Below are 121,896 nucleotides of genomic sequence, written 5' to 3' on the forward strand. Positions count from 1 at the left end.
AATTTAATTCTCATTATGAGCTCTGTCGTAAGACCTATACAGCAACAGATAAGCAGCTCGGTAGGAAAGAGGAAATCATGTGGAGGAAATTGCAAACCGGGGTGTTTCCAAACCCTCAACTGTACAGTAAATGGCATCCAGAAGTCTTTAATCCTAGATGTGCGCACTGCAATAGCATTGCAGATCTAGTCCGCATGGTCTGGGCCTGCCTTTTCTATAACGACCCGAATCGAAATGTAAGTAAAATCCTGGGAGACCTTATTGCTCAACCACGAAGCAGAACAACGCAAAGTCATCGGTCTCGCCCTGACCGCCGTCGAATCCCAAAGGATTCCGGCGGGTGGTTAGGGGAATGAATGGGGGTTGCTAAAGCCTTCTCCCCAGTCATTTCTGACGGGTGCAAATTAAAGTTATTTTTCTCTCTCCGCAAAAACCAATTTATAATTTAACCTAGCAGAAATTATTACAGAGCCATCCACTACCGCGCTCGCTCTCTCGTCTTTCTCTCCCTTTCCACCTCTTCCAAGGTGCGGTTGAGGCAAGTGGCCACAAGGCGCTCTAAAAGTGACACTCACTGATCTCCACCAAGTGGAGATTTCCACCTAATGGAGATTAGTGGTGACAATTACTGCGTCTTTTCTTCCTCAACATCAGTTTATTTATTGATTATTAGAGCGAGAAAAAGCGAAAGTACACAGAAATGGCTCTAGTAAAACGGCGCCGTGTGGCACTTTTTGCTTCAAAGCCTTCAAACATATCACGTCGATGTTTATCTAGTCTATATAGCAGGCGGGCGGGCATGGCGAGTGTATTTTAGGTTGTGATTATCAATGGTCGCGATGAACTCGGTGCAAAAAGCCCGACAGCGATTAAATTCATACCCGGATGCGTTCTTCAAGTGCTCCAAAGAGGTAATGTTGCGCGTAAAGCAAGGATCGTGCCTCGCTTATCGTGCAGCGTAGTTACGCTACAGTGAACTGGAGCCGCGCTAAGATCCGGCGCGTAGCAGTCGACTCTTGCGCTTTGCACTGCTTTATGTCATTTGCTTTTGGTGGTTAAAGATTTGAGACGTGTGGTCCTGTAAACTATCAGGGATAAAGGCAATAAAGGTGATTACTGCAGTACGCGCCTGTCACCGACGCGCGCTGGCGTCGTGAGGATGCCCGAGTGTGCTCTTGCAGTCCGTGTGTTGCAAACGTAGTGACGAAACCCTCTCGGTTGCAGGCTGTGCTTTACGGGAAGTGTGTCGTCGCGGCGGACGACCTGAAGATGAACGACTGCGCGAAGGAGTTCCAGGAGCTCAGAAATTGCATCCGCAAACACGTGAGCGTGTTGCTTATTCCGCCCCGAAGCCCGAATTCGTCGTGGCCACTTGTTCTTTCCCTTTAGTTTAATTTAAAGTTGCTTGCGCTTACCTTCTCGGACAGCAGCATGCCACAGGCAGGCAAAAATTGCTCAGGGCAGCCTTGCGACTGTTCTTAGGTGTTTGCCTTGCTTCCCATTAGAATAGCAGCACAAAAAAAAGAAAGAAAGAAATGAGCACCACCGGCACTTGAAGAAACATTACATTGAACACAAGAACCTTCACTGCTCGAAACTAAAGCAAGATATATCGGAAATATTGTTTGCCAGCCCGTTCGTTCGTGCATATCCTGACTTGGTCCATGTGTATCTTGACACAGGTCAATGGGATTTTATAAATAATGCCACTGCACCAAGCACAGAAACCTCGACGTGCTTCTTTAAACGCAACATTTTCTTTTGGTCCTCTGACATATGTGGCCACTAGTTCATCGGGGCTGGTAAAGACAGCAGGCATTTTGTGACGCAACCGCCTTCATGTTTTTAAGCGCACTGCAGACATAACGAAGCACTCAACAGTTTTGCGCAGTGCTGTGAATGGTGTGCTATCAGTTGGCATTTTTTACTTTGAAGCTTTTGCTAAAGTGTTTCTCAAAGCAAACAACCTGCTGCTGTCAATTTTTAAACCTAGCAGTTCAAGCATTTCTGAACAAAGTCAACACACTTTGTCATGTATATTGGGAGATGAAAAGTTGGGAAAAGAAATATGTCAGGCTTATCATGTTTTGCATTGCGCGTGTTACTTAAAAATCCTGTTACTGTGTTGCAAGAATTACATAGGACTATCTGGAAGATTTGTAAATGGAGCATGATCTCAGTGCCAAGAATAATTCGACTGCACATTTGCCTCTGCATTGTGATGACTGCTGATACAGTCCACTACTTAACGAGTTTCAACTACTTAGCTAGAGAAAAGATATAGTTGTGCAGGCATTCTAGTGGCCTTTCAAATTTTTGTACTGACTCTCGGTTCTGGTTGAATTTGCTTACTAATGCATTTCATCCATTTAGTAGGTTGTTGTAAAGGCACACACTTAATCCTTTGTTGCCTGCACTTTTAGTCAGTTATAGTTCTATGTTGTGACAGTGAAGTGAGTGTTTCAGTGATTTTCAAGGCTGTCACTGTTCTTTTATCTTTACAGGTCAAGAGGCCAGGAAAGTTATGACAAGTTTATTGAGTAGGCAGGTGCTGCAGTTGACATATGAGGAATAAATAAATCAAGCCTGTGGCCGTCCAGTGTGCATACGAGGCCCTTTTTACTTGCTGCTAAGTGTAGGCCCAGTTGTGTTGGTTTCAAGTACAGTCAGAGTACTGCGATGCTCATGTGTACATGTACACATACACAAGCTGGGCTATCAGAGCATTCTTTTGCATGAATTGAATTGAGTTGGCTGTTGGGGAAAGGAAATGGCTCAGTATCTGTCTCACGTATCGACGGAAGAGAAGGGATTAAGGAGGGACTGAGAGAAGAAAGGAAGAAACAGGTGCCGTAATGAAGGGCTGGACCGCCTGGGGATCTTTAATGTCTACTGACATGACACAGCACATGGGCCTTTGTGTTTCGGACAGATTTGCGATTGTGGTCATATGGACTGTATCACTTGAACAGAGCGAAAACAGATGTGAACAGTGAGACATGTGGCACAAAGCCCGGCAAGGATAACTAATAAAGTACATATCAAATAATATGAATATTCTAGTCAACAAACTGTGCCAAGAATGCAGTCAAAAGCATGACTACCTTGTCAAGCTATCTTTCTGCAGAATAAGAGGTGAAACTGAAGCTGATGAGAAGCCAAAGAGAACATAGGCATGTTATAGTGATCCAAAAGCTCATTATGCAACACAGTTATGCCATAGCGCATAATAGCCACATGCATCAACTCAAAGAGCAAGAATGAAACAAAATAAATTCTTCTTTCGGAACTCGTCAATTCGTGTGGAATGTTAAAACAGCACAAAAGTAGTCACGGACAGCATAGTGATGTGAAAACGACGAGCACAAAAGTGGATTTTATCATTTCAACCAATGATAACCCCCGGCTGCTGACGTCACTTGCACGACGGGACGTCTTATGCCAGGTTTCCGCGTGAAAGCCCAGCACCACACGTCGCTGCGAAGTGCAAAAGCGGGAATTTTGAAAATGTATTGTAAATTTCCCGCTTGCTTTTGTGGTCTCGTAAGTGGCATGGACGGTTGGTGGCCGGTACTCTACATAGTGCAAGCATTTTAAAGCCAAGCTCAAACGCCCCTTTCTGTGGCCCTATAATGTTCCCTTCAATATTCGACTAAGTGGATGTTTTTTGAGTGCACGGCGAATAAAATGATCTAACCATCGATATGAACATGTGTGCATGCACCTAGTAAACATTTTTCCGCATTTTACACACTCCTCCATGTCGAAGAAGTGTGCAATATTTGTGCTGCTTTCTGGTCCATGCAATCACCTGTTGTAAGGTCCACGGGCCAGGCACTTGTCGACCACTTGACTTCGAGAATGCCCTTCTGGACTAGCATTTTTATGTCCAGCGGATGAGTATGGGATTTTCAGTCATGGCATACTTGATTGACAATGCTGCTTACTCTAGAGGAAATTCCCTGTGCAGCTGTTGCCCTTAAAAGCAAAGCACAATAGTGTCATTATCCGAAAAAATATTATCTCAAGGAAACAATGCAAGATATGAACAGGCATCGAAGTAAATTTCAAGAACGAAAAAAAAAAATGCCACAAGGCCAATGTTCAAGCAATGAAAAATTCAAAATACACCGATAATGGTAACCAGCTTTAGGCAAAAGAGACAAAAATGCCTGGAAACAACAGGGAACCATAATAATGTAAGCAAAATGCCCTAGAAATACAAATGCTCTTGTGAGTAAAGAACTGGATGGCACATTTATACATTTGTTACTTGCAAGGTTCAATATGTAGGCAGTTTATCTTGTTATTTTCCAAATGTATTTTATCCTGTACCGGGTGGCATAATATACAATAATACCGAGCACAAAAACCGCCTGTTTTTTTATCTCTCTTCTCAATCAAATTGGGCTTCGTACGTCAGCGTGACCAGTCACAGAAGCTGTAAAGAAATGTGCATTGAGCAGCTCTTCAAGCTGTGTGCATTTATCTAGCCATCATGAGTTTGCCTGTTGGGGATGTATTTTAAGACCATGCTAAAAGGCATGTGCACAGCACAGCATTAAGGGATCAGTGGAAGTCTGACTTCTGTACTCAAGGATGAGGCTGCAAATTTATCTATAGTGACAAGAAAAATCTTGACATTGTCAAGCAAATGTTCAAAGAGCATCATCATCATCAGTCTGACTATGCCCACTTCAGGCCAAAGGCCTCTCCCATGTCTTTTCAATTAACCCTGTCCTTTGCAAGCTGCGCCCACCGTATGCCCGTAAACTTCTTAATCTCATCCGCCCACCTAATTTCTGCCGCCTCCTGCTACGCTTGCCTTATCTTGGAATCCACTCTGTTACCCTTAATGTTGTTATCTTGAGTTCGCATTACATGCCCTGCCCAAGCCCATTTCTTCCTCTTAATTTCGACTAGGATGTCATTAACCCGCGTTTGTTCACTCACCCACTCTGCCCGCTTTTTTCTTTCCATAGCTCGCTGCGTTGTCCCTAACTTGAGCTGAACCCTTTTCGTTAGCCGCTACGTTTCTGCCCCGTAGGTGAGTACTGCTAAGGTACAACTGTTGTATACTTTTCTCTTGAGGGATATTGGTAAACTGCTATTCATGATCTGAGATAACCTGCCGTATGTGCTCCACCCCATACTCATTCTCCTAGTCATTTCCCTCTCGTGATCCGTATCAGCGGTCACTACCTCCTAAGTACCCTTACCACTTCCAGCACCTCACTACCAATGAACTGTTGTTCCCTTGCTAGACTTGAATAATACTTCGTTTTCTGCATGTTAATTTTTAGACCCACCGTTCTGCTCTGCCTGTCTAACTCATTGATCATGCTTTACAATTCATCTCCTGAGTGACTTCGCAAGCCAATGTCATCAGCGAATCGCAGATTATTTAGGTATTCCCCATTAACTCTTATCCCTAACTGTTCCCAATTCAGGCCTCAAAGTACCTCTTGTAAACAGGCGGTGAATAGCATGGCGAGATCATGTCTCCCTGCCTGACGCCCTTCCTTATTGGAATTTTATTGCTTACTTTATGGAGGACTATAGTAGCTGTGCAGTTGCTATAGACATCTTTCAGCATTTTCACATAAGGCTTTTCTACACCCTGATTCACATTGCCTGCATGACTGCCGAGGTTTCCACTGAGTCAAATGCTTTCTCATAATCAATAAAGGCTATATATAGGGGTTGGTTATATTCTGCGCATTTCTCTATCACCTGATTGATAGTCTGAATATGATCTATTGTGGAATATCTTTTACAAAAGCCTGCCTGATCATTTGGTTGATTGAAGTCTAAGGTTGCCCTAGAGACAAAATAGAACTAGGAGGGCTATCGAAGTTAATAGATAAGTGCAAAGGGGGGGGGAGCCAATATAAGGCAGTTTAATATTTATAGAATCGAGCATGCTCCAAAAAATGGAGGTAGCCTAAAAGCGGCGAAGAAAAAACTAGTTAATGTAGCCGAAGAATTCTACACAAATCTGTACAGTAGCCAATGCAATCAGAACATTGATGAGAGAGACGGCAGCGAACAGCAATGCTTCATCTCGTCAGTAACGAAAGAGGAAGTAAAGGGGATAATGTAAGGGGGTAAGCAATGGTGAGGATCAGGTAACGGTAGATCTGTGTAAGGACGGAGGGGAGATCATGCTAGAACGACTAGCCATCCTGTATACGCAATGCCTTATGACCTCGAACGTACCAGAAGCTTGGAAGAACGCTAACATTGTCATAAGTCATAAGAAAGGAGACGCCAATGAGTTGAAAAATTACGGGCTGATCAGCTTACTATCCATTGCTTACAAGGTATTTACTAAGGGGATCGCTAATAGAGTCAAAGAGCACTTCACTCCAAACTTACACCACGCCTATGAATGCTACTAGTTCATCCAGATGAAGTAGAGGGAAGTTGAGCCTTTCATCGAGTTCCTGATGGCAGCAAGACAGCTGGCAAAGAAATGCCAGTTTGGAGACCTGATCAAGGAGCTGCTTGGAGATCACATCATTGTCGGTTTCTAGTGTCTTGGGAAGTCGATGAGTTTCCGAACCATTCTTTCATGGCACCTATGACTTGTGATGATTCACCATTATATGTCTTAAAGTCTGAACCAGAGAAGCTGTCTACGAGAATGTGGGTTGGTTTTGTTTTCGAAGTTCAAGATGCCTGATGCAATTCTTTCCCAAGAAAGGCTTTGTATTTCCTTTATGAGGAGTGGCTCACATGATGACTTTTTGATGATTTCTTGGCATAGTGGGCATCTTTCTATGAGGTTCTTTAGATGAGCATTCATACCAGGCCAGTATACCATTTCCCTGGCTCTCTTGAGTTTACTGTTTATCCTGACATGACCTTTGTACATATATTTTCTTGAGGGCCCTATTCCTCCAGGACTTCGAAATTGCAAGCTGGTCACTCCTGAACAGCACACCTTCATAAACTGCAAGTTCAGCCTCTAATCACCAGTATACAGTTTTGCTGGCTCGGTCAGGGCCTTGGAGTTGTTTGGCCACCCAACTGTAGCTATTCTCATGGCCCCTTGTAAGTCTTTGTCCATTTAAACATCTTTTTTTAATCCTTTCCATATATCAGGTGCCATTGGGACAAACTCCATGACGTGAAGGTACTTAATTCGTGCGCTCAGATGAATCTTGTCATCTGACAGCAGGTAAAAAAGGGTAGGTTATGATGAGAACCAGGGGACTGAAAAACCGTGTGTATTATGTGAAGGTAGCCATAGGTGGCTAAAGTGGGAGAACTACTGATAGCTGACCAATGGCCATGTCATTGCATAGAGCCAGATATTGGCCTCTTTATTGAACAGAGGAAGAGCTGCAATATTGAGTGCCCTTAATGTTTCTGCATGGTCATGAATAGTATTGACGCGACTGTATTAAGGTGCCCATGTCAGAAAAGCCGGTGTCGTTGGCCGCAAGCAAAAAAGCCACACAAAAGCAACCTAGATGGGCTATCTGGATTCTCATTGCCTTGTGGTGTCATTGCAACCTGCCCACTGGATTGTGAGCAAACTGCCCAACGTGGCAAGGTGTCAGTTGGTTGCAAGAGGTTGCTCCAGTCTTGCATGTCTCACTGATGGCAGCACCTGCCATCGCAGTGTAAAAATGCTAACTGGTCCAACTGGTTTAAGGAACAATTCCCAGTTGATTACAGTTGGTTCACACTTGGCTCCCAATTGACTCCAACTGGAACTCAGTTGAACCAGTTAGCAATTTCACAGCTACGTTGGGCCAGGAGTGGTACGAGGACTCCCGGGATCTATGGGTGTAGATAATGACCAATTCCATAATAATAATAATAATTGGTTTTTGGGGGGAAAGGAAATGGCGCAGTATCTGTCTCATATATCGTTGGACACCTGAACCGCGCCGTAAGGGGAGGGTAAAGGAGGGAGTGAAAGAAGAAAGGAAGAGAGAGGTGCCGTAGTGGAGGGCTCCAGAATAATTTCGACCACCTGGGGATCTTTAACGTGCACTGACATCGCACAGCACACGGGCGCCTTAGCGTTTTTCCTCCATAAAAACGCAGCCGCCGCGGTCGGGTTCGAACCCGGGAATTCCGGATCAGTAGTCGAGCGCGCTAACCACTGAGCCACCGCGGCGGGTATTAATTCCACATATATGGGCATTCGCCCATTGAGCCCGTTTCACATGCAAGCGAAAACGCTGGCGAATCCTGTCGGCGCGGCGCAAAAACCTGTTTTGAGTTGTCACGGCAGCAAGCGGTGAGGTTCCAACAGATTGGAAATTTTCGCTCCGGCATGCCGCTCAGTCGCTTGCATGTGAACCAGCTTTTAAGGCGGGGCTTAAGCCTCCCTTCCAATTTTTATTCGTCAAAAGGGTCGAAGCACGTATGTTGCGGAGGGAGAGAGAGGGTTTATTGACGGAAAAATGAATATCTGGCCTGCTACTCTGCATTGGGGAAGGGGAAGAGGAGAAAAAGAGGGTCACGATGGGGGATGATGATGATGATGGGAGGTGGCAGATGAAAAAAAAAATTGTGGCTCCAATCCACACTGTGAAGGAGGTTGGACAGTGGGCAGCTGGTCCGAGAGATGGCGGATGGGCTTGCAGGCCGCCATCCTCCGGTCGGGGTGAGAAGCTGTAAAACGAATTGCGACATCACTTGAAGGTCCACACATGTGGCTCTTCAAAGAGTGAAACCAGAGACAAGTGAAATGTACTTATAATAGCCTTTATTGCTTCATAACGACATTCACAACTGCTTTATGATCAGTATGATTATACATTGAGATTTTCAGTTCTGACTGTAGAGATATTGTTTGCTAACGTTAAATTGATGCATAAACAATGAATGGTGGTTGGCTGAGTTCATTGGTGAAATGGTGTTCCCAATGTGGTTTTGATGCTTGTTTTCTGTTTTATCTTAACGAAAACGAGTACTGAGCTGTATGCATGCATAATTTCAAAGGAGATCTACCATTTATATATATTTTTATTTTGTTAGTTGTAATATTTTTAATTTGTATTTGTTTTTTTTTATATATACGATTTCTATGCTGTTGGGTACTTTTCGACTTGGAGTAGCATTCAGTTTTAGCCTAGCGTTTTTTGCTGACGACGTCGACGACACGAAAATTACCTTGGACGTAGAGCTTCGCTGTAAAAGACAAGGCACATTTTCCAACATTACAAACACGAGTCAAGGCCCGTGTCGCTGAGCGCCCGTGTTGCCTTTAGTTGTCCATCTCTCTGGCCAAGCGCCTAGTATCAAATCCTACGAGAGGAGCCTGCTGTCAAAAGCACGGTGGTCAAAAGACTTCAAAGTAGATGCTAACATGAGTCTTTCTCGAGCATATGCTGGGCACGCCACTAAAACATGCTCTACAGTCTCGAGCATGCCACATGTGGAACAGCCCGGGGAACATCCACGACCGGAGTTACCGCCACTCTTTCGCTAGCCTGCATATCGCTGCAACTTGAATAGAGGCTCGAGGCCACTTCGTAGACGAAGTGTGATAGAAAACAAAGTGGGAATGTTTGAAACGTGTAGAAATATTGGATCTTATTTCTTCAGAACATCTCGGGCAATCTCAGGTCATCAAGAGGAGATGATAGTTCAAATTTCGGTATTTTTACTGCTACAAAGCTAGAATGAAATTGTCTTTGTGGTACCACTTACTGCTTTTTTTAAAATCACAAATAGTTTTACAACAAAGATGAATGAACTGTACAAAGCAATGACAGATTCGGTTGGTAACCATGGTTTCGCGCGCTTTCATTGCCTTACATTCTGGGCGCGCGCTCTTGTTTTGCTGTTCTTGTCACCTGTTCGCTCAATAGAGGTAGTGCATTGGTAGTGCGAGGAGTCTGCGGTCGCTGTTCGCTCTTCGTCTCTTCCCAGCAAATTACGCGCGATGCCGAAGGAGAACACACTGTTCGCCTATTTCACCAAGGCCCCCAACCCCAAGGCAGCACCGACAAAAACAGACAGCGGGGCCTCGCCAGCAGTTAACGGCAAAGGCAAAAAGTCGGCTTCGCCAAAAGGGAAATCCATCACAAATGGGGCGTCGTCATCGAAAGGTCTCGTAGCGGGCTTTCAAATTATTTTTCGTCTGTTTGCGCGTGTCTTGTCATTTGCTTGCGGGCGGCACATTGAGTGTTCGTGCGTGAAAATTGTAAGAGGGGGGGGGGGGGGGGGGGGGTGCGCGATTTCTTCGTCCGGCTGTTCTACCGCCGGAGTGTCTCATCATTTCCTTGTGTATTATAAATACTCATCCTTTAGTTGATGCTGGGGGTTTGAGGAATGCGTTCTTATGCTTGCTGAACCATTCCTTTACGGTTGTCCGCGCATCAAAAGCACGTGTTTAGTACAGCGGTTGCTCAAGATGGAGTGCGTAGACCGTTGTTCTGATCGAGATATTGGAGACAGAAAAAGTCCGGAACCTAAATTCTGTGTGGTTCCTTCGCAGTGATTTTTAATAAAGATATCTGGAGGAAATGCGCTGAGGAAGTTTTAAGGAAACGCGCTTGTGGCGAAGAAAATGAATGCATCAAGTTGCTAGGATCGACGGACTGCGGTTCCGTGTAGTCGAAGTTAGACGTAGAGCAGCTAGCCACACATGCCACTTTTAATTTGCAAATTTAATAAGAACTGATGCTCTTTTTAATTCGTGAAATCAAGAAAGGAAAGTTGATTTCTTTTGCTTGGGTTTAACAGTTCGTGTTCAGCTTCTAACAGTGTGGCTACTCAAACGCCCAGTCGGAAAAAGGTACATTTTACTTTTTACTTGTTCTTGTGCGTCTCTTGCTACATTTAACAGGAACCATGTTTGGCCTTGGAAGTGGTGAGTTCGTTGAATGAGGGTGAACTTGCATAGCAGTGTATAGGAGACTTTTTATTATGTGTAGAGCAGTTGATTTCGGAAAATGAGCCGGATCTGTTCATTTTAGACAAATATAGGTGCCACTGCAGTGCTGCTTGCAATTGCAGCCATTCATATGCAACATTAGAGCACCACTAGGAACCTTGTGCATGTTGTATTTACTGCCAGTCATGTATTCCCATGATGCTGTAAGAGTGTAAAGCATGGTTTGGAGATTATAACTATCCAAAAAATATTCGGAGTAGCCTGTAATCTTACTGTGACTTTACTCACACTGACACCGACAGTGGCATCGAAAGGTTAAGTGAGGATTTGGCCTGAGGCTTCACAGAGAAAACAATCTAGCTCGCAGCTTAACTAGCAAAACAGATTGAGACAAGGTTTCCAACTGAGCTCAGCATAATTGATTATATAAGCATATTTTTAAGTTGTCAGGTTCACTCTTTTTTTGTACATGGCTTGCATCGACATCACAGCAGCTGCCATGCTGGTGAACCAGGAGCACTGTGAGAATGGGTGCGTTTCTATAATCCACTTATCGAAACCTGTTCTCACCATGAACTGCTGAAGATATGCCTGTTTCACCACCATGGTGCCTGTGACGTCAGGTGCAAGATATCTATTTTTCTACACAGTCTGAAACGTACATGATAGTGAAAATGAGGCATATTGAGCTTGGTGTGCAAGACAGAAAGTGCCTTTTACTTTGAAATCTACTGCAGAAAAAAAAAAAAATCTTCAGAGAATGTTTTACTACATTCGAATCAATGCGAAACCACGGATTTGTGCTACTTCGAAGACTACGACGGGTGGGCAGTGCCGCGGGACAGAGCGCATGATGTGCACTGGCAGTGCTATGCAATGATGGTGACATTCTTCAGTGACACTGCAGGCTTTTTGATCTTTCTTCTTTTCTAAACATTCATGATGCTACATGCATGAAGTTGCAGTCTTTCTGCCTTGCAGTGCTTCCTGTTGTCAGGGGAGAGGCCTTATTTGGCAGGCTTGTTTCTTCACCTCATCTTGCAATTAGATTGAAAGCTATACATGAATTATTACTTGTGTGCAGGTGTAGCCAGAATTGTGCCGAGAACACTTCGGCACTTGGACCTTCTTTATGCATTACATAGACAAAGTATGATGGTATCTACTGTGGTGGCTTAGTGGCTTTGGCGTTTGGCTGCTGATCCCAAGTTCACGGGTAGGATCCTGGCTGCAGCGGCCGTATTTCGATGGAAGTGAAATACAAAAGTGCTCATGTGCTGTGCAATGCTAGTGCACTTTAAAGAACCCTAGATGGAGTAAATTCATTCGGAGTCCTCCACTACAACATTCCTCATAGCCTGTGTGTCTTTTCGGGATGTTAAAACTCACAATCTACAAAAGTATGATGGTTCTTTAAAGTTTGTACATGAACATACCAGTAGCTTTTGCTAGCGTATGTATTAAGTGCTTCCTAGTTTGGGCTAGGAAGGGCATGAGAGGAGTTTGATCGTTGAAGTCTGTGCAATATTACGGCCATGACTGTACATTCATTACTTAAATGTACCAGCGCTGGATGTTTGTTGACAGCACAATGAGTGGCAGTTCTTAGACCAGGGGGAAGAAGAGTGGTTTGTTAGTGGCAGGTGCTATTAGGCACTATTAGCACATCACAAACCTGTCAATGTTCACACAGTATGCACATTGGAGTGCCAGCGTGACATAGGTGTGAAGGTCTTAGCGGAATTCAGTACTTTTAGGGATAGTATGCTTGTGCACAAGGCAAAAATTAAATACTCTAATAATTGAGTTCTGGAGTAACTTGGAGACATTATGTAATATTTGTGCACTTTAGGATTGGTTTAACCTGACAACAGTGCAAAAGATGTCTACATAGGGAATGAAGGAACACACAGGAAGAGGCCCTGAGTTATAAAAGAAAACCTAATGACAGAAGGCCTTGTGTGTATAATTGTTTGTTACAAAATGGCAGGTTTTGAGTGTTTTGGAATAAAATTATTTCTTCAAGAAGTGTCGTATGCATTGTGCATTGTAATGCAGCGAACTGTAGTTTATTACACTTCCAAACAAAAAAAAAGAAAATTTCAGAGTTGTATGTGCAAAACGCTTTGAAAATTTATTGCTCAAATATGTGCTGGCGACACAGGAAAAGAATACACGCAAAACAAAAATAAGCGGTTGCACTGAAACACGAAGTTGATTACAAAAATAAATACTGAAATACACAAACCTTTACACATGTTCTTAGCTACCATTCTTGTCAATTTCAGCATTGTACATAATACACTGCACTTTCCGTCATGGCCTTTCAAGTTAAAGGTCATGACTGCTGTGCCACTTGGAAAGGAAGTCACGTGAAGACATGAAACAGAGGTAAATCTGGCACGTGCTGCACATTACATTTGTTCTGGGTTCTGCTTTTGTTTTTTGATAGGAGAGCTTACAGTTCTTCCTTTTCTTCATTTTTTCCGGTTTGTGGCAAATAGGTTATGTGGAAAAAAGGTATGTGGCCTTCCTCAACATCATCATAAAGATCTACTGGCATATTTGGTAAAATATCTTCGCTATAGGTTCTGAAGACTTTAAAGCACAATATGAAGCACTGCCATCACTTAAAGAATTAATGCACGCAGCGCATAAAATACATGAGCACTAAAATGCAACTTGGATGCAAGCATGGGCCATGTCCTGGGCCTCTGAGACGAAGTCTTGCTGTCGGAACTGAAATTCGACCATTGAATATCATTGTCTAAACTCATCACTGCTACTCTCATAAGTATGAAAAAGAAAGACCGTATAGAGACGAGCTGAAGTGTGCAGTGCAGCCTTTAGCTTTTGAGGAGTGTACAGCAAAATGGATCCCATGATGACCGACAGACTCCACTACAGTGAAAGTTTCATTTTCCACAATGCTCGCTCACATTAAAAGCTAAAAAATGAACAGAACCAAAAATTTTTTTATAGAAATGAGCTAGATGGATGGCACAGCTGGTCCAGGGGCACTGATTTTTGGTCGCATGTTCAAAGCCTTGGATTATATGTTTGATATGGTGCAGTAGCGAAAGAGTTCAGTGTTAAGTCAGTGTTCTGTCCTGTAGGTTTCTTTTCTCTGTGTACTTGTCTTATGAGGTGTTAAGGTTTATGGATAACATGTCAACATGCCTTTGTCTGCCCAGTTTATAGCACATGTCATGGAATAGGATGCTTTTACAGCATGTTAGTGGTTATGCAAGAGATTAGTGGCGTTTACTCGGCTCATGATTGATTACCTTTGTCCCGTCTATCTTGTCGCACGTGTCCCATCTCCCTTTATGTGCTGTGTGTTGCACTACAAAGTAATCCATAGCACGGCATAAAAAAACAAAAAAACATAAGGGCTTTACAGTGAGCATAAAAGAATGCATATTTACATTTTGTGTCAGTGACTTGCATGTGCCTGCTCTTACAAATGCCCAAGGTCACCTTGGAGACCTCTGAGTTTTTTACAGAGCAATGCTGGCAGTGTGGTAGCATGGTCATATGTAAGCCATGTGCTGACACCTACAGTGCACTACTTCAGGGGAGTTGAAATTATAAAATAAGACTGTTCAGAAGTGGAAACATTGTTCTCCGGCAAACTTTGACAATGTTGCTGACATGGTGAAGCTTGTCAACTTCTGGTAACTGGAAATTTCGAGGACTGTCCTCATACTTTTCGCATTTCTTGCGAAATTTATTTTTACCAAGATGAATTTGTTTGATGTTTTTAAATGAGTGCAAATGCTCGCTAGTGTGTTTGTTAATCTGTTTTGTTATCAGCGTCCGTGGTGAAATGCATTTACAGTAGGAAGTTTGTAGTTGTACTATCAGCTGGTGCTTATCCATTTGCCGCCATCAGCACGTCCGGCTATGTGACATTATTTTATCATCAGCTCATACTTGCACCAGTAAAGGGTTTTCTTTCACACATACTCTTGCCCTTTGTAAAAAAATTAATCGTGTCAGAAGAACTGCATTCCAGGTTTTTATTTTCGCTGTTGGTCGTCATGCAGGAGGGGCACCCTGTCTCCATGACTTGGTCTGGGCCAAGCTAGAGGGCCACCCCTACTGGCCAGCCCTGGTGACAGCACCACCATCAGGAGGAGCCTTTGTGAAGGATCGTGCCAAGCAGCCATCAGTCCATGTCCGATTCTTTGACTCACCCCCGTCTCGGGCATGGGTTAAGATCAGGTAAGCGTTCATTCTTCTCCTGCGAGCACAAGGTCCGTTGCCCTGCGAAGTTATCAACAGATTCCTGTTTGCTAGGGGTGTGCGAATATTCAAAAATTTCAAATAGCAAATCAAATATTCTTCTGTTCGATTATTAGAAGGAATCAAATAGTGCACAGTCGACTCTAAACGGAACCTCAAGGGACCAGGAAAATATGTTCCATTTATCTGGAGTTACATTTAATGAGAGAATGAGCAGAATGGCAGATTATGAGCACAAACTTGATATAAAATTTTCATTTTGCAGTTGCTCTTGAGCCTGTGAAGTACAGTGGAAAAACCACTTGCAGTAGTGAAGAAAGGTTTTACATTTGTTTATTTTAGCTCTTGCAGCTACTCTTTCTGAATGGTATTATACTCACACATGAGAAGTTGCACAGGAACAGTTCTGAACATTGCTGTCACTGAAGGGGTCTTCTGCCTGTACTGAAAAAGAGAAACCAGATAACAGTGATGCGTACCACGATGGCATTGAGCTTTCCCAACTACTGTATTCACCTAAGTTTAACGCGCTTTTATATTTTTTTTAATGAAAACCAATCTCGGAACGGCATGCGCATTAAGCCTTTTTCACATGCAAGCAGAAACGCTCACGATTTCCGCCACTGCAGTGCAAAGACCTGTTTCTGGCGGCCGCAGCGGTTCGAGCGGCCGAAGTGACAAGGTTCCAGCAAGTTGGAAATTTTTTGCGGAAAACACTCTATTTGCTCGGTTGCCTGCACGTGAAACAGCCTTTACAGTTGGATACAAAATCGAAACCATGCTGCGACCAGCCCCAGCGTCGTTGCTATCACAATATGGTGTTAGGCTTCTGTTGGCATGTCGGGAGAAGCTTTTCTGTAGGCATAATTGGCATCTTGGTGATGTTAAGCCTGGCTGTGTATATATTGCCACGTAAAAGTCAACCTATTTTCACAAAAATGACCACTCGAAATTTGGTGGGCGAGCCACGGGTTCTCTGTACGCATGCTTTGTACCAGTGCCCGCTCCCATCAGGATGCATTGAGTTCCATGTGTTGGAAAAAAAGAAGTAGTTACAGTTTTGTTCCGCTGACGAAAATTCGAGCTGCGCTTCATCTGCTCGCTCGCCATGGCGGTCACTTTCCCCAGACTAGCAGTACGTAGCATGAGAGAACACTTCCAGTTAGCGGCTTCACATTTGGTAACCTCGGAGACCAGGGTGCGTGTCGGGCTGGGATCCAGAACTGCCGGAAGGCTGGTTTGCTGCTTACCAGGCTAGTCAGCCGTGCCACACGCGAGTATGGAAATCATAAAAGGCGTACCTTGCTATTGTCTTTGACCTGTGTTTGCCTGCAACTGCATGCCTTGCAATTGCGTTGTTACGGGTATGCTGCTTACATGTGCACGTGCTGCGACGACAGTGAAGGATCGTCAAGAGAGCGACGAGCAACGTGAAAGCAGACATGAAGAAACTGTGCTTTTCTATTTTCTCGAAAATGAAAATTGCCTGCTTGCGGGGTCAGGGACGCATCAGAATCGGGCAGTTTATTTCTGTGGTTGCAGTTTCGGTTCTGTTTCTAGTTCGTTTATCCGATGGTGGGAAAATTTTGGTTGTGATTAATGAGATTTTTTTTTTTCACGCTGCCTTAATGCAAAGCAAGCCTGAAGCTGGGGTTATGTTGATGTGGAAATTCTGTTTAACTCGAGATTTTTATCGAGATTCTACTGTATGTTTAAAATTACTTGAAAGGAATCAGGTATGTTCTCAACTGTTCAAATGACTGGCACGAGGTTCGAATAAGGTCTGCCGTATTTTTCTTGGGTGACTGTGTGCCCACACCGTCGCTGCGTGCCGTCCTGCCGCGATCAGTATGTGCGGGATGAAGGATTCAGAGCCACGAGACAGTCCATTCATTTGGTGCGCATTCACAATGCTCACACATGCCATTTAAGACTGGACAGCACAGAGGGGCTCAGGCAAATGCAGTGAACCCTGTGTTGATGCCCAATCTCTGAGGCCATCGTTCATATGTATCTGTCATCTGTCTCATGACCTGAGCTGTGGCTGTGGTTTATTCTCTTTTGTCATAAATAGCAAAAGGTAATTTTCCTACGCGCATAACTGGGCAATCATAGTTAAAAAGCTGACTTTGTGTTTTAACCCCTTAGTAGAGATTAGTAGTATTGTCTTTAACAGTTACAGCTTTAACTTCATAACTTATAGGACCGTACCGCAGCAGCATCGCTGGGCTTGAGTGTTTCGTACAACTGCTCAAATTGTACGAATAACCACTCAAGTAGCGAATATCAGTACAGCAGAATATCGATCATATGAATCTCACGGGGTCACGAAAAATATTCGCATCATCCAGAATGAACAAAATTCATATGTAGAATTTGCGCAGAATTTTTTGCTGACGGGGTTTACTTATGGCCTTGCGCCACCACTCACTGCTCGTGGCGTGTGCCGCACGACTGGAGATTGTGGCGTCGGCAATGTACGGGCTCATAACTTGCGATGCGCTCCTCGGGACTAGTGGTCTCGGCGTTGTTGATGTATGGGCAACAAGTACTTGGTGCTCGAGGGTGCGGTCGTGGTTTGCACATTCATGTCATCCGCAGTGAGGCGGGGAGTTGTCTGTAACATCCGAATTTCGGTCCATTGCACACAGGGCATTCTGGCTAGAGCATTTTACGAATTCGTATCAACCACGATCGTATTATTGACATTCTACTGTACGGTATGATTATTCGCACGAATATTGAGTATTAGTAAGAATATTCTATTCATATTCTATTTCGTTCTGTCTTTATCCAATTCGTATTCTACTCGGTAGTGAAACTACACTATTTGTATTCAATTAGACTTGGAAAAAGTAATATTCGCACACCCCTACTGTTTGCCTTTAGAAACACAGCGCATTGTAGGGTTTTATTGCCTCTTAAAACATAACGGTCTACAGTTCTGTCACTGCTTGTGTGCATGTCCTGCCCTTTGATGTACGCAGGCTGACCAAGCCCTTCAAGGGTGCTCGCCATCCTGAGGTTCCTGCACAGTTGTTCAAGGCTGGTTGGACCAAAGGAGTGGAGCAGGCAGAGAAAGCACTCTCCCTTGACCCAGATGATCGGGCTTTGCTGTTTCCCACAGATGAAGACGACGAGGAAGGTCTGTAGAGTTTCCACTTGCCCAGCTTTGTAGGGTGCTCCCAGCACACATGCTCTTGTCACTTTGCACTCTCTGGCATGCTCAGCCAAGTGCTCGCAGGGGCTCGTCTTAGTAGTTCACTAAGATTTTGCTGGAGTGGGGACTGATACTGTGACTGTTTGTGTCAAGAATATGTGGTACTATATGTTTAGTCAGTTGTTGCTATATTTTGTACCCAAGCCGTGTTCAAAGGTGCCCAAAGCTTTGCCGGCATGCTGCACACAGACCGTGCTGAATCAGTGCCTTGCTCAGCTTGTGCATGAGCATCTTTATTACAGTTGGAACTCGATTTGAGAAATGTGAAATTGTGGAATGTGAAATTGTGAAATGTGAACATGTACATACTAGCAAAATTAATTTTACAGACTAGCGTGGGCTGCTAAATCACTCTTTGGGGAGCTTTTCCTTATGAATTATTAGCCGCCACTGTGGCTCAGTGGTTGTGGCGCTTGGCTGCTGTTTCAAAAGACACGGGTTCGATCCCGACCGCAGCGGTAGAATTTCGATGGAGGCGAGATTCTAGAGGCCCATCTGCTTTGTGATGCCATTGCGCGTTAAAGAAAATCATGTGGTCGAAATTTCCGGAGCTCTTCACTATGGCGTCCCTCATAGCCTGTGTTGCTTTGGGACGTTAAACCCCGATAAACCAAACCAAACCTTATAAATTAGGTAGGGAAAGGGAGGGGAAAAAGTGCACAAGATGCCTTCATGTGCATGTTGATAGTAAAAATAATGCACAATGAAGTCATGATCAGTTGTTATTGCCAGCCTTAAAATATTACAAAGGAGTGGACGTGTTCACTCACTCACATGGACATACTTTATGGGTATACATATTTCATGGAGGTCATTTCATGTGATCACAGGTGATGAAGCTTTGCATCATGAAAGGTCAAAGGTCTTTTCCCATCGCATGACAGCTGCATATGTGTAATCATGTATATGTGTGCACAGCACATAATGCCATAAGCAGTTGTGTATCCATATGGTGAAGCCGACGTTTGCACTGATGCTTTTGCACGTTGGTTCATATGTAGCAGACAAAAATTCTGGAGATGATCATGTTTTTGAACTTTTCAAAAATTTCAGTTTCATGAAATTTTGGGCAGGTGGACTTTCTATTGGTGTGTTTAAGTTATATTTCTCTAGGTATGACAGGGTGAGCTTGGAAGAAGGCAATGATAGTGTCCTCGTGCAGGTGATTTGTTAGCAAGAACAGGCCTTTAAATCTTCTTCGATTACAAGGTGGCCCCGTCTTGACATTGGCATAATATGCATGCTTGTGCGTATTGTGTTGATTGGGGGGATTTTTGCCTGCGAAGGAGCTCCACTTCTGTACTTACTCATACGAGCTGGAGACTGCCCAGGAGGTGAAGTTTGGCCTAGTGCAAGTTGAATGGTGTTAGTGTGCATGCTGCAGCTTACCAACTCTGTCTACTATTTCGTGGCTCTACTACAAAAACTGTTGGGAGGAAATGGTTTCTCGCTTGATCCAAGATGGCAATAGGACAGTCATGGGAATGAAATAGGATAGGATAGGATGGGATGGGAATATGATAGATGGGACAGTCCTCTCAGACTTAAGTCCTTAGCTGTAGGACTCAGAAACTGGCCTTTGTATTCTGTGAGTCTTGTGGAAGTGGGAGTGACATCTTGGAGCACATTCGTTACGGGGCTTCTCTGTATGGCTGTATTAGATGCTTGGAGGAAGTTGAAAGGTTGCAACCTTACTTGTCTGTCTGGTGCAGTGTAGAATGAGATACTACCACTGTGGCCAGAGGGTCTCCTTTGGCTTAGCTTATGGTGGATCTTGTTCTGTTTACGTAGTTGCAGAACCAAACAAAGACCTACCAAAACATGTGGAGTATGCTAGAAGGCTCTCTAGCAGCCACTAATAATGAGACCTGCAACCAGAAGCATATTGATGACTCCATGTCTGCTACTCACTGTGAGGAACATCTAAATTCATGGTGTCCTCTTCATTCGCATCTGAAACTGGCGAATAGCCAACCGCTAGAAAAATATTTGCTTTAAATACATAGTAGCACTTAGAGCCCCATACCATATTTTCTTGCTTAATTTGAGCACCTCTAATTTATTGCCCGGGGTTTAAAAAAATTTACTCACATATATTAGGCTACTTGCTGTGCCAGACCACCACTGTGTGCACACTGGTTTGCGAGAGGCAGGCTTGGGAAGATTGCAGGGTCCGCGTCACCCTGTGCAGCTGTGAAAGGTGTGAGTGTTGAGGGGACGAATTGCGTGCTGCTTACCTGGTTCGCTCGCGCTGCCAGTCCTTTCCCTGATGAACGACTGAAAGAACAATGTTCCGGTAACGTTGCCAGAATCTGAGGCCACCAAACCATTTGCTGCTTTGTTTGCCGTTAGTCAACCAGGCTGCACGTGAGGGTGTTGTTTTATTGCCTTTTGTCTCCATTTATGTCTGGCTGCTGGCTGCGCGATCATATCATTGCGCGTTTATTGCTTTGAGCTGCGCATGCGCCATCATACCGTCCTGTGGAGAACTGCTAAACGTGGGGAGGGGCAGGAGGAGGTATGGTTCTTATAGTTGAAGTCACTTTCTTTGTCTTTTGCTAATGAGCGGTGGAAGCTGGTGGGGTTGATTTTAGAGTATATATTGTGCGTTATGTTCTTTGTACCGTTTTTAGGATTCTGCCAAAAGAAAAAACGAAAGGGAAAAATCCTTCGTTGCTGCTGGTTTAAAACAAAAAAAAACTTTTCGTGAGGAAGCAGGAGTTGCACAAGTGTTGAAATTGATGTACTGTTTTTGAACAGTGAATGTGATGCTGACTATGAGGACCCAGATCTTTTAGATGACATGCAAACTGTTGACTGTGACAGCGATTATCAAGGTGAGGAATCGTACTCAAGAGTCCTAGCCTGACTGTTAAGACAATGGTTCAGCGCCAGCTTCAAAAGCTTCAAGGAAAGACAAAATTCTTCTGTGTAATGGATTCGTCTATTTACAACCACTACGTACACTACCAACGAGTGACTAAAGAAAAAATTATGCTAGATGAGCTGGACAACTGAACCTACCGTATAAACGCATGTAAGGGCCGCACTTCCCAGATTCGGGGGGGGGGGGGGGGGGGGGGGGGCAAATTTTGGGGTGCGGCCCATACACGCGATTTCCGGAAAAAAAAATTTTTTTTTCAAGTGAAAGCAAACCAATCTGGAATGCGCGGCATTTATTTACCGTTCAGGCATCACTCACGGACTCTTCAGACTCCGAGTTGGTGCTGTGTTCAGGTAAATGTTCAGCCCACAGAAAGTAGTCTTCGGTCCCGTCTAAACTGTTTGAAATTCCGGTCACTTTTAAACTCCGGGTTACAATGTCGGTCAACACGGACTTCCACGCGGACAAAATCCATCCAAGCAAAGTCGCGAGCGGTGCCCTCTTAAGCCGCCCTGTCGGCGTCTCGGCGTGATTGCCGTTGGCCATCCATTCCGAATACTGCCTTCGAAATTCAACCTTAAAAGGCCGATTGACACTTACATCCAGGGGTTGCAGCATGCCGGTGAGGCCGCCCGGTATCACGGCCATGTCTGTGCGGATACCGTGCAGGCGTTCCTTAACCCTACCCGTCAAGTGACCGCGGAAGCTGTCCAAGACGAGGGGCGATCGTCGGGCCAGCATGGCGCCTGGGCGCTTCTCCCATACGCTTTTTACCCAGTCGAGCACAAGCTCATCGTCCATCCAGCCCTTTTCTTGGGCGCGAACTACAATTCCCTTGGGGAAAATGCCTTTAGGAATCGTTTTTCTTTTCAGGATGACATAGGGGGGCAGCTTCCGCCCGTCCGCTGTGACGCACAGCATAACGGTACACCATTGGCGCTCCCCGCCGGTTGTCCGCACGAAAACACTCTTCTTTCCTTTCAGTTCAACTGTGCAGCTCTCGGGACAGTCGAGCCTCACGAGGGTCTGGTCGGCATTCGCTATCTGCGAAAATATATAGTTGTGCTCACGATGCAGACCGATGACATACTTCTGAAAGCTGAGCACCTTGTCGGTGGAGTCTGGGGGGCAGCCGCTGGCACAGCGTGGTCCTTCGCCGAAATGATAGGCCCTTCCTCTTCAGAAATCTTCGTACCCAGCCGGCACTAGCCTTGAAGTCCTCGTGCGGTATGCTTTTAGCACGCGCCAAGGCTTGTGCCCTCACGCGCAGCATGTCCGTTGTCAACGCGTAGCCGTTGTTCCGCACTTCCATTGAATAGCATAGCAGCTCTTCAGGAAATTTGCATGGCTTGCCTCGGAAAGCGCGCTTTTTGGAGCTGGTATTCTTCAACGCATCCCTTTGTCCGCACCACCGCTGGACACACTTCTCGTCCACGTCAAATTTTCTGCCCGCGGCACACTTGCCGTGTTCGAGAGCGAACTCCACTACTTTCAGTTTAAAGCCCGCCGCGTAGCTGTTGAGGTGCTTGCCCATCGTGCAACAGTGACAATGCTTGGAGGCAGTTCATGAAAAAGTGAAGAACGAAAGCGCACGAGAGCAACAACTATGCCGAGCGACCACGCTAACATAACCACCAAAAAACGCATGCTTTGACAGCCAGAGCAGAACAAAGTTAGACCTGGCGATACCGATGCCAATACGGATAGCGGAAGTACAGTAGCAGAAGCTCGCGGCAGAAGAAAAGATGATGATGACCCGCGGCCTCGAGCGCCATCCATGGGCGGCACCTCGAAGCTCCTGTGCGCATGTATTTCGAAGGCTATTCTTGCGTGTTTCCTGGAAAGTTTGGGTGCGGCCCTTACACGGATTTTTTTTTTTTTTTTCAAATATTTCCTTTGGGAATACAGGGTGCGGCCCTGTCAGCCCACTCAAAACTAGTCAAACGGGCAATTGTAAAATCTTGCTTTTGCAGTGCTCTTACGAAATCATGCGAGCATCGACTGGATTATGCATTTGCCCTTACACGCGTTTATACGGTAATAATAATAATAATAATTGGTTTTTGGGGAAAGGAAATGGCACAGTATCTGTCTCATATGCACCGTAAGGGAAGGGATAAAGGAGGGAGTGAAAGAAGAAAGGAAGAAAGAGGTGCGGTGGAGGGCTCCGGAATAATTTCGACCACCTGGGGATCTTTAACATGCACTGACATGGCACAGCACACAGGTGCCTTAGCATTTTTCCTCCATAAAAACGCAGCCGCCGCGGTTGGGTTCGAACCCGGGAACTCCGGATCAGTAGCCGAGCACCCTAACCACTGAGCCACCGCAGCGGGTGGACAACTGAACTTGTTGAAAAGATTGTTGAAGAGGCTGTGTTGCCTGGATACGACCGAAGGGGAAAAGTAACTGAAGTTTTATCCCCACTACATCTTGAGGCTTGTCAGCCTGAAGCTCACTGAATGCTTCCCAGTGTTGTCAGGCAGAGCCGCCCAGCGTTTAGGCGTTTACTGGGCAGAGCCAAGGGCAAAGAGTGGAGAGCCAACGCAACGGCAAAAAATGCAACATCACACTTAACCTGTCTTATTGCTTCAAGATTATCCACACGCAAAAAAAATGTCTAGGTTCTCAAGTAAGTGTGCACTTTGGCTGTTGAATAAAAAAAAAAATACCACGCTGCAAATTGCTGCAGCGCAAGTTATTGGCAATTCTTTTGTCACCTCTTCGCACACTTTAGCGTGTGCTCCCAAACACCCTTAGAGCGGGGGGGGGGGGGGTAGCGGTCTCGGTCACAAAGGAGATGCCCTTGACTCAGCGTGGCAAGCTCATCCGGAGACCAGTTACCAAGTGATAAGGGGTGTGGTCGTTTGGTGCCCAGCTTTTATCGGTCGTGAGCCAGAGAATCAGCCAGCCAAAGGTTCATTAACAAAACAAAGTTGATACAGCAAAGAGACGATACAGAGGATTTCACAATCACTCGTACGAGCTCATAGAAAGTGATTTACAATACAATGCAACTCGTGCAAAGTAACACTGGAAAGAGATTACAATACAACAAAAGCTTTGCACCTAAAGTGCACTAATAATGCATAAAGTGCACTAAGTGCACAAGAGAGAGACAAGCAAACAGAACACAATTTGTTCACCGGGCACTGCTACAGTCCGACTACTTGAGGAACACGACAGAGCTTTCCCACAGGTTGGCGCACGCTGCCTTGCTGGTCCGTGGCTGGGCGAGTGGTGTTCTCCCGGGAGTCGAGCAGGCGCGCTTCTCTGAAGCTTAAACGGCGGCTCGGGCTAACAGACAACTGTCAACACCCTTAATTTATAGTTGCACTCCGCATCTGTTTGTTCTTCGTGCCAATGCAGGGCGTACATACACACAGTATGAACCGTACAATTTCCTTCTCCTTCTCACGCTGGGCATGTGACCCCATTGGTCAAGTGTGGAAACCGGATTCGAGAACTTTCCATGTCCTTCTCGCAATGCGCAGTCGTCGACTCGAGAGAAAAGGGGAGAGGGCATTACTTAGCGCAGTCAAGGCTACTCCCTCTCTGTCGACAATGGCTAGAATGTACTCCAACCTTCTGGAACAATCGACGGCTCGCGCAGGCATGTTTCCTTTGGTTTTGCGCCAGTGAGCAAAGTGGAAAGGGCAGCAGCACACACAAGGTTACGCGCTGTCCAGAGTTCCTTCTGCACTGTTCATTTCCTCTACGGTGAGCGCGGGCGTGATTGCTTCTACGCTGCGCCGTTTTCTTCGAATATGCGCCGAATTTTGTGACACCTTTTCAGGCACCCTGGCCACACTGTGCCCCCAAAACAAGGTGGCTCAGAATGCTGTGCAGGGGACTCGGACAAAGCGGGGGAAATGAATGGTTTAACACTGGCTGTAATGGCGACTCTGTTTGTGCACTAATGGAAGCGCAAGCTTTTTTGGGATGTAAAGGCTGCTGCCAAGTGCAGCACACAACACTGCTGCTTTATTTTTCAACTCGCTTCTCACTGTTTATAGCTCTCCAGTGAGGTTCAGCTGTATTCCAGTGATGACACTGTCGCTTTCTTCTTTGCTGTGGGGCAGGGTGAAAAATATGAGAGCTTTTTTAGCCTCTTGGTTGTTATAGAAATTTTATTCTCTGTTTTTCAGCTGAAGACAGCGGTGGAGAAGAGGAGGTGGATGATGAAGAGGAGGAGGAAGAGGGAGGTGATGAGGTGGGTGTGACCTTCCACTGAGCTGTCTCTGACAGCCCGCTATGTGGTTGTGTTTCCGTTGCATCCTTTACTGACGGACGCATGCGTGCTTGGATGCGTAACGCAGTTGGTTTATGCAGTAAAAGCTTGTTAATTCGAACATAAGTGAATACGAACCGACAGCCAGATCCTGGCTCAGCCCTGTGTATTTCAGTGAGGCAAAACTCCCGATAATTCGAACAAATCGACATCCGCAACAGTTAATTCTAACTAGGGGCCCTTGGCTGACACCGCTCCTCATAGATAGAAGTCTTCCCATAGCGAGTAGAACTCTCCGCAGATTTACTAGAGGTGGAAAACAATGAAAAAGAAAAAAAAAACGAGCACAAGCTTCGGTGCATGCCATAGCTGTTTTTTTTTTTTTTTTGCGGCCGGAGCACTCGCCTATGCCTTCACTGCTCCAGCTCAAGCTGCTCCAGGTTTTTGTTGTGCCGCAGTCGCTGGGCTGTGGTCATGTGGTGTATACAACACCGTTTTTCGCCGCAATGATGCTTTTGTGCATGCTACTTCTCTGCCGATGAGAAATCAGACGTTGCGCTGGAGTGCTTAGGCAAGCTACAAAGGATGCTCTTGAAGCCCTGGCAGAAGAAACATAAGCAAATGCACATCACTGATTACTTTTAATTTGGACAACCCTTCCCTGTAAATAAACATGTTTTGGATCATAAATGATGTCATATATTTCAGCGCTAAAGCTCGTTGCTCACATGAATGCATTCTGGCACTTGTTTCTGCCACAGAACTGCCCGATCACTTCATTTCATTAGTCATTCGGACGGTACGATTATTTTAATTCTCAGAATCGCCCGCCACAAATGTGTAGTAGTGCCTAGCTTGCGATAATGAGTCTGTAGTCGGATACAACTCAGGAACGAAGCAGCATATGCCCCTCAAAGGAGGCTCTCCAGCCAATGGTGTTGATGATTTTCATGATGCTGCGGTTAATACAATTAAGCCGTGGATATTTCCCATTCATTGCCACCCCCTGTGATTTCGCGCTAGCAGATCCAAGGGGATCGATCAAGGGGGAGAATCTGTCAACACAATTAGCTGGAAGGGCTCCTTTGAGCGCATTTGCCGCTTCGTTCTTGTGTTGTATCTGACTTAGATGTGGCTGCTTTGGGTTCTGCCTGCGTTGTGGGGCGTGATTGCTGTTCGTTCTAGCGCCCATTCAATAATTCGAACTCTGCTTAATTCGAAGAATTGATGAACTTTTACTGTATGGTGAACTTGTAGCTGCAGAGAAAGCCTCTCAGCCGTTCTGAACTTGGCACACAAAATGAAAGAGAAAGAAACAGAAGTTCATTCTTTGCATACTAAAAAAGCAGAACCCCTTTACTTCTGCACATGTCGGGAAATATTTCATATTGCACAAAAGCTGCAGGAAATTTTCAGATTGGGTAGGTTTTCGAATGCATTGAATAAATATGTTAATTAAAACTTGCTCAATTTAAACTTCCAGTTTATGCCGCTTTTCCCCATCACCATCAATTTGGCCAAAAAGGCTCCCTTATTTAAATTTGAATTCCACAACGTAATATAAACAGATTTTCAAATCCCATCAAGTTCAAATTATTGAGAGTTTACTAGGTCTGAAATAGAGCGAAAGGGGGAAATGAACCACAAAATGTTAACTCCGCCAAGCTCAGCACTTTGGAGCTGCCATCATTGGCCTCCGCAAAGCTGTGGTTAACATTAAAGGAGTAACTACTGCTATAGGCACACGTGCTACCACCAAGCCTGTCTGCCACCGATGCTGCGGCCAGCGGCACCAGTAACCAGTTTTGCATCCCATATAGAATGGGTGCCCACCACAGCAGATGATTCTGTGGAGATACAACATCTGGCAGCTGAGCATCACTGCTCGTAGCAGTGGAGCCTCACTCTGCTGGTGCTCTCGCAAGTTTCCTTAGAGGTTCAAGCATCGCTAAAGGTTTAATGTTTTTTTTGTCTAATCCAGCAATGCCAGTGACGTGAGGAACTGTGCGACTGAAGATGGTAGTGAAATGTTGGCCTGATGCATCACGGAGACAAGCATCAGTGTGCCCTCAAAATTTTCACTGCACCAGCGTCCTTGAGCTAGGCAGCACTGACAATGAGGCAGCTGTGAAATGCATTCTTTTGGTCTTGAACACCAGCACTGCACAGAACTATTGCCATAGAGTCAGCCCATGACAACAATTTTTTCTCAAAACAGGAAGGCTGGCTTCCAGCAGTCAGCTTGTAGTGATCTCAGACTTGCAACCTCACTGCTTCCTTCATGCTCAGCAATCACCACAGCATGTGCACAGTGTATAACTGTATAATGCTAATGAATTATGATAATGATAAACTCAGTGATGGCAGCTGCAAGTTTAATTTCATTTTAATTTAGTTCAAGTACTCTCAAGAGATGAGAGGTAGAGCATGGTTTTCAGCAGCTTGACAAGCCTTTGACCGTAGGGGTGCTAGGGATTCCACTGTGGCTTTTCTTCTGAGTAGTGGCTTGTTGTGATTGCACGCTGGCAAACATTATGGTTGTGTTGCACAGAATGGCTCTGGGAGTCATGGTTGTTTAATTGTTTGCGGTAGCGCATATTTTCCTGGCATTTTCAGCTAAGCTGTAAGTTGAACATTAAAGGTATTCATTCTCACTCTGTCTGCATAGTTTTTCAGTCTGTGTTGGCTGTAAGTACTGCATTGTGGTGTCATTCCTTCTTCAGAGGATATATGTGTCCTGTATGCATGTATTGTAAGATATGTTAAGTATAAACCAGCCTATACAGAAATTCATTTGTGAGATGCTGCCATTTGCAGAGAGCTTACCCAAAGTCGCCCTGCGGGGCGGGGCGCCTCTGGTAGCATACTTTGCCAGTGCAGCTTGGTACCCTGGATTTGCCAGTTGGCATTGTGGTTGTTCTCTTAAACACCCGCAGCAGTGGCTTGAGCATCTGCCTCACATGCAGGAGGGGGGGTTTGATTCCCCAGTGCTGCTGTGCTTGCGCCGCTTTTCCAATGAGCACAAGCTGGGGTCCCCTGGCCATAGTGCTCGGTTTGTCTGGAGCGAAATCATTGAATTGAAAAAATGGGTCTTCGACCCCACCTCGTGCTGAAGAAAAACGCGTTAGTCATGTTGCTCTTTAGCTAAGCTGCACTTGCACCATTAAAATAAAATCACCACCTTTGTGTTTTCCCACACGCACACCTTTAATGCAGCCATCACGCAAGAAGCGGCGCATCGTGTTGCTCTCAGACAGTAGCAGCTCTGAGGACGAATTCAAGCCGGATAAACACGACGACAGCGATTCGGACTCCGCAAGCAGCGGTGTGGATGAGAACACAGTCTCGGACCCTGAACCGGAGTCACCAGAAAAGGTTAGCTTCCCGTGGCTGTTCCAGCAGCACGGCACAGTTCACTGCTGCATGCTGTTACATCAACCTTTGAAGTGATGTCAGAACAAGAATGCTTGTTTGGTCAAGAGAAAGCAATGTAAACAAGACAGTGCAGTTTTGGAAAGATTTAATGATCATTTATACTAGATGCCATGAAGTCGGCCAAGGCCGATGCAACCGTGTGTACTAAGTTGTGCCTGGCAAAAGCTGGAAATGTGGACAGAAGTACAAGATCCACGAGCCACTACTGTGTCCGCGTGGGGTATGCTCTGTGAAATGAAAACTTGGTGCTGCACTTTCTTGTAGACACTAAGCTTCAGGTAGGGACTGTTTGCAGCCTGTGAGTGTAATGTTTTACTAGCTCCAAATGTAAATAGGAGGTATTCAGAGAACCAGATTGGGTAGAGTTTGGAATAAAAATTAACAACAAGTACCCTATTAATATCTATCTGATTTGCTCATCACATTGCCTTGCTAAGTATGTAGCTGAGAAGATGAGTTGCAGAGTATGATCGAGGACCTTAAAAATTAACATGAAGAAATCTTAAGTAATGTTCAATAGTCTCAGAAGGGCATGACAGTCCACGATAGGTAATGAAGCGTTAGAAGTCAGGGAATACCGTATTTACTCGAATGTAACGCGAGTTTTTTTTACCGAAAGTAGAAAAGAAATGTCACCCCCCGCGTTACAATCAAATACTAGGTTTAAAAACGCTATGAAGAGCACCATACACACATTATTAAAATCATTTCATGTGTCAAACGTGTGCGTTGATCGTAATGGTCATTCGAAGTCACGCACTCCAACTCGCCGGTCAACCAGTACGCGAAAAACAGGTCACAACTACTAGGACAAAGCAGCAACGTAATCACAAACGCAAAAAAAAAAAAACTACACCAGTGAGAACAAGCCAACAAGAGTCGACGCCAGCTAGAGTCACTGGCGCGATGATAGGGCGCCACGTCTTGACGAAAGCTCGCAACCTGTAGTGAGGTTGTGTGGCCTCCGTGACCGCAAAATGACACAGCCATCTCGGAGGCACCGAGCGCTCGCAATCGCCACCAAGACGCCAGCAAAGGAGCGGGCGATCCCACCGCCATCTGTCTGTTAATCCTTGCAACTGATGAAAAACGTGGCCACATGACTAACAGGCAGCAGGGCATGGAGCAGCGTGCTTTGTTCGCTCTTTCTCGTGTTTGGTGCCAGTGCGTGTAGTTGTGCGTTCTGTGCTTCGAGTCTTAGGCCTATCCCCATCAAACGGTTGAGTTGTCTTCAAGTGGAAAGGCGTGCTCACACGCTCAGTATACAGCTGGCTTCAAGCGCAACGCTATTCTGCTTGCTGAGAAAGTGGGAAATTCAGCGGCTGCAAGACATCTGGACGTCAACGAATCGACGATCAGGGGATGGAGGAAACATCGCGAGAAATTGTTTAACTGCAACAGCCTGCGAAAAGGCTTTCGGGGGCCCAAGAAAGGCCGCTTCCTGGAGTTGGAGCGTCGCCTTGCAGAGTTCATTAGCGAGCAACGTTTCCGGCTACTTGGAGTAAGCATTGAAATGCTTCAGTGCAAAGCACAGGAGATTGCGCGGGACACAGGTTTGACCCAAAACCAGTTTAAGGCATCACGAGGCTGGGTGCAGAAGTTTATGGGCCGAGTTCTTTCTTCGACGCAGGACTTCTATTCGCCAGAAGCTGCCCGGGGACTTCGAATCAAAACTTCGAGAGTTGCAGCGCTACGTCATCGATCTTCGTCGCTCTACCAACATGCCACTTGGACATATCGGCAGTGCCGACCAGACCCCCGTGTATCTGGACATGCCTATGTCCAGAACAGTGCACAAGTCTGGTGAGCATGAAGTTTGCCTTGGAAGCACAGGCAACGAAAAAAATCGGATTACTGTTATAGCTGGCATGTTTGGCTGACGGCAGCAAGCTCCCTCCATTCATCGTTTTTCGCCGGAAGATGATCCTGAAGGAAACTTTCCTGAAAGACGTTATCGTGCGCTGTCACGAAAAAGGTTGGATGGACTCGAATCTTGTCATAGATTGGATTCAAAGCGTGTGGGACCGAAGGCCAGGCGCATTGCTGCATCCGGAAGCAATATTGGTTCTGGACTCTTTCCAAGGTCGCCTGACACCCGGCGTCAAACAAAAGCTACAGCGTGACCGAACGCATCTCGTTGTTATACCGGGTGGCATGACCTCCATCCTCCAGCCTCTGGACGTTTGCATGAACAAGCCCTTCAAGGATCGCTTGCGACAATTATACTGGGAGTGGATTGAAAGCGGATCAACAACACCACCTGCAGGTAGGCTGAAATGCCCAAGCGCGTCTACCGTTGCCCGCTGGGTTTCAGGAGCCTAGTACGGGCTGACTCATGATTTGGGCTACCGCGCATTTAAGAAATGCTCAATTTCAAATGCTCTAGACGGAAGCGAGGACGGCCTGCTGTGGGAGGCAGCTAGTGACAAAGAAGAGTCAAGTTGTGATGATGACAGTGACGGCGACAACTGCTGTGAGGATGAAGGTGTATAGGAATGCCTGTTTGGCTTGTATTTCAATAAAGTTGTCTTTGACCCTCAGAACTGTGCGATGTCGGTTCCTTGCGTCACATTCGGGTTCTTTCGGTTTTTCTGTCGCACGCCCGAAGTCTATCCTCGCGTTACAGTCGTAGCTTTTTTTTTTCCCCTTTTCACACCCGAAAAGTCAACCCTTGCGTTGCAATCGTGGTCGCGTTACATTCGAGTAAATACAGTATGTCTACACAGGCTGGCAGTGACCCTTTGACCTGGACCACGAGAGTGAAATAAACCAGGATAAGATCGGGTGGAGTGTATTTGGGAGGTACCCTCACATCATGAATGGCAGCAGCTTACCAGTATCCCTGAAGAGGAGGGCATACAGCAGTTGTTTCTTGCTGGTACTCAGCCAGGGGGTGGGAACCAGGAGGCTCATGAAAGGCCTTGAACTTAAGCTGAGGGCTGGGGCAGTGCAGTGAGTGCTTTGGAGAGGAAAACGATGGGCGCAGCATTAAGAAACTGGAAGAGAGCAGAGTAAAGGTCAGGCTCTTATCCACCTCATTTCTCCAAGGTGCACGTTGATTTGGTGTAGGGCAGGTAGCAGAGACTTTCAGAGAATGGCCAAACGAGTGACACATGAAGGAACAGAGGAACTGGGCTTGATAAAACTTTAGCGACAATACAGAAACACATCTGCTCAGAAGTTGCAGAAGGTTCACACTTGAACTCACTGCGCGCACTTCACGGCTTCCCGAAAGCCGAAGCCTGTCTACTCGATGAAGCCTGACCAAGAACCGCCTACCACCATGCAATACGCTCTTATATAGCAAGGCCCGAAATTTCTAGACGTGTGCAGCAGCGCTTAGAAAGGGAGTAGGCATCACACCACACACTAAGCTACGCTTCTCTCCCACTGTCTTCTTGATTGTGCGTGAACCATCTCGAGCCTTGTGTCCGCGCGCACTGCCTCGCCAAGGTCACCGGAAGAAGAGGACTAGGGCCACGCGCTGGGACGCGCTTGCGGGAGTGCACTTTCAAGTGTATTCCAGAAAAATCTGTCTTTCTTCGGTGGGCACACTGAAAACACCCGGCATTATCTATAGCGGCCTTACAGGCAATTCATGTAATGCGAAGGCAAGATAACTGATGGACCCTTAGGGTAACAGAGTGAATTCTGAGAGAGAATGCAAGTGTACCTAAGGTCGGTAAGTCAGGTTGGAGGACAAGATTAGGAAATTTGTGAGGGTAAGATGGCTGCAGCTGGCACAGGATTAATTGGAGGAATATGGGAGAATCCTTAGTTTTTCAATGGATGTAGCTACTCATATGGGGATGATTTTGGTAAATGTGAATGTGAAAGGCTGCTAGCGGAAGCTACATGCAAAGATGACTTGCCCCACCAATGTCCATTGTGTAGGGTTAGTATGTGTCCCTTGTCGTCGGTTGAAAAAAAAAATCGGACCATCTTGAGCCATTATTGTGTTCGCAACATTTGGTGCTCTTTGGTGGTAGTGAAGGGCTGGGTAACTGGACTAGACTTAGATTGTTTGTTCACAGTCCTTGCCTGTCCTTGCCTGCTTGTGATAGTGTTAGCACTGGTGAAACCCACAAAGATTACAGGCATTAGTTCTATTTTAGGTTGCATGGGCCTTTCTTTCATGTGCATGAACAGTGCGCTCACCTATGTTGCTGTGCCCTTGCCCCACAGACCCCCCAGAAGCAGTCCAAGAAGCGCAAGCAACGAGGCACCATGAGCAGCACTCCCTCATCTGGCACCAAGTCTCCTGCAGTCCGGAAACTGGCTGCCTTTGCCTCACCCAAGGTGCGTGTGGGAACGGAATACACCGGGAGTAGTGCTTTTGGCCCAGGTCTTCTCTGGTGTACATAGTAGAATGCTTGGAAGTGTAGCAGTTTAAAAATGATCACTTTGGGCTCCGCTGAAGCCCAGTTAAAAAAGACCACTGGGAACTTCCAAAAGCAGACTTGTTAGAGTGGAAAGACATGCTAGTTGTTCTTGGTAAGTCGAATGCATTTTTTTCAGTGCAAAATAGGACATAGGAAAAACACACACAGGGCAAATGCTGAGCTTGAGTCTCTTTCCTACGTCCTGTCTGTTTTGCAGTGAAAAAAAATGCATTTGTTGGGAGGTGGAAACATTACATCAGCATAGCTGTCTGTTTTGCTTTATCCTGTAGCATGAATTTACAGGGACAATCAGTGACTGTCACAGGCACATTTGCATCAGTAGGCATGTGCACCTTGGTGTGTTGTGCTTCGCAAATAAGAAAAGTTGATCTACTGCTGAGGTCAGGAATGATTACCTCAATTGCTCCATTTTTACTGTACTGTACCGTGCTGTACTGTACTGTGTGTCAGTGTATGCTTGAATCTTTTATGGAGGAAATGTGATAAAAAGCATCTGCTAATGTGCAGTCTCACATCATATGGGGTGGTGGTAGTGCTGTTCCCTGGCATTATGTACGGATTCAGTTTTGAGATGCAGCTGCTGTTGAGCAGCCTGAAGAAGTTGCTGTTATGGTTTGCAGGCCAAGTCTGAAGCCGAGCAAGCAGCCAAAGCAACAGGTGGTGCAGGTGCCACTGGGCTTCAGACATGGGCACACCTCTCGTATGACTTCCTCAAGGAAGGCAAGCGCAGGTGAGTGTGGTAACGTCATCCTCCTGGATAGTTATACACAATGGGCTAGCTACAATGGTCTAACACCGCCATGACAGCCTGATGCTAGACAGCACCCAGAGCTGTAACTCCAAAAATGGTACAATTGGTGGTGGTTGGGGGGGTATTTACAGAGGCATTTTTTTTTTTTTCAAGTGAATTACAAAATACAAGAAGTAGACGACTGCATTGGGAAAGTTTCGCTGGCACGTGTGAGGTGCATGGGCGTCCAGCTCTCCCAGCTGAAAGACTAAATGGCATGGGGAAAAATACAACCCTGTGCTGTGTAGAGGAGCCTCTACAGGTCTTGGACAGGGAATAGAGGGAGCTGTAAGTGAGCCTCTGGCAGTGAGGTGGGAGGGGGGTTGGGAGTGACGTGCAATACTTTGGGTAATGCACACCTATTGTGGCTGCATAATGACTAAGTGTTTAGCCATCGCAGCAAGATGAGGGATAACTGAGTATCTTAGCGTTTTGTCAGTCTCTTTCTTACAATGTACTTGCCTGTATAAGTCTACCTTTATTTTAGAGAAACGTCATCCAAAATGGGGGATTTGACCTATACACTCACCGAACAATTTTTCGATTTTCGACAGATCTTTCATTTTCTTTTGATCTCCATTTGCTTTAAACTGCTGACCTTGTGATTGCATTGTTATGCAGTCTTTGCTTTGAGTTCCACAAGCATCGCAATGCTGCCCCGTGTGAAGCTACGAAACCAGGTGTGGCCGGGCAGGGGCATATGCGTCTAATTATATTTGGAGTCACAATGTTTTTTTTTTCAGCCAGCGAGAGCACCCAGCCGACGGGTCGAGTTATATTCAGGGTCAACTTATACGCTACACAATGTCCATTAATTTTGTTTTTGCTTTCTTCCTTTCGCATTCCTTGTTAGTGGGGCGAAGCTGCCGTGGTAGCTCAATGGTTATGGTGCTGTGCTGCTGACCCGAAAGACTTGGCTTCGATCCTGGGCATGGTGGCCGTATTTTGATGGAGGCCCGTGTACTGTGCGATGTCAGTAAAGAACCACAGATGGTAAAAATTATCAGAGCCCTCCACTACGGCGCCTCTCATAGCCTTAGTAGGTTTGGGAGGATGGTAAACCAGGTTGGGGGGGTTAAAACGTTTGCTAATGCTAAGCAGACACTTTTTCATGTGCCGTGATCATTTATGTCTTCAAGTGCTTCTAGTAAGGCACTGTGCTGGCTCACACGAAGTTGCGTTGCCACTTGCAAATTGGAGCTTCAATCAAGTTGATGTTTCAGTTAAAATCACGTAGTAAGATAGCAATGCTGACTTGAGAGGCTTGCAGGGTACTGTAAAAACCGGACTATAGGTCGGACTAGAATATAGGTCGACCCCCCAACTAACCAATTCTAAAAATGAAAAAATCTTTTTCAATGGAGAAAGTATGGAAAGACACCCTTACCTTGAAACAAATGTGACTCGACAGGTTGCAAAAGGGTGACAGTATTTATTTTCATTTAAATGCTGCTTGTATGTACACCCGGCCAATTTTTTTAACAGTATCGCGCGCCCATCTACCCGCCTGTTTGGTTCTGGCACAGAAGTACGGCGCCATAGAGCAAAGCCCTTCCTCTTCATGAATCGCCGCACCCAGGATAGCGAGCCCTTGAATTGCGCCCTCGTGAGTCTAGAGGCACGCGTGATCTCTGCCGCTTTCACACGGATGCATTCGGCAGTCACAGGCAGCGATCTTGCACGCAGCGCAACCTTTCCTTCCAATTCTGGGTACGCTGCGGTATGCCCACGAAATGATGTTATCTTCTGGTTGCTGCAAGTTGTAATACGCAGCTTATGCCTCCGCCAGTACTGAATGCTCTTTTCGGATACTCCAAATTTGCGCTGTGCCGCCAGGTTGCCGTGAGCTTCCGCATACTCAATCGTGTTTTTCTTGAAGGCGACGGCACGACGGTGAATTGCCGTCGTCTTCCGCTCATTTTGAAACAGAATGTGAAAAAGCTGCCTCGAACCAAAACAGCTTTACAACTATGGAAATGCAAAAGGGCGGCACTGCTGCTGATGGCGATGGGGATGGAGGGACGCTGTTGAGTTCAACCTATATTCCGGTTTTTATGGTACTTGCTTTGGACTTTCTGTGCCATGGGAACACCATCATGTTCAGTGTGTTTGGTGTGCAGGGAGTCATGCAGGATCTTTTTCTTTTATGGCAATATTTTGTGACTCAGTCAGTCTCAGGCTGTCTGTGGAAAGCAAGTGGCACCTTTTTCCATTCATTTTGCTCTTGGGAAAGTCAGGCAACACTTTTGTGCCCATTATATAAACCAGCGGGTATCGGCAGCATTGGAATTGGAACTAGATATTGTATTTACTCGCGCAATTTGTGCCTGCACATAATGTGCACATCCCGTACTTTTTACCCGTATTAAAAAAAAAAACTTTTTCTCGCATATTTTTTGCCAGACCACCAGCATGTATGCGAGTGCACGCAAGGCAGGCTTGGGAAGATCAGTGTGGCCGCATCGCCATGTGCGGTTGCGAAAGGTGCAAATTGTGAGAGCCTGATATGTGCGTCGCTTACCCGGCTCGCTTGTGCTGGCAGTTGCTTTCCCAGATGAACAGTTGCGCGTGCGCCTGAGTCCGAAACTACCGAACTGTTTGCTGTTTGGTTTGCCGCTTGTTAGCTGGGCTGCACTCGAGGGCGCTGTTCCATCGCCCGTTGTCTCTATTCCTCCCACTGCTGACTCTGCGATTGCATTCTTCCGTGTTTATTGCTTGGAGCTGCGCACACGCCGTCGTGCCATCCCATGGTGAACTACAGAACTTGGGGCAGGGTGGGAAAGGTTATGTTTCTTATACAGTGAAAGCTCGTTAATTCGAACTCGAAGGGGACTGAAAAATTGTTCAAATTATCGAATGGGCACTAGAATGAGCGGTTATAGCGCCCCTCCGTGCAGGCAGAACCCGGAGCAGTCACAACTAGACTCGTTATCACGATCTAGGCGCTGCTACGCGCTTGTGGCGGGCATATTCTGAGAATTATATTCATCCGGTCCTAATGGCAAAACAAAAAAATTGATCGGCCAGTTATGCGCCAGAAACAAGTACTGGAATGCATTCGCGTGAACAGCGGGCTTTAGTGCTGGTATATATGATGCTATTGATGCTCCAAAACATGTTTATTGATGGGGAAGGGTTGTCAAAATTAAAAGTAATCGGCGAAGTGCACTTGCTTGCGTTTCCTATGCCGAGACTCCATCAACATCATCTGCAGCTTGCCCAAAGCTCCTGCGCAACAACGTCAGAGTTCTCATTGACAGAGAAGTGGCGTGCTGCAACATTGAGCGCCGACACTACTTCATGTGCACATGGCAGTGGTGTAGTCTCGTCGTTGCCTTCGGACTCATCATTGTCGGCTGATCTCACCGCACGTGAGCCCTGCGACGTCTGCTGGGAGCATGCAGCCTCAATTATATCGCCGTCACTCAAGGGCTCCAACGTCTCCACACTGCTGTCCACGTAGCTCGCGCTCACAGCACCAACAAAAGCCGACACCAATAAAAACCAGCACCAAAAAAAGCATGAACCGCCATACTACGTTGTTTACACCACACGATTGCGACCCAGCGACCGCGACACACATAAACCTGGAACGGCTCGCGCAGAAGCATCAGCGATATTAGGGTGGCTAGAGTTCTAGCCACCCTAGTGGTATGGTGGCCATTATAGTGAATTAGAATAGTGGCCATAGGTCTCCTCGATTTGGCTGCACTTTCTGAACTAGTCCACAAAAGTGCCGTGCCAGTGCATCGCCAGTTCTTGTGGCGTGAATGTAGCCTGACACTAGTGCTGTCGGTGCAGCGGCCAAATTGAGTGCAAAAGTGCAGAAACTTTCGTTTGCTGCAGCCATGTGTTGGTGTTTGTCGCGTGTTTTCACATATGCACGAGATTGCGCTAGCTGTCTTGAACGCTGTGCATTTACTCGAAGTGGCACATCTCGTGGAGCGGCTGTGAAATTTGTTACTTCCAAATGTGGTGAAGAATTTGAAACCGTTCTTTCCGTTGTGTTAAGCAAAGTGACGCAGGCCGATTGACCCCCACTGATTCAACGGGTACTTTGAAGAGGCAACAAACTTTGAATTCGAGAGGTTCTTCAGACTACTGCTCGAGACGATCTTTTACAGCCCATACGCGTGATTCAGACTGCTTCCGTTCTATCGATAAGTGACTGCGGTTGTCCGCCGAGAGTTGCCTGATCTATATTTAAACTCAACTAGATCGCGTTCACTTTCAGCGGACATGACTGTCACAGTCTAACTGGCAGGCGAAGGTGTGGGCTGACGGCGACCTCAAGCCCAGTCGCTGTCGTAAGCGGAGGCACTGATGTCGCAGCAAGTCACAAACGTTGTGATCACCCACGTATCATAAAACATCTCACCATCTGCCTCTTATGGAAGCGGTCCATCGTGCTGCGTCTATAATAATAATTGCACTCAAAAGAGAAATGGTGTAAGCAACGTGCGAGGCTGGACAGAAAGATGAGAACCCATGCGCAACACGTGCTCCATGCCAGCCAGTCGCTTACGCGCGTACACAGACACGCACACACACGCGTACACACACATATGCGCACTGTCATTTCAGCTCTTTGGTGCAGGTACGGCGCAGATGCCGTGTCTATCACGGGTATGCGGCCGTCTCAACCATGGTCTCAACGCCGCTCACTAAAACAAGCACGGCCGCGGAGCCGTCTGCTACGGAGCGCGCCAAGCAAAATGCACTATAATACTTGCACGAGAAGAGAACTTGCCGGGAGGCAATTGCACCAGTGCAGAAGAACTCATGCTGCACGAAGCCAAATCGAGTGCCGAAGTGCAGGTGGCACTAGCTGCACTGTCAGATCGAGTACGAGAGTGCTGCACTTCCTGAACTGGTGCAGAAAGTGCAGCCAAATCGAGGAGGCCTCATATCAGCAACCCGGGCGAGTGCTCTGGCAGCGAAAACCTGCTACTGCATGCACCGGAATGCAGGCTCCGTGAGCCTCGTGAACTCAGCTTTTTCTTTTTCATTGTTTTACATCTGTGGTAAACTTGGAGGGTGTTTTACTCGCTATGGGTCAACTTTTGTCTACGAGGAGCGGTGTCAGTCATTGGCTTCTAGTTCAAATTAACCATAACGGATGCTGACTTGTTCGAATTATCGGGAGTTTTTCCCCATTGAAGTACACAGGGCTGTGCCGAGACCCGGGCATCAGTTCGAATTAACCGAGTTCGAATTAACGAGCTTTCATTGTATTTGGAGCCAACCTTTTTTTTCTTTTTGCCCAGCGAGGGGTGTGGTATGGGGACTACGAATAGGTTGCAATATATAATTGTATGTTATGACCTTTGTAGAGTTTTTTAGGACATGTTCAGAAAATATTTGCGTTATTTGTAAACCACTTTTCTGAAGCCTTAATTTAAAGTAAATTGTGCGCAAATAAAGCGAGTAAATATGATGATGATGATGGATTTTTATGGCTCAAAGGCATCTGTGGCCAAAGAGTGCCATGGCACAAGGTATTTTCTTTTACTGAAGGTTGGGTCAAAGACCCTTTTCCTAAGCATTTCACCCTAAAGAAGCCGAGCACCACACCATAGGAAAGCTTGTACCCATTGTATCACCGGTGGGTACCTGGCGGCACTGGGGATCGAACTCCGCACCTCCCGCATGCGAGGCGGATGCTCGTATCACTAGGCCATCGCTACGGTAAATATGCGAGTAAATATGGTACAGTCGAGCCCGCTTATAACGAACATGAGCGTCACACGGCATTCGTTCGTTATATTCCGAAGTTCGTAGTAAGTGGACCACAGCTTTAAAGACAGTTGCTTGTCAAAACGCGAAATTTTTTCTTTGCGAAAAAGTCCTTGATTGACGTCTGTTTTTGCAGCGCAGATCCAATGAGGGAGGTTTCCAGTATTTAAAGCAGAAGCATGCTCTTCACCGAGGCCCTTGGCATAGACAAGTTGTGTGAGGCTCTCTATGTAGCCCATTGCACAGGCAAGCTTATGGGTGCTGGCTCCAAAGTTTCATCCTCATCTGATTCCTACACGTCACTCTCGTCCCGCACTTCAGAAACGATGCTCTCGTCCATGCACGGTTCCGCGGTGTCAGCGTCGTCATCGACAGAAATAAAATCACTCCAACCAGTATCATGCCCCCCATGTCGGAGTTGACGACGCGCTGCCACAAATCGCCGCCAGGCTGGTCCTCTTCCAAAGCATCAGGTTCAGCATCAGACACTGTGTCGATGAAGCCGGTGTTGCGGAAGCAGTTCCGCTCTCCAGTGGCCGTCATCTCCGCCCAGGCCACTTTCATCATCTCTACCGATGAATACAATGGAAATGGGCACGGTGTTCCCGTCTGCCATCCCGAATTACAACCAGGGCCCGAGATTTCAATGAAGCCAACGCAACGTCCGCACCGCAACAAAACTGACAAAAGCGCGCGATGGGGTAGACGTGCAACGTGGACAGGTGGCAATCAAGCCAATCAAGCTAAAGATACAGACGCACAGCTCAAGTGGAGCGACCAATGAGAGGCATCCTTGAGCGTCAGTGCAGCCACCTCTTGGCTCCTACGGAAGGCCTGCTTCACAAAGCGTGGCTTCTGCAATCGGCACCGGCGGCGGTGTGGTTGATCGCGGAGGCCGCTCGCAGATTCGCAAAAGAGTGAGGAGAAAAGAGTGGAGTTGCGAGAAGGGGCGGAAGGGCGATCTTGGAAGGCGCGTCGGCGTGTAAAGCGTAGCTCGCTTGAGAGTGCGCGCGGGGCTCTCAACATAACGCGCGCGGGGCGCTCAAAGGTGTCGGTGGCAAGTTATCTCGCATCGCGGCACCGAGTTTACGTCGTCCGTTTGCTGTAACCGATCAGCAAAGCTTAATGACGTTTGTTATACGTGTGATTTCGTGCCATTGAAACAATGTATATTTTGATGGTCGGGCAGGTCTCGTTCGTTATAAGCGAAAGTTCGTCGTAAGTGGGGCTGTTATATCTTGGCTTAGCTGTATCTCCCACATATACAGAGCGTTCCGTATTTATCTCTTCATGTTGTAAAAAATTCTCCTGTTCAAACTAGTGGCCTGTTTGTGCTCAAGCACAGACCGTAGGGTAGCTTTTGATAGTCTGCATCTTTCGACATCGGAACTTGCCTGGACTGCCCGAAATCGGCGAAAAACTGGAGTCGTCTGCATGGAGAATTTTCGTCTAGGCGAGCGGAAAAGCAGATCTGATAGGGTGCGTTATCCGGGGTAGTGCAAGACCTACCCTAGCTCCAAGCAGGGATATTGGTTGCCTCGCAGTTCGCCAGATGGTACAACCGCTCAAATTGGCTATCCCGCTCACCTCGACGAAAATTCTGCGCGCAGACGACTCCAATTTTTCGCCGATTCCGGGCAGTCCAGGCAAGTTCTGATATTAAATTATTTATTGAAAAACGCAGATTATCATAAGCCACCCTGTGGTCTGTGCTTCAGCCGAAATAGACCAGTGGTTTGCGCAGGAAGTTTTTTTTAAAGCATGCACAGATAAATATGGAACACTCTGTACAAGGCAGATTTTTTTTTTTTTAAGTATAGACAAATATTTCATTCCGTGTACTCTTCCTTCTTAGTAGCGATGCACAACTCATTAATATGCGTAGATCATGATGTCATATTTGTTGATGACCACTAAATACCGTATTTACACGATCGTAAGTCGACCCCTCCCCACTATTGTCACACTTCGGAAAAAAAAAATAATTGGCGGTGGTTTAGCTCTGGTTAAACCCGGAGTGGCACAATAGCTACAGCTGGCCGAGTGGAACTTGCTCAGTTGAATTGCAAAGTCAGTCTTTCGCCGCTCCGTTTCGCTGGGTGTTCCTACTTCATCTTCGTCCCACTTGACACGGTGCGTGCGCACAGCTGTGGCAGCACGGCTTCGCTGGCGCGCCGTGCCACCGGCAGCAGCAGCTGCTCCGCACCACGTGGCTGGTCACGTGACCAACCAGGTGACGAACCACGTGATAAGCCACGGTGCCGCACCGTCGGCAGCAGCTCCGCGCCACGCTGAAGGCTCGAAATTCTTCCGTAATGTAGCTATCGCTACAAAAACTTGCAGGTCGTTTAAGCTTGGCCTTTAATAATAGAACGCAATAGCATTATCCTGTGGCTGCCGCTTATCGCCAGCCACCTATTCGCTGCCACGCTCAGGCGTGCCTGTGGGCACATTCCAAAACGAAAATGTATTAGTCTCTGGACTTCTCGTCTACACTTGTGCCATCGTCCAACTAGTGCTGCTGTCGTGATTGATGCTGCGGTCCCATAGCATGTCGTTTTAACGCCGTTGTTTAGTGAAATCCCACACTTCGCAAACAGCCACATCACGACATCACGTGGAACACATGGAAATTTTGCCTCGCTGCTGCTGTCACACCTGTATCACCCGTTGCGAACGTCGAACTTGCGCCTTGGCGCGCAGTTAATCGTTTTTTTTTTTTTTTTGGCATAAAGAACGACAGTAACAGCCATCTTGAATGTAGCTGTGGACGAGCACTGGTCGCTTGCTGGATCCGGAGCACAAATGACGGCTGACAAAGCGCTACTTTACAAACTTGTGAAATACTGCTTGCAGTAGTCAAATGCGTCAGAGCCAAAGAGAAACTACGCGTGAGTGGCGTCGGCTCTTCTGTCGGCTACTGACACTCCCAGGCGCCGCTGACGTTCCGAGTGGCGGTACCGCCGCGATTGGAACAGCGGCCCTTCCATCAACTGTCGATGCTCCCTTGAGCGCCTAGTGCACAGCTGGCAGTAAAAAAAAAAAAAAAAAAAACTTGTAGGACACTTATTAAGAGTAGAATGCGAATGAGTTACCGGCCACCGCCGCTTAACAGCAGCCATGATCTGCAGCCACGTGTGGGGAGTGGAGGGGGTGGGGGGCGCCGTTTTGCTGCTTATCGACGGCCGCCATCTGCCGAATGCTGGTTCAGTGCGTTGACATAGCAGCTGCTCAAGGCCAGCACCAAGAGCGATGCGACGGAGCTAGCAAAAATGCAACCACGCTGTAGCATGCTTGATGTATCGTTTATCTCGCCTTTATTTATGGTGTCATGCTTTGGTTTCGATTGTAGGTCGACCCCCCCCCCCCCCCCCCCCCCCCCCCCCACTTTAGATTTTCAAATTTTGAAAAATAGGTCGACTTACAATCATGTAAATACGGTAATTCATAATGAATTTCTCTCTCATGCTGTTTCGGTTCCAACAGCTGAGTGATAGCTGTGACATGAAGGGTCGGGAGTATTTGCGTGAGGCGTGGAAAATGCTGCGACATAATCACTGCTTCGACATTTTAATTGAGTACAACGCTAAACCCAGCTTGCCTCAAAAGCTGAAATGACAGTGAATATAGAAACAATGATTAATACATTGCAGTTTTTTCACGCCTCTCATGACCTATACTTACCCTTGACATCACATCACTGTTGAAGTTAAAACCGAAACTTGAGGGAAACATTCTATTATAAATAATTTGGGGGTCATGGATGAACACCATGGGTGAATACGTGGTGATCCATGTATAGTAATGCATTGTGCATCATTACAAAGAAAACATGCAACTAAAATTTGTTTTCTACCCCTTTTTCTTTCGCTATGATGCCACTGCTCGTGGACAGTGATGAGCTGCCATTTCATGGCAGAACACATCTGGGTCAGGTGTGTTTCTTCGGCATAAAGAATGACAACCATCTTGAATATAGCCGTGAACGAGTGCCCAATGCTTACCAGACCTGGAGCACTAATGAAGATTGATGAAGCATGACAGTGGAAAGTGATAAAATATGGCTGGCAGTCAAGTCAAATCCTTCAAACATCACCAAAGAGAAATTATGCCTGATCAGCATCAGCTCTTCCATCAGCTACAGACACTCCCCGGAAGCGCTGCCATTTCGAGTGGTGGTGCCACTGTGTTTGGAACAGCGGCCCTTCCATCAATTGTCGACACTCCCACTGTGTGCAATTTTAACAGTTTCAACCAGTTTTAACTGTGTGCAGTTAGTAAAAAAGAAAAAAAAAGAAAAATTCTTCCGAACAAGCACACAGAATAGACGAATGATACTGGATAGAGCCATAGAGCAAACATAAGATTGCAACTGCGTTATAGCATCCCTGGCGTCTCAATTGTCTTGCCTTTATTGGTGGTGCCATGTTTTGGTTTCAGTTGTAAGTTGACCCCCCCCCCCCCCCCCCCCAGCTTTGGATTTTCAAATTAAAAAAAATAAGTCGACTTACAACCGTGCAAATATGGTATGACTCTCGTGCTTTCTACTAGGTGTTGATATGCATCATGGCCTGCAATTCAGCATTAATGCCATTAACCCGGTGTTGCTATAGAGCCTTATCAACAGTTTGACAGCAGCCAGGCCATTGCTGAACAAGTGGTGCCTCTTTCAGGGATGCCGCAGGCCGCCTGCCCAGCCATCCAGAGTTCAACCCACGCACCTTGAGTGTCCCAGAGAGCTTCAAGGCAAAACTGACACCGGTACGTGCGGTCCTTGCATGGGGGTTGTATTTCAGCAGAACTTTGAGAGGCTGGCCAACATCCATTCATTGTTTTTTTTTTTCTTTTAATCCTTGTGCAGTGATTATCCTTGTCTCTACAGTTGCATGGCAGCATTTCATGCAGTTCGCTGGGCCTTAAATTAGCATTTACACTAGTGTCATCAATAACCAGCTATGCTAGTGATTAGATTGGGTCACTACAAGGCCTGCAGCACCAAGATTAAGGAGAAGAGTTGTGAGCAGTTAGAGGTCCTGTCATTCTCAATCCCTCTCATCCTGCATACTGTTTGCACTGTTGGCCTTTTGAGTTCCCAAGGGCTGACAATTTACTGGTATGACTTCATTGAAAATGATTGGATGATTGGATTAATAGAGAGAATCAAGTTTCCTACATTCACAGGTGCCCTTTCAGAACGTTTTCTTTCCTCTCTATGCTGTCATCCCAATCTTGGATCTGCTTTGGGGTTGTCTAAGCTCTGCACGTCCAGTTATTTTTTGGTAAACTGGAATGAATCCACACTGATTATTCAGCAACTGCTTTGAATCAAACCTAATTGCTATTGGAGGGTAAAGAAATTTGGGGCACACTTTAAGGGGCTCTCAGTAAAGTTGCGGTATTCCTAGGATGTTAAAGGGCACCACTTCACAAATGTCCTCCAGCGAAAATTTTTTTAATGCGTTTTGTGGAAGCTGAGTTATCTCTAGTCAAAATTTGAATTTCCGCGCCTTCGCCATTCCCTTTCTTCTCGTCACTTTTTGCACGCTGAAATGTCGCCGCTCTGCGGCTGGCCCTACCCTCTCTGCTCCTCCGCCAGCTGCTGGCACGGGGAGAATTCCCTGGGGCAGAGTTGGCATGGCAAATCAATGATAGCGGTCCACTGCTGACGTAACGTGCACTACATGACGCATTGTGCGCAGATTCAGGCCATAGCCTGGCACCGCTGGCCGCCGCGAGGCGCGGAAGCTTGAGGTCTAGTACTCATTATGAATGCTCGCTGGCCTGTACTCTCAATAATGCAGGCACTCTGTGGGCAACCTCAAACGTGCTTTCCACGGATCCTTTAAAGGTGTACTATAGAGCATTCTGAGCTCGTCTTTTTACGATGGGAACTCGATCTACACGTTCTGAGCATTCTTGCAAAATTCGAATTGTTGTCATGAGCAGCTGATTTCTTTCTTAAATCGGATAAAACGTCCCGGCTCCCACCTATTTTGAACGGACCTCTGAAAGTAGGAGGAGTCAACCAATGCGGGGAGTGCCTTTCAGCCAGTCGCTTGGCGGCTTTGCTTTTGTTCATATTTTATTCTTTAGGTTTCCGTGAATAAATAGTTGCGGTTGCAGACTACATAGCCGCAAATTAGGCCCACGGAAATAAAAATGGGTGTAACTCGTTGCTTTACGTACCACTCCGCTAATGGGAGAGAAGCAAGCCGCCAAGCGGCTGGCTGATAGCCATTTCATGCGACTCCTCCTACTTCCAGAGGCGAGTAAAAAAAAATGGTGGGAGCCAGGACATTTAATCCGATTTAATAGAGAAATCGGCCGCACAGGACAATAATTCAAAGTTTCTCAGAGTGCTCGGATAGTGTAGATTGAGTCCCTGCATTAAAAACTTTAGCTCAGTATCCTCTTTAGTGCACTTTTAAGCTCTGTTTAAGGGTATGATGCGATAACGTTAATGGGTCTCTTAGCTACCTGGGGTCCTCTATACATATCACTTTGCAGACACGGACACTGTTCTTTATTTTATTTTATTTTTAATTTGCTTAAAAAGATTTTACCACAAGACACATGAGGCCTCCCTTTAACCAAGTCGAACGAACGTTCCTCAATGGTCGAAAGGCACCGTGCTTGGCTTGCGACCCAAGGGGTAGTAGTTGAGTCCTAGCTCGACCATTTTTGTGTTCAGTGCAATTTTCTTTCTTCAGAGGTGCATAATGGTGGTGGAGTGACGTCACGACTCTGTAGATCAATATGGAATTGTGTAGTGACGTCATCACTGTCGTACTGTGGAATTGTTGTGGGGTGTTTGAGTTACCTGCACCAAGTCATGTAGTTGTGACGTCACGATCCTCTCTGTCAATTTCATTATCTGGACATGCTAATGATGCCAGTTTCTCCTCTTAATGGGACTCTAACGCTTTCGCGTTAAAATACCAATGTGTACACCCGGCCAATTCTTTAGCAGTATTATCCAAGCATCAAAAGAAATGGTTGTGCAGTGCCATATGACTAAGTTAGGCAGCAAAAGAAGGGAGCAGTATGCACATGTGCAAAAAGTGCTTGCTGTTTGAAGCTTGTTTCATCACTTCGCTTTGTCACAGAGCGCTGTACAGCCATTGTTTCACGCTTGTGTGATGCTGCTAAAGAATTGGCCTGGTGTACTTGGTTGTCCACATTTAGGGTGAACACGTGAATGTACGCATGAAGTCAGGCCATGCTTCAAAGCGGCAAATAGCATGAAGTACCAACTTCAGGTCCCTCTGATTTTCTGCCATTTTGCTTTAATGCCTGCCATGACACACACATTGCCGCTCTGAAAACTGTGGCCACACTTTCAGCTGTTCACCATAACAATGGATTACCCTGTGCACTACTACTTTGTGTGCTGATTTTTTGCCCATAATTACTTCATATTAAAATGATATATTGTCTCTTCGATATGTCCATAAATGGAAGCGTGCTTCGCAAAAAATGGCAGAACACTTGCCTACTTTGTGGCCCAGCTGGACTTTTACATATACACTTGAGCCCAGTTATAACAAACGCTTGCTTATTAATGCAAAAGCATTATATGGTTATGTCGCGTCAGCGAAAAGTGTCCGCGAATTTTGCCTGCACGGTTATGTTGTTCTGTGGAGATAAATGTGCAAAAGTTTGATTGTGTTAAGTAGTGCGTGAGTAGACCTTGAAATGGGAAAAGTTTGGTTGGTGAATTGAATTAATGAAAAGAATGCCATGTTTGAAGCAGGTTTTAAGCGACTGATTCAATGAAAAACGATGTAAATTTGCGAGAAGGCTTACTTAGTATGATAAATTAAATAAAAACAAAAATAAATAAAAAGAAAAAGTAAATGTGTGAGAAGGCTTACTTAGTATAACAAAACAAAAATAAATAACAAAAACAAAAAAAATTCAAAGGTAAGAAATGAAAAAAGAAGAAAAAGAAAAATGGAGAGCAGAAGAGAGGAAAGGGAAAGGCTTTCACATTTTCGCACTTAAGCAGACTTAAGTACAATCCTGGAATTTTTTATTACCGAAGGTGGTGCTACCGTCAGGACATGTATTAGGGCAATGGCACTGTGTTTCGGATAAAACGAACAACTGCAGCCACACACCATTCAGTTAGAACAAATGAGGAGGCCTTGTGGACTCGCCTCTGCAGTAAAAAAAAAAACTCATGTTTTGCTAGAGTGCGGAGACCGAAAGCTATCTCCCGGGCGTCGTGACACCTTGGTCCCTGCCCCTGAAAGAATGTGGCGACCTTTAAAACAAAGCAATAAAAAATGGTTAATTGAAGTAACCGCTGGCCAGGCATGTGCCGACGGGCTATGAAGGTCAATCACTATATTGGGGGTAATGACTGCACCGAAACGGGTCCTCTACTTTGCCATGTTAAGGACAGTTGAACGTTCAAGTGGACGCCATTCGAATGCATAAAGGTGTAATGCGAGGCATGAGTGCATGTTTTCCAGCTCTAAATTCCAGCTCTAAAGCATCTAAATTGGAAAGAGAAGCGTGGTGGGTGTGAGACAGGGGCGCTATTTAAAGTGAAGCTACTGCACGCAAGTGGTCACTGATCAACTAATGGTAGCGGCTTGAGAAGTTTGGATAGTAGTTAAACGTTGTGCCTTGCTGACCTAGTGGATCACTTGACATGTGTGTCACCTGCACCATTGGCTTTCCACCTTGTGTACTGCTGCTGATACATTGATACATTCTGTTATGTTGAGAGTTGATGCGATCTGCAAACACATGCACTCTGCTAGCTGAATGCATCATTACAACATTGTCAAGGATGGGAGGTTCCAAGGCTGTTTTTTGGCACGAGTCCGAGGGCTGCAATCGCGTATATTATAACGGCGGACAATGTGCAAAGTTCTGGTTTGATCGACTGGGAAAAGTGTGGTTGACACTGCAGCAAGAAGCAGAAACCTTTTTGCCACTGAAAGTTAGTGCAGTTTCGCACTCCAGCACATTCCAAGTGGCATTTCTCTCGCAATGGCTGTTACAGTTCGCAAGAATTTTTTTGGATGCCGAAAATGTGCACATCTTTCTGACAGCTTCATGGTGCAATCTGTAGCACTATATAGTTTATTGGTAGAGTTCAGTATTTTTCAAGCTGCTTGATTATTCAGTTCTTTCCCCGTCCCCTTCCAGTTCCGAAATGAGTTGGTGACTCTATTTTTCCAGCTGTACAAATTTTCTCTACATTACCAATGTCTTTGCTGAGCCGTTCTTTGTAGCAGCACCTAGGCAACATTGGAGCTCTGAAGGCATGTAAGGAAGAAGGGGTTGCATATGGGACACTTACGTCTGAACTAGAAATCATTGCTTACTCACATTTCATTTCTGCTCGGCAGTGTGGAAGATAGAGCAATCACTGTGCATTGCTAAGGTCCTTTTGGGAAGCGTGCCACACAGAGCTGGCTGCAATCTCTCAGCCACCCAATCACAGCAGTGTGCCTTTCCTTCCAGTGTTTTTTTCTTTTGGGTTCCTGAATGTACATAGCATGTGCTCGTAAACACTTCAGCATCAGCCTCACTTCTACCTTTTCTGGTGCAGTGTTAAGCCGTTGAATCAACGTATGCCAACCAGTGTGCTGGCTTAACACACATGTACTGAGTGAATGAAATAGTTTGCTATTTATGGGTGCAGGCTGGAGCACTGCTAAGTTATTGACTGCTCAGCTTCTTGTTATGCGTTCTTCATTTTTCATAGGCCATGCGTCAGTGGTGGGAGATGAAGGCAGAACACTTTGATGTCATACTCTTCTTCAAGGTGAGCGCGCTTTTTCTTTACATGTCTGTTGTTCTGTGTCAGCATTTCCCTGTTTTACACCTCCTGTTGGATGTCTTCGCCTGTAGACATCTTCCCTAGACAGATTCTGCAGACAGCTTTATCCCTTTGTAATCACCCAAGCAGGAAAAAATGCCACTGAATGGTTTGAAGCTAGCTTTTGCTTGACAGCAAAAAATGAAAATGGCACAGAAATGCCCCAGGTTCGAACCTGACCGCGGCGGAAAGGGCAGTGTTTAGTTTCGATGGAGGTGAAAGCCCGTTTGCTGTTTGAGGTCAGTGCAGGTTAAAGATCCTGTTAAAGATCCCCAGGTGGTTGAAATTATTCTGGACACCTCCACTACAGCACTTTTTTTTTTTCCTTTCTTCTTTCACTCCCTCCTTTATCCCTTCCCTTACAGGGCAGTTGTCTGCGGAGATGCAAGACAGGTACTACTGCCCCATTTCCTTTCCCCAAAAACCAATTTTCAACCAATTTTTAGAAATGCCCAGGGGAAGTGCACCTTAACAGGATATGGCTGGTAGCTTGATGTGTGAAATATGCAAATGCATGTCACAATGGTTGAGGAAATTTTTTAAGCTTATTTTGAACTATGCTTTAAGGACAAGGTTAATCGGAGAGATACGGGAGAGGTCTTTGCCCTGCAGTGGGTGTGGTCAGGCTGCTGCTGTTTCTACTGCTGCTGATGATTCTGGTGTTTAAAATCTCTAGGTTTGAAATCAATGGATTTGACTCCACTTTTCACTTGTGCCTGGCAGCAGTTGTAGCTTTCCACTACTGTTACATAAACATGCATACGTCACATCTTTTATGCCATAATTTGCTGATAGTACTTGATAGTGCTTGTTCACTGTGGTTAGGGCGCTCGGATATTGTTCCGGAGTACCCGGGTTCGAACCCGACCGCGGCGGCCGCGTTTCGATAGAAGCGAAATGCAAAGGCGCCCCTGTCTTGAGTGATGTCAGTGCATGTGCAGGTTAAAGATTCCCAGGTGGTGGAAATTATTCTGGAGTGCACCTCTTTCTTCCTTTCTTCTCTCAGTCCCTCCTTTATCCCTTCCTGTACGGGCTGGGATGTGAGACAGATATTGCGCCATTTCCTTTCCTTAACAACCAGTTATTATTATTATTATTACATGTTCACTGCAGAATGCCTTCATACCCGTCTAAACGTTTAGACATCCAACTTTTGGCAGTGTTTAACGGAAGTTTGAGTTGGTTAATCGTATTGATATGATGAAGGAAGTACCTGATGCAAAGTGAATGGCTTTGTTTGATGCAAAGTGGGGGTCCAATTAGGTTTGATAAGGACAGGTAATTTGGTTCAGGGTTGTCATTATCTAGTTAAAATTGGTCCAATTAGGTTTGATAAGGACAGGTAATTTGGTTCAGGGTTGTCATTATCTAGTTAAAATTGGTCTTAGCAACCTCTTTGCCCGTGCAATTTCTCACTGCCGCCTTCACAAGAAAATGCACAGACAGATGGTCCCCTCAGTTATGCAAATTAGCTGGTCATCCGAGCATGCCTGTTTACATTTCTGTGAGGTAATTCTGCCACCCCTGAAAAGCTCTGAAAATGACAGAGCGTGAGGCCTGAATTTGTAGGCAGAGCATTTCAATGTTGACATATATGCCTGCAACCGTCACATCTAGCTACCCTGTACGATGCTGTGAGTTGCAGGTAAGCAAGGGAAATGCTAGATTGCCACAGTTCAGTGGAATGTGTTATCTCTTCTTGGCTAGTTGGGCAAGTTCTATGAGCTGTACCACATGGATGCAGTCATTGGAGTGGAAGAGCTTGGGCTGGTCTTCATGAAGGTGAGTGCCCGTTGCCTTTGCGCGTGAGTAAGGGGCCGTGGTTGTGTCAACTGCAACAGATGCTGTTGCACATTCTGCATAACTGCATGTCTGTGGACATAAGGCGCTCAAAAATAGTCTCTCTGGCATGCATTTGAGGCAGGCACGTCAAATGAGCACTTTGTGTCTTATCTGCCCAAGGCATCCTCTTATCACAATGAATCTTTATGCAGTTTTGGTCTTTTTTAAAGAAACGGTTGAGCATTCCTTTCTTTTGTTTGTGCACGCAGGGGGAGTTTGCGCACTCTGGCTTCCCGGAGATTGCGTATAGCCGATACTCGGAAGCACTCATACAGAAGGGCTATAAGGTGGCACGTGTTGAGCAGACAGAGACGCCGAAAATGATGGAGGAACGATGTCGCAAAAGTATGTTCACTTACCAAACTGATTCTTTGGTTACTGGTGCATGCGCATAACAGTGTCGTGGTGTACACTTAGGCATTATTTGAAGTTATTCAAATGCATTATTTGAAGTTATTCAAATGGTTGGAGAGTTGAAGGTAGCTCAAATGCTAGCTGATGTTCTTGTTCTGACTGAATTGTAGAGTGACACCAGCTGATTTACCATGGCATGTTGTCTTGTATATTTAAGTGTTGTCCTTTTTTTTTCTTTTTCATTTTCTAGTGTGCAATACTGGTAGTGAGTAATGCTTAAAGCATCTTTCGGCTGTGTTTTTTCTAAGAGGCCGTCACTGATACAGCCAAGGTTGCTTGAATTGGCCTTCTCACATTTTGAGAAGCCTGATTTACCAGTAAACCACCTAAGGGGAGATGCGGGTCTTGAAATTATCAAAAAATGCGAAAATTTTGGTTTTGCAAAAATGGCATATTCGAGATCCAACACACTGTAAAGTTCCTCCCTAAAAGTTGCAAGGTATAATTTGACCTCCAGCTACTAAAACATTGCACCTCTGAAGCCTGGAAATAGCCATTACAGAGAGAAATGCAGCAGGACTTATCACCTGCTGCTTCCCACGACCGCGTCCCCAATGGCTGCTATCATGATTTTGTTTGAGGGCTGGACCCCTTCCCCACTACGTGGTATTACTCAATATTGCAAAATATTTTTGGAACGTCCGCATCCGGCTGTTTTTTGAGCCCTCTGCAATGACGTCCGAAACGCTGGCGCGTGCCCCTCAAATGCGATTTTCTCAGCTTAGTGTTTTTTGCCAACATGACTAGCCTTACGGAAATTTTTTATTATGTTTCTATAGTGCAATTTCAATTAATCCCATACCTTTTAATTGAGAAAGAACTAAACTGTGGAACTTTGCTGCTTTTGTTCGGCTGAGTCAAACGTTTCAAATTTTGTGAAATATAACGTCGCCTAACTATACTTCATAAATATGTTGCTTGGACAAAATTTAACATTTTTGTATGATGATGTTCTTCAAACAGTAATATAATTAGCATAGCTCCATATGGCAGGTCTTTGGCTGCAGCCCCATTTCATTCGAAACCAAAAAATGTGAAGGATATTCGCAATATCAAAACTTGTGTCCTCTTCGTTATTTTACCTATGTATGCAGCAAGCATTATTATTGGTAATCTATTCTCTGCCTTTCTTTTCAAGCTTTTTCCTTGGAATTTCTTCAAGCAGTTGCCTTTGTTAGCTGTTCTAGTTATTCTTCCCAAAGATGTTGGTTGTGATGTTACATGGAGCTAAGATTGCTTTTTCCTGAGCCATGAATACCCCACAAATATTATTCTCATTTATTTTTATCACAGTACGGGTCTTTATTTTTGGTCGCTTTCAGCACGTACAATCTGGCACATTTTCCACTTAGTTGAGGAACCTTAAGCTTAAACTGCAAAAGATGTTTGTCTCTGTGCCAGAAAGCACTGCTGCAACATTTAGGCAAAAACACTGCTGGATTATCACAAAAGTTGCTTTTGCCGCGGTTGTGGTATTGACTGCCAGAGTAATCTTGGGAGTGAATTTCTTCTCACTGCAGTCAGCTAAGCCTAAAAGTGAGCTCACAGGTTGGGCTGACTGCCAGAGTTGCTGACAGAATGAGTTTGTACCTGCAGTGCACAGACCAACCAAGTTTGACCGGGTAGTCCGGCGTGAGATCTGCCGGATCACGTCTAAGGCAACGCGGACTTTTGGTGTTCATGATGGCCAGCTCTGTGACCCCGAGCCGTCCTACCTGTTGGCCATTGCACACAAGCAGGTGAGATGCACACTGTCATACATTCTTTGTTATTTTTTTTGCTCATGAATTAATGTACAGTCAGTTGCAAGGGCATTACAAAGGAGACAACAATGTAACTTCACTAGTCCTTAGTCTGCGGAGCATCCCCTACCCGCGTCTCAGGCCTGCTTGCCGGGACCGTAGATTTGAGGGCTCCTTCTTGGTGGACCAATTAAGTTTCCATTCATTCATTCATTACTGTGGAGAGTGGTTGCATTATGGAATACAACCTGCCTGATGAGTATATCATCGCAGAGGTGAAGAGATATTAGTTTGTTTCTTAATGGTGGCAGATAACGTAGCATGCGGAAAAGTCCTGTGAGAAGAATTTTGTAGTGTGCTATAGAAGTGGTGTGTATTTCATACATTTCTTTGACATAATTCAGGTACTTGGGGTTGTGGATGGGGTCAGTGAGCATAAAATATGTATCTTGCACAAGTTTCTCGGCGAGTCTCAGAGTAGCATGGTAACGATGATGATAAAGACGTACTCAGGCACCAGCTCTTTGAAGTTCCTTATTTACACTTATATAGAGCGACCACGAATATAACATGACAGGAGTTTGAGACCTCAAGAAAATAAAAAAAATAATTATTTCAATTAATACGCGTTCATGTTTTGTTCAAGAAACTGCAACTGAGGCGCCGAGGGCTCAGGAATAAAACGGAGATGGTGTGCAAAATTATGGAAGTAACAGATACGTCCATGTTATTTGAAAGGCAACACTTCAGAAATGCATGCGACATTGTCGACTTTGTTAACACATGCAGTCTTCCACCCAACAAAGACCGCTGTAATTGCCATACCACTGCTGCTATGTGTTTGATGCTACCCCAGTTCTGTGGTGCTTTGCCTTTCTTTTCTTTCCCTTCCCCACTCAACTCCCTCAATGCCTTCTCTCTTTCAACGGCTTGTACAGACTTCTTTCTATATGTTCATAATCATCCTCTCCGTTTCCTATGCTCACCATGCGGCCCAAGGTCGCTGAAAAGGGGGCTTCTCCTAGCAGCTCATGATTCCGGGGCTAAAGGTCACTATAGCTATATGTTGAAAGTCAAAGTTCAAGGTTTATTCAAAAATATATGCAAAGCTAATGTTCACAGGAGAATACAGAAAGAGGTCCCAAAGTTGAGCAATGTTGACACTACACCTCTTCACTACACTAGACCTATGTATTACACACAGTGCAGCAAGGAAAAAAATTTGCACTATATTTGTTCCTTGATTTCGAATATAATGTGAGATATGTGTTCTGAAACTGATGAGTGAAGAAAAAAGTTCTCGTTATAGTATTCATGTAAATAGAGTGGTGTTGTTTTAGCATTTAGATGCACTATCAGGTCACTGCTTTATTACTTTTTGCTGCCACTTACGTTGCACCATATTGGTATGATTGTTCTGGCTCCTGGTCTTTTCTTGGTACGCTTCCCTGCTTGTTTAGTTCCATTTTCAGTATGCAGTGATTGATTTGTTTTAGTGATTGATCTATTTGTTTTCGCTTCTCTTCATGCAGGAATCTGGGGAGTCCGGTAGCAGCATCAGCTTTGGAGTGTGCTTCGTGGAGACTTCTGTTGGCAAGTTTCTTGTAAGCCGGGGCATTCCTTGATTCTTTCTTCACCCCTATTATGTTTTGAATGTTAGTGAGGTCTCTTTAGAGCAGGGATTGTCAAACTATTTTGCCTCAGGGAACCCCACAGACTTACCGTAAAATTCCGATCAAGCGGCCCCACCCCCGTAAGTTGAAATTACTGGCAAAGTAGGAGGGGAGTGATATCTCGGAACGACGCCAAAAATCGAGATGGCAGCAACAATATTTTCCTGCCAGAAAAAAAAAAAAGCGCGGTGCACATAGATTTAAAACGTCCTGTCATTCTTTGCTGCTCGAAGAACTCGAAGAGGGAAGTTCACTAAACACCGGCGCGCCGTTACTGAACCTTCTTCGAAATTTTGCTTTCCCGTAGGTTTGTTGTTGCATCTTCTCAAAATTCTTATCCCATTCCCATATCTGTTTCCGGCCGAGCCTGAAGTGCCCAGACGTTTGGTGCACGTTCCTTCTGTTTTCCCGATGCCATTGTATGACCTCAATTTTCTTGGCCACTGTGTACGATTGCATTGCCAACTTGACACTGCTACACCGCAACAATGCCAAAACAAGACGACAAAATGGTGCGTGACGAACGGGCATGCGAATGGTTTGAAAATCAGGATTGGATTGGGTTGGATTTTTGGACTGGATGGCGCAGACCAATGTTGCCTGGGCACAGTGCATGATAAGGTGCAGAGCGGCAGGGTAGGGGGGGGGGGGGGGGGGGGCATTTTTTTGGAACAGTGCGGAAACGTGAAATTAACAGAAGTTATTGCATGGGTGGGGCCGCTTGTTTGGGATTCTAGGGTATACATGTGCCAAGGAACCCCCCCTTCCCCGGCCACATTTGGTTGTCGCAATCATCACAGTCGGTTCTTTTTGCTGTTTCATTCACTTTTGCAAGAATCATTGTTTCTTGCTTTCAACAATCAGCTTTTTATTCAATGCCTATCTCTTACTCATGCTTAGACCTGTACTCCATGACAAGAATGCAGAAAACTAGTCACAAAACAAACATTAACCTGCATTCGTGCAATCGACTGGTGGGCCTTTGCACAGAATCAGGTGATGCCTCGTCCAGATTTCATTGGCTTTTTGTCGCTCTTCACATCGGAATTTTTTTGCTAATGGCGGATACTGGCATTCAGTGCAAATGGGCTCACTGGCGCCAGAACTTTGCCCCAGCGCCGTGGGCACCATCAAATTAGCCGGATAAACTCGATGAGATGTGCACACTTTTTAAAGTGAAAATTTTACTAGCCTCATCGAGCCAAGGTAATCGGCGCAGTTTATTTGACCTTTAAGTGGAGGTGTGTCAGCTACGTGACTCGCCACAGCTGCAGCTGTGCACCGCCATCGTCTCGCCAGCTGTGTTCACGTGTCTAACCACATGACTCGCCATTCGCTTGAAAGGGAGACTGTGCCACTCTCGCGTGCATACACACTGCCACCTCGCAGTTTCTCTCTATGCGGAGTCTGATCATCCGGCTTACGTTGCCAGTCATGCTAAGTATTTAACTAGAGGCAGGGAAGTTAAACGTGCTAAGCTAGCGGCGGAGACCACCGAAGAACGGTAGCGTCGACTGGCTGAACGGCGGTTAAAGGATGCCGAAAGGCGGCAGCGAAGAGCTTTGGAGGCAGCCGCTGCTGCTTCTGTTTCCGCCACAACTTCAGCTTCGGTGATGGATGAAGAGGTTGAGTCTAAACTGCTTTAGCAACACAGCATAACCACACATAACAAAACTTTCGCTTGCATAATCGGGCTTAGCCGAGCTAAGCCACAGCTTTTTTTTCATTGTATTGGTGGGGCTCGACTAGCGCGGCAGTGTAGCCCAAACTTTCAGTCACCATTTGCACGAGTGCACGCAACACATGCCACCTTGTGCACCATGCCCCTTCCACACCATCTTGCCACCGTTCTAAACATACGTGCACCGGCACAGCAGTGTCTTGGCAAGCTGTCAAGTTCGCCAGGCGTATTGCCGCCACCAGCGCTCCCGTCAAAACATAAACACACGGCACCGTTACTGGCTTGCAACATTTTGGCGTGCTGCTAAGGTCTGTGCTGCGGATGGCACCGATGCCGAAGGCACGATACTGAGGAACTAGTTAAGAAGAGCTAACGCTCTGAAATTAGTTCTAAAGACCGTGGTACTGTGTCTTGCTTTGCACACGCCCACCAGAAGTGTAGCAAAATAGTGAGGGGGTGCACTGTAGGTTAGAGTCACAGGATAAATTTAGAGTGCCGCGAATATTTTCCCCGCGCTACTGTACCGGCGATCAGTCAACATAGGTCACGGTTTGCCGCCGCCTACGCTCACTCACAAGCTTTCAAACAGGTGCAGCACGGACGCCTCTCGAGGCAATGGCAATGGGGGGATTCCTGCGTTTTGAGCTTGTCTCTCTGGTTTGAAAGAAAAAAGTGTTTCGAGGCAACATGTCATGCTGCTGCGCTTTCAAGTGCAGCAGCTGGACAGAGTTAGGGAAAACTTCTTTCTCCATTCCATGGGGGAATAACAAACAGAAAAGTTGCCTTGCCTGGCTTCATAGTATCAGACGAGAGAAGTTCAGGCCGAAAAGAAACACACACTTGTGCGAGGTAAGTTCGAGTGGTTCATGGCAGAAGTCTTGCGCATAGCATAAAGTGCACGAAATTAGTCTGTAATAGAACAGCTACACGTGCGGACAAAAGCAAATGGAGCGCGCTGTTGCCATCTAACATTTTTCACACAATGCCTTATGGTAACTGAAAGCTCTGGTGTGTTAAGGAACAAATGTGTTTAAATATTGTCTCCGGCTTCTGTACAATGCAAGAATAAAGTGCCATCATGCACCCATTTTCTGGATTTGGCTACATTGATACTGTGTTCTTCCTGGGTGTTTCTTCATTAAGCGCCCAAGTTGCATGATTTTTTGCTGAAAAGTCTAGAAATAAATCTTGAGTATATATTTCACAACTAGGGTAAATATGACTGCCTGTTACTGGAACTGCCATGCGGGACCTCCAGAATATACCTTCCAGCTTTCATTTTCTAGTTCAAGTTTAATCCAGCAAGCAAGCTCGCAGTGTGGGACACTGTTCAGCGTGACACTGGAGCATGCTTGTGTCGCCTCTCCCGCACGGAGGTGTATTAATCTCAGAGGATCTTTTCTGAGCCTTTTCACGCTTTTTTGATCTTGCACCAACCATAAAAATATTGACAAGCATCAAGCCAATTAAAATGCTGGATGAGGGAACAGTGGATGCTTTATTATTTTCGGTACAGCAAAGCAGTTTTGCATCGATGCTCATGTAACATGGAACTAATTCGCTCCAAAGCGAAAAAGGTTGCGAATCAAAACTAAAAAAATTTGCTTCTTGTAACCCAGTTGAGCGTCATGGTACACCGAAAAGCAGATATGCTCATGGAAGGTGATAGCAATGCGCACACGAGTTTGTTTCCGCGCGGTGCGTGCGTGCATGCGAGCGAGCGCGAGTTTGTGTGGCGAGTTCGCCAGCAGCTACGCTGCCATCGACGATTGCTCAATATGTTCGTTCTTGTCGTAATTGAGGAAGGAAAGAACGCCCGAGAGGCTTAAGAAGCACCAAAATAACATAATAATAAGGCGCGGGGTTCATCGGTTAGAGCTCATTGGAAGGGCTGGAAATGTCACGAAAGCTGCCGCTCAAAGTTCCCTACCAGCTTACCTCGTTCAGTTAGCAACTTCTACTGTTTTCTGAGTAGAATTTCAACTCCTTAAGGCAGTAGCTTATGCAAATGTCCTTGCTGCATTCAAATGTTTGTCTACATTCTGCTTGCATGTAGCCGCGCCGCCTACGCGCTTCAGGCATTTGGAAGCTTCAAGGGCACGTCGATCATTGTTGCCAGCGCAAGGTGGCACCTTCGCAGTACGCTAAAATTATCCACTGACTCTACTGTAGGTGCTCGTGGAATCCATAAAAGCAGCCCGCAGAACCCAGTTTGAGAATCCCTGCTTTAGAGCTTCAAATTATGCCACACACTTCCTGCACATTTCATGAAAACTCGTGTTACTGTATTTACTTGCATAGTTTGCGCATTTCCCGCCCGTTTTTTTCGCGGTTTTGATGGTTGCAGCCTTTAGACGAGCATCATTTTATATGCCCGAGCATGCACATCATATATATATACGAGTATTGCGGTATGCAGTGTTCTGGATGACCTAGGTTGGTCCATCGCCCGACTTGACCTCTGCATGCCAGGTTTATAGTTCATGTTTGTTGCACTTTGCCGTTTTAGTGTTGTTAGTTATCTGGCATGTCTACTAACTTTTGTTGTGTTATTTCTGGCCACTGCTTTTGTCTATTAATGTTTGAGTGCTCGTAACTTGTTGTAAACTTGGACCACTCAGGAATGTTGAGAGGAATGCTCTAGCTTCTCTTGCTGCAACTTGTTTAGCCTTACATAGAAATGAGGTCTACATATCTGCTTTCATCGATCTGTACTGCTTTTATATTTTAATAAAAATTCACTGGCTTGTGGTCTTCAGCAACTTGGCTCTGAAATGTGAACAACGTTTGCGAGGTCATAGCGCAAAATTATACTCACTGGTTCAAGCTTAGTACTATATATATAGAAGTGTAGAAGTATGTTTGACCTTGCTGTTATGCTTGTCAGTATGCCTTAAAGGGGGCAGTTCTTTTCATTGGCAGGCTCTGACAGATACTACTGCGTCATTTCCTTTCCCTAAAAACAAATTTCCAATTTTCGGTTCTTTTCTGTGATTGGAGGAACAAAATCTCTGTAGTATTTTTTTAATGCATTAGCATTAGGAACTCCACTGTGAAGAAAAAGTGGTGTCCAGCGTTTTAGTGTTGTGTACACCACCTGCCAACTGCCTGCTGAGATTGGCAGGGGGCTAACGGGAGAGGGCGAAATTCCCTCTCCACTTGTTGGCGTGCAGCCAGAAAGTGGCCACTACGGGAAGAACCCAGAGGGTAGCTACCGTAGACAGTGGAGGTTCTGACACGGGCGGAGGAATGCGCAGCCTGAGGGAGGTTACCACGTCAGCAACCTGGTGGGTGGTTACCATGAAAAGTGGAGGGTCAATTAGCCAATGCCAATCGGCTTTCGCTGATTAATGTGCTAAGCTGGCAACCTTAGCTCTTCAAGCAAGGAGAAGTCCTAATGAATACATATTGTCATTGCATAATGATAATTACATGTGCGGTAAATTTTCTTTTCAGGATTATCTTTACTCGCTAATGGTTGCTCACGAAGGTGCTGTGCTTGCCTTTTATGGATTAGGCTTGCCTGTGAGTCATCCTAACTTTTTGGCTGAACTCCACTGCTGTAAAATGAGTTGGAGGATGCTATGTTCTGTGCAACTCTCATTCTCAGGAGAGGCCTATTTCAGCACAGTAAAAGGGTGGCATGTATGAAAGAAGAACTGCACAAGACCAGCATTGACCTCTGATCTCTGCTTTTCTGGTGCAGCTGGGACAGTTCAACGATGACCACTTTTGCTCCCGTCTCCGGACTGCTGTGTCTCATTATCCACCTGTTCAGGCAAGTTTCCTTGTTTGAGTTGGCCATGTGGGAGCCGGCACGTCAATCATGTAGCTGGCAGTTTAGAATGAACCAGCAGTGTTGCATAAAGCCCACTGAAAATATGAAATTGTTCATGCATGTCTCTTTAGGAAAATCAAGTTTTTAGTTGCGGGCTAGCACAAGTGATCTCTCTGGTTCCCTCATCTCAGAACATTTAAAAAAGGTAGTGAATGCTGGGTGATGTATGCTTGTGTCATTTGCACGGAGATAAACTATCGGCAGCAAAAGTTTATGGTATGCTAGCAAACAGAAAAACATTGCCTGAAATGTGTCAAGGTATCAAGGGATGGGCATTCTCTATCTGCAGGTAACAATGCCATGCAACTTGATCATGAGGCAGAGCTACAGTAAATTTTTTCCTCGAGAACATGCATAGCGTTAACTTTTGCTACTTGTAGTACTTTGAATGCACATGCATGATAGTGTACATTGTGGCAGCCACTATAGTCTGATACACTGCTGCGGTGGCTCAGTGGTTATGTCACTCAGCTGCTGACCCAAAATACGCGGGTTCGATCCCAGCCGCGGCAGTCGCATTTCGATGCTGATGAAATGCTAGAGGCCTGTGTACTGTGCAATGTTGGTGCTTGTTAAAGAACCCCAGGTGGCTGAAATTTCCGGAGCCCTTCACTACGGCCTTCCTCATAGCCTGAGTTGTTTCGGGACGTTAAATCCTCGTAAACCATAAACCAAACTATAGTTGGATACAGCTCAAGAATGCAGTGATAGATGCTCCTCCAGTGAGCCTCCCTAACCAATGGTGGCCTTCCTATTGTCTCCACGTTGTGGTTAAACTCTGCACCTGCAAGCCACCTGCGATCAGATGGGCACAAGGTGGTTGACCAGGATGTCATGACAATAGGCTGGCACCATTGGTTGGAAGGTCTCCTATGAAGGGCCACTGCATATCTGAGTTGTGTCCAACTGTGGTGCTGAATTTATGCCAGTGCCATGAAAAGTGCATGTGTGTTGGTTTGTGGGTTGTTAACCAGGGCTGCTGCGCCTGTGCAGGTGCTATATGAGAACGACCAGTCGCTGCCTGCAGGCCTGCGCCAGGTGCTGGAGGGCCCCCTGCACTCCGTACCTCGGGAGGCACTGAGGCCCTGGAAAGAGTTCTGGGATGCCCCACGTACCCTCAAGCAGCTGCGCGAGGGCAACTACTTCGAGGAAGGATATCCCGAGGCACTGGGGCATTTCATCGATCCAGGTGGGTGGTTGTGTTGAACATTTGGGTGATAGTGCCAAAAGGGCTGTAAAAGGTCAGCAACTTCAGGTTGCACTACTGCTCGCAACCCCCCTACACCCCTACTACACCCTACACCTACTACATCCCTAATTTTTAGCGAGTGAAATTTTTTAGCTCTGAATACTTTTCATTTGTATGTATCACCTTACCTTTCAGTTGCCCCGTGCAAAGAGATCTTAAAATGCCTTCTTTGTATGCATGCAGAGGATTCGACACACCTAACTCCTCGAGAGGATGGTTGCCTTGCCCTAAAGGCATTGGGAGCCTGTGTTTGGTAAGTCAAATCAAATGGGTGCGTTTCAGTTTAGGATTAAACTGCTACGCTCCTCTCCAATGGTTGAGTGCTCGCATACTTTCTAAGCATACACTTCGCGTGCATCTTGGCCTCTTGGCGTGCTGTCAAGTTCTGCGCTGCAAACGGTGCAAAACTCAGGAACGAGCTAAGAATAGCTAACACTTGAAAAAAAAAAATTGTCAACACGAAAAGGGGGGGGGGGGGGGGGTAAGTTCTTTGTATGAGTGGATTTATTATGCAAATAAATACGGCATTTAAAGTACTTGCTGCAAAATTATTCAAAATTCGCTTTGAATTTCTTTCGAACCAAAAAAAAAATGTGTGCAAATCTACATGAGATGGATTTATAAAAGCGAAAGCCTTTAATGACTCATACTCACGGTGTCCGTCCATCCGTGACACTCTTCAACTCGATAAGAAAAAAAATCTTTGTGCACGATGGGATTCGAACCACCATCCTTCCGTTCCGCAGCTGAGCGTGCTAACCACTACACGCTACTTCCTGCCAACGCATATATAGTTCTCCTTGTCTAGGACGCTGGAGAGTGGGAACCAGGAGCGGGAAACTTCTTGCACTCGACAGGTGGCGCTGCTTGCATTCATTAAGCGAGAAATCGGCAAATAGCTGAGAAAGCCACAATGTAATTACACGAATGATAAGAGCATTCCTTTCACCTTGCACACATGTTCTCTGTCATAGCTAATTGTTCAGAGTATATCGATATTATGCACATTTACTGCGTCCTGTCACAGGTACCTCTCGGACTCCCTGATTGAGGAGGAGGTGCTCACAATGCGCAGCTTTGAGCGCTATGTGCCCCAGGAGACGCACATCGACAGGCAGGCCAATGGTGACTGCAAAGGCTCGCCCATCCACCTGAACAATATGGTGGGTCTGGCATTCTGCTACTGAGCACGAGGTTACGCATGCTTTCCTGGGAAAAGTGGCTGCATTTTTATGAGGGCGAGATGAAAATATGGCCTGTGTGCCAAGAATGTGTTGCTTATTCAAGAGATCCAATGTGGTAATGGAAATTTGTAGTCTAATGCATGTACTAATGCACTGTGAGTGAAAATATGCCTGTGTGCCGAGAATGTGTTGCTTATTCAAGAGATCCAATGTGGTAATGGACGTTTGTAATGTAATGCATGCACTAATGCACTATGGGTGTTTGTAACACCCTTTAAGCTGGTGCGCCACGAACAACCAAGTAAGGAGACAAGAAAAGAGGAGAAGGCAGGTGCACCGCAGCACATTGGCTATGGATCATGTTATATGCACTGTTGGGAGCAGTGTTCTTTCCGAACTAGCAGTGGTCATGTTGAATCACGATTATGATTATGGTCAGTGGTAGTGATTATGATTGATGAGTTGTTAACCCCTTGAGGGTCGAATTTTTTTAAAAAAAAACTTTCCCAGATGGTCAGATTATTTTATTGTGGATTTTGAATGAACAAAATAGGTTAGGTCGGGAAAAAAAAGGTGAAAAAAAATTGGGGGCGGTATTTTGTCCCCAGCATCACTGAACTGCCAAAAATGTTCAGTAGTATATAAGGGTATGGCAGTCCTTGAAACATGGCTTAAGCAAACCCTAATGCTGAGCCTTCAGGTTCCCCACGGCAGTCTTGTTCTCCTTGCTGAGATCCTTGATTCCAACAGTCTGCTTCAGGGACAGTACATAAATAATTGCCTTTGAAGTGTCTGCGGCAACTGATGGAATGTCGGCAAAATTAACCGTATTCTTAGCAGTAGGGAAGTGCTAGTCTGCTCGAGCATAGTCGTGGTACATCCGTGTACGCAGCAACGGCGCGTTGCCACAGATCAACATGCGTCTGATAGAGTGTGTCGTCTGCGGTTCCTGGGTCCTTACAAGGACGAATGTAGCGTAGCGCTCGTGCGCACAGAATGCATTAGCTGCACTGTCGGCTATCTGGCGCTGCCCGCACGTGGTAGCAACACAAAAGGGGGAGCTGACTAGGCAGGCAGCATATACCACATGGCCAGCATGACCAGCAAGGCATTAAGACTTATCAAATCACTGGTGATAGGTGATTTAAGACCATGCGCAGTAGCTTCGCTTTCGACGCTACCACTGTCCCACGCCCTCCGTGCTTATGCTTCCACATGGGATACTTTGCCCCACCGGTGCACATACAGGAAATAGTTGACCTTGCAGGCCGTTGGCACGTGCTTAGGCGGTGGTTACTTAGTTTTCAGTGCCACGTTTTAATTGTTTTTTTAGGTCTGCATGTTCTTTTGGAACCAGTGTCGCGGGGGCTGAGAGGCACTCGTCGATCTCTGCACTTTTTGGAACCGTGGGTTTTTCAACTTCAGGGGCAAGTTTACGGTGCCTCCTCGTTCACCATAACCGAATGGTGCAGCCAGAGTTATTCGTTTTATCCGAGACAAACTGCCATTGCCTAATGCATATTTTGATGACAACACTGCACTCGTTCATAGTAAGCAAGCATTCTTTACATCTTCAGCCGTTATAAGTGGGCTTGACTGTACTGGATTATCAAATGACCCTCAAAAACTTGAAAAATTAGCTGCGGTTTAACTACTGCTTAACCTGGTTGAGAGCGAAAGCTGTGGTGCATCGGGCAAGTAGACGCAGCTTGGTGTCTGTAACATTGAGTGCATTCTGCACACTGTATGGACAGCACTCTCACCCTGTCACCCTGACAGGTGGCAGTTAATGGTTGATCACAAGAGGTTGGTCACATGTGCTCTTTTCCGCACTCCTTCATGGAGTCTAAGTCAAGTGCACGGCTTCGGCTTATATTCCCCCCAGGCTGACGTCACAACGGCAGTTTCCATCGCACGGCATCACGTAATTGTCACGTGACTATTCTACTGGCGAATTGAAAGGTCAAATGTCAAGGTCAAAGGTCATGTCCATGTGGTGCGGCACCATGATGGTCCACAATGTTAGGCTTAAGGGCTTAGCTGTGTTGCGACTTGTAGCCATGCATGACCTCTAACTCGGCGAAAGTCAAATTTAGTGCCACGTGAAGTGCGGCTCTACCTAGCATAGTGAAGCTTTCGCTTCAAAAACCATTCAAATTACAAATGATTTATCTAGCGAAAAACCTCACAGGTCAGCTGCCACTGTGTAACGCGAGATTCAGCAGTAGCTGTAGAGACATTTTCATTGCAAGCTGTACTGAATTTAAGAATTTGAGCGTAACATTTATACATATAGCTATAGAGCATTCTTTTTAGTTTTCCACACACACTTGTTCGACTAGTGCTCCTCTCCATTCCGCTGTTCCACACACGCAACACCACCGCTGCTGAGCCTCTCTTCAGGCGGCGGGTTTTGCACTCACTGCTGTAGCACAGTGCATCACAGATATGCCGTGATACATTCCTCCATTCTCATCATACTCTCTTCCACGCTACCTTATTTTCGGATGGTTCCCATGACAACCACCCTCAGGTTGCACATTCTTTGTTCTCATCATGCCTTCCTCCTTCCACGTAACAACCCTCTGGAGAGTTCTGGTGGTAAGCACCCTCCAGTTACGCATTCCTCCGCTCTTGTCTCCTCCTTCCACGGTGACCACCCTTTTCCACCCTTTGAGTGGTTTCTGTGGCATCTACCTGCCAGTTATGCACTGCTACTACCGTAAAAACCGGAATATAGGTCGAACTTTTTTTCAAAAAACCATGGTGAAAAGTCGACCCCCGTCTTATATACCGGTCATTGGCGGAAAAAATACGGAAGTCTTGCAACAATGGGTGGATGAAGTCAGCAGCCTCCATCACCATCGCCATCAGCAGCAGTGCCGCCATTTTGCGTTTCAGTAGATGCAAAGCGGGAGCTAACAGAAATTTACCGTCGCCTTCAAGAAAAACACGATTGAGTACGAGGAAGCTCACGGGAACCTGGCGGCACAGCGCGAATTTGGAGTATCCGAAAAGAGCATTGAGGCAGAAGCTGCGTATTACAACTTGCAGCAACCAGAAGAAAACATCATTTCGTGGGCAGACCGTAGTGTATCGAGAATAGGAAGGAAACGTTGCGCTGCGAGCAAGATCGCTGCCTGTGACTGCCGAATGCATCCGCGTGAAAGCGGCAGAGATCGCGCGTGCCTCTAGACTCACGAGGGCGCAATTCAAAGGCTCGCCATCCTGGTTGCGGCGATTCACGAAGAGGAGGGCTTTGCTCTATGGCGCCGTACTTTCCTGTGCGAGAAACAAACACGCGGGCCGATTGGTGCGCGATATTGTTAAAAAATTTGCCGGGTGTACATACAAGCAGCATTTAAATGAAATTAAATACTGTCACCATTGTGCAACCTCTCGAGTCGCATTTGTTTCAAAGTAAGGATGTCTTTCGGTACTTTTCCCATTGAAAAAGATATTTTTCATTTTTAGAATTGGTTAGTTAGGGGGTCGACCTATATTCCGGTCCGACCTATAGTCCGGTTTTTACGGTACTACAATAATGCGAAACCCAGGGAATGTGCACTTAACAGCTGTCGTTGTAAAATGGCAACGGATACAGTAGAACCCAGTAGAACGGATACGGTAGAAGCAAGGGGAATTTGTGCTATTACCAGAACTGCAAGATACCTTTTAAGGAGGTTAAGAAAGATCGGCAAAGCACCAATCAGCATCTGAAACAATGTGCAGCTGAGTTCGACTGGCTGGTCGACGTGAGACCGACAGCTGCCATCGCTGTGAGCTAGCACAAACCTTACTAAAGCAAAACTGGAGCTATGTAGCCAGGCTGTTTGACTTTCAAGAGAGAGGGTCCCTCCAATCGTTGTCACACCTGTTGCTGTGCATACGTCGGAGGTGTGCTGGAAACTATGCACCACGAAATTCAGGTTTGAGGAGAGATATTTGGATGATGCTTGCCATGCTAAAAAACTTTTCAGCAGGGCTGAAAAAACTTTCAGTCCTGCTGAGATAACAGAAAGGATATGCTTTGGTAGGAGCTATGGTGGCCAACTAAGCGGTGCACTTGGTGGGTGAAACGCATTTACGGGACTGGGCAAGGAGCACTTTTTTAGGACTTTGCAAGAGGAAACACTTTAAAAGGAAGCTGTCATGGGGCAAGTCCCATTACAGTTTGCTTAGAAGTTCTTGTCCCACTTTTTATGTGTTAGCATAGAAGCCCCAGGTCGGAAAAATTCATCTTTCCATCCGTCTGAAGCTTCAGTTGGCAGCTAGCAAAGTGAAAAGAGGGAAATTCCGCTCCTCACTTTAAGATTAGAAGAGAGGGAAAGTGGGAAAGGAACACAAATAGAGGCAAGAGGGAAAGTGGAGTGGGAACTGCTTTCATGGGAGAAGGGTGACAAAGAGAGGGTGGAGGTGTTATGTCACACTGTGATTGCTGGATTGGATTGGGAGAGTGGAGTGGGAGTTCAGCATGTCATGGTGATTGATAAACTCGATCACGCCACCTGTTTGCACGGTCTGTACCATTCCATTCACTGCCCGCTCCCAGTGGGGGGGAGCACTAATGCTGACGCATACTCTGCTGTGTCGGTTGCATTCATCGTGTATACTTTTTTTTTTTGCTTCACCCATGATGTCATATTGTGCAGATCCTAGATGGGGTGTGCCTTCAAAACTTGGAGGTGTTGCACAATGCATCAGGTGGCACTGAAGGCACCCTGCTGGCTACCATGGACTTCTGCTGCACACCCTTTGGTGAGTTACACCGCATTCCTAGCATCTACCTGTAGCCTTAGTCACTTTGTGTCACTTCGCTCTCTCACCATTGTACTCAGTGTTCGTCTCTCACGTCGGTGCCATTTTGGATTAGGTTTACTGGGTCAAGTTTGGTCTCATATGTGCACTTTTGCATTTGCCACAGACCTGCCTTGTCACCATTGCGGTAAACACCCATTTACTGGAAGTCGTAAAAGAATCGGAAAAAAAAAAATTTTTGTGTATCGATAGTGCATTGTAAATATTTAATCGTTCTACTAACTTTATTTTGCAATGCAAACTGTACCATGTGAAACCAGCACTTAGTTACAATAAAAGGATACCTGTGTAGTGATCCGGCAGTGCAGGGAATGTGGCTGATAACACCACATTGGCTGCATCTGCTCCCATATGAGCTGCGGCTTAAATGATGCCACTGACTGTAGGGTAGGGCATAGCCATCACTGCCGTGTGAAGTGGAGTCTTCCGCACCTCACTTGTTTGGTGCTAATTCTCCAAGCTTCATAGGCTTCAACAGGAGTCATGCATGTCAGCATTAGAATCACACAGATTCCTAAGTGGTGGAGAGTGACATACGTTGTGGCGTACCGGTGGAGACTTCGTGAGTTACGTATCTTCATTGTCTGCATGCCATGGTAATAGGTAGTTAGCCCTTTTTCTCAAGTTTCCACTGGCCAAATTTTGTGACATTTGAATTTCGTCTTGAAAACCTTTCCATAGGCTTTGACATGCACAGTACCTATTGGAGTTTATTGTGAGACATGAGGAACTAACTCTGTTTAAACTGTATTTTGAGATACAGTGGCCGACTGATTTTTCAGACTCCAATATACAGCAATCCCTCATTATGACTAAGTCAGCGGGACGGCGCAAAAATTCATTATAAGCGGTAATTCGATATAAGCGACCACCCGAGAAAATCTAAAGCAGTCAAGCTTTAACTGTGCCGCAACTAGTCAAAATACAGTGTATTCAGTGAAGCAAAACCTTACTCAGGTGCAAAAAAGGCAGTGAGCTTCGGCTGTTTCAAATTCTTACTGGGCGCATGCGACCCCTGACCAAGCATTGCACGAAGCAGTGGTCGCCACCTCTGCATTCAACCTTCGGGGTATTTCAAATCGTGTAGGCAGTGGCCACTTTTATGGAGGGTCACGAAAGACTACAAGGGTATCCCGCTGGAAAGCACCGCAGATATCGTGGCTCGAGTCTGAGGTTGTGTTGGTTGTGCTCAAAAAACGATTAGCTGCTTATTGTGGCACACAGTGCAATCGTGAAAACTGAACGGTTTTGCACTAGGGGCTTTGCATGATTACTGGGTTATTTTTCCCAAGGTGTGCAGCTGTGAAGTTTGCAAAACGAGAGTTTTTCGCCGGACAGTTGTCGACGGCATATGTGCTAATTCAACTGTTCAAGTGTTGGTGTTCCCACAGCGTTGCGTCCACGCCGTTGACAAATCTCTAGGAACAAAATTCATTGACCCTACTACGCATTTAGACCGTTTCTACCCCTCTGCTTTCTCACTATCGCTCCCCGCTTTCTTTCCCTCTGTATAGTCGGATGGCGCGAATTGAGCGTGACCGGCTCGAGGAAATCGCCGGGGAAACACCGTGGTTGCATTGACCTGCATGTTGACAGCCTGACTCGCTGCTGGCGACACTCGGATTTTTCGTGTTTTCGGCAAGTTATCTGTCGATTTGCACCGTCAAAAGTGCAGCGAAGCTTGGGGTGGTGTTTTATTGCGATGCAGACCAATTACAGCGAGCGGCGAGCAAATTTCTAGACCGGCTTCCCCCAAAGTCGTCTTCCCGATTTGTTAACGTAGCTCCTCGCGTCGAACACGGCAAAGGGCATGCGACCAGCAGTCGCTTGCGTCAAAGCAGCAGATCGACAACACCGTTGTTCATACTTGCAAGCGCGACCTGCGGGTCAGCTTCTCGTTTGAAGCGAAAACTCTCAAGAGTGACGTTGTTCACGCACTTTCGAGAGTTTTTGTCTGCGTTGGCTGATGTGAAATAATTAGGCTTAGCGACGACTACGGCAGCCAGGGAGCAGCTCAGTTCGTTGCGTGGCGCATCCGCAGTCGGCGTCGTTGCCGAAAGCTCGGCTCGCTCGCGACTTGCAAGTGTGAATGCGCTCATAATCGGAGAGACACTTCTTTTGTGCTTTTTGGCACGTTTCAGCACCAGAAGTGCTCTTTAGAGCAGTAAAATTTTGCTCATCAAGCGCACCCCACGGAATGCTATGGCGCAAGTCTGCCTGCGGTCTTTTGGCCACTTTTCGGCATCCAAGAGATTGCGGCTTTCTGGCGTCACAAAGCGTCAGGAAAGCTCTATTTTCCTGGGGATTCTATCACGGGGACACCAGCGATGCGACAGCGACCGATTGGGGCGCGCTGCACCACGGAGTTTGACAGCTTCCGTTCACTCTGCTGTAAACAGCTGGGGGCACTCGGCACTCGCTTGGTACTCATTGCTAGGAAGGTCATCGTTCGTAGGTTTGGTATTCTTGTGGCCTGCTCCGTGCCTGCATAAGACTAATTCGTCGGCGGAATTAATTTGACACTGCATGCGCAAAGGGTCGCCCACTCGACAGCGGCGATGCCTCCACTCGCCATCGCTCTAAGTGGGTCAAGCTCTTTGTGCGCTTCGAGTAATGCGGCTTAAAATGCATGCATTTGGGTCGGGACCGGAAGAAATTTCGAATAATAAAGCGATGTTTCGAGTAAAGCGATTTCGTTATAAGAAGGGATTACTGTAACTCGGACTGGTGCGATGTTTTTTACTTTGCTAAGGAACTGTGGCAGCCACCGATCACTATTTCAGACTTTGTGGACTCCAAAAGTTAGATTTTTCAGACTAATATAGATGCCATCAGTGCTGTGAAGATCATCTTTTTGATCAAAAATTGGTTTTTCGACCTAGCATTGCCACTAGCGGGCACCACCGTCACTAACAGCTGGCCCATCGCTGCCGTGAAAGGTGCCATCTTGGATTTAAATGGAGGCAGTTAGACAGATTAGCTTGGATAGGCTTCGCTATTTGTTCCTCCTTGTTGCTGCTCGAATTAATGGCATGCTCTTCATTGCTGTCGAAGCGCCTTATAAAGAAGAATGCAGGATCACGTTGAAAACTGGATGGCGGCACCATCCGCCGTAGCTTAGACAGCGTCGCATTGGGTGTATGGCAAATGGGAGACACGGGGGTGCCAGTGGAGCTGCTTGCTTCATCTTGCTTCTTTCAGTCGGTTCCCCCTCTTGGTCTTCGCAACCGTCATTGCCCCCTGTAGACACAATGTTCTTGTCTTTGTGTGGTGCACGTCATGCATCGCCACGTTTTCACGGCATGGCCCGCAGCCGCATCACTCTCTGGTATTGCTGACGTGAGGTGGTCTGAACATAACAAAAGCTTGACTGGCTTGCATACAATCTGATGATATCGCTTGCAAACGGAGTGCGAGAAACAGCAAGGTTCGCAATTTTTGAAGCAGGTTTTTTCAACAAAGTGTTCTTGAGGTTCACAGATATTTCGGACTTCAATTAATTGGGCTGTTTTTCGGGTTCCACCGAGTACGGAAAATCAGTCGGCAACTGTTCGTGAGTAATGTTAATGAAGGTTTACTGCATATTCCTTCCTCAGTTCACCAGTACTCACTTTTTATTGCCCATTGGATTGCCTTAGTACAACAGAAATGGCGAAATAGGTGGGCTAATCTAAACCGCCAGATCCAAGTTGTGAAAGAAAAGGCTGTCATTAACATAGCCGTTCGCCCACTGATTCCTAGTTGTTCCCTCATTTGTGCAAAGCTTTCTGTTCACACATCTTTTGATTGACCTGTAACTCATTCTGAGGGATGACTGAGCTTCGCTATTTTTGTGAGCACGTCAGTCTGCACTGAACTGATGGCAAACACTGGTTCTTACAGCCACAAGTGCCTAAATCATGCTGAGCACTGTCGCGGCTAAGACTGTGCAGAGACTGGAATGATATGTGGCGAACATTTTGGTTTAGTGACGTCATCCTAGAAAGGGCTAACAATTCATGTGAGTGAATTCCATCTCGTGGTTGTGTGATGTCAAAGCCTTGCTGGGAGGAGAACATGCCCAGCTGGCCCGTACTGCAGATCAGTTTTGCAAAGTAGCAGAGGCAGAGCATGTTGATCTCTTGTCTAATGGCGTCCTGCTGGTGTCTGCCCATGCCTGCCAGGTAAGCGGCTGTTCCAGCAGTGGCTGTGCAGCCCCCCGTGTCGAGTGAAACTCATAGAGGACCGCCAGCATGCTGTGGACGACCTGCTCACATACTCCGAAGAGGCCAAGAAGACTCGTGAATTGTTGCAGTCACTGCCCGACCTTGAGAGGCTTCTCTCCAGGTCAGAACCACCTGTGCCTGGGCGATCTGTTGCACTGAGATAGGCCTTTGCATTGGTCAAGGGAGTTGCCAAAACGCACCCTCTCTGGACTGTCGCAAACTAGTTCCACTGCCGCTTCCACCGTGTTAGCGCCAAGTGCACGCGACGGTCCAAAGGGTGTTATGGCAACGCCCAGGAAGCCCTTTTTGCAAAGGTCTATAGTGTTGACCTTTTAGCTTCACTAGTCCTAATGCTGTATAATTTTTATTTTTAGGTGTTGGGGAACAAGACCATAACCATTCAAAAGTGACAGGCATTGTGTGAAAATCTCCTTTTGTGCATGCTTGTGCTGGGAAGATAGATAAGACAACACGGGCCAGCATGCACAGTCTATGGCTGAATTCTGCATCATTCAGCAATACTTGTTGGATACTTCTTTAACCATCCTCGGCATAGAGCTTTTCATGCGTACCTAGAGCGAAAACTGGCGCCGTTGCACTTCATCCACCAGGGGCATTCTGGGAGATGAGGTGTTGTATTTGGCTTGGCTAGCATTGTGCCAAGAACGTGGATTTCATAACTGTTATTGAGGCAGACCTCAGAGGAATGCTTTGGTGATTTTATGCAAACTTATACCGAACCTTCACTCATGCTATATTGGATAAATAAGTAAAACATGCTTTATTAAGAGAATTTAACCTGCACAATGTAGAGTGCGTTTGCGGTGGCTAAAGTGATGATTCCACAACTGGATCTGTGTTTTTGGCCAGACACTAGCCAAGCCAAATACGAAACATCTTCCCGGCACGCCCTTAGTGGATAAAGCTTTCTTTAAGGGGAGATGAGGCTCATAAAATTTTTTTATTTTTTAACATATCTTGCTCAAACTCGGTATATATAATCACAGAATGCTGTTTTCGAATATGCTTTAAGATTTCAAATATCTCACCTGAAAGAAAATATATGGCAAAAGAACATATCTTAATTAGGCCATTTCTTATGGGCTTTTATAGTAATTTATCAGTTAAGAAGCTTTTTTAAGAATAATCGGACATTTGCAAAGACCCACAGCACATCCTAAAGCTAACAGCATGCCTATAAAGTCATTATGTTGATCATAAATAAATAAGAAACCTGTAAAGAAAAAAGTGTGACAGTAATTAGCCCCTACTTGGCCTAATTGCTAATCTATCATGTTTAAAGGAAAAAGGAAAGCTTTAGGATGCTTTAACTGAGAAATTATCATAAAAGCTCACAAGAAATGGCCTAATTGGGATGTCTTTTTGGCATAAATTTCCTTCCAGATAAGATATTTGAAATTTAAAGGCCTATTTGAAATCAGCATTCTATGATATACCTGTCTGCCAAGTTTCAGCAAGTTATGTAAAAAAATAAAGTTTTTTAAGACCCTCATCCCCCCTTAGGAAACTCAAGCTAAATACGAAACCTCATCTACCCAGAGTGCCCTTGGTGGATGAAGCGCTCTTTCAAAAACTTGCAAAAACATTGGCACCACTTATAACTCTAGGTAATTTTGAAAAACTCTATGGACCTCAGTACTAAAGGACTCACACAGTGCAAGCACCAACGTCATGCCTAGACAGAGGATGAAAGCTTGAGACTTGTTCTGATTATTAATTTAGCCTTTGTGTTTGTAAAATACTGTTTGCAAAATGAAACATATTTGTGGATGTCCCTTTCTGTGTTCTCACTTTTCTCTTATGTCTTCTGCTGTTTACTTTGTTCAACTATCTATTCAGTTGAAGGTGCAATTTGCACACAAACAATGTAGAGTTACAGTTGAATCTCGTTGTAGTAAATAGGTAAGATATCGTAAAATAGTTTGGTATGGCTGAAATTTGTAGTATAAAAGTTGGTGAGAAATGCACACTAGAGCAACGCAGTTTAGTCAGTGAAGGGACAGCAGCCCAGGCAATCCTTAACAGAGAAGTGAGGAGACCTTTTCCAAAGATTTAGCGCAATTTCGAAAGTGCTCGCTGCGTTTCCGGGGGCCACAGAGAACCAAGCGCCAGTTAGGTTGGCTTCCCGACACAGCACCACCAGCACTCAATGGTGGCAGGCCAAGCATCACCTGGAGTAGATTATAAGAGTGAGTTGACAGGCTAGTTGGCTCTGCACTTCTCCAAATTTCTGCCGTAGCCCTTTCAGGTGCCGTTCTTGGTTTCGATCGAAACCAATTGTATTTTTACCTAAATAGTATATTCAGTCCTCAAGAAAGGGAATTTGTTAGTTGTCCAGCATGAAAGACCAGCGGGTAAGTTTTTACAGCGATGTGAAAAATACTGCACAAAATAGTAAAATTGAAGTGTTCTCATTTGTCAGGTTAGCACCCTGGGGATCGTGGAATCACTGTGTTTTTAAGATGCAATTTACGCTCAAAATTGAGCGCAAAAAGTCCATGTTTTCACTCATGGAAAAATCCGTCTACACAGATATGGCAGACAACATGCTACCTAGGTCACTGTTCTGTGGAATATTATTTACTGCATTCACTGCGTGGCATAAAAAATACATTTACTTGTGGTTAAAAGGGTGCTAAATTTTACTCAAATAATGAAATCACTACATCATGCAGCACTCTCTGAAAAACCTCTGGACTTTTTGTGTACACAATTGTGTACTGTCATCAACGAATGAAACACGAACAAAAAAACAGGTGGCAACACAGAATCACCAATATATTAGCTCCTGGAGGTGAAATATAAGTGAGGTTGATTAACACTTCTGAAGAGGAGTCATCACACCTTCGAAGTTAAAATAACCTCAGCTAGTATTTAGCTTTCTCCTGGCTAAGAGTTTATTTTGCTGTTCGTAGCTCACTTGTCTTGTTCGCATTTCATTTCTTGCTGATAGTACAAAGCGCCTGAAAGGGTTAACAAAGTTGCTTTTAAGCGGCGACTTTATGGACACCTGCAAGGCATACCCGCTGTGCGTGCGCCTGCACGCCCATTGCCACCCTGCATCTTTTGTTGGAAAGGGGCATCTTCTCCATGTGCCTCATGCTGGCTCCCTGTCGTGCTTGTGCCATCGCACTTTATTAGCGAACTTCACACAGAGTGGAGCGGCAGCTGCAGCTAGCTCAGCCTTATCCCACTGAAGTAAAAAAAGTCACGCATCCTCAGATTGGTCTGTACCGCAGTGCCGGTTCCGGTGGTGGTAGCATGGATGCCGCTCGCCTGCTCACCTTTGCTGCCGCACTCGTGTAGACTGGGTTCAGCATACGAAAGTACAGCGGGCGCTATACTTTCAAAACAGCCTCCCGAACTACCTTTTCAATTACCGAAATAATTGTTTGAAAAATAGTTGCAACACTACTAAAAAAATTTGAATGACTATTTGTTCTCTTCCTTGGCCCAGATTGGACAAGAGAGCTCTATCTTTCACAGTACTGCAAACAACTTGTGAGATGAAGTATAGGTTCCATTTTTTTGCTGTGCTCGGTTGACTAGAATATTTTTCGTGGTCCATGTCAGTCCAAATTCACGAGGTTTTACTGTACCTTGAACCAGAACCACATAAAGGAAGTGGTCTAGAAGCACTATTTGCTTGAAACGAATACTTCGTAATTTCGAATGCCAAACATTTGCATTGAATCAAATGTCGAATATTTTACTATTCGACCAAATATTCGAAATGATTGAATATTTACACAAGCGTGGCATTGTGCAAATGGTACCCAGCAGCTGTACCTGCCATGCAACAGCCACTGCAGCCTGCCGCATCATAGCAACTTCAATACTTAGCTAAGGACACTTGGGTATGATGGCTTCTGGACTGAATGAAGGCCACACATCTTCCATTGCCCATTCCTCATAGGGCGTTTTCTATATTGTCTACCTCTATGTGAAATACAATAGAATCTCGATGGTACAATCCCGGTTTCAGGATGATGCGAATTTCTGACATTCCTTGGCCAGGGTGCATTGCATACAATGCACAGAAATCCGGATGTTGCGGATAATACGAATGCATGAGCCACAACCGCACCCACGAGCACTGGGTGCTGCCTGTACATTGCCAGCGCTGGGATGGCCAGTCACGACGCAGTACGCACCGCGAGCATTAGCGATGGCTCTCAGCCCACATAACACTGATGTCGTGAGTGTTGGCCCGGCTATAAATAAATCCCAGCAGCTTGAAACTTCCGTGTAAATGCATTTCCTGTATTTCTACATATGGATTTTGTTTGTTTTGAATGAGACAAATTTCGGTGATATGAATATTTTTCTTGGCCCTATGAGATTTGTATCATTGAGATTTACTGTAATATCATGCAGCTCCCATCAGAATATGAAAAGAAGAAGAAAAAAAGCTCTCTCACTGCCCACTTTTTTGAACTCTTGTAGATTTCACTGCACTTTTGGCACCAGGTTTGACCTTGGCAGAAGCTGCAGTTGCTCTGTCGCAACCCTTATTTTACGCTCAGCAAACAGTTCTTTTGTAACTGCTTTAAAAACTATCACTAGGAGCCTACTCTGCTAGGCAGTAGGAGCAAGCTTCTGCGTGGCCTCAGGTAGACGGTTCCAGATGGACGCAGTCACTCTCTTCCCTCTGCGGACAATGCAGGATTCATGGCCAGGGCCTGGCACGCAAGAGTGCCTCCCATCCAGACCAGCGTGCCATCCTGTACGAGGACACAACATACAACAAGCGCAAGATTGGCAACCTGCTCCAGGTACAATTGACTTTGCTCCACCTTCTGCCCTTAAACTCTGGGTTCCTCTAATGTATTGCTCCTTAAGGAAACTTCCCTACTTGGCTGCAGGATAAGACATGGTGCAGCTTTGCGTATTTATCTTTTACAGATCAGTGCAGAAAAGAAGACGGTGATGCAATGCTCGTGTTGTCGTGTTCTTTTCTGCATCCATTCTGCGCGTTCCATAAAAGATGAATTACCAACAAGCCCAGTCTTCCGTCTTTACTTATTCAAGTCTGTTTGTATATATTAGTGACAAGTTTAACTGCCAATATTTCAGTGTAGGAATATAAACCTTAGAAGAGCTAATAGAAAAAACTGGTGCAGCATTGTTTGAACTGTTATTCTTTTTGCATATCCATTAAAATCCCCCAATTAGTGGCCACAATCAGCTGCTTAATTCTTTTCTATCCACTTCCTTCACTCCTCAGTCAACCTCACCAGTAACGGGAGTGCCCAACATTTGCTAGGCTGAAAACAATTAAGTGTTACACACTTCAGGGGTGTACAAGACAACAGCTGGCCAGCCTGACTGATGATTCTACCAGTTCTCTGTAGAACTGGCTGCCTCGTTGAAAGAAGTCTTCGTTTTGGTCAGAAGTTTCTGTCCCTATTTGCATTGTGCAGCGTTACTGATGGCTGCATCAGCAGTGCCTTTCTAGCCACACCCATTGGCTACAGCCCTTATATTATTGAAGTGTTGTTAAAATCTTTCTGAGGCTGGACGTTTTGTCTTCTTGCTGGGGGAGAACATTGTTTACTGAGCGTACTTTAACCCACTGCAAACCTTTTTTTTTCTTGCCAAAAAAAAAAAGAATTTTGGGTCTCTAAGATGGGCAGTAAATTAGCTCAAAACACGCATTGTGAGGCCGCAATACAGGTAATTGCACCATGATGCAACAGCCCCATTATCTTGGAACCATCCCCATCTTGAACACACCATCCCCACCTCATTGCTATGTGCCATGTTCTACTGCTACAACTTCACAGTTCTCTCTGCTGAGTGGATGGTGTTGTGCGCAGGCACTCGAGGGATTTCGGAAAGCCGTGAAGGTTGCACCACTGTGGGCCGATGTGTTGCCTTCATTGACATCGCACGCTCTGATGGGATGTGTCTCGGCCGGCAGCAAAGAAGAGCAGTTTCCAGACTTGACAGAGACGCTCGAGTTTTTCGAGAACGCCTTTGACCATGAGCAAGCCAAGAAGGAGGGCCGTGTGACACCCTCAGCAGGGGTGGACGCCGACTACGACGAGGCGATGCGACGTGTCAAGGTAGGTGCATGCTTTCTGTGGTCGGATAAGCTTCGTCTGCCTGAGCTGTGACAGGATTTGTCCGTTTGTCAGTGCTTTCAGCTGGTGATAAGCATGTGAAGTGGAAATTCTACGGCTGCAATTCCAGAGTGACAAAGAAAAATGAAATGAAATTAGGTGCAAAGTGAAAAAATATCATCAGTCACTGGTGGAAGTATGGTCATGAGCATGAAATGTATGGCAAAAAAATTAACAAACATGTATGTTGTGCTGCCTAATGTGAGAACCGGGCAGTAGTTCCTAGGCTACGCTATATGTGCAGTGGAAACAGCGCCAGTAAAAGAAAGCAACACTGCATACATAGAACAGCACAACTGTCTATAAGTCGGTAGTCAATAAGCTTATTTTTCCAGGTTCAGCTGGAGGTTTTCCTCACTAAAAGCTAACTGTGCAGCTTGACTGTAGCCAGGAAACCCCTACTTGCTCTACAGGAAGTTTTCAAAGCTGTCACACATACAGTAGTTACAGTATGAAAAAAAAAAACACTACACATGTGCGTACTGACAGTAACAGCCTTTAAAATAAGTGAAACAAAAAACAAAAACTAAATGGTCATACGTATGTTCAAAAGAAAATATTAACAACACGGAAGTAAACATTTGGCTATATACAAGAGGGTGCATAAAGCCACATTTCAACAAAATATTTGTGCAGCTCAGTTTTTGTACATCCCGTTGTATGATTATATTTGTTTAGCACATGGGGCAGGTTATGAGACAACATTTTTAATTTATGATTAGTGCGAAACGTGGTGTATCCCATGTATTAGAGTTTCTCGTATGTATGTTAGCACGACGCGTGTCCAAGCATGCAAGCCGCCACAGTGGCTCAGTGGTTAAGGCGCTCGGCTGCTGACCCGACAGGCGCAGGTTCGATCCTAGCCGCAGCTGTAAAATTTCGATGGAGGCGATATTCTAGAGGCTCGTGTACTGTGCGGTGTCAGTGCACGTTAAAGAACCCCCCCCCCCGTGGTCAATTCACTACGGCCTCCCTCATAGCCTTAGTTGCTTTGGGGCGTTAAACTCCCATAAACCATGCACCGTGTCCAAGCATGCCAGAGTAGAATAAAACTCGGAAATAGATTCTAGCGAAAATTTCATTTTTTGTAACAGCTTATAATTGTATAAGTGATCAACATAGATAATGTTACGTGTTCGGTAGGCATAGTTGGAGATGGTCATGCTATCGACATTAGCAATTATTCGAACAATTTTTTTTATTGCAAGAATCTTATTTATGTCAGTTTTAGTCATTGTGGTCCATACTAAACTGCAATAGTTAAGATGAGAAAAAATAAAGCATAATAAATTTGTAATTTACATTTCAACGGTAGATTTGCGGGGCATTGCGACAGGGCCCCGGAGATGGAAGAGAGTTTTTTTGCAGAGATGATCAGTGGGGTCATCCCATTTTAAGAAACATGAAATATATACTCCTAGGGTCTTGTACTCTTCAGTAATTCCTGTTTGTTGGTCTTCAATGTTGAGCAGGCAGTTTGGGATGATTGGTTTATTTCTTGCGCAAAATATTATAGCATTGGTCTTTGTAGGATTTATCTACCGTATTTACTCGAATGTAACGCGAGGGGTGACACTCCATGCTGCCCAGCGGGAAAAAATAAAACCACGAATGTAACGCGAGGCTTAGGAACGCAAAGCAAAGTACCTTTAATAGACATCGCAGCTAACATGTTTACTAATCTTCCTTGCTTTCGGAGGCTGAGTTCTCAGAAATGGAGTCCTCCTTTTCGCTATCAATGTCTCCCAGTAACTTCTGTCGCATCGACGTTGTTCGCCGCAGAGAGAATCCATTCCTCTTCATGAACGTTTGGGCCCACCCACGAGATGCTCTGAACTTCCCATCTCTCGAGCAACCTCTCTAACTTTTCTACTTTCTATGAGACAGTTGCGCTGCTCGATAACAAAGTCTGCCACTTTTTTTCTCCAGCTGGACGTGATGGCCGTGGCTAGGCTCACGAAATCCTTTGCAATCGGACTCACATTTAAAAAGCCCCTCCCGCTGCAGCCGCCATCCGCGGATGGTTGACTCGTTGAGGTCAAGTCTTCAAGCTGCCGCAGAATTCCCGACCTTTTCAGCTAACAGGATCGCTTTTCTCTTAAAACGAGTGTCGCGCTGAGCACGAAGCGTTGCCATCGTGTGCACTGAATCAATACACCGCGAGTGACGCCACAAGAACACGACACGACGATGCGTTGAGTGCGACGTCGCAACGAACACAAAAAAATGACAGAGAACAACGCTTTGGCTTTGGATGGATGGGGATTTGGCTTCCGTGGTACCCATATTGCCAGCATAAGATCGCAAAACTGCGGAAGCCGAAACCAAGTAGATTGCTTTGAAATGGCTGCACCGCAGCACTGCTTTAGGCCAATCGAAGTGCGGTATTAGATTATAATGCGAGGGTAGAGTTTAAGGGGAAAAAAAAATCGAGGAAAAAACTCGTGTTACATTCGAGTAAATACGGTATAATTTATTTATGCTATTCTAACCCCTCCCCTTCTACTCTCTTACCCCCTCAAATTCGTTAATTCCTTTGCTGTGCGGATGCCTATGCAACATTGCAGGCTTGGGGTTGCTCCCATTAGCGGTTATTGCTGTAAAACATGCTTTTATGTGCTACAGTAATGTCTACACCAGTGTCGGCATCAAGCATTTTTTTGTTCAGCTTACTGCTTAGTTCAAGAATGATTCACATTTTTTCCTTGAATACTTGGAGCTGCTTCATGTTGCAAAGCTCTCATGGGTAAATATCCACGTTGTCTTTAGGCAGTGTAAAACTCACAAAAGCTGCTTAAGGACCACAAGATATACACATGAATTTTCAATTGGTGCTGGTATGGACTGTCACTTTGGTAGTGTCTGCTGAGGCGACAATTTTGGTGTGGCATATATCTTCAGTCCTATATTATAACTGACTGAAGTTCAAGACTTGTTGGAGCTTTATCTGTCATGAGTTCGTTTTTTTTTTTTTTTTTTTTGCAGCGAAAAATATAGCAGAGAGAACTGGTTTTTATGATGCCTTTTACAGTGCATCTGATGAGAAACTGTTTGGCTGGGCGGCATCGTTCTAATTCATGCATAGGCGTGTGAGAATATTCGATAATTTTCAATATTCGGACGGATAGTAAAGAATTCGATGCTCGATTCGACTCGAATGTTTGATATTCGAAATCTCAAAATATTTGTCTTGAGCAACAAACATTTCGGAACTCTTGCTGCATGTGGTTGGCTACATGTGGCTGCGTGTGGTAACCACCCTCCAAGTGGCTCACATGGCAAACTCTCAGGTTGGCCATTCCTACATCCTCACCACACCCTCCTCCTTCAGTGGTTACAGTCGAACCCTGTTATAACGAACAGCTTGATTTTTCGCAATTTGTTCTATATATCGAATATTTCGCTCTATCCAAACCCGGTTTTAATGAATTTCAGTATCTAGTTCGTTATACAGGATATTGTGCACTCAAACAAAAATGTGCTAACGAAAGTAATGCCACGCCACTCACCACGAATATCTGCTCCGAAAGCAATTTATTGCACAGCAATGTGCACTTACTTGCAGTAGGCGGTGATCTTGGTTTGCACTGTGCCCCTAGTAACATCAACGTGAATTACATTCTCAACGCATGCTAAAATGTCAATCAGTTCAAGACCGCTTCCTTGTATCTCGGCACAGTAGTGGTGCAGCACGTCTGCTGCGGTAAGTGCTTCATGAAAAGTAGGGAGAGGGCGATTGTCTTCTGGCGGCGGCTGCTCCTCATCCTCCTTGTCGCCAGGCACCAGCACATCAGCAACGATTTCTGCATCCAGTGGGCATGCTGCCACCGCTACCTCGTCATCAACCATCACAAAATCTTTGAAGCAGACATCTTGGGGCACAGTGTCAGGAATGCGGGCAAGTTCTTCCCAAAGAGCAGCAGTGTCGCCATCGTCTTGAGTTGCACTCGCGGCTTCGTCAGCCTCCTGGCACAGTCCAGCATGCCGAAAACAGTTCCTGGTTGTGTCCGCTGTCGGTCGTTCCCGAGCAGTCGGTCGTTTCCGTGCGTTTGCTTCGATGGCCGCCTTGTTTTTCAGTATGGTACTCAGCGTGCTCCTTCAACCCTGTAGTGGGCTGCGACAAGCGTTTTCTTTTCTCTATGCTCTACGCAGCGAAGAATATCCACTTTGGTGCAAAGTGGCAGAGTTTGCCACTACTTCGTAGCCATCTTCAAAGTACACCAAAGACAGGAGACGCAGCAACGGTCGGAATCAATGGCACCAGCACACTACTACGACGCACGAGGAGCAACCAAACCAACTGAAAGACTAAACGTCAACAAAGCAAATATGGAGGACAAAAAAAAGGAGGAGAGCGGTTGGCGAAATGCGCAGCCAAAGTCACATTACCCTCTTTCTCTTTTCTACTGGCTATTTTTTTATAACCGCTGTTCGGTCCGGTGTCATGATAGGCCTGGAGCTGCAGCATGTAACTTGATCACGTGGTGAGCAGTTGCCGAATATGAACGCCGCACAGCAACAGGGCGAAGCCGGCAAAGGCGTCGGGGGCTGCTCGACTGGTTGGTTGCTTCCCCCTCCACTTTCTGCGCCCTCTTTTGGTAGTAATTTTTTTTCTTTCTCTACCAGCGCCGCGGCACCGGGGAAGAGAGCAGGCGGGGGAGAGGGCGCATTGAAGCACCCCAGGAGCTGGTGCGCTGTGCCCGTAGGTGTCCGTCGACAGTGCGCTCATGTTCGCTATATCCAATGTACAGTTCGTTCTAGAAAGTACATTTCACGTGAATAATGCTAAGACAGCTTCAGGTGTTCGATATGAAGCATAATTCGCTCTGCCCGGGTTCGTTATTACCGGGTTTGACTGTACCACCAGCAACCCTCCGGTTGCTCATTCCACACACTTGCCATACTTTCCTCTTTCCATGATAACCATCCGTTGTGGTGGAATTAAAGCACACTTGGAGCAGCAGAGACATTGTTTTTCAGGCAGTATGGCTTCTCCTGCGGATAGCTTCAGTATAGGCAGCGGGTATGTCACCTGCAGTGGATGGTACGCTGTGTCAGCTTCCCTAAGATGGTAACTAATGCGTTGAGCCCACACAGCTCGGACAGGGCATGGATATGATTGCACAATATGGCACACATCGCCAACCAATGTTCAAAGGACTGGCTACGTGCCGTAGAGCCCGAACTGCTTGTGTGGAATCTGTATATAGGAGAAGACGGGTCAGTGGTGGAATGCAGAGTTGATCTTTTGAAGCAGACAAACTGTCATGAATGGCTAATATCACAGAGGGAAGCTGTGCCTCTGTGATATAGAACATGTTTGGCATACATCAGCGAGAGCTGGACAAAGGAGGCTGGTGTGCAAAATATGGTCTTTCATGCTTGCATCCACGTGAACATGAAGCACTCCTGTGGAGTCTGCTGGGAGAGGGGCCTCTGCTTCTGTCATGAACGGTGAACGTTGTACATGACACTTAGGTGTCGGTTGTCAGTGACCCGGGGATGCTGCCAAGGAGGAGGTTCCAAAGGTGTTACATGAAGAAGCGGATCAGTAGGGTCAAAGCAATGTGCCAGGCCAGATGCTGTAGGGGTTGCTTGAAGTTTCAGGCTGCTCGCACTATAATGCTACTCGTAACCACTCCAATGCTGGGCCTTCAATATTTTGAAGACATCATCTGTAAGTCCATCCGGCCTAGGAATTTGCGCCGTTTCGTTTGGTCTATGGCTGCAAGAAACTCGTCCATGGTGAACTGCTTTCTGAGAAAGCTATATAGCTTTCCTTTGTAGCCGTATGGCTGCATTTGGGTGGATGTCAATGAGTAATTACCCCCTTTTTACAAATGTATTCCACCTTGGGGGATTCCTCTAAAACATTTGACAAGCATTCATTGATGCCAAGACAACCTAATGGCATGCATTTCAGCAAGTTCCCTGTAGCAAAATTTCTTACAATTTCTCTCCACAGCCTTTCATAAGATATTACATAAGTGCACAAGCACTAGTTCTGCATGAAGTTAAATGGCATATTTGGAATCTGCATGCAAATACATGTTCCTTGAAAATTTCATAGTTGTGACTTCATTAATAAAAATTTCTTTTCTAGGACCAGCTGCCCAATTAGCAGCTGTCAGTGTAGAAAGCATCCCACCATACCTCCTTGACTGATGATCACAGCTATTGCTAGCTTTAAATTTTGGTTGGACACCAGTTCCACACGTGATGCACTAACGAGATTTCTGAGTCATTCAATCAATCACTGTCATCACCCCGTCTCCGGAACCCTGTACACATGTGAGCTCCACTGTCTGTCTGAATTAACCGAAGCGTGACCAGGTTCCTCTAAATTAACGAGTGTTTCATGCCATACAATAGTGCATACATTTGACAGGAGGAACAAGGCATTCAAATTATCCAGTTTTCTGAATTAACAGGGGTCGAATTAACGAGACTTTACTGCAGTACCTTGCAGTGGCGCTCCAGCTGCACCATTGCGCCATTCTGATACATTTACATTTTGCTGTGCTAATCTGCTCCAAAACCGGTAAATTGATCAATATTGTGCCTTAGCTGCGCCAACAAAGAAGGTGCGGTCACGGGAAAACAACTAGTATTTTTGGAACCATTCAGTCTTCCAGTTGGCAGCCTACTAAAACGTTTTCACTGTTGGCAACCCAGGGTCCTGGTGGGCTGGCTCGTGCTAGAATTTAGCAGCCATTTCATTCTCACACATGGAGGAAGAAAAGAACACTGGAGAGGCAGTTAAGTCATATTTTGAAGCCGGCTCCCCCTACTTGGTCGCCGTCTCGGCGCGCTTTCGCATGCACAGCAGACAATGCAGCAGATGGTGGCGCTGCACCCAGCGTTACTATTGGCTACGCCATTGTCCAAAGACTCGCAGTAGTCCTTGAAAAGCACGTTACTTCCGGCACACTTTTTTTGCGTGCAGCTCAGATAGCGAGGGCTTCTCCCAAGTTTTTCTTCCTCCGTGTTCACACATCATGTCGGCTGCATCAAAAGTTTGCATCATGCCGGCCAACCCTGAAGAGGGCTGAAGAAGTATCTTCTGGGTTGAAGAACAAAAGCTTGGAGCAGGTCCAACGAGGTCAGGCTTTGTTGGAACAAGGGAATTTCAGCATTGCTAATTCATTTAGCGAGCTTGATGAATTTAAAAAATTCCTAGAAGCATTGAGATAGTGCCAACATGAAAAAAAATAATGGTTCTAGTGAACTTGTACTTTGGACTTTTAGTCAAGCACGCTTGTCTGAACTTGTGTGCAAGACAGTGCCAGCATTAATAATAGTAAAATGTTTCGTCACTTTTTTTTTTTTTTACACCTTTCTTCTGATTTATTCCTAGCTACACATGGCTGAACCTGATCTCGTTAGTAACAAACTCTTCTGGTGGCTCCTTTATTCCATTCGTGCTGCTACCGGGGTAGCTCCACAATTATTGTTCTGATGCAAAGGTGCTCCGAAATGAATATTTTTCTGCTCCAAAAATTGTTCCGGAACTTGTGAATGGATCACTATTGGCCTTGCTCAGTAGCATATGTGTGGTGGACCCTGTGTGTGTGTCCGTGCAGGAGGCAGACAAGGCCCTGCAGGAGTACCTGGGGCAGCAGAGTCGCCACTTCCGCTGCAAGGCCACTTATGTGGGCTCGGGCAAGCACCGTTTCCAGATCGAGGTGCCGGAGTCCTCTGCACGGCACGCCACCTCTGCCCACGAGCTGCACGGGCAGCGCAAGGGCTTTCGGTATGTTGAATAAGAACAAAAAGGCTCCCAGACTTATCACGCTTTCCCACGGTGAAGAGGCAATGGTGATAGCTCTATCTCACCTGCGTCCACTTCCCCCCATAAGTGTGCTCACTCTCGGACCCGCTTGGGCGACATGACCACAACTGACACATTCTAGGCGGCGGGCCCCTCGCTGGCCTACATTTCCTTTATTTATCAGCTTCACCTGGGCAGCATGTGACTGTGGAAAAGGTTACACTAGGGGAGGTCACCTATACAGGTTATGGCTCTAAAAATTGACAGGACGGTCACAATACTTGGTAAAGTGCAGTTATAGCACAGCTCTGAAGTTTTTTGTTGTTTTTTTTTTTCAGCTCTTAGGCTAGCATATGTTGAAGTATTAAAGACAAATTAGAGACCTGACTGCTTCTTGATGATGTGCAGCAGTTGCGGTTCTAGAGGTTATGCATTCTGGGACTATGATGTGCAAAGAGGCTGATTTTGGGGCTTATGTAATGTTTTGTAGAGTGCTGTGGGTTTCTGGATGAGACGCAGTTGAACAGGTTCCCAAGTCTCTTTCTGATGAACATGAAACATCTGTAGAGGGTCTGGAGTTCTTTTGGCGATTCGCTGTCTTGATGAGGCTGGCGGATGTGGAGATTGAAGGCACTGGCATACATGCTGTGTATGGAAACGTCGACAGTTGTGCACTTGAGGCAAAAATTGATGCAGCTAGCTTGCATTTGCATGGACCAAGTGGCATATCTCATGCAAGCATTGAGTGGTGAAGTGAAATGGGTCATGACTGAAGGGAGTGGACAGAACGGATAATGGGAAGTACAGTGCAATCCACTGATAACAATATTGAGAAAACTGGAAAATCTGATCATTATAACCAATTATCGTTATATCTGGACCAACAAAAAAAAAGCAAAAGAACACACCCACATATTCCCCCATACATGAAGATATTAACCTATGCATGTTGCTAGTGCCATCAGAGCTCCTGTCAAAGGAGCACAGCATCTTGGCGCTCTGCCAAGTTCGCTGAGCGAGCCACCACCCCCACCCCGGAGCTCCCATCAAAAGATAAACACGCTGCGATGTTATCGGCGCACAGCATCTTGGTACGCTGCCATGGTCTGTGCTGCGGACAGTCGCGAAACGGGGGTAATGCACAAAAAAAGAATACGCTTAAAAAAAAAAGGCCGCCACCGTCTGGAAGATGTTGAAGTAATGAGCGTTAGCTTTATTGGCCATGCATAAAATGAAAGTCTCCGCATCCAGCGGGGCTAGTGAAGAAAATCGTGAACAGTTCGGAAAAGTAACATAACTTTTCCCCCAGCGGAGTGATCGACGCCTAGCGCCATCAATCAGAGAAATTACGATGCACGTCTACCTGTTGCCGAGTTGCACACCCTCAAGATACGTCCCAAACGAAAATTTACTTTATTTGGGGGGTCAAGGTGGGCCTAGAATTCGGCTTTCGCTGCAATATGGTAACGCTTCAATTAGTAATTGCATGTATACGATGTTTACCTATTATTTAATTTGCTTTTATTTCTGTACCACAACCCACACGGCACAACCAGTTTTAATGGCCACCATCTTGGATTTGAAAAACTTAAGGGGGGAAGCTCCTCTTAAAGAAAAAAATTTTGTTTCTGCACCAAATTTAATCAAATTGCACACCCATGACTAGTTTTTCATGCTGATTCCAAAAATGTCATTGGTTTCATGATAGGATCAGTAGTTATTGAGATACACTTAATTACACCCTTCTCACTAATAAGAACAATTAAGAGAAAAAACACATTAGAAAGTTTATAAATTGCACTTGGTTGGGTTCTAGAAACAGAAATGAATACAATGTTGGAAACAGTTTTTTAATTTTACTATCATAAGTAGTTTTTAAAGACATTGAAACTCAAGGTACAAATAGTGCCTAACTTGCAATCAGAAACTAGAGCAAATTAAAAAATTTCTGAACCTTAATTACAAATTCTACTCCCAACATTGTGTAGACTACACATATGGCTACTTGCTAAAAAAAGAATTATGGTTCTATCTGCCATAGCTGCTGAGATATGCTAGTTTGGGACATGCTACGAGTCCAAAATTTCCATTTTGAGAAAAACAGCAAAAACAAACGAAGTGGTGTTTATGGCAAAGTACTTCAAATTTATTTATATACTGGCATCAGCAGACACTTAATAACCTCCTGGAAGGTAGTCTGTCTGACCAGAGTTATTAAAATGGCGCTTTTTGAGTGAGCGCTGAAGATTTTCTCGTTCACCAAGCGCAAGCTGACGATGGAGAAGGTGTCGCCGGGTGGGGCAGTTGCGGCGTCTCCCATTGCACCGAAGAATGCTGCCTTTCGCTCTGTTGCTGCCGCTGATGCCATCTCATGAAGTTTCTCCTGGGCTTTTTTGTCCCTTTCTTCTATCTCGGAAGGTTGCAGCATTCTGGTATCGCGACGAACACGGCCGCTGCCCGATGAGGCTTCCGCGACCGGCGGCGCCGTTAGGCCTAGCTCGGTCGGCACCTCCCGATCCGCTGGCGGAGGCATACCCACGGTGCCTGTGGTGTCCGCGGTGCTCGAGGTGACCGTGGCGCTCTTCTTGAGGTTGTTAATGAGCGAATTTTTCCTCTTTTTTCCATATCTGTGAGTCGTGCTGAACTTTGGCGCCGGCGTTGACATCGTCGCGAGATGCACCAGCGAACGCACCTTGACAAAATGGCTACCGCTTGGGCACAACAGACGCTTCCAGCAGACGACACGAGGCCCTTCAGCCAATCAGATGGCAGCTTTCAGTCACGTGCAAGTTCGATTTCGTGGCCTAAAATAAACGGCAGCAATGTTGTGGGGATTGTTTTTCAGCCGAAAGTTTTTTTGTTTTTTTTTACAGCCTAATATAGACGCAAGCAGGCATCGCTGTCTCAACTGAACAGTTCTCCACCACCCTGAAAGGCGCCATCATGGATTGAAACTAAGTCAGTTGAATGGACTAGCTTGGATAAACTTGGCTATTTGTACTTCATTGTTGTCAACTGAGATAAATGGACTGTTTTCGTTGCCGTCGGGATGGCCTACAAAGCTGCAGCGTGCGCCGCGGCTTGTACGACGCAACGCCCGTAGCGGACCAGATGGGGGGGTGCATTGGGAAGCGCTCGCTTCTGCTTGCGTCATCCCGTGGGTTACTCCTCACGATCTTCGCGAGCCTCGTTGCCCATGGAAACTGACTTCTTGCTTTGCACGACGCGTGCATTCGCTTGCGGCACGATCTGCGGCCACATCACACTGTCTGTCGGTCATGGCAAAAGCATGACTGGTCCAGAGACAGTCTAATATTATTGCTTACAAGCGCAACGTGAGGAGCGGCGAAGTTTGCGATTCTTAAAGCCAGTTATTTGCAGAAAGTTTTCTGTTTTGAAGTTCACGGATTTTTCTGACTGATTATTCGGACCATTTTCTGGGTCCCGCTGAGTCCAAAAAATCGGTCAGTGACTGTATTTACTGTTCGATTTGATTAGCACCTCCCTTTTGCTACTCGAACTGTTCGAACCTCCTTAATGTTAAAAAATCAGGAATTTTCTATACATCGAAGCATCACAACAGTTAACTTGCTCTTTCCTCATGGAATCAACTGCCAGCACCCTGCAAAAGCCTTGCATAAAATCAATGTGCTGACGGCCATTAAGGGTCACTACATCGCGGCCGCTGCATGCTCGCGGGTCGGAAAACGAAGTGTAGCACCACGCAGTACATAGTTGCGTCGTGCCACAGTGCAGTCGGCAACTGGCTGTGAACCCGACTGGCGCCGATCATCGCATCAATAACTAGAGACACAGCAAGCTGCTGCTGCATGTTTTTCATGAACAAGCTAATAACAGCCAGCGCTGTAAAAGGAAGAACACAACAGTGGTTGAACGAGTGCTCTAGCGCATTCTGTTGACAGATTCTTGTCAGGTACAGCAGTTGAGTCAGCTGATCACTGGTTGTAGAGAGTACAGAAACAAGAACAGGACCCTGGTGACCATTGCTGGGTGGCCTTGGACCACAACTGCGTTAAGGCTCCCATTCAGCATCGTCCCAGGGGGCATTGTGCTGAGAAAGCCACAGCACACATTGATGTGTCAAATGAAAATATTTGAAAAGAAGACTTGTAATGGGGGGGTGAAATGTTGGCGCATGTCTTAATCAACTTCACTTTATAAAGTAATTGATTTTACTTACAGGAAAATTTCTATAACTGTCTGTCAGGATTCAAACTGATGATCCTTGGGTAACCAACCAGGCACACTACTGACTATCCCATATTGGGATGTTAACTCAGCTGAGTTACAAGGTGGGCGATGTGGAGACATTCAGTTAGTGAGATACTAATTAGAGTAACATTATATCATAAACTGCAGTATGGAAGAGTTCAGGTACATGAATGTGGAAACTGTGTTGTGATAATTGTGATAAATGCGTGAATGATAAACAAAGAACAGTGACTGTGTGAAGAGAAACCGCTGAAGGGAGCCATTTACACTATCACGTTGTACCGTTAAAGGTGGAGCTTAAATGTCCCTCGAATTTTTCGCCTTTGGTTGTGCTGCTGCAAAACATTTGTGCACTGATTTGGTGCTTCTTTTTTTTGCTTATGCTTATGCTGCATTTGGTACATGCAGCATAAGCATCCAGGCACGGACGTCAAAAAGAAGCCAACTTGTAACTGGGAACATGTTTGGGTCTTGCTCTACTCTCTCTGAATGCAAGCAGAGCAGTGAAAGCAATGACAGTGGCGACGTGCAGCAACGTAATGCCGCTCGGTTTCAAATGCAATCTTCATAGCTAGCTATATGTTCAGTAATGTGTACGAGGACGATGTAATCTGCAGTATTCTTTTACCGCATTAGCTGTGTCAGGGCAGTTTTGCAGGGTTTGCGGCACTATGTGTGTAACAGTAACATGTCTGTCACTGTTAACAGAGAGCTCATTGAAGTCATCACAGTTGTTTTGCTTGACCTTCTTCTGACTGTCGAGAGCAGAGCATTGCCGTAGTCAGCTGCCAGCCAGTGAGAATGCACTGCCCATGTTCATGTGATCCATCTCCATTGTCTGTGGGTCTGGTGGTGGGTTTCAGCATCAGCACTGGCATCACAGTATGCCATAACTGAAAACTCTTGCATTCACATGCTGCCCCTGGTGTTCTCTGCAGGCGGTACTACACAGACGAAGTCAAGCAGCTGGCGGCAAACTTGGTCTCGGCCGAGGAGGCCCAGGAGGCAGCTGTCAAAGACATTATGCGCCGCATCTTTGAAAACTTTGACCGCAGGTGAGACAAGCACCTGTTCTTTTGGGCATCAGTTTGTTTATCCATGTGCCTTTTTTGTGCCTGTTATTTGTTATGTATTGATGCCAGCCTAGCACCTGTTGCCTTCGCCATGGTTGCATTGTGTACGCCATCTGTCATGTTATTACTGCATCAATTTCGCCAAACTGTGCCAAGGGCAAACCATGCTGCTGCTCAACAGAGCCTGCACCCTTTGGCATATCTCATCTCCATGCAGGCGGGCTCAGTGGGAACGGGCTGTGCGGTGCATAGCTCTGCTCGACTGCCTCCTCTCACTGGCTCGGTACAGCGGGTCTCTCACCGATGCCTCCTGCACCCCGCACTTTTTGCCAGCCGACTCAAAGGTGAGCAGGGCACAACATCTGCTAGTCTGAGTGGCCAGACTACTGTATACTACTCTCAGATTACCCAAAAAGATTCTGAATCCCTGTTTACTGTTAGTGGGAGCTACAGAAAGGAAAAAAAAAAAGAGTCCAGTCTTATAGGTTGTCAGCATGCCATTGAACGAAACGTTTCTTTCCGCCAATGCGCCTTGTGCAGCCGTGCCTGCGGGTGAAGGCGGGTTTCCATCCCTGCCTGCTGCAGCACCTGGGCGCAGCCACCCTCATCCCAAATGACGTGTCCCTGGGAGACCCCGAGGTTAGTGTGGGTGTTGGCATTGCTGTCTATGTTCACAGCTCATGGCTTGTATCATGTTTGCTAGGAAGCTACTGCTTGAAAAATCACATTCCTTTGTTGTTCTTGTTCTTTTTTAAGTTTTCAGTTCTTGTATGCAACTTAGTTTGGACGTCCTAAATTTACACACAAAAGAAAAGCACTGCGAAATTCAGACTATGAATTCATGCAAAATGTCTGATGGATGCAGTGTAGGCTTGCTTGGTTGGATCAGCAGAGTTGTGTGCAGAAGAATGCTTGCATACTTTTGGCTTGAGATTCCTTGTGTCATGAAATCTAAAAGGATCGCAATTTTCAGTCATATTGAGGTGAAGTTGTGTGACTAGGGGGGCTGTCCTTACCTCGCCATTGGCTGTGAGTAGCATGGCTTAAAGCAGAATGGCTTTGTTTTCCCTGCATAGCATAAGGAGTGAAACCCTCAATTGATTTTTTATATTTTGCACAATATAACAGTCTCCGAAAGGCAAGTGGCAAGTTTGTTTGCTAAAACTAGGCCTAACCATGGTTGAGGGGATACTTATGAAGCAACTCAAACTTAGCAGCGTCATTTAGAACAACCCTGTGTCATCACCTGCCTCCATCCTCTGTCTCTTGCAGTTTTAGTCGTTAAGCATCATTTAGCTTAGCAGTGCATCTGAATGAAAAATTTTGAAGTTATAAACCAGACTTAGTAGTTAGTCTGTTGTGTTCAAAGGAATCCCATAAGTTGGCCTAGGATTTGAAAAAAGAGATTTATTAGTGCTTATTACCATCCACCCAAGTGCAGCCTTGCAGCTACAGAGGAGAGCTATACAGTTTTCACAGAAATTTCATAGTGGGAGAAAAATTCGTCCTGCTCTGGGTCTCAAACCCGGGACGCCTGCCCAGTGCATTCGCTCCATCAACTAACCCAACCGGGGCGGCTAGCAGGTGGTAGGGCCAGGCTGAATTTAGCTTCAGGTAGAATTGGGAACACTGTTAATTCAATAGGCAGTTTTAATATACCATACGTTAAAAAATAGCATGCTTCGTAGTGTGCGTGCACGAAGCGTTATTTCGAATTCAGCCTTATGGTACACTCGCGTTACCTCTGCTATTTCCCAAGTTTAGCTTGCATGGCTTTTGCATACTCTAAAATAGCGTTTCCAACATGGCAGCACATTTCGCACCAGGATCCCTCACTTCGGAGCGAATTCGTTGTTATTGCGTTTTTCAGTATGCATGAGCGATGAATTTGCTTTAGTTTTGATTTAAAGTGACGATTCTGCCGCTTCTGTGCCTAAAGAGGTGTGTCGGTTTGTTGACAAAATGTGGTTCCTGTCCTAACAACCAGGTGATGCCACTAGGCTGCAGTTATAGTTGTCTCCATTTGCACATGCTGAAATAAAGGTGCGGATGTGACAAGCAGCATTACATCCTCCCAAATGCTTGCATTTAGTGTACGTAAGCATGCTTACGCTATTCTAAAACTGTCTGATGTGTTAGGGGACTCCTCCAAGGTGGAGTAATACCCGTGCCACGTGTGCAAATTTAGTGCCATTAAATGCTTATTGCCTTAAGTTTTGCCTGGGTCACCCCCGAAATTTGACCTTGGCCGATTGGCACCAAAATCGATGTCCAGCCTAATTCGACTATGGTGAACACCAGCCATGGTGACCCCCAAATTTGGCGCGGGTCACCCCCGCAATTTGACCTTGGCCGATTTGCACCAAAATCGATGTCCAGCCTAATTCGACTATGGTGAACACTATGGTGACCCCCAAATTTGGCCCAGGTCACCCGCGAAATTTGACCTTGCGCCATTTGCTGAAAAATCAATGTCCAGCCTAATGACTGGCAAACACCATGGTGACCCCCAAATTTGGCCCGGGTCACCCCCGAAATTTGACCTTGGCTGATTTGCACCAAAATCGATGTCCAGCCTAATTTACTACGGCGAACACCATGGTGGCTGGCCCCCGAATTTGGCCCGGGTCGCCCCGAAATTTGACCTTGGCCGATTTGCACGAAAATATGTCCAGCCTAATTAAACTATAACGAACACCATACCCCCAAATATGGCCCGCCCACCCCCAAAATCAGCAACAGAAGCAGTCAAAGTGGTGCAGAAAGGCGACAAGCCGTACACACACTGCGCATGAGCAATTCTCATAGTAACCGCTAACTCCGGCGCCAGGTGACGCCACTAGGCCCGCGGCGGCGCTGAAGCTGCTCCTCCGTCAGTCGATTCGCAGCAGTCGAGTGAGTCGGATGGCTCCCAAACGGCCTCCGGAGACCGACCCAGTGGAGGCTTCCAATCGTCACGAGGAGTTTGATTCCCCTGATACCAAGCGTCAGAAGATTAATGAACGTATGCGTCGCGTTAAAGGCTTTCGCCTCATGAACTTTAGATCGCCAAAGTTCCCCCTGAATTTTGTTAGTAACAACGTTACAACCAGTAGTAAATGCTAAATTCATAACAATTCAGTCAGACGAGGCATCTCTGCGGCACTTTTGATGCGAAAGGCGCCATTTTTACCAGCACTTCTGACAGATACTCTTGGCTTGTCTGCTAACAACTTTTTTATGGCAACTTTTTAGAATTGTCAAGGAAGAGCAGCGGTATTTTCTGCAAAATATACTTTATATTGCATTTAGATAACATTCCTGAGATACAGTAATCCCTCGTTATAACGATATCGTTTTACTCGAAGTATCACTTTTCGAATTTTCTTCTGGTCCCGATTTAAATGGACAACAGAGCAAGAATTGCTACTATGCGCAGTGGTGCTGTTTTCCGTCGACTTTGTTCCTAAAATACCTTTACCAGCTCTACAGGGCTCATTTTGCAGTCTGCTATTTTTAGTAGTGTCAGGTAAAGCCAATCGCTATTCTTAAACCAACAAACTACTGTGCCATACAACGCATCCTTCTAATCATCTTCATAATTAGCAAGATAAATGTACTTCTTTAGTCTTGTATTCAAAATAACACAGATTAATTGCTTGTGTCATCATCAGAACTAAAAAAATTAACCATACTTTCACATATACAGCCATTCCTCATTAGTGCAGTCCTCGTTAATATGGACTCAAACTATTAGCAATGTTTCTGGGACAAAAACTTTTTTCAATGCACTTACGCTTTGCTAACATAGAAACTTGCTGATCATAGTGGATAGAGTGAAAATGCGTACGGCCCATTGTCGCATGTGTTGTTGTCTCATTAATGTGCAGAGGGGAAAGACTTAAAACTTTAAATTTGAGCAGATAAATCGAACGCTGCCTGAATCATATACCGTATAAACGCATGTAAGGGCCGCACCCCGTATTCCCAAAGGAAAGATTTGAAAAAAAAAAAAAAATCCGTGTAAGGGCCGCACCCAAACTTTCCAGGAAACACGCAAGAATAGCCTTCGAAATACATGCGCACAGGAGCTTCGAGGTGCCGCCCATGGATGGCGCCCGAGGCCGCGGGTCATCATCATCATCTTTTCTTCTGCCGCAAGCTTCTGCTACTGTACTTCTGCTATCCGCATCGGCATCGGTATCGCCAGGTCTAACTTTGTTCTGCTCTGGCTGTCAAAGCATGCGTTTTTTGGTGGTTGTGTTAGCGTGGTCGCTCGGCATAGTTGTTGCTCTCGTGCACTGTCGTTCTTCACTTTTTCATGAACTGCCTCCGAGCATTGTCACTGTTGCACGATGGGCAAGCACCTCAACAGCTACACGGCGGGCTTTAAACTGAAAGTAGTGGAGTTCGCTCTCGAACACGGCAAGCGTGCCACGGGCAGAAAATTTGACGTGGACGAGAAGTGTGTCCGGCGGTGATGCAGACAAAGGGATGCGTTGAAGAATACCAGCTCCGAAAAGCGCGCTTTCCGATGCAAGCCATGCAAATTTCCTGAGCTAGAAGAAGACCTGCTATGCTATTCAATGGAAGTGCGGAACAACGGCTACGCGTTGACAACGGACATGCTGCGCGTGAGGGCACAAGCCTTGGCGCGTGCTAAAAGCATACCGCACGAGGACTTCAAGGCTAGTGCCTGCTGGGTACGAAGATTTCTGAAGAGGAAGGGCCTATCATTTCGGCGAAGGACCACACTGTGCCAGCGGCTGCCCCCGACTACACCGACAAGGTGCTCAGCTTTCAGAAGTATGTCATCGGTCTGCGTCGTGAGCACAACTATATATTTTCGCAGATAGCGAACGCCGACCAGACCCCCGTGTGGTTCGACTGTCCCGAGAGCTGCACAGTTGAACTGAAAGGAAAGAAGAGTGTTTTCGTGCGGACAACCGGCGCGGAGCGCCAACGGTGTGCCGTTATGCTGTGCGTCACCGCGGACGGGCGGAAGCTGCCCCCCTATGTCATCCTGAAAAGAAAAACGATTCCTAAAGGCGTTTTCCCCAAGGGAATTGTAGTTCGCGCCCAAGAAAAGGGCTGGATGGACGATGAGCTTGTGCTCGACTGGGTAAAAAGCGTTTGGGAGAAGCGCCCAGGCGCCATGCTGGCCCGACGATCGCTCCTCGTCTTGGACAGCTTCCGCGGTCACTTGACGGGTAGGGTTAAGGAACGCCTGCGCGGTATCCGCACAGACATGGCCGTGATACTGGGTGGCCTCACCGGCATGCTGCAACCCCTGGATGCAACCCCTGGATGTAAGCGTCAATCGGCCTTTTAAGGTTGAATTTCGAAGGCAGTATTCGGAATGGATGGCCAATGGCAATCACGACGAGACGCCGACAGGGCGGCTTAAGAGGGCACCGCTCGCGACTGTGCTTGGATGGATTTCCGTGTCGTAGAATTCCGTGTCGACCGACATTGTAACCCGGAGTTTCAAAGTGACCGGAATTTCAAACAGTTTAGACGGGACCGAAGACGACTTTCTGTGGGCTGAACATTTACCTGAACACAGCAGCAGCTCGGAGTCTGAAGACTCCGTGAGTTGTGCCTGAACGGTAAATAAATGCCGCGCATTTCAAATTGGTTTGCTTTCACTTGAAAAAAAAAAAATTTTTTTTTCGAAAATCGCGTGTATGGGCCGCACCCCGAAATTTGCCCCCCCGAATCTGGGAAAAAAAGTGCGGCCCTTACACGCGTTTATACGGTACCTTTCTTGCACACTGCAGTTGCCATCACAATGCTTGCCCCACTGTCTGCACAGGCTGTTATGCTAACCCGTGGACTGCCAGGCACACTGACTTCTAACAAGCTCACACACTTTGGTTGCCAAAGAGCTTCTCTTTCTAGTGTAAAAATCACTGTCAGGGCTCGGTGACTCACATCTTGGCTTGGATTGCTCATTGCACAAAATGAAATAACCTGCTTAAAATTAAAACAACACTCGCTTGCTTATATTATAACCTCACATATGCCTACCTGCAGCCCGCAATGCTAGGTTAGCACTTTTTATACTGAGTTCACCGCAGAAGAAAAGAAAAATGCAACACTCCTGATTCAGGCATGCACAGCGGGCAAGAACAGAACTAGGCGCCAGTGCAAAGCAGAGAATCTGCTAATGCAAGCAGCAACAGCCATTTCATTCAAGTAAAGGAATGGGTTCAAATTAAATGTGGCCTTTGCCTTGGCAGGTCAACGATTCCATTGATACTACAGGACTCTCAGAAACAGGGCAACGTCGGTATTGCAGAACCAACCACCATGCAACAATGCTTAGCACATTTCAAAGAACTGAAATAAGCCTTGTTATTGTAGCTTTGAATCTGTGCAGGAATGGTACTGTCGTGACCACACAAATGTGAAAGGATAAGTGGGCCAGGAAACCTAGCCGATCACTGGGGAAGGTGCAAATATGCGTCTATATGTCAGCAAATAAATTTTTGTTAGTGTAAAATGTAAGGAGGATTAAGGAAATCTGGGAAGCGTTCTACACTGTCGATACACAGCTGATTGTGCTCGCCATCGCCGTCACTCAGCAGAGAAGTAATCATGTCCGTAGCAAGCAGTCACGGGCAAATGAAGGTAGCAGGGTGCATGTGCATTCTGACATCTCCTTCTCAAGGCTTCGAAATTGTGTTGTTAAACAAACTGGTGCGGCTGTCCCAGGGAGTGCTGCTGAATAACTACTTAACAACGACAAAGCAGAGTTCACGAGCTGCTCTGCAACAATAGCACTGTGCACACATCCACTTTCGTACCGCTGATCTTCTGATCGAAAGGGACCGTGAGCAAAATTAACAACAAACAGTGTCACGGTTCATGAGGCGCTTCAAGATCACCGAATTTTTCTGATTACAGTGGAAACCAAGATCCCACTTTAACTAAACATTGCCAAGAATTTGTCAAAGCAAAAAGAGAAAAAAAAGCAATGGGAAAGATTTTCTTAATATATATATATATATATATATTTTTCCATCAAGACTCGTTATGCCCAACTTGTTCTGTGGACAGTTTTTACCCCATAAGCTGCTGCCACAGTTTTTTTTTTTTTTTGCGTAACAGAGTGGAATGCTCATTGAAGAGTAGACTCATGAGTTAACAAATATTAGAGATTCTACACTGTGAACTAGCCGCGATTTAAATGCGGCAATGATTCTTGTTCGTAATCGCGTAATACCATGTTATCACAACCTAAACCGAAATGGCTAGAGGAAGTGTTCAGTCACCCATTCATCGCGCAAATATTTATTGCAGACAAATGTCTGCACAGCGGGCAGGAAATAAAAAGAAATGACGCCCCCGAAGATACATCTGCACTGCACACCCATGTTTTCACACAAGTCACACAGTGCCGCCGGCCACTCGTAACCCGAGCACCCATAATCACAAAATGTATTGAATGGAGCACCAAGACGCAAAAGGATGGCGGCATTGCTTTTGTAGCCACAGAAAACAGTCCGACGGCCGTGCAGCCAAGGTCGTGCCACGTCGCACACACGGCAGTACTCGAGCACAGTGCCCGCACGAATCGCGATCAAAATGGTAATGGATACGTAGCAGAAATACCGTCATGTGGTCGCGATCACTGCAGCCATCGCAACGAATGTGACTAGCTGCGCAACGCCATGATCATTTCAGCATTCGGAAAGCACAGCGTCCGTCGTGAGCTTTCGCAGGTACACATTTCGCTGCCTTGACGTAAAAACACTCGCTCCGATCGCAATGACGTTCACTACGCGGGCACTTGTCACTGTGCTATGCAGCTCATGCACGCACAATAAATTCACCGTGAGCAGCTGTTACTCGCCGCTGTCCGTGATGATCCTCGCAGGAATTACAAACGCTTGCAACAACCACAAACAGCTCGAAATAAACACTTCGTGACACCGCCACTGCACAGGTCTCGCATCGGTTTGAAGAGGCGCTCTGTCAACTCCGTCAGCGTAGATGATTACAGAATTCAACTAGTGGAACTGTCGCTCGCCACTGCTGAACGCGGCGAAGTTTGCAGTTGCTCTGAACACTGGTAATACCAAGATGTGACCAATACAATATGCTTCGCGACATCGCTGCCACTGCCCTGGCCGCACTCCCCAGTTCAGTCGACGGACGGCCATCTTGCCCCGGCAGGGCAGAACCGAGGCGGAGGGGCTTGAGACGTCACTGACGTCACGGGAAAAGCAGCCAATAGCTGCAATCCGGTCGGCGGCCGGACACGCTCGTCCGCCAGAAAGTTGAAGTTGACCAACTTTCCATTCGTTCGCCGGACGAGGCGGATCCACCAGGCCCGCTCGCGAAGCGAACCTGGCAGAAGGCGCTCCGAAATGATCGTACAACGGCCCTTATGTGCATCTCGTCGACAATTAGGCAGCAGGCTTTTTTGACTGCTCTGCAGGCAAGTTTGCCAGCTTTGCTTCAAGCTTAAACGCACCAAAGGGTGGAAGCCAACATCCCCATTTAATGTACCTATATATAGTAATCCCTCGTTATAACGAAATCAGTGAGACGGCAGAAAAATTCGTTATAAGTGGTAATTTGATATATGCGACCACTCGAGAAATCTAAAACAGTCGAGCTTTAATTGCGCTGAAACTGCGAGGAAGCCAAAATACAATGTATTGAGTGAAGCAAAACTTTATTCAAGTGCAAAAAAGGCAGTGAGCTTTGGCTGTTTCATGTTCTTACCGGGTGCATACAACCCTTGCTCTAATCTGACCAAGCATTGCACGAGGCCGCGGTCGCCGCCTATGCATTCGACCATTGGGGTATTTCGAATCGCGAAGGCAGTGGCCGCTTTTATGGGGGGGGGGGGGTCATGGAAAACTACTAGAGCATCGCACTGGAAAGCGCCGCAAATGCCTTGGCTCAAGTCTGAGGTTGTGTTTGTCGTGCTCAAAAAGCTATTAGCCGCTCTTTGTGGGTGCGCAGCGCGATTGTGAAAAACGGACCGGTTTTGCTGTAGAGGCTTTGCATGATTACTGGGCAATTTTTTCCCGAGGTGCGCAGCAGTAAGTTTACAGCGCAAGAGTTTTCGACGCACCGTTGTTGACAAAAATGTGCTAATTCTCCAAGTGTCAGTGTTTGCGCAGCGCTGCATCCACGCCGTTCACAAATGTCTAGGAACAAAATTCAATGACCCTACCACGCATTTAGACCGTTTGTCTAGTCGTGTGGCGCGAATCGAGCATGACCGGCTCGGGGAAAACCATCGGCGAAACACCGTGGTTGCGTTGACCCGCCATTTGACAGCCTAACTCGCCGCTGGTGACGCTCGGATTTTTCGTGTTTTTGGCAAGTTATCGGCTGATTTGCACTGTCAAAAGTGCAACGAAGCTAGGGGCGGTGTTTTACTGCTATGCAGGCCGATTGTCACGAGCGGCAAGCAAATTTTTAGACCGGCTTCCCCAAAGTCACCGGCCCTCCTCGCGTCGAACATGGCAAAGGGCATGCGACCAGCAGTCGCTTGCGGCCTGCGGGTCGCCTTCTTGTTTGAAGCGAAAACTCTCGGGAATGATGCTGCTTGCGCGCTTTCGAGAGTTTCGTCTGCTTTGGCTGATGGGAAACAGTTAGGCTTAGCAATGACGACAGCAGCCAGGGAGCAGCCCAGTTCATTGCCCAGCGCGTCCGCGGTCGGTGTTGTTGCCTAAAGCTCAGCTTGCTCATGACTCGCAAGTGTGAATGGGCTCATAATCAAAGGGATGCTTCTTTTGTGCTTTTTGGCACGTTTCAGCGCCAGAAGTGCTCCTTAGAGCAGTAAAATTTTGCTCATCGAGCGCACCCCACGGAATGTTATGGCCCAAGTCTGCCCACGGTCTTTTGGTCGCTTTTCGACGTCCAAGAGACTGCGGTTTTCTGGCATCGTAAAGCGTCACGAAAACTGTATTTTCTTAGATTCTATCATGTGGGGACACAAGCGATGCGATTGTGACCGATTTGAGCGCGCTGCACCATGGAAATTGACAGCTTCCATTCACTTTGCTGTAAACAGCTGGAGGCACTCGGCATTTGCTTGGTACCCATTACTAGGCAGGTCATGGTCATAGGTTTGGTACTTTTGTGGCCTGTTCTGTGCCTGTATGAGACTACTTCGTCGGCGGTATTAATTTGACACTGCATGCGCAAAAGGGTTGCCATCGCTGGGCGGTGATGCCTCCGCTCGCCACTTCGCTCTACGCAGGTCAAGCTCTTCGTGCGCTTCGAGTAATGCGGCTTAAAATCCATTTTTTTGGGTCGTGACTGAAAGAAATCTTGAATAAAGTGATATTTTGAGTAAAACGATTTCGTTATAACGAGGGATTACTGTACTTGTGCAAAGTACTCCTGCATGGTAAACACAGCAGCCCTTCCAAACGGATGTATTCATAGGCTTTGGTGGATAAGTTCCCGAGAATAACGCAATACCTTACGGTTGTCCCGCCTCATGTTGCCCTCTTCTTGAAATAGTTTTTCACCTGACCCACAATAACGCAGCTTTCACACTTTTCTACTGTGCGTCTGTAGCGACATGCAGGAAAGCGCTCACGTTACAATCCTCTTGCAGTTTGCTCAGCTCCTCTTTATATTTGTCGACTGTATGCCTCAGTCTTGCGACCTGGAGGTGAAGAGCGTGCTCTTTTTCTCTGCACCTCTTGTGATGCACCAAACTGTTGGAGATTCTGGCCGAATCGGTGTGCATTCTGAACGCCTGCCTTGCGAACACAAATGGCTCGAGACAATCCGATGTGGTGTGCTCCTCGCCGATGGTGACATCAAGCTGGGGACAAGCCGGGGATGGCAAAGCTGGGGCTGTGTTGTCACGGAATGGTGTGCTGCTTGACTCCATGTCCGCTGTTGAGACGTCTTCAGGCTCTGCAGTGCTGCCAATGGGTATTAAGCCACTCACATCAGCAGAAAGTGTCATTTGGTGTCTTTTCTTCGCAGAGCAGCCGTTGGTGTTTAGACCCGAAGCACGCTTGCGACTGCCTGGATAACTGCGCACCATCGTAGGTGCCGGCTGTTTGTGAGACGGATAGCAGGGAAACACACTTGGTACTGCTCCCTTCTTTAACCGGCAGGTTTTTGTATTGTCTTTGAAATCAGAGATCGTGAAGTGCTTGCTGCACACAACTGAGTAGTTCGATGAAGAATTCGGCTCCCAATCCTTATGTAAAATCACCTTGATCCACTGTTGTCGAAATTCGAGGTCAGCTGAAATATCATTAAAGGATACTCCTGGATCTTTTTTCCTGGCACTTGACGTGCACATCGGCACGCAGCAGCTCCGCATCATGAACGCGGTCAATGAGAAGCACCAAAATCTAGAAGTGGACGTTTCTCATGCAAGGATAAGGCTTGCCGATCCAGAGAACAGTGATTCTGGCACGGGAAAGCCTGCGAGACGGGACGGTTAGCTAGTGTCAGCCAGCAGCGCCACGGGTGGCGAAATCAGGCGAACAGAAGAGAGCGACAAGAGAGGGTCCGCGGGGCGGCGGGGAGCCTTTCTGCTGGGCATTCAAGAAATAAAGGGGGCACTGAATTAGCACAGTGTCGTCGATAATGGTGCGCCAAAAAACTCACGTTTTGCAAATTTCACGGCTGCACACTTCGGGAAAATATTGCCCAGTAATCATGCTAAGCCCCTACTGCAAAACCGTTCAGTTTTCACGATCATGCTACATACCCACAATGATCGGCTAATCGTTTTTTGAGCACAACAAACACAACCACAGACTCGAGCCACTGCATTTGCGCGCTGTCCAGCGCAATACAGCGATACTATTGGCACCCTCCCCCACTCAAAATAAAAGCGGCCACTGCCTTCGCGATTCGAAATACCCCGAAGGTTGAATGCATGGGTGGCGACCACGGCCTTGTGCAATGCTTGGGCCAGATTAGAGCAAGGGTTGCATGCGCCCGGTAAGAATTTGAAACAGCCAAAGCTCATTGTCATTTTCACACCTGAATAAAGTTTTGCTTCACTAAATAGATTGTATTTTGACTTCCTCGCAGCTCGACTGCTTTAGCTTTTCTCGGGTGGTCGCTTATATCGAATTATTGCTTATAAAAAATTTTTTCGCCATCCCGCTGACTTTGTTATAACGAGGGATTACTGTACTGTGCTCATTAGCACTGTTTATCTTTAGGTGAAAATTTTCATTGCCTTGCAAGCATTGTCGTCGTCATGACTTTCATATAATTACATTAAATGAGGACATGCCGTATCAACTCCGAAAATAACGGCATTAACAAACTTAAGGCCTTAACCATTTACTGCCATTTCTTGTGCGCGTGTGGCACGGGTATAAGGAGTAAAGTTTTCTCTCTGTCTCTCTTGAGCTCTACAGCCTGGCACAATCACCTTGGTGAGTGGCAAGTCTCGCAGGAAATCCTTGGCTGCCTTTCTGATCCTCATGGCCGACAAGCATTACTGGGTGTACAGAGAAAGCTGAATGATCTTTTGGATGTGATGACTTGGTTGGGTCAAAAATCAGCTTTTGCATGGTGTTACCATTAAGCGGATACTTGGTGCAGAAAATGCTAAGAAAAAGCAGAGTAGGATGAGTGCTTGCAGCTGTTGCTTCAAGTAAACGATTTTGTCTCGTTTCTGGAAGAGTCCTGCCGGACAAACACGTGCATAAGGGAGACCTACTTTGCTTTAAGGGAACGGTTCTTCATGGCATGCTTTCTGAAAGCGAACAGAAATGTTCTTCCTGCATCATATGTAACAGAGCTTAAGCCGTATGTTTGTAGATACTGTAATGTCATGTTTATTCCTGTTGTTCAAAATACTGCTGTTTTTCTTCTCATTTTTTTTTTTTCAATCAGCTGAATATATTTGTATGAACTGGTTATTCTCACTATGAATGATTTTGGATTGTACTGGGAGTGTACTTCTTGTGCGAGTCATTCTTGTTTGAGAACTCTTGGTTTTTTTTTTTTCAGTATCTTCCTTTTGTTTTTGTTTTCTCCCCGTCCTTTTCAGCAGGCTGTTTCCTTGTATTGTGTCTCACTTGTTGCTGCTTGAATGCATGGTGCATAGGGCCTAGTGTTGTCTCCTGTATTGCCTTTGGCCCTCTTCACCAATACGATTGTAAATATTCAGAATTTCTGCAGTAAACTTCTAGACCTGTCTTGGTTTGCTCCTAAACCTGTTTGCTATGATGGAAGATGCCTTAACAAATTGTTTCAGCTTGAATAAGGTTAATGCTGACATCATGGAGCTTCCTCTCTATCCATAAAGAAGCTGAACACAGTTGGATATGCACAACATAGCAAAAAGTCATTAATCAAGTTTTTCATTACACCGCATTGCATTTTCTTGCTGCGGGAAAAAAATGTGTCTAGACAAGGAAAAAGAGAGAAAATGAAGTACCTTGAGTTGTACGATATAACATCTACAATATTAATGCAGCCTACATTGTGTTCTTATATAGAAGAGAGCATGCCGACAGCCACAGTGTTCACATGCACGCGTGAATACCATGGCTTATTGGAGAATATCATAGTAATTTCTGTCGGAATGCTCATGCTCAGATTCTATTTCTGGCTGTTGTGCTGACGTGGTGCATACTTTTTACACAGAGTTGCCCTCCTCTCTTGGCACTTCTCACTGGGCCCAACATGGGCGGCAAGTCTACTCTTATGCGCCAGGCGGGCCTGCTGGTGATTGTCGCCCAGATGGTGAGCACATACTACTTACTGTTGGCGGAGCATTTGCTTGCCCTGAATGCCTTGGAGGCCGCAACCAAAGTTTACTAAATAACTGCCATAGGTACATTTTGATCTTTGGGACTACAGAAAACCTTCACGGGATTTCAGATAAACCCATCTTGACTTGTCGAGGTTTTACTGTACAATGTATGCAGCCTCAGTTGAATGCAGGTCGCGAACATACACAACAGCAATCAAGTCGAACAAGGTTGCTGTTGTTTAGCAATGATGTAAGCTACCAGATAGTCCTGAACACCTTTCTTAACAGACTTGAGTTCTGTGGTAGTCCTGGGCTTTGCAAAAGATGAACTGTGTTGACTGCAGGGAGCTCGGGTACCAGCAGAGGCCTGTGAACTTACCCTTGTGGACCGTATCTTCACCCGGTTGGGAGCGAGTGATAGGATCACTTCTGGTAAGGATTAGTGGGCCCTCCTTGAAGGGGCAACTTGCAAGCATGATTATATGCCAGCCAAGCTCTGCTGGCATCTTCTCATGTGATCCGACTTTCTGCACCTTTTATGCACGGCACTTTGCACCCTTTTATGTACAGCTAAATGAAAGTTGTGCTTCCGCTAGGTTTCCTGCATGCTCTGTTAATGTAAGTTAGTGTTCAGCATTGACATGGAGCATGTATAGCGTTTCCTAGAAGCAGCAAAACCATAACTAACAGAGACTCAGTGTGTCACAGCGGCTGGGACCCAAGCTGTACAGCTAGCGGCAGCCTTTCTGAGCTGCACTAATATTAGTAATTTCACATATTTGTGCGTGACTTGGTTTAGTTCAAGTATTATTTACAGCGAGAGTAAATGTGAAATGTATGGTACAGGAGGCAATAAGAGAGTTAAAACTGGCACGGGGTCTGCTGGAGCATCTGCTGGAATAAAACAGATGAAGAAAAAAATAGAAACATTGCAAGTTGTCAAAACAAATAAAATTGTAAATTGTGGGGTTTAATGTTCCGAAAGAACATATGGGCTATCAGTGACAGCATAGCGGAGGGCTCCGGATTGGTTCCGACCACCTGGAGCCATTTCCAGTGCATTTTGCAAGCGTTCTGACATATATGTGTTTTTGTTGTTTTTTTGCAAGGAAAAATTTTTTGAAATAGGCCTTTTGCATTTCCTGTGCTCTCAAACAAGTCTGTGGCATTGTTCATGGCGTCACTGTATCGTTTCAAGCAAAAGGCGAAACTGAGAGTACTTGAAAAAAGTAACGCTGTGACTTCGTTTTTTATCACTAAACGCCTCTTTGGTAAGGGAACAAAATGAGCTGGTTGGTTTCTGACCATCCCTTATTTCTGGGCTGCACTCGTGCATGAAGGAACAAAGAGTAGGAAAGCCTGTTTAAAATGAGATTTGTCCGAAATAGTACAGCAGTTCTAAAGAAGAAGAAAAAATGCGTCAGTGAATGACACATTTCAGTGCAGGTCAGCGCACTCTATACTCTGGTCACACTTTAGCACCAGTTGCTGTTTGTTGGCCCGGAATGTAGAGGCAAGGAGTGGCACAAGGTGCATGCCTTCTGCAGGTGAAAGGCCTCACTATACAGACAGTTCTGCAATTAAGTGCGCGCTGTAGAATGCACCTCATAGCTAAACCGGTTAATTGTTTCAGCTCAAATTTCACACAGAAATGGCATTTGGATATAAAGAAATCTGATATTCGCATCGTCTGCAGCGACGACAAAATGAAACAGGCCGCTCTCTCAGTGATTGCACCGGTAGCGCTATCTCGTTAGTTGACCGTGGAGATTAGGCGAATGACGGGGGTCTTCTGTGGGAGGTTTGAAGACTCTTCAGCAACTGCTTTATCTATGGTCACAATAAGCTTATTTTGGCCAAAACTGCACTGTTTGAAGGCCTTCATGGTACAGCATCGTCAGACCCCCTCGCAAAATACTCCCCCACCTCCTTTGCCGAATCTGCCGACAGACGATATGGCGCCACCAGTGCAATCGCTGAGAAAGTGGCCCGATTCATTTTGTCGTCACCGCAGACGGTGTGAATATCCGACTTTTCTGACTGATTCAGGCAAGTACCACAAACAAATGTGGTACAAAGCAATTATGCCGAACAAATGCCATTTCTGTGCGAAATTTGAGCTCAAACAATTCACCGGTTTAGCTGTGAGGTGCATTCTGCAGCGCGCGTTTAATTGCGGAACACTCTATAGAAGGTGAGCTCGCATGACTTTCAGTTCAAACAATTCTGCAAGCAACGTGCCGGTTGGTATGAAAGCATCGTAGTGTAGAAACTGCACTGAGAAGAAGAAAGTATGAGAACTTGTACAGCGCTGACTATCGGCGATAATTTCGGTCATTTGCATGGCTGTTTTTTCTTTGCAGTGCCATCCAGCTGCCTGTAAGATGCACGAGCAATAATAATTATGGTTGATGTCCAACACTTTGTGTGCCCTTTTAGCCTGCGTCCTTTCCCGCGCGCTGTTCCCACTTTGGTGTCAGACGACTTTGTGGCAAGATGAGAAAATGCATCCAGCTTGTGCTGCCGGGAAGGGAGTCTCCTTGGGCTCCCATTTGAGCAACTGCATCATGTGCAGTTTCAGCATTCTGCCAAAAAGGCTCAATGAAAAATCCACTGTAACTCTATAAGTGCAGCTGCAGCCAGGTAATAGCATTTGATGATGTGACTGTTGCTCTGCCCCTGGAGCAAGGACTAAAGGATAGCACAAGGAAAACCAGCTGATGTCCCGTGCAAAGGCAATAATTCTATGGTGATTTGCACAAGTTTCAGCAAAACTCAGCTGGTGGTGTTGTGGTCACACGTGTTACTCACAGTCCCTGCATGTCTCTTGCGGCTACAGGAAGAGCCTTTGGAGATGGGCTGGTCCTAAGCACACATGTCTGCACATGATTGTTTTGCATGATTGATTGCAGGTGAGAGCACATTCTTTGTGGAGGTGAATGAGACATCAGCCATCTTGCGACATGCCACTGAACACTCACTGGTGCTGCTTGACGAGCTAGGTAAGTATAACTGTGTGAGCATGTGCTCTGATTCAAAGCTTAGGTACCTGTCGAGTATCATTGTTGCGGACCCGACTGGCTGGCTGGTGTCCCCTTGCCTTTTTTTGCCGTATCTAAAGGGGAATAATAAATGAATATCTTCTTGGAAGCTGCCAGTGTTGTATGTCGAGCCTTGCATGGTGGAGTGTCTTATCAATAAGTGTTCTCATGGCCTTGATATAGTAGACATGATGAGCCAACGAGAGTAGAAAATGAGCTAAATTGTTTGGTTCATATTATTGCTCCTTTAGTGTGCTGCATAGCAGTTAGTATTTGAAAGACCAAGATTTGAAGCTTTGTATAAAAAGGGAATGACTGTTTGGAGTACTGTGTTAATTTAATCAAAAACTGAGTTCTTAATAATCCAAGTGTGTTGTCTGCTTCATGTCAGTCTTCTATAGGCATTACAATAATAGCAGGTAAATACAGTAGAATCATGATGATACAAATCTCACGGGGTTGCGAAACTTTCGCATTATTCGAAATTTCATATCAACCAAAGCGAACAAAATCCATATGTAAAAGCATGAGAAATGCATATATGCTGAACAGTTTCCGATTGATGGAATATATTTAAAGCCACGCGACCACAGCTTACTACTCGCAGTGTGTACAGTGCGATTAGTGATCGCTGATTCGGTGATGTGTGGGCAGTGCTTAGAGCTCAATGGTGTGGTCGCGGCCCGCACATTTGTATCATTCATAGCGGCATGAGGGAGTGTTCACACATCCAAAATTCTCGAGATCACGTGTCTCGTGCAACACTTCTGATTGGTTCTCAGAACCATGATGTCATCACTTACAACTTATACAATGCTTCTTATTGGCTCTCAGAATCATCATCCACGTGACCTTTCATATTATGCATTTGATTGTTACTCAGAAAAATCTTGATCAAATAAAAAAAAATGCAGTGTCTAAATAAAATGCTTTTTACATCTGTTAACTTAAGTACAGTAATCCCTCGTTATAACGAAGTCAGCGGGACGGCGAAAAAATTCGTCATAAATGGCTTTTCGATATAAGCGACCACCTGACAAAATTGAAAGCAGTCGAGCTTTAATTGCGCCGTAACTGCGAGGAAGTCAAAATGCAATGTATTCAATGAAGCAAAACTTTATTCAGGTGCAAGAAAGGTTGTGAGCTTTGGCTGTTTCATGTTCTTACCAGACGCATGCAACCCCTGCTCTAATCGGACCAAGCATTGCACGAGGCCGCGGTCGCCGCCCATGCATTCAACCTCCGGGGTATTTCAATTGCATTGGTTGTGGCCGCTTTTATGGGGGGGTCTACAAGAGTACAGGTCGAGCCTCGATATATCGAACAGTGCGGTGGTCGCAAAATAGTTCGATGTAGCCAGAATTCCATATATAAAATCACGTAGAAAACGCGTCAAAAACTAGTACAAATCAATCAATGAACCAATCGTGGCGCAATAGATACTCACTTGAACTTTCAAACAAAGTATTTATTTATTTGGCTGAAAGTAGTGTAGCAGCATAGCCTGCTTCATATTGCCAACCGTGTGCTTCACTATGCCGTCCTCAACAGAGTCTAAACGATGCACAAGCGATAGTCCGGTGCCTTCTATTGCGCCGCACTCGCAACGTACAAGGGCCAAAGCAGCTACAGCCTCATTTGAAGTCGGCAGCGGGGCAACATCAGCACTTGCTGGATCAACCTCGGCAGCATTTTCGTTTGGCTGCTCATCAGTAACTTCCGCTGCGATCTCCACGTCTGTCAACTCCGCCACGGTTCCGGTGCTGTCGTCACCACCAACGAAGTCGTCAATGCACATGCTCTGTGGCTCAGCACCGACAAAGCGCTCCAACTGGCTCCAAGTTTCTTTGAACTGGCATTCTTCCTCTATACCGTCCAACGCTGATTCTTCGGTTGCTTCTTCGGAAGAACAGCGACTCGCATAGCACAAGCCAAGGCGCTGAGAAGTCAGTGCGGCAAATGCAGTGTGTCGTTGACGTCGTCCTATGACGTCAAACTAGCCAAGCTGCCGCGTGCACATGCCGCTACGTTCAAATGGCGCCCTTGGCATGATCGATGTGTGCAGCTATCGTGCGCAGCAGTCGGGAATGTCCATTGCACCGCCGCTATCTTCAAGGGTGTTGCAGAAAAGCTCGCTTCCTGTCAACAGAGCACACGTGGTCTGGTGTGGCAGAGTTCGATATATCCATTTTACATCTGGCCCCGTTCGAAATAAAAAAATAAAAATGCATGCGGTTTTCCTTATGATATAGAAAGTGTTCGATATACGCAATAATTCAGTATATCCGTGTTCGATAAAGCGCCGCAAATGCCGTGGCTCGAGTCCGAGGTTGTGTTTGTTGTGCTCAAAAAACGATTAGCCGCTCATTGTGGGCACAAAGCGCGGTCGTGAAAACTGAACGGTTTTGCACTAGGGGCTTTGCTTGATTACTGGGCAATATTTTCCCGAGGTATGCAGCTGTGAAGTTTGCAAAACAAGAGTTTTTCGGCGCACAGTTCGCCGACATTGTGCTAATTCTACAGTTCGAGTGTCAGTGTTCACACAGCGCCGCGTCCGTGCTGTTGACAAATGTCTAGGAACAAAATTCAATGACCCTACCATGCATTTAGACAGTTTGTCTCGTCGGATGGCGTGAATCAAGCATGACCGGCTTGAGAAAATCGCCGTAGAAGCAGTGAAGCTAGGGGCGGTGTTTTATTGTGATGCAAGTTAATTATGGCGAGCAAATTTCTAGGCTGGTTTCCCCAAAGTCGTCTTCCTGATTTGTTAACGTAGCTCCTTGCATCGAACATGGCAAGGGGCATGTGACCAGCGGTCGCTTGCAACCAGGCAGCAGCTCGACAACACCGTTGTTCACACTTGCAAGCGCGACCTGCGGGTTGTCTTCTCGTTTGAAGCGAAAACTTTCGGGAATGAAGTTGTTCACGCTCTTTGGAGAGTGTCGCCTGCTTTGGCCGATGTGAAACGGTTATGCATAGCCGAAAGCTCACCTCGCTCACGACTCCCAAGTGTGAATGGGCTCATAATCGGAGGGACACTTCTTTTGTGCTTTTTGTCACATTTCAGCTCCAGAAGTGCTCTTTAGAGCGGTAAAATTTTGCTCATCAAGCGCACCCCATGGAATGCTACGGCGCAAGTCTGCCCGCAATCTTTTGGCCACTTTTCAGCTTCCAAGAGACTGCAATTCCCTGGCATCGCAAAGCGTCAGGAGAACTTTATTTTCATATGGATTCTATGACGGGGGACACCAGCGATGCGGTTGCGACCGATTCGGGCGTGCTGCACCCTGGAATTGGGCAGCTTCCGTTACTAGGCAGGTCATCGGTCGTAGGTTTGCTACTGCTGTGGCCTGTTCTGTGCCTGCATTAGAATTATTCGTCGGCGGTATTAATTTGACACTGCATGCGCAAAAGGGTCGCCCGCTCGGCGGCGGCGATGCCTCCGCTCGCCACTTCTCACTAAGTGGGTCAAGCCCTTTGTGCGGTTCGAGTAATGCGGCTTAAAATGCATGCATTTGGGTCGAGACTAGAAGAAATTTCGAGTAAAGTGATATTTCGAGTAAAGCGATTTCGTTATAACGAGGGGTTACTGCACATTATCGTTGAAACACAGAAATCAACCACAACAGCTGCACTGTAGTAACACATTACGGAGCATTGTAATCGTCCTATAGATTTTTTTTTAGGGGCTCTAGTTTGGAGTCAAGGTAACCATTAGTTTAGTAATTTGCAGGAGGAGGAGGAATAAACTTTATTTACTGTAAAAAGAAGTGTCACTCTTGCTCCCCCGGAGGGCTCCTAACAATCCAAGACCTCTCTGGCCTCCGCTTTGCGCCTTGTTCTGGTGACCAGTCTTGCCTGGTTGATCACTTCAGCAGATAGCAAAACATCCTTCCACGAAGAGCAGGAAGGGTTGACGATGGGGTCGATGGTTGTGGGCAGTGGTTGCAGGCAAGCCCGAAAATAATTGGTAGAGGTCACAGCTGCTGGAGCCTGGCAGGTGGTGCAGCGGGTAGGGTGTCAGGTAGGGTGGATTTGGTTCACTATTATGGACGATATGTACAAGTTGGTCTGGAGCTGCCCTTAGACTGTGCTCTTGTGTGGGTCGAGGGGTGGCAGGTAGAGGCGCCTACACTCACTATAGTAAGTGGTGACTGCGTGGTAGTCGGGCATACCATTGTTGTCACTGCCAAAGGGGTTGGGAGAAGATTTTGTTGACACTCAGAAAGAGTTATGTCAGGTGTACTCATGAACGTATTCATTACTAGGGTATACCCTCATGCCTAGGTCCCCATGTGAGGGTTATGGGATGTTGCATGGCTAGTGGGTGCTCGAGTATGCAGGTGGCCATGTGTTGTGCTGATGCCGCGGAGAAAGTGTCTGTACACGGCTTGGGATTCAGTGCAGATGGTCGTCACATCGGTGTGTTTGGTTGCATGGCCGATGGCTAAGGCTACAGAGATGCATTCCGCTTCCTTAGAGTCCTTGGTGTGCAAGGCCGCCGCCATCATGAGAAAGTGCAAAAATGCTTGCCTGGGAACAATGAACACTACAACTGCAAAGTTTATTTTTCAGGCTGTGACTCACAGACAGTAACATTGAGGTGACTAAAAGCTGTTTAATACATGAATATCGACGAAGCCTATGCAATGGAACTTGCTTTTAGTATAGTACATCGCTCTCCTGAGCATCCCATAAAAGTGTGGGAAGGCCTGGGAGTGAGTGAGTGAGTGAAAACTTTATTGGATCTTTCAAGGGTTTCGCGGTTATGAAGTCTTCGTCGTCTTCTCTGGCACTGGCGACTTGAGGCTTCTCGTCAGCAAGGGTGGGCCCCTATTCCAAGGCTCCACTGAGTCGTGCTGCATCATTCGCGTGCTGCACTAAGGCCCTTTGGGTCGTGAGCTCGCCGCTGGTGAGCCGACTCTCCCATTGCTCCGCACTCGGGTGTTCGTGTTGGTGGAATGCTTTGTTGCGTTCGCACTCCCACGTAATATGGTAAAGTGTAGGTGTGGCATCGCACCAAGGGCAAGATACCTGTAGAGACGACAGACTTCCTTTGTCATAGCACTTGGCTGCACGTAGGGTCACCAGTTAGCACTGTAATTTATGAATCGATGTACTGTTGTCGAACCCATATATCGAGCTCATGTAAAAAAAGCCTGTGAGTTCGATATAACGTGTAATTCGATATAAAAGTAGCAGTATATTTAACAACACACAAACTTACCGAGATGGGAAAAAAACGTATTTCTGTGATAGCCACTTACTGTGCGCAGATTATAGAGCGAAAATAGTCGTGAATTTCTTTCTATTTCTTCATCTTCGTTGCCTCGGAGAGATCACATTTTTCAATGTGGTTGATGGACTCATGGCTGAGACAGCAGCCTTCTGTTGATGTGCAATAGCAATGAACCATGCTGAGCGCACAGAGCACATCGAAACATGTGGGTACAGGTTCTCAAGTCCTTGTCACAATTCACATCAGTGGTTTCCACATCAGTGGCAATGATGTCTTCGTCCGCAAGCTCTGCCACGGTCTCAGCGTCTTTGCTTGCCAATGCGAACAACTAGTTTCACAAATCATCCAGACCTGTGACGGCTTCGTCTAGCTTACCCGACAAAGAATTCGCTCCGTCTTCTCCGGGAAAGCAGACACCAGAATGTCGGAAACAGATCTCTATAGTTTTGTCTTTGGCATCATTCCACTACCATCTTAGCATAGGCAGGGTGCATAAGAGGTCGATTTTTGGGTCTCCTCCAGTCCTCGGGTTCTGCAGGAGCCATTTAATGGACGTTTCCTAAAACCAACCTTCGCCGTGCAGATTATCCCCTAGTCCAAGGGAAGGAGCACCGATGTTGCGTTTGGCAGCAGACTTGGTGATATTGGCTTATCAGGTTGTCGTTCCAACCCTTCAGCCACTTGGCAAAAAGTTGGCGGGTCATCCAAGCTCTTGGATTGGACCTACAAGGTCACCAGAACCGAAAGCTCATTCTACAAGCATCACTTGCTTTTTCTGGGGACGAGTAGTCGAAGCTTCGTTGATCCATCCATGGTGGTGGCGAGCAACTTCGGATTTCTTACCTCGTTCAATTCGCTTGGTAATTTATAGTTTCAAAGAAAAGAGAATGTTCTGCCGTTTTGCGGCTGCCATCGCTAGCACACACAGACAACGAAAACCATGCGAAATTGCTGATGGCAGTACGACCCACCAAACATGTGAACTGCATGACAATGCGGGCAGAACTGACGCAACGGGCTAAAAACACATATTCTGGTTGGCTGGGTACACGCCCGTCGTCTACGTCATGAAAAATCCGCGTCATCATTGGTCTGCACATAGTACTGATAGCACCTGCAGGTCCAGCCGGGAAAGCTAACTTTTCGACATGTGCTGAGGTAAAGCCAGCTTCTTCAGTTGACCTGAGTTGTCCAAAGCGAACTTGGCAGAGCGCCATGAGGTTGTGCATCCTTGACAGAAGTGCTGGCAGCGGTGGCTTGCTTGGTGCGCTGCCGCACGCCAGGCTTAGAGAGCGCTCGAGCATTGGAGAGGAGCGGAGCAGAACCTTGTAAAACACCCTCTACTCTGAAACGTTGTGAAGGAAGCAGGACCTTCAGACTCCCAAGTGATTTGGTGAGCTCGAGATCGGGAGTGAATATGCCTAACCCCTCATCGTCCTGAGTGTTTTTTTCAACCTCGCGTAAACAACGCGCACCTGACCTTGAGGGCCAGTGCTCATTATGTTCGCTTTATCTCGCTGTGATTTGCCAGTGCCGCCGGCTATCACAAAATCGTCGGATCACGCTGTGATACAGCAAACACCTTAGAAGTGAACAATGCAAAACACCACTGACACGAACGCGTCTGACCGCATGCTTTTGTTGATGATCAATAGATGGACAGACATACGGGTGGGCGCCATATTGAAATTTCGACTCTCCGGAAAAAATCTGTTCAAACTTTTTTTTCGTGCAATGAACCCTCCCCCAAATTGACGCCAACTTTTCTGGAAAAAAGTGGGTTCATTACGTGAGTATATACTATAATCGTGTTCAACTGTATGTGTTTGACTGTAGTCATTTTGAAAAATGTGGTCTTAATGTTTCCCCCCCTGAAAGGATAGGGTGGCATGTCTTCCCTTTTCTCTGCAGTGTCATTGCTTTCTACACTGTTTCAACCAAATGCATATGACGGGCTGAATGGTGTGTGGCTGCTAATGCTAGCATGCTTTGCCAGTGCCAGTGATTTCACCAGGAATTGAGTGTCCCACTGCTGTGGCATGCACGAATTTTTCCAGGCAGGGGCACATCGACCCATGATGGCATGGCACTGGCACACGCGGTGGTCAAGGAGCTGGCAGAGTCCATCTGCTGCCGGACGCTCTTCTCCACTCACTACCACCACCTGGTGGAGCGGTTCCGGGAGCACTCAGCCGTGCACCTGGCACACATGGTATGTGTGCTCTGTCCGGGCAGCATCCCTGGCAGCGCATTTGTGAACATGTATGTGCAACCAGCAACTGCAACATTATTTGCGGGAGCGAGGGTGTAGTGCATGTCAACATCATTTCAAAAATAGGTTTACAAATCAACAGCATGGCGTGGTGCACTGTTAACCTGCTTTGGGGTTGGAAGGGCTGGTGCTACAAGTGCACAGCACTATTGCCGATATACTGGTTTCTGAAGAGAAATAACAGGTTGTTTTGTTATGCAATGAATTTTTCCCCCAGTCTGTCTATTTTGCACTTCTTAGGTTTTGAGAAAACTTGCTAAAATGTTGAATGACCTGCAGTTCCTGCACACTGTGAAATTAGGTTTAAACTGTTCTGATAAGCCACTGCAGTGCAGCTCAGTGTTTATGGTGCTTAGCTCCTGACTCAAAAGACGCGGGTTTGAACCCGGCTGTGGCGGTCGTTTTCGATGGTGGCGAAATGCTAGAGGCCTATGTACTGTGCAATGTCAGTGCATGTTAAAGAATCTCAGGTGGTTTAAATTATCTGGAGCCCTCTGCTACAGCGCCCCTCATTGCCTGAGTTGCTTTGGGACATTAAAACGCCATAATCCAAATGTAAACTGTGCTAAGGTGGAAAAAAAAAATGCAGGAGCTGCACCGCCTTTCTATTGTCTCAACTTGAGGCATGTTTCCAGCTTAGCCAACTCTCTGGTTGGCAGCATTGTGGGTAGCATGATCATGCACTCACACTAATGCTAGCACGAGCTCTGACAACCATTGAGATCTGCTGCTGCATGCTCGCGGTAGGTCAGTCTGTCTTGCCATGATACAGTCAACAAAAGCAAACGGACGCCAGCAGTCCTTGCTCTCCCTTTTTTTTTTTTCTAACTGATTTTTGGATAATTGGGCATTTCTTCTATCCCCTCGAATCCCAAATTAAATATGTATATAAAAAGGTTTTACAACCCATCATGTTATATTTAAATGCCAGCTGTGTCAGTTCATGGATTTTATTTTGCCAGTCATTTTGCATGATCACATTACAGGTTGCATCATGTATGTATGTGTGTGCCATAGTTTGTAGCTGCTATGGCACATAGCATATGTGTGTGACATAGAGGCAACAAACTTGCATAGGGCTTCCACAGTGGCCATTCTATGAGATTCTGCTACAACAGTTTTAATCAAAAGTGAGCACGTGTCTGTTTAAATGATGCTCTGGTCTGGGCAAGTTGATTTATTCAGAACGTACATATTAGCACGAGAAAGATGGGCAAATGAGTATGCACATGTCATGAGCGTTTCTCATTTGTCATATTTTTCGTGCTAATACACACCATAACTGGTTCAAGGCACCCGTTCAATGGTAACTCCTTTTGTACAGGCATGCATGGTGGAGGATGAGAACGAAGAGGACCCAACCAAGGAGACCATCGTGTTCCTGTACAAGTGTGCAGCCGGCCCCTGCCCCAAGAGTTATGGCTTCAATGCTGCCAAATTGGCAGGCATCCCACAGCAGGCAAGGCACTGCCCCTAGCTTTCTGTCCTGCTTCACTGGTCGGTGCTTGTCTCATGCAAGGGTGCCCCTCTCTTATTTTGCTTGCTAAACGATAAGTAACGCCCCGTATTCACATTTCTTTCAGTGCACTCTGGTTTAGAGAAGTGGGCAGGAGAGATAGAAAGAGTGGCCAACAAAGAGAAAGGAGAGAGGGTTTGACAACACTCAGGTTGCATTGGCTTCCCTACACTTGGGGAAGAGGAACAGAACAGTGATGGAGACAACGAATGGTCTCTGGAAATTGCAGAAAGTGAATGAATGCATACCCCATATGGAGACCTGTGTGCATGCTGTAAGGAGCTGGAGGAACCACTTTATTTTGGTCTCATATATTAAGTGAGGCAAAGTATACATAAAAGAAGAGTGCACATGTATATAGCCGTTGTATTCAGCTCGTTCTCACCTTTGGAGCTGAAACCTGGAGGCCAGTGGAAAGGCTTGAAATTAAAAAGGAAAGTGCACTGAGCTTTGGAAGAGGAAACGATAAGAGGTAGCATTAGGAGTCGCAGAGAGAGCATCACAGATTAGAGGAGTGACCTCCATGAATGATATCCTAGCTGGAAAAAAACTTTGGCGGGACGTAATGTGAACAGGTTACCCATGGTCTGTCAGGGTAGCAGAGCAGATTCTAAGAGTAGTCAAGCAAATCTTGGTAGGGAGATGAGATCAGGGAAAATACCCACGATAAGGAGGCCCTTTTCCTGCAGTGGACACCATTCAGTTGGCAGTGATCTGTGCTGAACAACTATATCTGCTCTCTCATCCAGCACTTTCCTGTGGTGCTCAGTTCCGTACTTTGGCACTGCTCTGGGGAGCATGCACACAGTGGTGCCACCATGGCTCATACCCAGAGGTTGTGCAGCCCTTTAAGTACGAGGGATTTTGATAAACGCCTATTCAGCAGCCCTTAAAACTTCTCCGAAATGAACAGTAATTAAAAAGACAAAGAGGAATGGCATTCCCTTTGTTAGAAATTAGTGGTGTGGAAATTTTATGTTAGAAAAACACATTGCAAGCATGGAGTTGAATTCAAGCACATGCAGTGAGATAATGTGAACGAATGTGTCCGGAGACGGTGCTCATGGCTGTCTGGTCATCAGAGTAGGTCCCATTGCACTTGATAAAATGAACACAGATCCATTTCTTTGCAGATTAAAAGAGCACCCTGCACCTGCCATGTCTGCGGCCTTGTGCTGTCAGAGATGCTTTGCCCTCTGTGCCAGGTGCACATGCTCCCGTTATACGGGGTGTTTCACCTAAGATTTTACACAGCTTTTAAAAATAAGCTTTTTGAGTTAGAAGAGCGCTTTTTGCGGCATAGCATTGTCAGCAGTGTAGTACATCGGAGTACAACTAAGACGTTAGCAGGCTGGTTAACTAATATTGAATAGGTAACTTTTTAACTATTACTGTTGGGCTCATTAATTATTGAGAGGTGTGTGCAGCCCGCTGTCTTCGTTCTTTCTTGCGGTTTCCATGGTCTGGCGCTATTTTTTCACCAATTCAAGTATGCACCAACTAGACCAAAAAGAGGTGTTAATAAAGTAATACCCATATCAGTTTTTAGAATTTCGAAAACACGGTTTCCCTCGGCGCTGTGGCCCAACAAATCTTGGCTATTTCGACAAGCTACATGCACTGGAGGGGTTGCTTTGCCTGCAACCTTCTCGAAAGCTCGTATTCGAAAGCTATGAAAGCTCATGCAATGTAGCTAAAATTTGTTGGGCCAAAGTGCCAAGGGCAACCGCGTTTTCGAAATTGTAAAAACTGATATGGATATTGTAATAAGGAACGTCTTACAAAGCACAGCATCGCGAACAACCAGCGGTACAGTCCAGGTACAGACCGGAGGCAGCGTTCAGTCCAGAGCACGCACGAGCGACGGAGCATTCGGCGCTTCTCGTCGCTGTCTTCGTTAAGCGCCAACCTCTGAAGATTCCAAAGCCGAAGGCCAGTCTTACAATATTACTTACAGTGGGCTACATGCCTGTCAGTAATTAAGGAGCCTAACAGCGATAGTTAAAAAGTTAGCTATACAGTATTATTTAACCAGCTTGCTAGTTAGGGCATCTTAGATATATTCTGGTGTACTACAGCACTCACAATGCCATGCAAATAAAACGGTCTTCTAACTCAAAAAAAGGCTATTTTTAAAAATTGTGTAAAGTCTTAGGTGGAAAACCCTGTATAGGCCAGACTGTTGCTGCTGACTGTTATTCCCCAACAGCTTTGGTTTGAGTGTACAGTCGAACCCCGCTACAACGAAATTCACGAGGTGCGCAAAAAATATGTTGAAGCGAAATCAGCCCAAAAAAAATCTGACTGCACGTTCAAAAATATCATTTATTTCCAAAAAATTTGGTCATCTTGGCTTGCGTCCTCTTAGTGGACATAAGCGTCGTGGTGCGAGTTTCACACTCGGCCAACAACTGCATCGCGATGTCGTCATCATGTGCACCAATGAAAGCACGAATGGTGTCAAATGCGTTGATCACATGCAATGCAGACGGTAGGGCTGGTGCATTTTCCGCTGCAACATCTCCCTTTTTCCTGCCGCTGGATGCCACGCTGATAATTCGTGCCTTCTCTTCAAGAGAAAGGAACTTCCCTAGAAAAAGTCGCCATGCTCATGTCGATTGCAGAGCACAAGCACGAGTGAAAAAAACTAGGGCAAACGCACTGCTGCTGTTGCCAGGCTGCTGCGTCCTTTGGCGACGGATTGGTTGCGGCTCTGGCTTGGAAGAATGCGGGAGCTTGCAGCCACGCCTTGTCGCAAGGCAGCCAGTCCGATTGTCATCACCACCAAGCAATGGCGGTCTTCATGTGCGTTTGAATGAGTGGATCAATTGGTTCCAGTGAAAGTTTAGTGAAACAAAGCAGCGTGGATCTATGGTAGTACACAGATGGGCGGCGATATGCTTGTTTTATGGTAAGATAGATTTTTAAACCAAGCTTCGCAGAGCAAAAATTTCGTTAAAGCGGAAACGCGTCCCAAAAATGGTTCGTTGTGATGAGAAATTTGTTCTATTACTTTCAATGGCGAGCTGACGGGGAATTGGAAATATTTCGTTGAAGCGACGTTCGTTGTAGCAGGGTTCGACTGTATTAGTGTTGTAGAGAAAGCAAGACAAAAAAGCGGGAAGGCAGTGAAGTTTTACTGAGGCTTGGCGCAAGCCATCTTTCTGAGACTAGAGAGTCTGGGCCCATATGCAGCGCATGTTCTCTCCGGATTTGTGATATAAATTACAGAATTACCAAAATACCCAGGGTACCTTGACTCATTTTCTGTAGCCTTACAAGGCACAACTCTCACTTTCGCATTGCATGAGCCAAGAGAGTTGCTTATACTGCTGAATTGCGGCCAAGAACTCAATAGTAAAAGCTTTAGCATTAACAAGCAGCTTGCTTTTAAGAACATGGCACACATCTTGCTTACCTTTCTCATACTGTTCTTTGATGACTGTGGAGTTTGTCTGTGCAGGTCATCAGACGGGCCTTCGAAAAATCCAGACATCTTGAGGAACAGATCCAGATGCGTCGTGCCAACTGAGTTCCGGCAGCTACAACGTTCCCCTCCTTCATAGTACAAAGTGTTGAATTTCATTGTTTTCGGAATAAAGTGAGCATTTCAGTTGCATCAAAAATTCCATCTCTTGACATTCACCATCGTATATCATCAGGAAACCAGTGCACTTGAGGGTTTTGAAATGCCACATGCCTGCTCTATTTGGTGCACCACTTTTTTTTTTTCCGAACTCTCTGATGCAGCAGACTTCCCACCGTGTCATGTAACAACCTAGTGTATACAAAAACAAAAATGTTCAGTAGCATTCGCCTCCAACCTGTGTCTTTGCGGAGAACTTGTTTGCAGGCTGTACACCAGGCACTCACTTTACATTCCTGAGGCACAAATGAGATGCAAGCAGGTGCAAGTGGTAACAATGAACTAGGAGCTTTTCACCGTGTTTTAGCAGTTTCAACTGGTAGCATCAATTTCTCATACAAAAGTAAAGAGAAAATTAATTGTGACTAGTGTGTCTTGATTTGTAGCTGGCAAGGATAACTGTGCATGTACACATTACAGAATGAAATATAGATGGCCAAAAATTTGGACCGCTAATTCTGCAGACTTGATTATTCAGACTTTTTTGCGGCACTGTGGCATGCCCCATAGAGCCAATGTATAAGAACGCCTGAAATTTCGGACACATTGCTAGTGATTGCTTGATTTTTCGGACTTCATTAACTCTCGCCGTGGCATCGCCACCAATAGCCAGGCCGCCACATACCATATTTACTTGCATAATTTGGGCACCTCCAACTTTTTACTCGGATTTTTGAAAAAAAAAGAACTTCTACTCTCATATTTTGCGCTCTCTGCTGCACCAGACCGCCAGCATGTACACGGATGCGCGAAGGCAGGCTTGGGAAGATCGGCATGGCTGCGTCGCCGTGTGCTGTTTCGAAAGGTGCGAGAGGCGAGATTTCTAACTGTGTGTCATTTACCCAGCTGGCGGTCGCTTTCCGGACGAACAGTTGCGTGCGTGCCCGAATACGAAGCTACCGAACCATTTGCTGTTCGGTTTGCTGCAAGTCAACAGAGCCACATGCGAGGGCCCCATTTTATCG

The 121,896-nt window shown here is 46.1% G+C and overlaps 2 protein-coding genes across 3 annotated transcripts; both read left to right on the top strand.

Moving 5' to 3' along the window:
• The first annotated feature begins 758 nt into the window (after positions 1–758).
• On the top strand, positions 759–2,599 carry LOC144128081 (NADH dehydrogenase [ubiquinone] 1 alpha subcomplex assembly factor 8). Its single transcript, XM_077661147.1, has 3 exons — positions 759–911; positions 1,225–1,323; positions 2,505–2,599. Exons 1-3 carry the CDS (start codon positions 831–833, stop codon positions 2,526–2,528), a joined length of 204 nt encoding a protein of 67 aa, XP_077517273.1. The 5' UTR covers positions 759–830; the 3' UTR covers positions 2,529–2,599.
• A 6,543-nt stretch (positions 2,600–9,142) lies between these two features.
• On the top strand, positions 9,143–120,911 carry LOC144128084 (DNA mismatch repair protein Msh6-like). Of its 2 annotated transcripts, none has more exons than XM_077661155.1 (31): positions 9,143–10,076; positions 14,914–15,091; positions 18,100–18,257; positions 25,365–25,429; positions 28,664–28,822; positions 33,068–33,181; positions 33,906–34,015; positions 44,485–44,572; positions 49,536–49,595; positions 51,357–51,431; positions 51,701–51,836; positions 53,502–53,644; positions 55,180–55,251; positions 60,708–60,779; positions 61,833–62,028; positions 62,272–62,341; positions 63,116–63,251; positions 67,925–68,030; positions 72,254–72,416; positions 76,983–77,091; positions 78,136–78,384; positions 86,025–86,194; positions 91,384–91,500; positions 91,736–91,862; positions 92,059–92,157; positions 105,109–105,207; positions 105,562–105,649; positions 108,130–108,219; positions 115,555–115,709; positions 117,094–117,228; positions 120,749–120,911. In XM_077661155.1, the coding sequence occupies exons 1-31, from the start codon at positions 9,911–9,913 to the stop codon at positions 120,815–120,817; spliced, it is 3,774 nt and encodes a 1,257-aa protein (XP_077517281.1). In that variant the 5' UTR covers positions 9,143–9,910; the 3' UTR covers positions 120,818–120,911. The 2 variants fall into 2 exon arrangements, with proteins under 2 accessions (XP_077517281.1, XP_077517283.1); XM_077661157.1 differs by having other exon boundaries at positions 9,769–10,076; positions 28,664–28,858; positions 32,998–33,181.
• Positions 120,912–121,896: the final 985 nt, after the last annotated feature.

Source organism: Amblyomma americanum, chromosome 4 (genome assembly GCF_052857255.1).
Source record: "Amblyomma americanum isolate KBUSLIRL-KWMA chromosome 4, ASM5285725v1, whole genome shotgun sequence".
In the NCBI taxonomy this organism is placed as follows: domain Eukaryota; kingdom Metazoa; phylum Arthropoda; class Arachnida; order Ixodida; family Ixodidae; genus Amblyomma; species Amblyomma americanum.

Coding starts and splice junctions, on each gene's coding strand:
- LOC144128081 (XM_077661147.1), top strand. CDS start 831: ATGGTCGCGATGAACTCGGTGCAAAAAGCCCGACAGCGATTAAATTCA. Junction 912..1,224: donor TCTTCAAGTGCTCCAAAGAG/GTAATGTTGCGC, acceptor TCTCGGTTGCAG/GCTGTGCTTTACGGGAAGTG. Junction 1,324..2,504: donor GAAATTGCATCCGCAAACAC/GTGAGCGTGTTG, acceptor TTATCTTTACAG/GTCAAGAGGCCAGGAAAGTT.
- LOC144128084 (XM_077661155.1), top strand. CDS start 9,911: ATGCCGAAGGAGAACACACTGTTCGCCTATTTCACCAAGGCCCCCAAC. Junction 77,092..78,135: donor AGATTGGCAACCTGCTCCAG/GTACAATTGACT, acceptor TGTTGTGCGCAG/GCACTCGAGGGATTTCGGAA. Junction 105,650..108,129: donor GAGTGATAGGATCACTTCTG/GTAAGGATTAGT, acceptor GATTGATTGCAG/GTGAGAGCACATTCTTTGTG.